Source organism: Lepisosteus platostomus, chromosome 23, assembly GCF_059453375.1.
Source record: "Lepisosteus platostomus isolate fLepPlt1 chromosome 23, fLepPlt1.hap1, whole genome shotgun sequence".
Lineage (NCBI taxonomy): Eukaryota > Metazoa > Chordata > Actinopteri > Semionotiformes > Lepisosteidae > Lepisosteus > Lepisosteus platostomus.
In genome coordinates this window covers 5,138,651-5,282,829 of record NC_142633.1, presented here as the reverse complement: position 1 = coordinate 5,282,829, position 144,179 = coordinate 5,138,651, and the positions used below count along the sequence as shown (strand labels likewise).

The 144,179-nt window shown below is 39.5% G+C and overlaps 2 protein-coding genes and 3 long non-coding RNA genes across 15 annotated transcripts in view; 2 read left to right on the top strand and 3 right to left on the bottom strand.

The window, feature by feature from the left end:
• Positions 1-34,873: 34,873 nt before the first annotated feature.
• LOC148641895 (uncharacterized) lies at positions 34,874-119,076 on the bottom strand. 3 transcript variants are annotated; one of them, XR_015929555.1, is made up of 8 exons: positions 118,965-119,076; positions 99,618-99,712; positions 95,218-95,416; positions 76,151-76,282; positions 74,712-74,872; positions 47,896-47,969; positions 37,969-38,062; positions 34,874-37,556 (listed from the first exon to the last, which is right to left on the bottom strand). It is a non-coding gene; the product is annotated as an uncharacterized LOC148641895 (long non-coding RNA). The 3 variants fall into 3 exon arrangements; XR_015929556.1 differs by lacking the exon at positions 118,965-119,076 and adding an exon at positions 100,945-101,907; XR_015929557.1 differs by lacking the exon at positions 76,151-76,282.
• LOC148641896 (uncharacterized) lies at positions 103,860-110,085 on the bottom strand. Its single transcript, XR_015929639.1, has 3 exons — positions 109,676-110,085; positions 108,240-108,360; positions 103,860-105,929 (listed from the first exon to the last, which is right to left on the bottom strand). It is a non-coding gene; the product is annotated as an uncharacterized LOC148641896 (long non-coding RNA).
• On the top strand, positions 119,002-126,026 carry svbp (small vasohibin binding protein). Of its 2 annotated transcripts, XM_088616911.1 has the most exons (4): positions 119,028-119,125; positions 119,414-119,460; positions 120,905-121,036; positions 123,310-126,026. In XM_088616911.1, the coding sequence occupies exons 2-4, from the start codon at positions 119,425-119,427 to the stop codon at positions 123,394-123,396; spliced, it is 255 nt and encodes an 84-aa protein (XP_088473037.1). In that variant the 5' UTR covers positions 119,028-119,125; positions 119,414-119,424; the 3' UTR covers positions 123,397-126,026. The 2 variants fall into 2 exon arrangements, with proteins under 2 accessions (XP_088473038.1, XP_088473037.1); XM_088616912.1 differs by lacking the exon at positions 119,414-119,460 and having other exon boundaries at positions 119,002-119,125.
• Positions 126,027-136,791: 10,765 nt separating this feature from the next.
• The window catches only part of LOC148641893 (SUN domain-containing protein 2-like), an 11,296-nt gene continuing 3,908 nt past the window's right edge, over positions 136,792-144,179 (top strand). The window contains exons 1-9 of one of the 8 annotated variants that reach the window (XM_088617060.1): positions 136,792-136,928; positions 137,922-138,024; positions 139,037-139,137; positions 139,659-139,689; positions 140,279-140,331; positions 141,041-141,117; positions 142,763-142,927; positions 143,145-143,222; positions 143,932-143,975. In XM_088617060.1, coding sequence (XP_088473186.1) covers positions 137,924-138,024; positions 139,037-139,137; positions 139,659-139,689; positions 140,279-140,331; positions 141,041-141,117; positions 142,763-142,927; positions 143,145-143,222; positions 143,932-143,975 — 650 coding nt within the window. In that variant the 5' untranslated portion in view covers positions 136,792-136,928; positions 137,922-137,923. The other 7 variants (XM_088617058.1, XM_088617059.1, XM_088617057.1 and 4 more) reach the window with 7 other exon arrangements.
• LOC148641892 (uncharacterized) overlaps positions 141,012-144,179 on the bottom strand; it is an 8,364-nt gene continuing 5,196 nt past the window's right edge. The window contains exons 2-3 of the long non-coding RNA XR_015929577.1: positions 142,725-142,813; positions 141,012-141,148 (exon numbers count right to left, since the gene is read on the bottom strand). This is a non-coding gene — a long non-coding RNA (uncharacterized LOC148641892). The remainder of the gene's footprint in view (positions 141,149-142,724; positions 142,814-144,179) is intronic.

Genomic DNA, 144,179 nt, shown 5'->3' with positions numbered 1-144,179 from the left:
ACTTAAACATATGTAAATAATCCAAGTAAGCATAAGATGAAAAGGAAGTTTCCAGATCAGAGCCACAACAGGTCACTGGGCCAGAGCTCATAGAGGATTCTGGAGCATTAAACAGACTCCCCCACTGAATGGAATGCTTGTCCCCACTTATACAGCTGGGTGGACAGGAGCAACTGGGGTAAACTACCTCACCGAAGATGCAACAGCATCTGCAGCAGGGACTTGAACCCACAACCCAACAGTTATGAGGTCAACAGCACATCCACTATACTACACATCAGTGTCAAATAATTTATTTTATAAATGTATTTCATTATATTTTCCAATGTAGGATATGCTCCCTTATATTACTCCTTCCTGTGGGATGAACAAAATCCGTGCTGTAGTTCCATTCTCAGGGTGAATTGGGCCTGCATACGCAGCTCTCAGCCTGTTACTGTATGAGAATAACAGATCAGCTTATTGAACTGACCATTATTTCTGGGAATTGGTTTGTGTTTTCACTTAGGGTGACCAGGAGAGTCAAAAGAAATGAAGGAAACCTCAAACAGATCACTCATCTATTTTAATGAATTAAAATTCACCTTACCCTTTTTTTGCTTCATGTTTGGCTTTGGGGTCAAAGTAGTGGAGCTATGGTTAGCACTGCTGCCTCATATTTCTGGGATCTTGGGTTCAGTTCCTGGTGTATTATCAGCATGGAGTTTGTATACTCTCCTTATATCCAAAGACATGCTGATAGGCTAATTGGATTCTGGGAAAATTGGACCTTGTGTGAGTGTGTGTGTGTGTGTCCTGCAATGGACTGGCATTCTGTCCACATGTACCCTACCTTGACCCTGTTGTTTTATGGAATAGGCTTTGCTCACCATGATCCTGTATTGAATAAAATGTGTTGGATGGATGAGTAGTTGTTTGACATACTGCAACTAATCTGCCTTGCAGTAAATCCAGAGCTGGTCACAGGAATAAAAATAAATATTCGACTAAAATCTAGAGAAAAGCAAGTATGGTTTACCAAGAGCTCTAATGCAAGATAAATATTTACCAAAGAAGGAGACAAAACCAATGACAGAAAAGTTTAAATGGTAGCTTTAAAAGGAATTCACCACAAATGATTTTGAAAAGTACAGGCAATGCAGCACATAGACCTAGACTTTCTAAACCTGAACAAAGCCTAACACAAAACTATCAGCTACACCACTGGTGTCAGGTTAAAGAGTTCCACCTGCTGCTCCTCCTGACAGGCAGAAATGGTCTGATAGACTGGAGACAATGAAAACATTGTGCATCCGACACAACTGGCAATATACAAATAACAAATACCCAAGAGGATATCCATTTGGAAGTAACAGAACTAGCAATAGTCACAATATAGAAAATGAATGTATTTGCTAAAATGTTCTTTGCTACCTGTTTGCTTGAATACAGTATGTTCCAGGACGCTGGATGATGATGATCCCAGACGTCAATAATACCAGACAGGTGAGTGAACAATGAATGGATATAAAAGACCACACAAGCAGTCATGTAACGGAGACATTAACCAGTGGCCTTGGTTTCTCTCGAGCAAGCCAATTCCCACCACCCTCACAAAACACCAGGATTAAACAGGAGGAAGCCGGCACCCCAATCCGCCATGTGCTCTTTATTTCTACATCGCTGGAGAGAAACTGTCACTCTCAGATGGCAAACCTGGAAGCTGATCCTTCACCATAGTCCATAATTATGCCTTCTCACTTATCAGTTAAGTCGCGGTTTGGGTTTTTATTTTCTTTTGGTTTTTCAGTCAGGGGTGCCAACCTTCTGTCCTGCGTGGTTTTCTGGCTTTTGTACCAGTGTAAGGGCTCAGTTAGCTTAATGGATCACATCGTTGGCACACTAAGGATACTTTCCTGAGTTTTTTTTTTCCAAGGTCATCTTAGTGAAGAGTTTGAGAGATTACTTTACACTTTAAAAATACCTTAAAATAGACTTGAAGTGTAAGAAAACGTAACAGTGCACAGAGCCTCAATGTCACGAACGCTACTCCTCCTCTTAAGGGCGCTCCAGCCCTTCCTCGTTCTCTCCCATTACCCACACCTGTTCCCTATTTCAGTTCCTCCTTAAAAGCCAGACGCAGACGTCACTCGAGGCTCTTCATTGAATTCTGCTTCGTGAGAGCCCGGGTCCTGCTGCGTCTGGCTCCGTTATGGTTTTAACCTTCTGTTCCAGATTTCCAACCCCCCCCCCACTGGTCCCGACCCGGTTCATGGTTTTAATCCCCTGGATGGATCCCCTGGCCCCACTCAGGGAAAAGGCCATGGAACGTACTTGAATCAAGGTGCATTTAGCCACATCCAGTATTTTATGAAAAGCTAGTGGGGATGCTTCAGTGCAGACCATCATCAATGATCCATCTGAACGAACATCCACCCATTTTAGACCACAAGTCTAAACATCATGAACACTCTTACAATTTTGGACATGAAATTGTCAAGATGGGAGTGGCATGGTGGTGCAGAGATTAGCATTGCTGCCTCACAATACTGTAAGTCCCTGGGTTCAATTCTAGACCTGGGATAGAGTTTGTATGTGTTCCCTGTGTTTGCATGGGTGTCTTCTGGGAACTCAGGTTTCTTCCCACAGTCCAAAGACATACTGGTAAGTTTATGTCTTCTGGGAAAATTGGCCTCCCCTGTGTGTCTGTGCCTATGTGTGCCCAGCAATGGACTGGCGTCCTGTCCAAGGTGTATCCTGCCTTATGTCCATTGCTTTCTAGGACAGGCTCGGGCTCCCACACAACCCTAAATTGGATGAAGCGGTAAGAAAATCGATAGATAAATGGGATTCACATGATTAATAGATTTTGCATGACAATGTTGCATCCTCAAACTTTCAATAACACATTTCCTCAGAAATTAGAAGACTGCATGAAAATATAGTACAATGCAATTTTAGATCTGGTAGATTAGACTACTAGTTTACACAAAAGAAGTACCTTAATAATAATAATAATAATAATAATTGCTTACACTTATATAGCGCTTTTCTGGACCCTCCACTCAAAGCACTTTACAGGTAATGGGGACTCCCCTCCACCACCACCAATGTGCAGCCCCACCTGGATGATGTGACGGCGGCCATAGTGCACCAGAACGTTCACCACACATCAGCTCTCAGTGGGGAGGAGAGCAGAGTAAATGAAGCCAATTCATAGATTCATACCAATTCATACACCTTGATGGAGTAACACATGTTCCTGTAGTTTTTTAAGCTAAAATTGTGTTTAAGATCATAGTTTTATGAAAACCATGTAGAGGAAAAGAACTTTGTCCTTAAAATAAAATGATATACTTCTTTTGATATGATAGCTCTGCTGTATCCCTACTGGAATGCTATCACGGTCAGTGGTAGATAAGAAACGAACTCACCACCAAACATTGACAGTGCATAACTCTGCTAACTCAGACGACTTGGTCTTCTGCAAGGTCTAGGTTTCAAAGGGGTGATGGCACTTCTGTAAAATGTTCACTGGACTAAGAGTTGTTACATATACTGTATGTATAAGGTAGTGGGAGATCATACAGTCAGATTCTGAAATCCTATGGAAGAGACAAAATGCCTATCAGAGTGGAAATGTTTCAAAGCTAGAGTAGGCCCAATAATACAGTATATGTTTATGCTATTTAAATTTACTAACTATTTTATTACTAAGTAAGTTATCTATAGTAGTGGCTTGAAAATGCATTAAAAGTGCATTCATTATATTCGTGTTATGAACATGCCATGGCTCAGGGCTGTGGTACCTCCTTTGCCCCTCATACACAAACAGTATATCTGCTTTCTCTGTTCAGATTAAGCTTCAGCACCTTATGATTTACAAATTAAGGCACTCCCTAAAGGTGATTAACAGGGTCAACCTATCTCTATTTATACTCAGTAATGGAATAAGGACACTGGGTTAATGTTTCTTTACGCAAAGGGATATGAGCATCTGGAACAGGCTTCCTAAGAAGAGGGTTAAGGCCCTAAATGAAAGATAAAATTTTACATTCACTGAAGTACAGAACTGCCTAATAAACAAGATGGCCTGAATGGCCTTCTCTTGTTGATTTTCAGTCAAAGTCAAACAGAAAAATTCAGCGGACGGCGAGGACTGCTCTATTGACGCTGCCTATTGACAGACTGGTTATAAGCCAATGACATGATCAATAACGCGATGCTGATCATTATAATTTGTTTCAGTTAGAGATGGGGAGTAACAAGCAGAAGAGAGTTTCAGGGTGCAAAATAAAAGAGCAACATACAGAAAACACACACATGGTTTCAGCTACAGTATGGTGTCTCCACCAGGTGTGTAAGGAAGCGAGGCACAGGGCAGGAACAAGAGGGAGAGAGGCAGGGCAGGGAATGAGACGGACTTCCAAAATGAAGCCTTGAGAATGCAACCTCTTTTCTTTAACAGGGGATATCCTTCACACATCATTGACAGAACTCTCACCCGAGCCAGAAATAGCCTCCACAATATCAACCCCAGGAGAAATAGCCACACCCAGAACTGCATTCCACTTGTCCTCCCCTTCTACCCTAACACTCTGTCTATTCCCAGGATTGTCAAACAGTATTGCTCTATTTTACAGATGGACACTTCATTGGAACCTTTTTTTCAGACCCACTGATCATCACACACCACCAGCCCACTAATCCACACAGCCTTCTTGTACATTGTTCCTTTAGCTGTTCACAGCAGCCAGCCACACCCCACAGGAGCCACACTGTAGTATTACCTGCGCAGAAATGTACAGCAGAAGTCAACTGCATAGTCCGCCTGGCCATTTCAGGATCACCCTGCAGGCATCATGCTAGTCCAGCAAACTCTTTCATTCCTTTTCCTACAGAGAACAGCCTCTCATTTATATTTCAGCAAACAAGTGAGATCAGTGAGGATCAAAGACTTCTCTAGGCCAGTAGCCCAGCATTTCAACTCTCTCATTCCCCTGGCAAAGGGAAAGCCCTGTTCTTATTTCACATACAATTAAATTAACTTCAAAAAAGGTACAAACAAAAAACAAAGCTAGTTAATATAAATCAAAAACAAAACTTATTATACTGTTATGTGAGAGTGGGATATTACATGTTTCACTTCACCTAACAGTACAATTGTTTAAGGTAAGACAAATGAGCATTCTTTGATAATAATTTAGAAAAATCCAGGTGGCCATTTCACTAAGATTTCAAAGAGACTAGATCATTCTTAGTGTCATAGACGGTGATACTAAGGAAAGGTGGGTCTCTGGACAGAGTGAATAGAGGTATGCAGACAATTAGAATATAGGAGAAGAAGCTAATCACATGAGAGGGATCTTCCTTTTGTACAGAGTGCATTTAGGAAATCTGAGCACAGAAGAAACCAAATGTAGGCTTTTGGTAAGGGACTGTTTATTGTTTTGGAAAAATAGATTTCCCATTTTGTGGTTACCACCAGACTAGAGATATCTTACTCCTTTTCAGTGCTGCATTATTTGGAACGAGGAAATATATTTTCATTTGTTTAGAATCCATTTAGGGAGTACTTCACATCCCCAACATTTCCATTAGTGTTTTTTTATGCCACCAATGTGTAATGGTCTCAAATAATACATTTCTGAGAGATCCCCACCTTTGACTTAAAGGTGATTAAGTTTTATGTGGAAAAATTAAGCTCAAGTGCTTTGTGTGAATCTTTCAAACAATAATAAACATACTGGGGTCTGGCATTACACTTACGCCATGAGTAATCAGTAGGGGGATGTTAGTAGGGTGCTTACACAAACATTATGTCAAGAACAGGTTGGAAGGGTTATGTGCTGTGCATATCGTGTACACTTATAGAATTAGCTAAGATATCATTGCACCTTTGAATATAAACCCAGTCTTGGGAGAATAATCATGAAGAAATTCTAGACTAGCATGAGAAATGATAGCTAGTGCACTGTTTCAACAAACTTATTCTAGCTTGTTATCTATTTTGTTTTAATGGCTCAGATGACCATTTCTTTGGATGATCGTGAAGATTTCTAAATTGGATATGAAGTGGTGCAGTTCATCCTGTAAGGAGACCTTACTCTTAGATCTTTGGGCTTCACTAGGATGTACAGTACAGTAGCCTGTAATGTTGACAGGAGACACGGTTAGAAAAGCTGACTTGGGTCTAGCACCTGGGGTGCCATCTGTGTGGAGTTTGTATGGTCTCCTTGTCTTTGTGAGGGTCACCTCCAGGTGCTCCAGTTTTATCCTACAGTCTACAGATATACTGGTGGGTTAAGTGTGTTCTTGGAAAATTGGCGCTGGTGTGTGCGTATGTGTCTGTCCTGTGACCTGTGTCCTGATCCCTGCGATGGAGTGGTGGCCTGTCCAGGGTGTATCCTGCCTTGCTCCTGCTGCTTGCTGTCATAGACTCTGGCTCCCCTGTGACCTGTTTTAGATAAAGCAGTTAGAAATATAAACTATGGATTTCATGTTCACAGCTGTACACCAGACAATTATTTACACCTTCCATGTATCGATTTTACCAGTCACTGTTTGGTGATAGCCCATTTCATCAAGGGTTGACTGGTACAGAGGATTTCTCTGTCAGTGAAAACCTAAGAAAGAACAGCTGTCCCTAGACACTTCAGCAATTGTTCAATAGTTTCATTCAGTCATGAATACATCATCTGAAACTGGGACTTCTGGAAAACTTCTGTGGAGTGAAGAAATACACATCATCCTTTTCCATATCAGATGCTTTTGTTGTAAGCTGTGCACAGCCAAAACTTGTTCTTTAAAAACCCTGCTTAGTGTAATGGCTCTGGAAGGTCTCTTATGGCTTGAGCATTTGTGAAATGATTTCTTTTGTTTAACTTTAAAGTGAAATACCCTTTTTTAGACTCAAACAGAAGGTATGGAAGATGTTTAAATTATTTTACGAAGATAGGGATTTCTACTTTTCTTACTAGACCAAACGTTAGAGTAAGGCATTTTAATGGAAATGTCAAACCTATCTTGACCCAAGAAACAATTCTATTCATTAACACTAAGGACCAGTTCAGTAGTTTTATTAGAACCTAATGAATGTGATTGAAAGACAAAATGTGTAGGAGATATGTGGTGATTGATGATATAAACGATTGTGACCTTTAAGAACCAGGAATGGAAATTAAGAGAAAGAAACTGCTGTCTCCTTCTGCAATGGGCACAAGAATTTAAAGTATAAATTTGCAGCAGAAATATTTCAAAATCAACTGAAAAACAAACAAACATTTGCATATAAAACTGTTAAATTGATAAATTATTATACCATAAAAACTGCAGCCTACATTAATTTCTTGATGAAGATAACCTAACATGATTAATTGGGACAATTGTATAATGACTGTATTTATAGATACGGTATATTTCTTTCTCATCAGACATGTATAATATATTTCTGATTTGTTTAGTGGCTTCATATTGTGTTAAAAGTACTTTGTCATTGTGTGATGTGTTTTACCCACCTGCAAAGCATATTTCCCATCTGGAGTAAGTAAGTAAATAAAGCAAGTAAGAAGGCACACTACAAGACTAGGAAATAAGCTTCCTAACCTTAAAATGTGAGATTTGTTTTTCCTTTTACAAAGAAATTTCTTTTTTTTTTCCACAGAAATGGATGCATGCTGCCCTGGACCTGACAGGTTCTACTTAATTACAACATTGCATCCCTCTGCCAAAATCACTTGGCAACAAACTCAAGGATTCATAAATTGTCTGCAGTTTAGGCAGGAAAACATAACTTCCTGATTTATGCTGTAGTTAAAAAAAAACCTCTGGGGCCAGAGCGTTTCGCAGATTCATCTACATTGATGTAGGCCTCCTGGAACAGGGCTGTCTGGCAGGGAATAAATCACCTCCCAGAAAAGTCATGTTGACAGAGAACCAATCAGATCTCCCCTTCTGCTGCCCATCACTCTGATTGGTATTTATTTGTTTTTGACAAAGTCGTTACAAAGCCTCCCTTTGGCACTCATCCCATGGTACTGCCAACATAATCCTCAAGCCTGAGGCCTGCGTGACATCTAGGAAGCTCTTTGATGGGATGTATGGGAGTAATTAGTCTCTTCCACAGTGCAATCTTGGTGCTTCATTCTGTACGGGGAAATGAGTAGAATCAACTCAGTTACAAATTACCACCACATCAAACTTTCACTATTAAGAAATATTGAGCTTATTTTTCAAATTGGATTTCCCTTTTTCTAAAAAAAAAAAAGTTGCTTTGATTGAAGATGAGGCTTAATATTCCAACAAATGTAGAGAGAGGTTTTTTTCCCCCAGATTTGTGGACCACTTATACGGTACCTCATTTGGTGGAAAAGAACGTTAACTTCAGACGTGACAGGTCAAGCCTATGTTGATCTGTTGTCACACGGACATGAATGGTGGACTTTGTGAGGTGTTGACCAATGACAAGATGTCATTTATAGACTACATGCTGATCTTTTCAGATCACAGAAGCTGAAAAGGGTAGGGTCTGGTCAGCCTTGGGGCGATGCTGTAAGAGTTTTAAGCTAGTAGGTAGTGTATGTTTCCTCTGACCACTACTTCAACCCCAGCGTTCAAGGACGATAATGTGGATTTCTGTTAGAGGGGGTCCTTGTCCTTGACTACTTCTGACTACAGCCAAAAGAGCTCCAAAGTACCAGGTCAATTCTATTCTGGACTTGAACAACCCGGCCCACATAAATTTAGCCTTTAATTAACATGTTAGTTCTCACTTCTCCACATGGTCTGCTGTGTAGTAGGGCTGCTGGCACAAAACTTTTATCTGCACTTCAGTGGCAGATAAATCGGGTAAAGTGTTGGCCCTCAGTTAATTACATGCAGGCTCTTGGGGACTCAAGGGCACAGCCAGCACACCAGCCACTGTGTGAGTTCAAGTTCATTGTCATTATACTCATATACAGATATCTGGTATAACGAAATGCTGTTTAGCTAGCTCTCAGATGATAAGTAGTACAAAAAAACAACAATACAATTGTATAATAAAAGAAAGACAGAGACAACAGGCAGTGTGCAAAACAACAACAGGCAATGTGCAAAAACAACAACAGGCAATGTGCAAAACAACAAAAAGGTAATAGGTTATGTGCAAAAACATGCATCAACAGAATAAAATAAAGGGATAGAAATTATGGGGAGTGAGCTTTTGACATGTACTGTATGGTAGAGGTAGATTTTCAATGTGTGTTTGGGTTTTTGGTAAGAAAGAAGGCACCGTGAAGTACAGATCATAGGTGAGAGGTGAGGTGAGAGTGAGAGAGGCTGGGAGTTTAATAGTTTAATAGTGCGGGGGTAAAAACTGTCTCTCAGTTCTGGCTTAACTAGGGCTCTTTCTGTCCTCCAAACAGACAACTCACAAGGCCCCATTTTAATCTGGGGTTTTGGACAATAGATAGAGGAGGAGATGCCACTGCTGTCAGCACCTTTATTATTTGTCCCAGAGATCCCTTTCTTGTCTTCCATCTCCTTTTTAACTTTTTAATAGACCCGGATCTAATTCATGCCTTGGCTTTTACAGATCTTTAATTTTTGCTTTGAAAATGTTCCATTCTCACTTTGGTCTTTATAGCCCTGGAAAAATACTCATGCTGGTTTTTGTGAACACTGGCAGAAATTCTCAGTCTACCCTGTGTTTTCTATAATTCCTTGAATGTGTTGAGCTCAATGGGTCTGACCATTTTCTGTCAAAGATGTCGGATATACAAGTGGAATGACAAGGAGAGCAGTAAAGACCCTATGCGTAGCGGTAAAAGGGGCAACCCGGAGGTTAGCCCAGGCTCAGGGGGTCAGACGATATCGATATAGAAACCTATGACCCCAGGCCATGGATGTGAGGTGACCTGATGCTAGGTGGGTCTCATGACATCCGTACCCTCAATGCTGAGCCAGGAGCAGAGCAGACACAGGAAGTAAACAGGCTACACAACAAGTGTGGTGTCTCCGGGGGAAGGTTTATGTAAATGAAAGTAGTATTCACACCACACTTTTCTTTCCTGAGTTTCGTGGCGTTTCTTCCTCTAACTATCTTCCAAACACAGTCCGTAATCCGTTCCCTTAATCCTGATCCGATCCGAGTTCCAAAAGTCCGTAATAAAGCCAATCCGCGATGTATCCTTATCCAAAGACCATAAACCTGTTCTCCATTCAGTAGTCCATTATTCTCTAGTCCGATCTTAAACACAATCCTCTTTCCTCTCTTTTCCTCCAAACCGCATTCACCTTATCGGCTTCCGCCCTGTTCACTGCCTCCAGGGCACTTATATTTCGATTCCTGATGCGGCTCAGCTGTGTCTCATTGTTTCTCAGGGTAGACCCTTTCCATTTACCGGTCAGCTGATTCTTTTTGGCAGCCATTTTGCTAAGGTCCATATCTAGTATTTTAAGTAGGTCATTCCGAAAATACCTGTTATGAATGACCCTTCCCCTGGTCATGTTACACAAGACACACCCTCTAGTTGTACAGGGCGTGACATTTTCCTATTGTTGTGTGGAGCACCAAAATCACTTTATAGACCTTGTTCTATGAAAACACATTTTTCAATATCAATGATGTGAAGGTTTGTGTGCCCACTTCCTGATGTCCTACCCTCTTAAAATGATTCCATCAGGCAGTTTTCTTCCTCCATCTCTTTGGATCTCTGTGAATTGCTACTAGAATGAAGTGATTGTGTAAAGGTCTGCCTATCTTATCACACAGTGACTCAGGAACTGGTGGTGGGGCTCAGCAAGTGAAGCCTCAAACCCCGGCTGGTTTAGTTTCTTAGCTAAACCAGATGAATTCAAATATAAAGGACTGGTGATTGACAAATACACGACCTCATGAGTGATTACAAAAAGCAAAATGCTGCACAGGTGAATGAATGTTGCTGGACATGGACTACAGCATGACACTGTTAGCAGCATGTTGGCACCAAGACTGTTACAATGTCTTGGTTTTTGTACGATAAGGCTTTATGTTTCCCTGAACTCCATCTTGTGTTTCTTTTAGCTGTATTTGCATTTTGTTAAATTAACTGGTAAAATGAACACCCTGGATAAAGTCTTAAGAGCAAGGGCTGAATGAATCCTTGATGGAGCAGAAATCAAGTTGGCTCTCTCTTTCTCAAGAGACCCAGACCACAACCTCTCCCGACAGGATCTTGGGGCTGCCAGGATGAAATGGGATGAAATACACGTTCCAGATCATAAACAAAATAACCACCAAAGCAAACCAAGGGTGCTATTTGCTTTAGAGACTCAAAGTGTTGGATGCAATAGAAATGAATAAAAACAAAGCTTCACATACAAACCTCCATTTTGCATGGAGAGAGAGAATCTTTCCATGATCTTTCCAGAGAGAAATTTTAATGTTTTAAAGTAGTGCAGGATCAAAGAAATCTCCAATTTAACACTGTCCGAACAGTGACTAGATTCCTAAGATGGGGAATAATTAAGAATGAGGTCATCAATCTGTTTTAAACCTATTTAAACCTAAAGATTTAAGCGTATTCCAACATTTTGAAAACTGCAAAATATCGAGAACATAAGATTAGAATATTAACTTTAATAATCAAGATATACAGTAAATATTTTACTTTGTATGGTATAAAATACCCTGTAGTGTTACTCTGAAATGGAGCATGATATGTTCATTGTACTGCCTATCAAACCAGTTCACTCAGGACTCATCATCTCACCCTGTAAAAGCTATAAGACCCGCCATTAAGACACCTCAGAAATCTACAGGTATTTTTTTTAAGAAAGATATGTTAAGGGGTTATAAAGACCTGCATACTCATTTCAAATTATACAGTATATTCCACAGCCTTACATGTAATCATATTGCTTTCACAGAAGCAGTAAAGGTTAGCTTTTCAGGACAACCTTCACATTTCAGGACACAAGATGTACAGTATTGTGTTTTCACTAGAAATTTGCGACACCTCTTCAAATTTTGTGAAAATTCCTTCCACATCCTCAGAAACCTTGGACTGGGCTTTCTTCGGTACCTGCCCAATAATATTTCATCGCTGGCGCTCATTGTGCGACCATGGTCCCCTGGAGTCGGACTCCTTCCGAGAGGAAACTCCATTTTGACAGCCTCATTCATAAATTCCGACCATGTGGGAAATATGTTTTCCTGATCTATGCCCAGCTCCCTAATAAAGAAATAATTTACAGCCTGTGCTGTAGTGTTTACAGGGGAACACTTCAATCTGTTGCTCTTTATTTCACATAGAGTAAGGCTGAAGACTTAAAACACTGCACCAGAGAGCTAAACATTGCTGATAGTTCCCATGATTTCATCACCTGGCTTTATCTTTTAGTCTTGCTGTTCTGAGTCTGAAGTGAGGCAGCTGGTTTTCTGAGGTACACAATTAAAGTTCCACAAGATATGTTCCCTAGATGGCATGCTTCTTAATTCTGTGCCTGAAGTTCTCCTTCATAAACCAGGTGCTCTGCAAATCACTGAGGCGCACACTATCCCAGGAAAGATGCTAATTCCAGTCCACTCAGTTCCTGAATCAGAGGCTGTTGGACAATAAATAATAGTAATCAGAGTTGTGTTCTTCAGTAAAGCCTGATATAATCAGCTTTGACAGAGAAGAAATCTCTTTGCTACAGTATGTTGTTTTAGGTGAGAATTAATCTAAGGACATCATTAGTTGAAAGTTTAAATTTCAGACTAGTCTAATTTTAGTGATATTCTTCAAAGAATATCAAACACTTTGATTATTTCTTTTCTGAGTCCCTATGAGAACTTACACAGCTAAGGCAAAGACTAGCAATCAGATTTGTTTAATGGAACTCCTACAGCCTGCCAGTATAATGTGCGCTGTAAAAAATGTGTTTCATTTCTTAGACTGTCTCCTTACCCCGAAAATATGTTTAAGCTAACAGCAAAGTGATCAGATGTGATAAGATCAACAGACAATGTTTTGTACTGTATAACTCAAAGCACAGGAATACGATAATATCAAGAACATGGCCAGTGCTGTAATCTTGGCCTTCAAACATGCTGGACAAAATCCAGAGATTCCGGTAAACTCAAATAAAAAATCAGACTACATTTTCTTATGACTCTTCATCATTTATATAAATGTTTACTGCTTTAACAAGAGTTATCCCCTATGATAATTAATCTTGTTTAATGAATTATAGTATTTCTGTTTTTGCTGTGATTTTAACATAGTGCTTCTATAGTTACCCACATTGTTAACATACCTTCGCAGATCTAATTTTACTGAAGCATATCAATAAAATATTATTGGCCTTTGACGCTGTGAGCTATGAGCCAACTTGAGAATATCTATCCAATGCTGCTGTACTGGGTGTCCATGGGTTCTGGACAGGCAGGTTGCATAGTAGCTTGTATATCGACTTAACGGTGAAGAAGTGTGTTACAAAGACACAGGAGTGGCCTGCTGGACACAGGCTGACAAGAGGCATTAGCACATGGAGGAGTGAGGTATTGCTTGGCAAGGTAGCAGCATATCCTCTTACCACAGATGAGAGAGCAGCAGAGGTGAGGCTTCACAGAATAAATCAGAACGTAACATGCCGTGTCATTAGTGCCGATGGACGGGCAGCCCAAGAGAGAGATCTGAAGATCCCGAGAACAAGACATGCCTTGAGAGAAAAGAGTGCAAGTTAATGATTTTTGAGTGCAGTTTCTCTCCACTCAAGACAGAGAAACTAATACATGCTCTTGTGTACAGCAGGTTAGACTACTGCAATGCCCTATTATCAGGGAGCACCAATCAGTCTTTCAACACCTTACAGCAAATTCAGAATGGAGCAGCTAGAATTGTTACTAGGAGCAGAAAGTACGACCATTTAACACCAATACTTAGCTCTCTTCATTGGCCTTCTGTCAGGTACAGACAGGGTGGACTTCAAAATCCTTCTACTTACTTGCAAGGCTCTCAGAGGTCAGGCACCTGTTTATCTAATGGAACTTATTAATGTATACAATCCAAGTTGCCCGCTTAGATCACAGAATGCAGGTCTCCCTCATTATCCATGCATTAATAAAAAAACAGTTGGCAGTAAAGCCTTTAGTTACAGGGCCCCTAGTTTATGGACACGTCTCCCACCCCATGTTTGGGATGCCATAGCCTGCTGCAACCATGGCTGCTGGTGCTGCTGTACATGCCATTGTGTGTCTCTGTGTTGGCCCACCAGGTAAATACATCTAGTTCTGACCAAACTATCTTATTCTCCTCCCCACATTGGATGCTGCATCACTGCCATGGATCCAAGAGGGACATTGTGTATATAGCTATTGTTTAGGAAGATTTTGTTGGTTTACAGAGATCTGAATGGAGTACTGACATACAGAAGACATGATGAATGGATCAATACCTCTATTTATTTTTTCCTTTTTTATTGTATAATGTTAGCATGCCCAAAGGGGTTGGGCAGCCAGTTGACCTTGGACCCCTAGAGTTTTTTTTCTCCTTACTAAGGAGTTTTTGGTTCATCTCCTCTGTTGTCTTCTCGTCTTTTCTGTTCTGTATTAACAACATGTATGGTCACTTGCTTTGTTAAGCGCCTTGGGGCAACCTTGTTGCGAAAGGTGCTATATAAAAATAAAATAAATTGAATTGAATTGAATTAATGTGTGTTCATTATGGAGTGAGTTTAAATGATAACTCCTGTGCCCATGGAGAGCAGTAATGTACATTGTGAGAAAGAGGGTGAAATAGTGGGCAACCCAGAGCAGGCAGTATACTTGGTGCCAGGACTTATAGTAGTGAGAGAAGATGTGGAGAGTCCCTTCAATCTCCCGTGAAGGCAGCCAGCGAGAGGTGCAATCCCTGAGGAATCCAAGAGGCATGAAGATGGAATAGACATGGCAGCTATCCAGTGGCAGCCCAATAAAGTCATGGCACATCTAGTGTGAGTCACATGTAGTCAGGTTGCAATAACCTGAGGGTTAATATTCTTCCAATACCTAGATCCCTTCATCTATAGCTTCTGCTTGCACCTAATGACACATGCACTATGCATCATTTATATTCCTTCTTCTACTTTGGATCACCTTGCATTAATAAACATTAAATTGCATTTTGTTTGTAATTCTTCCTATTATTACTTTTCTTGCTATTACCTTAATATTTTATGAGGTTTCTTGTTAACAGAACCTGATCTATATTGTTCATATAGATCAGGAAGAGAAATAGAACTAAAACAAATCACTGCATTACACAATTGCTAATGTCAGGCCAGTCAGAGATCATGCCTCTTAATCTGATGCTAATGAAGATGTTTCCTGTACTCTATATTAATCATGTGCATTTGAAAATTAATATTTTATTAGGAATCTTATCACTTATCAGTCTTATTGTGGTCCATGCTTTAGTGTTAGCCAATAATCCCAAGATTTGCAAATAGTACAAAATGTTCCCTTTATAAATCCTGTTTTTAAAATGCCTTTGTCGTGTCAGTATTCTTCCAGTGTAGCTTTTACTATTGCTTCTGTAACTCTGCTAGTAACACAGTATTGGTTGAGCTACAGTATTCTTTGCCGGTTTTTGCTCCATTTTTACAAACTAGTTTCATATTTGCAATTCTACAATTTGTAGAAATAACTTCCATCCTAAATGAGGGTTAAATATTTTTGTTAGGGGGTCTATAAATAACATCCCTCAGCTGGAGAAGTAGCACCAGGCCCTGGTAATTTATTTATTTTTTTAGCTTTAAGCTTACCTACTGTGTGCTGCCACAATGATCAAATATTAATGAAGCTCCCTCTATAATGTGGAGCATGTTATTGATATGTTCTAATGTCAAAATATGATTTTATCTTCATTTTGTCTTCTAACATTAATCCCCTTTTATCTTATATTCCCCTACTAGTTTGTTTTTACAGGTCGATTACTGTCATATTACTGAAAAAATACGAATTTTTATGGTATTCTTTCTTTCTGTTGGAATTTCTATGTCTGTAAATCAAAACTACTCTCTGTCAATCTTTAATTTGGGGGGTTTTATGCACAGTTTGTAGGCTGCTCTCTTTTTTAATAATTTGATTCTTAATCTCTTAATTAGACCATTTATTGTAGGTCTTGTTTTGAGAGACTTAGATTTATTTGCCTTTTGTTGTTGAACCACCTTTTCGCAGTTCACTGCTTGTAAAACCTAACTTATTTCTTCATAGTCTATTTTTCTAAAATGATTATTATACATCAAAACTATTAAATCTATTCCCTCAATACTATCTTGATTGTTTCCAAACTAGGTTAAAAAGCAATCATTAATCATTTCAAAAGTTTCAGTTTCTGAATTTCCTATATTGTATTCTGAATTCACTTTATCTGCGTACTGTACCTATATTTGTGTAGAAAAATTTAATCTTACAATGATATATCATCATCTTCGCTACATCTGCTTTATGACCTCATTATACAGTAAGCTGCTTGCACCCTTGTCTGCATTCAGGGGTCCACATGAAACCACAATCTAAAATCAAAAACTAATGCTGCAGTAAATTAGATATTTTAATCTAAAGCAACTCACAGAGCATCATCAAGTACCACTGCAGAGTCACAAATAATAGGACTACAATTCTACATCCAAAGGAACATGGATATTCAGAAAGTTGCTCAGGGTGAATCAGAGAAAAAGACAAAACTGTGAGCCTGTTTGAAACCTGCACATTACTTCAGACACTGAACCAATCAGCTTCTTAAATGCTTCAATATAAGAATTAAAGATGAATCTTGAGATGTATATAACCTGAAACAGAGGATAATGAAAATTTCAAAAACTTAATTATTAATGTTATTTTAGCCTAAAGGGAACAGAGTACAGATCACTGTGTAGAAGATCACTGCTTTAGCTCTTTGGACTTCAATTCAAGTGTAAAATTGTAGTAGTATCACAACTCGGATACTAGAAGCAAATAAATAGGTTTACAAAATACCTTTATAGCAAGACATACAATAGTGTACTTGATTTGGGGGTTTCTAGGTTTCTGTGCTGGAGAGAAGTGTCTCTTCATAGTTTGTCATGACTTAAGCTGGGTTCCACGTTTAACATGCAGATTGATTGGGGTGTTTCCGACCGGCCGAGGCATAGAGCAACTATGGAAATATACAAAATCCATTGGAACCCGAAACAACTAGGTTCATTTTTCTCTTTGTTGGTATCTGCAGCACAGCTCACGTCACCACCAGGAAAACCACAGCAAGCCTCTGGCTTGATTTCAGCACAGCTCAACATCTGTGTAAATAGGAGGCTAAGCGTGAACATGAATGCTGTCTTCGTGCCCATATACTGCAGCGCGCACTGTACAATCAAAAGATTCTTTCTCTGAACTAGAAACTCTCCTTCAGTACCACTTGGGCCAGACAGGGCCAAGCCCAGGGGATCAACTTTTACCTTTGACCTTCAAGGTGAGGGGGCTGCGACACAACTACCTCTTGTTTAAGGGAGGTGTACCAGCGGCTGCATCATTGTTTTTCTGGTCTAGATCGTCAAAGAACAGGAGCTCATTCCTCGCTTAAGACATGGAAGAGAAAATCAAAATTTTCTTTAAATAGGTTCTTTAATCATTGCTTGCAAATCAATTTTCGTTCTTCGTCCTACAAAGCCTGGACGTCAGTTGTCCACGTATCATTCCTGCTTTAAAATTTTCAGCTCTTGTGATATTTTCTATCTGCATTCAGAAATGTCCTTTGGGTCCATATATTACAGTTTGGATCTATAGCTTCAGAAGTCTGATTACAGCACTTTTTGTTAGTATTTTTTATTTTTAGCTCTAATAATAGCTAACTGACAAAAGATGAGGCATGAATAAGGAGCAAGGTGTAACAGAAGACTGACTCTGCTGAATGCACCTGGACTGACAGAGCATCATGCACTACTGCATCCTGTAATAAGAGGCTTAGAACTTCTTACTCCAGTCACAAACGTCCTTATGTACATGATTTCTCATCAGCTTTTAAAAGGTTTTCAGAAGTAATAACAGCATGTTATGTGTTTTGCTGGCATAAAATTAAAATCCTACAGCACCATGATGTTATCTCACATGGAAATAATATGAAACTAAAACACACTATGACATTTCTTATATCTTTCATTAAAATCCCAGAATGGCACTCTGTGTGCAGAGTACTGCAGACCCTTTTTTCCCATATCATTGTTTGGACTGCAAAGGTTACAGCTCCCTAAGGAGAAATCGTTTTTTTTTAAGTATCCCTAATGTAGCTCCTTCACTGAAAGAAGAGTGGCAGCACCCCTGCTTATAGTCAAGATCGGTGTTAGAACTCTTTTGTGGGAATCAAATCTAAGCTTCAGCCTAATGTTCTGATTATGATATTCGATGTCCATGTAAAATTTAATTTGAAAAAAATAAATCAAGACTTGTTCAAATGGAATGTGATACTTCCATGCCTTCAACAAAACCACCCAACAACCATAATGTACCTATATATACTGTATATAATACTAACAAACATTTTTGAAAAAAGAACGGCAAGGTAGTTTCTGAAAGTTATTGATCAGTATGTGTCACAGTGGTGTGGTAGTTGTCGTTTATGTCTCATGATGTTGGAGCCCTGGGTTCAATTCCTAGGGTGCTATTGGCATGAAGTGGTCTCCCCATGGTTATAGTTTTCTTCTGGGTGATTCCGTTTCTTCCAAGAGTCCAAAGAATTACTGTTAGGTTAACTGGCTTCTGGAAAAACTGACCCTGGTGTGAGTGTGTGTCTGTATCTGTTTGTACTCTGCAGTGGACTACCTTGCTTGCTTGCTGGGACATGCTCTGGCTCCTGCACGACCCTATAGTGGATGTAGAAAGCGATTTTATAGAACTGCTTGACACCAGATGAACAGAGTCTTGCCTTGACTTGGTACTCAATTGAGCTTCAAGCAGGGGTCCATCCCCATACTAACAAAGACTGTACAAAGTGTTAACAGAAGCTCATCCAAACTGCAGCATGCCACGTGTCATCTGAGAAGATCACTGGTCTTGCTTCAAATACACACATTCAAGCCCTGAAAAGTTATCGGATATTAGAATTGACATGTAAATCTTTTAACTGGGTTTCATCACAGCCAACTCTGCCAGCACTGCTGTTATTCTTGTAACAGGGAGATCAAGTCAGCTCAGTTCTCTCACCAAAACAATGTAGCTCATCAGAGGCACAGTGAGAGGACTGCCTGATTTCAAGACGAGAGACATCTGGATTTCAATCATCCTGAAAAGTGCCCTTTTTGCCAACACAAAGCTATGCGTGTCCTGCTAATTATGGGCCTTTGCCTGCTGTAGAAACCTTGTAATCACCTGACAGCCATCCTCTAAAAACCCCTGGCCTCAATACACTATTCCATAAACAACGTGTCAAGAGGCATTTGGTGTACTCCCATTAACAGATAATACAGTTGAGTTAGCTCTCAACAGGCTGCCAAGCAGTCTCTGCTGTATTTCACTGGTTATTTGCGCTTGGTGCAGCCTGTCATGTGGAGCTTAATTTAATATTCTAACAGTGGAATAATAAACATCTTGACCTCTTCCCTCTTGTGGGAACGGTATTACGCTAAGGAATTTCTAATTAGGATGAACTTTTAAACAAAATATATCTATACACTGAAGATTTGAGAAAGAGTGTCTTTAAAAGATGAATTGCTACTAGCTCATGCTCAATGGGTTTCACAAAATACTGCCGCAGGATTTAAAAACAGCTTTTGACTGCCACTGTTAATTTAATTACCATCTCTTCAAATCTCTAAGCATTTTTGGAATGATAATTGACTAAACAAGGGTAGATGAAAGGGTCCTTAGCAGTTGAGAATCTTTTCATTAACTCAGATTTTAATTGATACCTTTCTAGATTAGATTTGTAAAAAGATTTAGTTCTTGTTTTTTTGCGCAGCTATAATAAATGTTGATTGAAAAGAGGGGCAACCATGTAGCTCAAAATGTACAGGCACCAACATGGCATATTTAACCCATGGTAGCTGATTCTATTTTTTGATGATTATTTTCTGAATATATTAGTTGTTAATTGTTACTTGTTTTAATGGTTTAATAAAATACCTTTTTAACTTGCCACACACCATAAATACACCATTTTTCTTTTACTTCCCAAAGCTGTCTGCCTTGTCTTCATATGTCTTAAAAACCCTTCCACAGTTGCTAAAGTTTTATTTTCTAGTTTACTATTTAGATTTACTGTATTTTCCTCTGGGCACTGGTATCCTTCTTTCAATATTCTTCTCATAAAAGCACATGATGTACAGGAATTGCAATTATAATATTACAAGAATCACCATTTCAGTATCTCAGTCCAACCCTGATTATGGCTTCCACTTGATGCTGATTATAGGGAAAGTGTACTGTATTTACAGTATAGTTTTTTCAGCATAACTTGCCTGACTGAGGTAATACAACCTGATCAGTAAGACCCCTGTCAGGGGGCGTTGCAGGGAATGAGCCAGGAAGCTGCTGCAAGGGTTGTGGCTGACAGGACCCCAAAGGAGCCTGCAGAAACCCTACACACAGATGTAGAGTCCTTAATTACAAAGTGTTTTGAGTTAATCAGGTTGGTTCAGATACACGCAAAATAGACTCTGGAGGATCACTGATGTTCGATGGCAGTGATTGGAATGCCAGAATGGGCTTGCGAAGATGCTCAGAAAGAACAGGAAAGTGTAACCCAAAAGGTATCAGTGCTGAGGTAGGCGTTGGTTAGCCTGACATGGCCAAAGGCTAATGCTTGCCAGAGAATGGATGGAATGACTGAGTGGGAAAAGTAAACAGATTCATAAGACCAGAGAAATTGGTAGAAAACATCCATTTGCTACATCTAAATGAATAAGGTTGGACCCCAAGCACCCTTTCCCCACCATTCAGCCTAAAGCAATGGTCTCTGAGATGGGTACACTATAGAAGGCCTGTACCACCATTGCTGTGGGCAGAACTTGGGGGGATTCAGGGGTCGCTGCAGTGCTGTGGGCCTCCTGTGGCCAGGATGAAGAGGAGGTGTACCTCTTGCAGCTGTAGGCTGGGACACAACAAGGAGCCACTGAATGAAAAGCCAAAACCCAGCACTGAGACAGGAGGGTTAGGGCTGGGGCAGATGCCTATTAATTAAACACAATTTTATTTTTAGCAACAAGAACGATGCTATTATTATTAGATGCTGTTAGGATTCACATTGCATGATGATGACATAGTGGAGCTTTGAGAATAATATTATGTTAGCCCTACAAATATGTCCAACCAATTTAAACAATTTTCTCATGGATAAGTGTTAATTGTATCCTGCATTTGCCGACACAATGGCTTCTGCAAGATGGGAAATTTTAACTAACAAGGATGGTTTCCTGATATGTTACCCAGGGGTACAGTGAAATTCCCACGCTCCCTCTAGACTAAGCTACTCTAAGCAAATTTATATCTCTTTTAAATATTTTGCTTTGCTTCATTTCTCATGTACCAGTCACCTGTCATGGGGATTTGCAGTGTTTAAATCTTGTTTCACTGACTATGATATTTCCTAAAATAACGAAGAATAGATTTTCTTTTAAAGAAAAAGGCAGATGACTATGTTTTTAGCTCTTTTCTTGCCATTAATCTTCTGATTTTGCATGTGCTAGACTCTCCAACATTAGATTCAGGTCACAAAACAAATTACCTTTTCATCTCAAGAGAGAAGTGGGAATTCTGCATCCCAAATTGTGTGCTTGGCTACATAAAATCACACCCATTAACAACTCTAAACTGTGGTTTGAAACCCCCACTGAGCTATTGCTGCATATATTAAGTTTTAAATGAGCACCATTAAACAACTGCATACTGTATTGTTCAGTCAGCTTAATCCTCTCAACACTGGATTTTTACTGTTTTTTTTAAATGATAATGACAGCTTCTGGCAGAACATCAGTATTCTCCTTTTTGTTACTTAAGGATTTTTCTTGAGACGGTTTTGTAGATACTGGATACAGGCCACTGTGTAAGCAAACGCTGTAATTTAAGCCAGCCTATTTACCGCATTGTGAGTGCTGGAGCTACTGTTTTAATTTGGATTTGCCAGGTATTTGTCTATTTTGTACCCTCTCCATTCAGAATCTGCACCTGTTAACCCATTCAGCTCACTACTATAACTTGCACATCAGCACAAGGAAAGAATACAGCACAGAAAGAAAGGGCTACTGTGCTTGTAGTATCGTCCAACCACTTACCACATTAATTCAACCTACTGAAGGAGGGACATGGCTCTCACTGACAATACTGCATGTCCCAGCTGTTACTGTTCCAGACTGAGATGAAACAGACCCAGTCCTGGCAATATTCAAACAATTCCACAGCACCACTCTGAGAATCCCAGCCACAATCAACTAATCACATAGCCCACACTCACACTGGATTGTATTATACTGTATTGGCAATGTTTGTATCAGGCCTCAATGTGCAGGCTGCGCAAGGGCCTTTACTGATGAAGCTACAAGGGTATAACTGCCAGCAGCTAATCTCCCTGCAACTCACAACTGCCAGCCCACTGAACCTCAGCCTGGCCAGTACCTGGATGGGAGACCTTCTGGGAAAGCTAAGGTTGCAATTGGAAGAGGTGTAACTGCCAGGGCTAGTAGGGGCACTCGCCCTGTGGTCTGTGTGTGTCCTAGTGCCCCATTCTGGTGACGGGGACACTATACCTTCCTGACTCTCTGCGGTCATTGAAAATCCCAGGACATTTCTCAAAAAGAGGGTGTTACCCCAGTGTCCTGGCAAAATTTCCCATTGGCCTTTACCAGTCATGGCCTCCTAATAATCCCCATCTATGAACTGGCTTCATCACTCTATTCTCCTCCCCACTAAGAGCTGGTGTGTGGGGAGGGTTCTGGCTCACTATGGCTGCCGTCGCATCATCCTGGTGGTGGTGGAGGGGATCCCCATTACCTGTAAAGCACAGTGGAGTGTCCAGAAAAGCGCTAGTGTAAGGAATTATTACTATTATGGGAACCAATAGAACTACCCTTCTCAAGTATACTTTTGTTTTTGCATACTAAGCCCTCCTTCTTTAGCTATCTGTAGGAATTGCTGGGATGTTGACCAGAGATTATTTCTCGGATCGTATGCATGTATTGTACCTTGAGGTTCAATTAAAAAAAACTGACTGTTCTCTGCAGCACTTAGCAGGAGGAGACAGATGAAAATCCTGCAAGAACATCACTTTGACCTCAATTCTTGTATTTTATTCTGAAACAAGTGGGAATGCTGTGCATAATGTAATGCCATATTAAGAATGTTTGGGTCTGAAGTATCTCCCATAGGGCCTGTGGGAGGGGGAAGGCCATGATTTATTAAATCATTTCTGAGCAACGGTGAATATAGGACAAAGTATAATAAACAGAACCGGGCATGCTAAACATTTAATAATTTACACATGTAACCTTTGTCAGCGAGACATGGTTTATAAATTCTGCAACCAGGCTGCCATATATTACTAATTTGAGAAGACATGTTTTACAGGGTGCTTTAGGAAGATTAATTGAAATGAGGTTAATAAAATGCCTTTGTGCTTGGCTCCAATCCTCCACAGAGAAGATGGGAAAAGGAGAGGACCAGAGTATACAGAAGGAGTAGGTGAAAGGAGGTGGAAAACAATATATATATACATATCTATTCAACTTTAAAAACAACAGCCCTCTTTTATGGTGGTTCCTAGTTTCTCGGGTTTGTGAGATCCCTTTTCAAGATGTCACCTTCCATATAGTTGCTCTTGCACTGTATGGAGTTGAAAGTACTGTATAATTAAAAATAATTAAAACAGTCTCCTTGTGTTGACAGTGGTGCAGTGGTTAGCTTCATGGCCTAGCACTGTTGAGACCCTGGGTTCAATTCCTGCTAGCTGTGTGGTGTTTGTTCCATTTTTGTGTGGGTTTCTTCCAAGTGAGTGTGCCAGTTTCCTCCCATAGCCCAAAGACATACTGGTAGGTAAATTGACTTTGGGAAAATGGACCCTGGTAATTAATTATGTGAATGTCTATGTCCGTGTGTATTTTCCCTGCAATAGACTGGAGTCCCATCCAGGCTCTGTCCTGCCTGGCGTCCAATGCTTCCCGGGAAAGGCCCCAGGACACCACGACTCTGTACTGCTAAAAGAAATTAGAAATGGGATGGATCTCCATTTCATGGTACACAATGCTCTATGACAGGCTTTGATACCAGTTAGAAATAACTGAAACAGCCAGGGAATGACAGATGTCTGTGGCCAGGTTAGCTATGTAATATAAACATTCTATATTTATAAATGAAGGTTATACTGTAACTGGAAGATGAGTAGATCCTAATCTTGCCAAATTCTGCTCTCCTGTGTAAATATACAGTACATCTCTCCTCCTTTCCCTTTGCAGATTTCTCTCACACTCCTCTGTAAAATATTGGAAGTTATTAGCAGCTACATACTTTAAAATTTTATGACTTCTCCTCAGTAGCTACATACTGTGGTCATTTCTATCTTACTGCTCTTGAAGAAGCATTCGCTTGCGTTGGGTAGTTTTTCTTCTTCAAGCTTGCCTATTGTCAGTAATATCAACTTTGTGAACCTTACATACAGTATAGCTCTGGATGAAATATGAAGTTGGGTTGAAATCTGTCAAGAGGAGTAGTCTTCACTAGCTAAAACATTCATTTCTATGTTTTTTTCATGAAAAATGTCCTTCCCATGAGACACAACATTCATTATTTAAAACAGGTAATGTGACACTTTCTGATTGGCAGCCTGATAACCAATGACATTGTAGCATGTCAATATAATACTAAAATGTGTACTGTACATTGTTTCAGTTCATATCTATTATGCATCACAGATGCTATGCTGACAAGTATTTTACAAGCATGCATTTGTTACAGTACTGTAAATAATCTTATGCTGAAGATAGGTTTTCTTATTCTGGATCTCTAACTCAACTTTTTAAAGTCACAAAATGTGATGTTTTTAAATGCAAGTGACAAAAATTTTAAAAGAAAGCACGGAGAACAAGATGGAGAAGGAAATTGACCAAAACATGTCTGGCGCAGTGATTAAAAATGCTCTGTCAATTCCCACATTAATTGGTTCAAAGGGGGTTTGTAACAATTACAGAACAGTAATCTTTTGGCCGCAATAACCCTAAATCATCTGTTATTTAAACACCAATATATCTGCTTGTCCAAAAAGCTTCAAGACTCCTGGGTTATCACTATAAATTTAAATGTCTCAAGGACTCGGCTTGAAAAAATGCAGAGCAGATTTTTCTGCTTTCGAGCAGTTGGGAAGCGCACGTACTGTAGCCCTGGGAAAAGAGAGAAAGAGGAGTCATCACGTTCTGCTCTGGCGGATGTTACCTGCCATGAATCATCCCATTAATGGGAGTCCTTCCAGTTTCCAGCAATGACAATCTGCAGGCACTAGGAGAGAAACTGCACAGTGCTGGCAATGAAAAAGTAATCCTCCATCAGTCAGCTTTCATTAAATCAAGGCTGGCCACTCTGTATCTGAACTGAGGTGCTGCTCTCACAGGCTAGCATTCAGGCCTGCAGGCACAAGATGCCCCCTCTCCTGGCTTTCCTGGATAGGCTTAACAACAAGAGCCTTTTCAGAAATACTCTAATTACTATCACTAACAAGTGAATAAAAACATATAAACATGGAAAGTTTCAAGAATACACCTGTACCTCTTTTTATGAATGTTCTTTTTCAATTGGACACCGTGAAGCATGTGAATTGATGCCCACATTTTGAAAGGAAAGCCAAATTCGAAATCACGAAGAAGCGATACAACGAAAAAAGTTCGAAACCTCCGCCAAACAGAGAGAGTGAACAGGAAAGGGCTTTAGACTCATTTCATATTTACTTTAAATTCCACGAACTAGTCTGGGTGAGAGCCAGGACAGAGCCTGCGGAGTGGCCGGACAGACACGCGTGATAGCCTTGCTTTGTGCCTTTTTCCCTATTGTGTGCGCTCTTACTTTTTGTGTAAGAAAATGTGTGGTTTAAATTGGTGGTTTATCACGCACACTGAAGGTGTTAAGAACATTAAAATTGTGTGTGTAATTACGCAACAGGCAAATGAAGTGGTTACTGTACAGTACTATACTTTGGTATGATTAATGATGTCTAATTAGATGAGAAGTGTTTTTTATTACTAAAACTCAAACCATAATATGAATTCTAGTTATTGTTATTTCATTTGTCATTTTTTGGTGAAAAAAGTAAAAGCTAAATTTTTGGGGGCCTGAACGGATCAAAAATTTTCCCATAAGAATTAATGGAAATATGTTTTTCCTTTTCCCAATTTTTGCAATATGAAAGGGTTTCTGGGAACAAATAACATTTATAAAAAGAGGTACATGTGTATATGCTTACTTCACATCTCTTCAAGATCCACCAGAAATCGCCTTTTGAATTCTCATATTCACTGCCTGTAATCAGTCTACTGTACATGTTACAGTGGGTGGGTGTCATGGAGTGTGGCTGATAACAGCATGGGGTATGTACAGACACTGATCATTGTGATAACCATTCAGTTCAATACAGGTCAGCATTAGTCAGGCTTGCATACAGGAGGTGAAGGTTGGTGGTACTTGCAGGACACTTGCTCCCTGTGCTTACCCGGATGTCTCCTTTGGTTATGAGGCCACGTAATGATTTCACCTATCCAACCTTTGAGTGGGGGGTGCAAATAGGAGGAAGGCCTTTATGAGGAAAAAAGGCTTCAGAAACGGGCAGTCCAGGAAATCCTCATCGAAGATTCTGCCTTCTATCTTCCTCACTCTCTATTTAACCCAGACAAAAAAAGACGCAGCACTGTGATTCTATACAGGCCACACTTCCAGTGCTGTGGGACTTTGTCTTTGAAGTCCAGAAACTTGCAAGGTATTACCGCAAGAGACTAAAGTAAATTTAGAACCTGTTTTTATACTTGTCTATTTTGAGAGATTATTGGATATGAAGAGAGAGTGGTTGCCTGTAGCAATGACTAGGTGTCCCACCCAGAACGTACCCTGCCTTACACCCATTGATTGCTGGGATAGGCTCCACCTACCACTGACCCCACCACTATCCTGAATTTGAAGAAGCAGTTAGAAAATGGATAGATGAACCATTTAGAGAGCAGTCTCATCCCGAGCATGGCCCTTTATTGAATAAGACTGGCTGTACAGTACCTTTCTGCTACTGAACTTGTGTCTCATTATGATGGTGATTGGCTCTTCCTGTCAGCTGGCTGTGTCTGTTTTGTAAAGAGATGGGTCAAGTATATTTTGTCTGTCTCCTAATTAACCAAATGTTCGTCTTTTAAGTTGTAACTTGCTATTTTGCTCTGAAACAACACTGTAACTGGGGACGTAAAAACCATGAGATCACACTGCAATCTATGACTATAAGGGCCAAAATTTGTATTCTTTATCATTTTACTTGTTAGGCAAACTAATGTCAGGAGTGACTTTCTCACCTAAATTGTTCTTTAATTACTTACTATCTCTTGGGTCCAGAGCCTCTTGGATCCTTCACTCAATCCAGACTGACAGTAGGAAGCACGTCTACGAAGAGTACTGCAACTTAGCTGTCTGTAATTAAAAAGCATAGTCTCTGGGATTCTGGGATTGCCTGTGGGACTGAAGGCCAATTGGCTTCTTCTTTGTGAGCCATATGTTCTTCAGATGCTCCTGTATACAAGCCAACACCCAATCCTCAATATTGATGATACTTCATTTTACTACATACATTTTACAAATAATTTAATAATTTATTCCAAACCTGAATGCTCAAACTGAAAACTTCTAAGGATAAGTTACGGTCATCAAGCACCAAAAAGAAAAAAAACTGAAATATGTTGATTGCATAAGTATTCAGACCCCTGAACTCAATATTTGATGGAAGCACCTTTGGCAGTAATTACAGCTGCAATTTTGGGGAGAAAGTGTCTACCAACTTTGCTTGTTGTCTTGGAGCAATTTATGCCCATTCTTTCTTCTTGGCAGTTTTTCTCAGCTCTCTCAATTGCTCTGAGATTTCAGTTTCTGTCCACAGATTCTCATTAGGATTATCGGTAGACTTGGACTGGGCCATTCAAGGACATACAATTTTCTTCTTAAGCTACTCCGGTGTAGGTTCTGGCCTTGTGTTTTGAATCATTGTCTTGTTGAACAGTGAATTTTCATCCTAGTGTTAGTTCTGAAGCAGGTTTTATTCTAAGGTTTGTCTTAGATGGGATATGTTCCCATCAGTCTTGACAAGCTTCCCAGTCCCTGCTGATGGGAAGCAGAACTGTAACATAATGCTAACAACACTCTACTTGACAGTGGGGCTGGTGTGATTGAGCGATGCACTATGTGGGGTTTGCATCAAATGTTTTGCATTTAGATCGAAATGTTCTAATTTTGTCTTGTCTAACAACAAAACCATTTGCCATATTGCAGTACCACTTGAATGCTTTCTTGCAAGCTCCATGCAGTGTTTGAGGTAGGTATTACTAGTTTCCTCCATGACCAGCTATTAAGCTTGAAAGGACAACCTGATCCAGGCTGTGTCTGGGTGCACTCTTCTTAATGATTGACTTCAATATGGTTTAAGTTTGTTTTTAAATTTCAAAACAAAGTCACAGTTCTGGAAGGAAAAGAAGGAAAAGAAAAGAGTAGCAGTTATTGATCTTGATTTCTATTTTCCCCAGAGTATTTGTAGACTCCAGTTTGCAGGCATTAGGTCTGAAAGGGAGTTATCTAAGAATTTCATTGTAAAGCTGTCACAAGTTCCATCATTTTATCTACAGTTGTTGCTTTCCCATTTGACCAGGTGTGAGCCTGGTCAGTACCTGGATGGGAGACCTCCTGGGAAAAACTAAGGTTGCTGCTGGATGCAGTGTTAGTGGGGTCAGCAGGGGGTGCTCACCCTGCGGTCCATGTGGGTCCTAATGCCCCAGTATAGTGATGGGGACAAACGAAAAAGGGGAGAAACCTCTTTCTTCATCATCTTCATCATCACCATCACTACTTCTGCTGCAATGACACACTTCTTTTACAACACTGTTGAAATGCAATGCATTAAACTAAAACATAGGAAATCATCCAAAAGTGAATAGAAGAATTAAACTTCATGTCTGGCTAATTTATTCCTACAGACATCCATGAAACTATATCTAAGGGAAAGGCAGAACTCACAAAAATGCTATGAAATTTAAGAATACATCAATCTAAATAAACATGAGAGGACAGACTCATATATATGGATGAGAGAAAGGAACAACTACCTGTTTTATGGAATACAGAATGTAGTGAAACAAAAATGTCAAGAGCTACTATAATGTTTTTTTTTTTACTCATCCACGTGTTTATTCTTAGTGACATGTGGTTTTCTGCTTTTCTGAAATGACACATCTGAAATTTCGAAAGTTAAAGGCATGAATCTATCAAGCAATGCTATACAGAGAAAAATAAATCATTTCTGTTCTTGTTATTTTTCACTGCTGAATTTTAGCTACAGTCGATAAAATTTAACTTAGACTGGACCTTTCAAAGAGACGTTAAAAGTGATCCCTATACTCTGTAGCACAGAAAGAATTATTACCCTTTTTATGTACGTATGATATAATAAATGATTCCACCAAAAATATTTTTTAGGACAAGTGTATCACGATCATCATCCCTCCGACCCTTTCGTATTTTAGTTGTTTATGTGCACCTGCCCCCTGTTTTGTCTCTCATTATTTAAGCCTGGCGCTCCTGCCATTCCTGGCTCTGCATTGGAAGACGGACACCGGGAGGCCCGCCTAGCATCAGGTCACCCTACGTCCACGGCTTGAGGCCTTAGGCTTCCGATCAGCGTCCTGACCAGCTGAGTCCGGGGCTCAGAGCACCTGGCCACGTCCTTGTTTTTAACCTCCTGTTCCGGTTCTAGATCCGTATTTTAACCCTGTCTCGTCTTGGACGGATCACCCGGTTTTCCGACTCCGGGCTGCGCCCCAGATCCACCCTTTAGACTGTCCGGACTTGTTTGCCTCTGCCACACACCCCAAGCACCAGCTTCAATTCAATTCAATTCATTTTTTTATAGCACCTTTCACAACAAGGTTGCCCCAAGGCAGATCACCGTCGTCACACCCCCCTGTCTGTCAAACCATCCTGACCCTCTATGTCTCTTCCCTGTTGTCCTTCTCCACTTTCTTCCAGATTATACCTTCTGCATAGGGTCCTGAACTACAGTACGCACCACATGGGAGTCACCACATGGGAGTCAGGACCGGCTCCCGTTACAAAGTGCTTATTTGTATTTTTCCAAACCTAAAAAAGTACACAGTTAAGTTAAGTATAGTGAATCATTGGATTCTTCCACTATTTCAATTCAATTCAATTCATTTTTTATAGCGTCTTTCACAACAACAGGTGCTTAACAAAGCAAGTGGCCATACATGTTCTGAATACAGAACAGAAAAGGCCAGAAGACAACGGAGGAGAGGAACCAAAAACTCCTTAGTAAGGAGAAAAAAAACCTCTAGGGGTCCAAGGTCAACTAGCTGCCCAACCCCTTTGGGCATGCTAACATTATACAATTTTTAAAATAAGGGGACAAATAAATAAAGGTATTAATCCATTAGTAACAGTAACATTAAATTAGTATTAGAAACAATTCTAGCTGCTGCATTCTGAATTCGCTGTAAGGTGTTGAAAGAGATGGGTGCTCCCTGACAGTAGGGCATTGCAGTAGTTTAACCTGCTGTATACAACAGCCTGTATTCATTTTTCTTCGTCTTGAATGGAGAGAAACTACCTTAGTTTTGCAATATTTCTTAACTGTAGGAGCATGTTTTCGATACTGTTTTAACATGAGAGTTAAACAAGAGCCTTGTGTCTAATATGACACCTACGTTACGTGCTGAGTTAAATTTTTAAATCCTCTTAGTTAAGTACTGAAGTTATTGTATTGTAATTAACTAAAGTGATAACAGACGAGTTGTCATTAGGTGTAAATGAAATGTATATTTGAGTGTCAACAGCATATGAATGAAAGTTAATATTATGTTTTCGTATTATCCTACATAGCGGCACCACATAGAGAGAGAACAATATTGGTCCCAGCACTGATCCCTGTGGTACCCCAAACTGAACTGGTGACATTGATGAAGCAGTACAATTATTAGATATTTGAACATAATGAAAAAGATTAGTTAAATATGAAGTAAACCACTTAAGGACAGTTCCACGTAAGCCAACTTCAAACAGAGTGGTCAACTATGTCAAAGGCAGCACTAAGATCTAGGAGCACAAGCACTGTTGCATTCTCTGTGTCAGTTGCTGACAGAATATAATTTACAACTCTTGTTAGTGCAGTTTCAGTGTTGTGGCCTAGGCAGAACCCAGACTGGAATTTCTCAAGTATATTATTTGAGTCCAGATATGACTGAAGTTGGGCCACAAGTATTCTCTCAAGAATTTTAGATAGAAATGGGATGTTTGAGACAGGCCTGTAGTTGTTAAGAACTTGTGGATCCAAATTTGGCTTCTTAAGGAGCAGTCTAACAACCGCTACCTTAAATTGATCAGGTACAACGCCTGATGCAAGAGACATGTTCATCATACTAATTATAGGTCCTCCCTGTACTTCGAGGGAATCTCAGCCGAGAAGGGATGGGATCTAGCGGACACATGGTTGACTTTGTCTAAATAATTAATTTCTTGAGTTCTTGTTCATTAACTAATTGAAAAACACTAAAGAGGTGCGCATATTGTTTCTGTACCAGACTTCTTTGCGGCTTATTTGATTGTGTTTGAAGTCTGATAGTGTTCAATTTATCGTTAAAGAAGTACTAAGGTTAGATGGTGCTATAGAATCGGTCTTATTTGTAAGATTGGCTATAGTCTTAAATAGGTAGCGAGGGTTATTTTTATTGCTTTCTATAAGTTCAGAGTAGTAAACCGAACAAGCTCTGTATAGGGCTTTCTTATATTGTTGCAGGCTATCAGTCCATGCCAGCTGGAATACTTTAGTATTCTTTAGTGCTCTAGTTTGCGGCACTCCTGTTTAAGGGATCATGTGTGATCATAATACCATGGAAAGTGTCTAGTGGTTTCGACTACTTTAGTCTTTAACGGGGCAATTTAATCAAAGGCCTGTCTGACCCCTGTATAATAGTTATGTGTGATTTTGTGAACATTATTACTGGAGATGAAGTAAGCATTGTTCACCGTTGTTCATGAAATTTAATGACATACCCCCGTTGATGTGTTGTGTTGTAGTATTCTTCTCCTTGGCAGCTATCAAGGGCAGTTGAATCTTAAAAGTAATTAAAGAGTGGTCAGAAAAAGAGTTATTGATGGGATGGACTAGTACTTGAAGAATATCAGCTCTATGAGTGATGATTAAGTCTAGCATATGATTGTATACGTGTGTTGGTCCAGTTACATGCTGACTACAACCTACAGAGTCAAGAAGAGGCAAGAAGGTGTCTGTCTGTGTGTCCATATGTATGTTACAGTTGCCTAATATTACAACTTTGTCTAAATTAATTAACTAAATCAGAGAGCAGTTCACCAAATTTGGCAAGAAACAATGCATATGGTCCTGGGGGTCTGTACACAAAGAATGTATGTAATGAAGTAACCACTATTTAAGCCCAGCCTAAAATATTACCTTTCTAAAGTTTTGTCCTCTTACATATGAATAATCTCTGACTTCTGTGATATTTCTCTGACAATTCAGCAATGATTTAGTTAAGGAAAAGATTCCATCTGCTTTCTTTTTCTCTACATTGAAATTGTATCAGAGTTCAGCCAAACCACAGCTCTCAAACTGGGATTTTCTTTTAATTAGAATATTTCTGGATTCATTGTTGTAAACAAAAACTTTAACTTACGTGACACTACCAACATTTTATTGATTCATTTTTTTAACAAAATATTTTTTTGGAACTTTTAGACCCACTAACAACTTAAGAGCCATTATTTTTTAATCATACTGTCCAAGTACAGACCTCCACCAGATGCCTTTGAAAAAAACAGAGGAGGAAATCAAATATAGCTCATAAATCAGCAATATAAATTCAGTCCACCCTTAGACGTATAATTTCACCGAGTCGTGCCATTAATCAGAATAGCAAACCAACAAACAGCAGGATTCCAGCAAAGACCTTAAATCTGTCGGATTCAATGTAACGCTTGAGAGATAACAAATACAGCATGTATTTTTTTGTGGCTTTAAACCAGGTGTCAATCTAAGGGATTCAGTTTAGGAATGAAACTAAAGACTCAAATTAAACACTGTGGAAAACATGGAAAATCCACTCTGCTGGGGTGCAGATACTATAGGACTGATAAATAATAAATATTGCTTACCTTGTATGCTTGTTTTTCATCTATCTGTGTGAAAAAGAGATGGATTGTGGCAGTTTGGTTTTATGTGGCTTTTCTGTTTATTTTTTGTTTGTGTTGCTCTATTTTTATTTATTCCCAGACAAACCAGGAAGCCTATGTTTCTCCTTACAAATATTTATTTATTTTAAGGTTTGTTCCATTCGTTACCCATTGTTACCCACTTTTACTGCATTCGCCATCGCATCAGTGGGGCAGATCTTCTGCTCAGTTAAGCTGTGTTGTTGGGGAGGAGAGATCGTCGTGTGAAAATTGTCTTCTCTTTCTGCTGCTGCTGATGTCACTGTTTTCATGTTCTTTACCACAACAGTAAAAGAAAGTTGTTTTTCCCTATGAATAGCAGATATGGTAGCAGATTAAATAAAACATGAAACCAGTTTGGTTTACAATAAAAAGGTATTGTGTCTTAAGTCATACCTTTCTGCAGGATTTGCTCCAAGTAACTATGCTATCATTACTGCTGACTAGACACTCCAGCACTCATTGCCTCTGATATGATAGCATTGACCAGAGTAAAAAGTGCTCTACTGAAAGATGTTATACTATACATTATTGAATGAAATCAGGAGCACATTCAAAATATTGCAACTGGATTTGGCATAGCCCTTTTCTGGGAATACTGCCCTACGTTTCTGTTCTGCAGACTAATGTGAAAGGGAAAACTACAAGATATTAAAAACAGATTAAACCATATGAGAGCTCAATTAGATTTTCAGATATGACTAATGTAGCTATCAACTTACTGGATAACCTCATGGACAGGGCTAATGGTGCTTTCTTTGTGTCAAGAAATTGGAAGTGCTAGCCTAGCATTTGAGAGCTTAAATAAAAAATTGACCTACTTTATTAAACATTTAAGGAGCAGGCATTTTTGCCGTAGGAACAGTGACAAGACATCATTTCAGACTTCTCTGTACCATACAGCACACTCTTATTAAAACAACGCCACTTGGACAGTGAACAAGACAGGGTCAACAATAAAGGTCACTGTGGTTCTGCTTGGAGCACATAAACAGTGCAGTACATAGAGTACGTCAGCTCATAATGCAATAGATCCCAGATCTCTCAAAGTGCACTGACAGCCCAAAGCTAGATGCAACCCATTTCAGTTATCAACACCACAAACTGTCTTCATTCTCTAGCAGTTTTGGTGATGCATGATAGAAACCATACTGTACCATTTTTCACTCAAAGCCTGAAACAGTCACGGACCACAGGTTCCAGTCTATGAGCTGGAAAATACCAGATTCAGTATATCTGAAAATGGCCTTTTAGTAATTTTCCATTTTGGCATATAGTTTTCTTTTTCTGAAATGTACAGTATTTACTGATTTCAGCAAGTTGGATACTTCTCAAGAGTTACAGAAAATCTACTTAACATGGGAGCTTAACTAGAGAAATTAATAACTGTACATGCTTAGAACCAAACTGCTGTCTTTGACAGCCCTCAATAAACATTACTAATCTGCACGTAATTTTACTGACTATATCTCTTCCAGAAAATGACTGCAAGATTTTTCTACTGTTTAACTGATTCTGAAAAAAAAATAGGTCAGAGAAAGGGAAGGTCAGTGAAATTAAATTGATTTCTTTTAATTGTGTGAAAATTACACCTGAAGCAGCGTGTTAAAATGTAATTCTAATGAAACATCCAGGAGCGGCAGGGTGGTGCAGGGGTCGGTATTGCTACCTTTTAGCGCTTTGGCCCTGGGTTCAATTCTGTACCTTGGGTGCTGTCTGTGTGGAGTTTGCATGTGCTCTCTGGGTTTGTGCAGGTTTCTCCCAGGTGCTTCTGTTTCCACCCACAGTCCAAAAACATACTGGTAGGTTAATTGGCTTCTGAAAAAATTGGTCCTGGTGTGACTGTCTGTGTGTCCTGTGATGGGCTGGTGTCCTGGGTGTATCCCAACTTGCACCCATTGCCTGCTGGGATATACTCCGGCTCCCCCATGACCCTGAATCGGGTGAAACGGTTAGAAAATGTATGGATGTATGAAAGTCATACTATGAAAAAGACCACAAGAAACATCCAATCTTTCTACAGCTGTCTTCATACCTTGGACAAAGCAGTGTTATTAAATCAGCTGGGAGAACTAAGGACACCGTGCCAGATTTTCATGTCTCGTTAGTGTGCTCTTTCTCTCAGTCTCCTGGATGAATGGACATGTGGGTGGATAAATACATACATATGAACTCTGGATAGGAATATTCATGAGTTCTCTGTCCAATCACAACAGAAGGAAGTGTCTGGAGAGAACCGTCTCCAGTCTTCCATAGACTTCTGATCAGAAAAAGGGGCAATTAATGTTCATTCCCAAAATCCATTGCATTTTTGCTGCTTTTAACTTCTAACCTAACTTTGAAAGGTCTTTGTTCTAATAATCTGTTTTCCTCCTTTTTGATCCTAATTGTGCATTAACCCAGGAGGACTAAATAATTCATAATGTCATCTCAAGTCTGAGCTAGGACTGAATTGATGGTCCATTTCCACTGTTCAAATCAGCAAAGTCTCAGGGAAACAAGAAGATGCAGTTTGTCATGGGTTTGTAGTTCATTCTGATCTTGTTACACCTGGGCTGACGGCAGTTTACGTTGAGCATTCACAGTCGTCCAGGAGCTCTCGGGAGGTGGTTGGGTCTCTTTTTGGCTCCCCTACCAATCAGGCACCCAGTAATCAATTTATCCATTTTCACGAACTCTCTGTATAAACCCAAATCACCACTGAGTAAGCGCTCCCTCACAGAGCTACCAGCGGCAGTCCTCAGCACTGGACGTGTTAGCACACCCTTTCAGGACCGCGGACTCCAGAACCTGTCTCAACCTGTTTGCTCAGTGTCGTCCGCATCAGCATGCTGTGACTTCTACAGCTGCGCCAGTCTGCACATCAGTCACCTGCATCCTCACCGTGCCCCCAGATGTCTCTGAAAAGCTCCTATCCCTCCCACCTTCGGGCTCCCTCAGAGCAAACTCTCGAGTCTTGGATTTGAACCTGAACAACCCTGCTGCTGCCTCCTCTGAACATCTGCAATGAAACAGAGCACTGACCTAACCTAGTAGAGCTCTCCTAAGCAGGAGTCTAGGAGTCTTTTTTACAGACTTTAATGGATACTAAATCAGATTTACAGATGGTGCAAATGGACTAATTCAGTCAAAAGGAGCTTGAAGTCTCTGCCTCCAGGAAACATGTTCCACTCAGTGCAAGGACACAGTGTGACAATACAGCACCATGATAGATGTTTGGGTTACTTTCAGTTTTATGAAGGTAATCAGAAATTTTCCAGTGAGGTCACAACCCAATCCATGCATTCAATCGAGGCCATATGGGATTAGCCAGAAAGACAGAAAAATAACAGGCATCCCACAGGCGTAAACTTGTAGAATTTCCAGTCATACACTGGAAACATGAGCAAACATAGAGAAGCAAATGTTCCCACAAAAAAGCCAAGGATGGAAACACTAAATATTAAACTTCAGCATGACAAATACTGTATATATTGTTACATTGCTGTTCATATTGTTGGTTTCCATTGTGTTTAATAAAAAACAAAACTGTATTACAAGAGTTACAAGTTAAACCCTTAAAGATTAAATTTAATTGAAATAACCAAGAGTTCTGCACAACGTTTTAGATCCATGGGCTTCTAACATATTCAGGAATGAATAACAAAGAATGAGGTTGAGCTGAGTATTGAGTATAATAAGAGGCAGAGGTCTCATGAAATGTCAACACAGAGCATGCCAGCTTCTAAGTGCTGTGTGTCTCGGTCTTTGAACGTGGCGTCTGCCGTGAATCCTTTGAGAAGGGCTCAGAACTCTCCTACCTACAACGGACCAGCTAACGGTCGTGGAATTGTTACGTGAGTATGTGACCCTTGACAGACCAAGTATTGGGTACCAATTGGGTTGCTTGTATTTTACAAAAATAATTGCTGCAGTGTTGGTTAGACAAAGAGCACTGTGTACTCCCCATTTAAAATAAGAATCATATTAAAAAAGAATCCTACCATTGCACCATAAACTTAGCGCATTTTCCATCGTATAAAATGTTCGTGGCTTGGCAGAATGCAAGGAGACGGCGGCGATTTCAGCAGTTTGCTTTACAACAGAACCACACACCCAGATTCTTTTATGCCTTTAAAATGAGGGCTTTCAGGCATCCCAAGTCAGTGCATCATTCCCTACGTGTCTCCTGCAAAGAAAACAAAAGCCTGTAAAAATAAGAATGAAAGGCTTCAAGCCCATTCTCTGGACATTGTCTCAGAATTTAGATGTATACAGTGTACAGAATGTGGCAATGTGCTTTCTTGTTTCATAGGGTTAGTGAATAAATAGTGCAGAACTATAGCTGTGTTAAACCAGCCCTATAGTATGTCACCTCAACAGTGGGCTCTGTTGTGCAATATTGCCCTGCCTCTGCTCAGTGAAGCCCACTCTTTCAAACACCCTAAAAAGTGGCAACATGCCATAACAGCCAGCACAATGGGTTCTATACCATCATACAGTACAATGGGCATCAAGTATTTTTAAGTAAAAGAAGGCAAAATATTGATTTCAAAACCTATATTTTTACCTATATTTTTACTTTTGCATGTTTTACCCACCCAATTTGGAGTCGCCAGTCCAATCGTCTTACAGGGTACATCTCTTGAGCCTCCATGAGACCACACTCAGTGTGGAGTTAGAGGAGAGTCAGCCCTGCAAGAGAAGCTCTCACTGATATTACTGCAATAATAAGAAGTCCAGCCTTAAGTGCTCTGGTACGGCTATAGGCCCAGTAGTGCATGGAAAGACCATGACTCCCTGACCGACAGGAATCCTGGTCACTCTGATCACTGTGAGATAACACCACGGCTCTGGATCACACTTACGATGTCCAGATCTTAGTGCTCAACGTCTGCTCCAGCAAAATCCTTTATTGATTGAACCAGGGTAATATTTAATCTCAAAAGGTAGTGTCATTAATATGTACTATCAACAGTCTAACAATAATAGAGTCTAACAATAAATAGTCATTAAGTAACCAAACACAAAGTAAACTTTACATTTTCAAATGAAAGCAGGATATGTGTGAACCTTTTTGCCTGGTTTGAGAGACCCCAAATTGCAGTAGTCTCAGACTGACTGCTTTGGTTTTCAGCCAGTTTGGTTTTTTAGCATCCCAAAGCTTCCACTGAAAACACCAGTGAAGGAGTCAAACTACAATGGCATGTGATTAGACAGTAGCTCTGCACTGCGGGCAATTTCCATAGCTATCAGGTCAGAGAGGTGCTACTGAAATGGACAGGACCAATTGTACCTCTATACTGTATAAAGGTTCACCTTAAAAATATTTAGATCTGTTATCTGTTGTATCACTTAAAACATGAGAAAAGTTTACCTTTCAGAATGTTGACTGAAGACTTCATATACAGTAAATCTTTGCTATAATTAATTTTAGAGTTTTTGGTGTTTTAAACTTGAACTTAAACTAAGGTGCAGTACACAGGGTGATTCAGTACATTTCCTCTTTTGTCCTGTTAAAAAATAAAGGAAATATAAGATAAGGATCTTCTATTTGGATCTTTTATTTTATATAGGATAAGAGGTTTTTATTTTTGCTTTATTACATTCTAGAGCAGAAAATCTTTCAAAGTCTGTCCAGCTCTCCCTGTGAACAACTGCATGAAAAGTGCATGTGTAATTCTTTTTCTATGGAGTAGGATGTTTACCCACAAGGGTGAATGAAACCTTTTACGTTAGTATGACGGAAAATGCTTTAAGATATGTGCCAAATTCTTGTGTAGCAACAGCTCACTGATGACAGATACATTGTCTTTCCCTCCATTTCTGTTACACACAGGAAGAAAAGGGTTTATCCTGGAGGGACAGGCAGTTTTGCTCAGCATGGCCAGTTGCTCTGCTCCAGTTTCCCAGACTTTGAGATCAACAATGTCTGTCATTTGGCTTCACCCTCAAACCAGTACTGGGAAAAGTGACATGTTTGCCAAGCAAGCGATCACCACAGTTACTTTAAAAATGACAACACTGAATCCTTATTTTGCTCATTTTTGTAAAACTGTCAGCATGCCTTGTGGCTAATTTAACTCTGAAGTACAAGTGGGTGCCAATGAACTCTGGTTTGTAATTTTGGAAAAATTCAACTAAAAAAAATACTGCTCTTTTTTTAATTACATACAGCGTTCTTATCTTGTTCTGGGATGTGATTCCTGGATGGTAGCCTTCAGCCACAAATACCTACTGCACATGATTTCACAGGGCAGGCCAAAGGAGGCTGTGGCTGTGAACAACATGCACATTTCTCAAATCAGCCTGCCAGGATATCTGTGGATGTCCTGACTTCAAGTGATAATCTCTGCTTTTCACAGGGCTCATTCACCTCAACGCCCAGTCTTGGCTCTTATTCACCTATAGACTTGCTGAATAATCATAATCTATTTAACTGGGAGTTTTTGCCATTGATTGCTGTGAATGTAACAGTTAATAAAAAGCTTTTCAATTATAATTGTCTTATTTAATAACCTAGATACTAATTGTAGCAGTTTTGTGTGGCTTTTCTAACTACAGCAGGAGTCTGACTGCCATCAATTCTGCGAGCAGCCATTGTTTTCTCTCTGCCACAGGAATCAGTCAGGGATACACTGGATTCAGAGCTTTGCCTTCTCTCTTTTTATGAATTTAACAGATGTACTGATATATTTCAACACCTTGACTGAATTGTTTTGTTTAAACTATGCAGTGGACTCAAGCATACCATTTTTTTCAGTCATTTTGTATTACATTTTTAAAGCTTTAGTATTTATTTATTTGATTTGTGCTAAATAGTTTGAACAATGTTCTGACTATGTGGAAAAGTAGCATGCTGTACATGAAGGTCTGAATTTGTCACGATTGTAGTCCCTCCCCCTTAAGGGCACTCTGGCTCTTTCACTTCTGAGTTGATTTTGTGCACCTGCTCCTTGTTCCAGCCTCCTGAATTGTCACAATCAAACAATCAATCCAGCATCTTACTGGAGCTGAGCTGAGTGACTGGGTTAACAGGTTATTCTTACCTCAAGCCCAGTTTCAAAACCTGGATGCAAGTCCAGTAGGGTTTCTGACCCTGAAATGGGCCAGTTACTCACGGTCGTCAGGACTAAGGTGTAATTCAGTTGCTTGGGGTTTCCTCAATTTCTCTTACTGTCACGATCGCTACTACTCCTCTTAAGGGCGCTCCAGCCCTTCCTCGTTCTGTCCCATTCCCCACACCTGTTCCTTATTCCAGCCCCCCTTTAGTTCCACCTTAAAAGCCAGACATCGACGTTACTCGAGGTTCCTCATTGAATCCCGTTTCGTGAGAGCCCGGGTCCTGCAGCGTCTGGCTCCGTTATGATTTTAACTTTCTGTATCTGATTCCCCCTGCCGGTTCCGACCCGGTTCCTGTTCCTTATTCCCCCCGGATGGATCGCCTGGCCATAGACTTTTGCCTCTGTTTTTGATTACCCGTTTGGATTTGCTATATGGATTGTTCGCCCCGGACTCACTTCCCCTGGACACCTGCACTCCTTGGACACGCCCCTTGTCTCCATACCCTCTCCTGCATTACTTTTTCCCCAGTGTTTCCTCACAAATCCGGATCGTGTCGTCTGCATAGGGCCCGAAAAGAACTGTCCGTGACACTTCCATGGCAATTGCAGAGACTAGCTGATCGACGGTGAACTTGCAGTGTTGTCACACTGAACCATCGCACATGAACATAAGCCATACTGCAAAGAAGTGCTTCCTGTTATCAGTCTTAAATGCTCTTCCACTTACTTTCAATCTGTCACCTCTGATTTATGCTTCACTGCTGATTTAGATGACGTCTCTCGAGTTGACATTGTCTTTCATTGTCTTCATTGTCTTTTTAGTTCAAGACTAAAAAGAGTAATTTCTTTAAACAGGTCAGTGTAGGACATTCTCTCAAGCCTATGAATTTACTTGGATGCTCTTTGTAGGTTTGATTTCAGTACTAATATTTTTTTACCAAAACTATACAGAATTGAATTGAAGTTCCTACTAATGCACTCGACCATCTAAATATTTTCATGTAAATTCCCCTGTTGTTAATGAACTTGCTGTGCAGTTAAACTCACCTCAACAGGGAACCACTCTTTAGGTGTCAGAGGTTTTGGAGTTAGAAGCTCTGACTGAACCTGCTACACAGGCCAATCATTGTTCTCTATATCACACTGGGGGAAAGGAAGCTCAAACAGTTGTTTGCTATTGATCGACAGAAAACCCTTTAAAAAGTGTCACAGTAAAAACAAAATTCTATAGAGTCCCCTAAATTAATTATAAATATAAAGCGATATAAAGGCATATTTGGCAGAAATTACAGCTTCACCTCCAACACGCTCACACTTAACACTGGTGCCCCTCAAGGCTGTGTGCTCAGCCCACTGCTTTACTCCCTGTTCACCCACAACTGTACTGCCAAGTTCAGCACAAACACCATCATCAAGTATGCTGACGATACCACAGTCGTAGGCCTGATCACTGACAACGATGAGACTGCCTACAGGGAGAGATAAAACAACTTGCAGACTGGTGCCGAACCAACAAGGACCTCACATGGGCACTCAACACCTCCAGTCTCATCAAGAAGGCACTACAGCTGTACTTCCTGAGAAGGCTGAAGAAAATACGCCTGCATCCACAGATCCTCACCAAGTTCTACAGATTTAGAGCATACTGACCAGCTGCATCACAGTCTGGCACGGCAACTGCACCACATCCGACCGTAAGGCACTGCAGCGGGTGGTCAAAACTTCCCAACACATCATCGGCAGTGCCTTACCATCCATCCAGGAAATCTACAACACCAGAAGTCTGAAAAAAGCCACCAAAATTATGTCTGACCACACAACCCAGTCATAACTTGTTTGTCCCCCTACCATCTGGCAGAAGGTTCCAGACGCTCCAGTCGCACACAACTAGACTCCAAAATAGCTTCTTCCCCAGAGCCTTCAAACTGGTGACTCCCCCACTCCCTCCCATCATGCTATGATCTCTACTAACTTCTTCCTGTACCCACAATAACTGTACTCCAACACCACTACATACACGACAACTGAATGTAAGCCGAAATTGTACTTAAAACTGTACTAGTTGTAATATTTATTAATCACCATATTATTTTTGCACTGTTCCCCGAATTACTTTTGCACTGTTTTTGTCGTGTTCTTTTCTCTTTTTGCGTATCTGCAATGTTTTGATTACACTGTTATGTTATTACACTGTTATTGTTATTGTGTTACTGTCTATTATCTTGTCTTCTGTTCTATTCATATATTGCAACTGAGTGACTAATGAGAAACACTTTTCACTATACAATGCACCCATGTAAGTATAATGACAAATAAAGTTGAATTGAATTGGATGACTTTCTACTTGCTTTGCATATTTGGACGCTGTCATTTCTGCTTCTTCTTTGCAAAAGTAGTTCAAACTACTTCAGGTTGGATGAAAATAGATGAGTAACAGCAATTTTCAACTCTTGCCACAGATTCTTAAGGTTAAGGTTTGGCCTTTGACTGGGCCACTCCAGAACATTGACATTTTGAACACTGACACTCCAGTGTAGCTTTGGCTGCATGTTTCAGGTCATTCTTCTCCCAAGTCCCATGTCGCTTGCAGACTGCAGCAGGTTTTCCTCCAGGGTTTCTCTTTAATTTACCGTATCCATTTTCTTTTTATCTTCACAAATCTTTCGGGCTCTGATGCAGCAAAGCTTCCCCATAGCATGATACAGCCACCACAATGCTTCACAGTAGGGATGTCAGCTCTCAGGACGTTCACTGTTACGCTTGCGCCAAACATAATGCTTACCACTGAGGCCAAAAAGGTCAATTTAGATCTCATCAGACCATGTAATCATCTTCAACTTGGTCTCAGAGTCTTCCATATGCCTCCTGACAAAGTACAGTATAGTAGAGATTTGATGTGAGGTTTTGGCACTCTCCCATGAAGCCCAGATTTGCAAAGCACCCGGACAATTGTCATGCACGGTTTCTTCCACCACAGCCATGGAAGACTGTGGCCTCCCTGACTAGTGCTTGTGCTCTTCTCACCTGGATACTCAGTTTTTGAGGCCCCCGTTCTTCACAGTTTCAGTGGCATGCCATTATTTTCTACATTTCTATATCCAGACTCAAAACCCTCTTCTTCAGAAAAGCCTTTACTTAACTGGTTCAATTCTTCACCCCTCTGCTTTTCTTAGTACCACCATCCACTGTCTCCTCTGTATATTGTAATTGTGTTTTATCTTGTGTATTCTTTTTATTTATTGTTGTTGTCATCCTGTATAGCGCTTTGAGAAGCCACCTTTAAAGGCACTATATAAAATAAAGTTTATTATTATTATATAATGGACTGTACTATGCTTTGGGGGATTTGTAGTGCCTTGAAAATTATCTTATACCCTTCCCCTGATTTGTGCTTTTCAATAACCCCAGATTTACTTTGAAAGTTTGTCTTCTTTAGTTTTTGATGCAGTTTTAGTTGGGAGTTGTACTAATAGATTGCAGGAGATTTATCCCGAACTAGTGTGAAACACCCTGATTGCACACAGGTGGATCATTCAGCAAATGATGTGACATCTAAACGCATTTGGTTGCAACAGAGCCTGTTTAGGTGTATCATTGTAAAATGGGATGAACACGTATGCAATCACTTCCAGTATTTTCTGTTTTATTATTTATAATTAATTTAGGAAGATCAATTTAACTTTATAAAGTGTTTTGTGCTGATCAATGGAAAAAAAGCCTAAATGAATTCATTGTGAAAAAGAATGACAAGGTAGTTTCTGAAAGTTATTGAGCAAGTGATTTTACAAGCCGGCACTGTGGTTCAGTGGTTATCATTGCTGCCTTGCAGGACGGGGGCCCTGGGTTCAATTCTTGACCTGGGGTGCTATTTGTGTGAGTTTATGATCTCCCTGTTCATGTGGGTTTTTTCTCAGTGATTCGGTTTCCTCCCGCCGCCCATAGACTGCCTAGCAGTGGGTTGATTGGCTTCTGGGAAGACTGGCCCTGGCGGGAGTGTGCTTGTGTCTGTGAGCCCCCGAAACCGTTAGAAAATAGCTGGAAGTATAGCAGCCCGCATGTTTGAAAGCTTCAAAGAATATATTGAATAAATTCTCTTATTATTAATAATGAATTGTTGGTTCAAACAGTAAAGAAGTTTATTGAGAGGGCAAACTGGTATCATATTTTCCATCTATTAGTGCACCAAGTCTGGAGGAGAAAAGTGGAGTCTGGGATTCCGGAAGAAGGGGTGCCTGACGGCCTCAGGCTGACTGATAGTGAGAGCTTCAGCCGTTCGCTTTGTGCACTACAGGCACTATGGATGTTACCATGATGCAAATGGCACACTTCGGAACATAGTAGAGAAAAGCCATGAATTTGGAATCCATCTTCATCACAAGTCACAATCCATACATCCATGATTTGAAAGTATTTCTATTAGGTCACATAAACCCAGCTCCTAGTATATACAGTATACTGTATGTCCTGGCAGCATAGAGCACAAGGCAGGAGCAAACACTGGATTAGATGTCAGCCCGTCACAAGGCACACACACAAGATCAATTCTGAGGAACCAATTAGCCTAGCTGTTGCAGAAGGTGTAAGGAATCTGGTCCACCTGGATAAAGACATGGATGCAGACATGTGCAAAAAATACAGAAGACACCACAGTCCAGAATCAGGCTCAGGGGCCCAAGAGCTGTATGGCAGAAACACTCCAGATTGCCCTTAACCACATCATTCTTAAAGTTATTTCCTGTTTTTTCTCCCCAGCTCACAATGGGTAAGACAGCACTGGCACACACTTCACCATTATTGCAACAGTGCCAGAACATCACATTTGCTTTTTGCATATAAGTGGTCTGTCCTTTCTTCAGTGATGCTCCAGCTCTGGTTCAGCTGGCCCACTCCTATCCTTTGCAGTGCACCCCTAACACACCAAGCCTTACAATCTACCCAGCAACCTGTGCAGGAGCTTGGTACAGACGTCAGCTGTATTTGCTTAAGTAATCATCTCTCCCTGAGCCTCGCAGGTCTATAAAACAGGTCAATCCAAACCTGTGCGCCCTCCGCACAGTACAGCTCTCATCATATTTTCTCCTCTCATGGAGGAGTCTAAACACAAACGGATGCCCTTTTCCTCCCAGCTGCCTCTCAATGAGCCCAGAGGAGTGACCAATCACACATGGAGCCTGTGACACCAGGCCCTTTCCCTCATTGGAATGTCTCCACCAATTACTCATCCAGAGCAGCTGTGTGCAAGAGGGAGGGTTTTGAAATGAGCAACCAGCCATCCTGACAATGTGACACAGTGCCACACCAACTGAGACTAAGCACTTAGCACTATTAAAGACAGAGAATGGATGTGATTATCATAAAATCTTATAGAGGCAAAATCCCACTAATACAAAAGGCTGAAAATACAATAATAAAATAATCATAAACAGACTGTATGAGAAAGAATTGAGCTTTGAAGTGTAAAATGTAATGGCTGTTTTCATCTATGGTAAATCTCAGAAATTAAAATGATCTAAAATCCCAGTTCATGAGCCTGGTTTGGGGAACAAAATCAAATATGGTCCCATTTTAATTTAAAATAATTAATGTCAAATCATAATTATACTACATGTACTCATGAAACCATGAGAATGTTATGAGGCAATAATTTAAAATAATTTGTCAGAGAGGAACTATACACAGAGGATTTCTGGAGCTCAAATAATTGGCTTCTACAATGTTGCTGGAAGTAACACTAAGTTTATAACAATGGCCCAAAATGAACCACCACACTAATAAAAAATAATTAAACCTTAAATACTTACCTTCTGGAAAACAGGCACAGGACATATTATGAAAGTTTTGCATAATTTCTGAGAAAGTCTCTCAATGCAGGAAGCAAGACCTGAACTGAAATAGCTTATCGTGAAAAGAAATGTAAGAACAACAGCTTGTGTACTTTATTTCTTAAACTACTTAAGAGGATTATGTTAAGTTTAATGACAAAGTGAACCCTCATGTCAGTAGGCTTAATGAAACAGCAAAATAAAAGAAGACTGAATCGTTGTCATTATACCTTTTGTTTCACTGTGTCTTTGGAGTCACGGAGCTTTTGTCTTTAAAGAACTATATTCTAACATAGGCAAAGACACTTTGTTAAAAGACTGCAAGTAATCACATTTTTAAGCACTGGTTCCAGTTGCACTTTAAAATCCATTTGTTGGATACCATCCACCTCCCTATCCAAAATGTAAATTAAAAAAAATCAGTCAGTAGAACTGATCTGGGGGAGAGTATCTTATTAAGGCAAAGAATGCAATAATACTCTGCTTAAATCCTCTTGCTGTTCTAGATCGCTTATCTGCCCACCCAGTTGTTTTACAAAATGAGAAAGGGCTGTGGCACTCCTGCCAGCACTGTGAGAACAAGATACTCCGGCCAGTGCAGCCTGACAGTTCATTTCTCTTACCTACAACAAGATGGAGTCCAATTTCTGCATTCTGGATGCATTATTGTCAGATATTTGCGGTGTCTTTGTCAGGCTTTATTTCATTACAAAAATGCTGACAACGATGTTTCTCATTGACCGTTTTCCTCACACATCTAACATAACATAACATCATAACAGCCCTATATAATTTCTTGTATTAGGAATTCATCTTTTCGCATACCCCAGCTTGCTCTCTGTGAGACACAGACAGGGAGAGAAGCCTGGGGAGTGCAGGGTCAGCCATTGTACAGTGCCCCTGGAGTAGTTGGGGTTAAGGGCCTTGCTCAGGGGCCCAACGAAGTAGGATTCCTCTGCCTGCTTGGGATTTGAACCAGCAACCTTCCAGCCACAGGCCCAGATCCTTAGCCACAGAACCACCGCTCTGCCTCCTGCAGCAGAGGACTGGACAGCTACCCTCACAACGCAGTGTTAGATTAAGCATGTTCGGAACAGCCTGTCTGAAGGGATTTCTCTTTTTGTTATCTGTTTTCCACTTCTGTCCATTCTATACTTTGAGATTCTTGCTGTGGACATTTGTCCTTGTTTTTCTGCCATAGTTGGTGATTTTTAAGCACTATGCATTTTTAAGCACCATGCCTGTTGCAAGAAAACTGGCTCCTGATAACACATTCTAACTGGATTTTATGCTGCAAAACCCTCCAGTCAGTGGGGACTCATGCATTCACAATATAGAGATTGCTGGTTCAAATCTAGGCTGTGTCATCAAATATTTTGAATTTCCGTAGAACAGGACATTTCTGGCAAAGAGCAACCAACTGCCAATACTGCCTGGAAAATTATCACGAACCAATATTTGTTACTACATCACACATGATGGTGGGAATTTGTTAGGTTTCTCGTTTTCTTCTGTGCTGGTAGTTTGCAACAAAGAGACAGATAAAACAACATTTAGAAATTCTAACTTGGTCATACCAAATATCCTGTATGATCACCTGGAGTAATACTGAGAATTTCCTTGTGGAAATAATGTCCACTACCTCTTCTGAAGACAATTTTGACATCCAGCTCCCATGTGAAGACAACCCTATTCTTTTACCACCCTCTGGGAAGTCTGTAAAAGAATATTCAGAAAAACAAACACTTAACACTTTGATTTACAGATCACTTATTCTTTTTTTCTATATAATGACCCAACTGTGTTTTTAGCCTGGGAAGTCACTGTTTCACTGGCAGGTAAGATAATCCTGCCAGCTTAACCCAGCCCTACAGGCAGCACCACTGAGCCAATTGTGTGTTGCTATATGGGGAGTCTTGGTCTCAGCTGAACAGTGACTCAAACCATAGAGCTCAATCTGTGCTCAGAGCCTTTACATGGTGAACAACCTCCCACAGCTTTTAAAAAGATTACTGAATATGAAGTGGGTTTTCAACCAAATAAGCAACTGAACAACGGAATATTAATTACATGAAAACATTTCTATTTCTCATACCCAATCTTTCTACTGCACAATGCATTGTTGAACTTAGAAAATAGCTCCCCCTGCATAGCTGTTATTTTTTCAGTTCAGTATTCCAGTCTATCTCTGAAACAGAGAGCCATGTTGTCCACAGTCTCCCTGTGATCTGTATCACCATGAACCTGCACATTCAGCAGTTTAGTCGACTGGCCTATCCCATGGCTACATACTCACTTCCTGGCACAATCTTCCACAGAAAGCAGCTCAAGTGTTTCATCCAGACCAATTTATCACACACCTCCCGTTACTGAGAAGTCAATGCACACACCATATTTCATAGCAGCTTCAAACATTGCACATATTTAAAACAGCTCCAGATCATCCTCCAAAAAAACCCATTCAAAGGATTTAAGGCTTAATGTACTGAACTTTAAAGCTTACAATTTTATTTTAAAAATATATTATGACATTATTAGAAGGTGATCATAGCCCAAACTACGCAAACATTTCCTGAATGATTTTAACCTGTATTCGGGACTTGTTCCTTTTAGATACAGCATGTGCAGTTTTCAATTTTTGGCTTTTAGCAGCTGACATTAAAGACGACCGTTAGCTGAAATGGAAACACCACATTTTATTCCAGCCTGTTTGTTGAGGAAGTCACACCAGTAGGAAAACATCTTTCCTAGCTCTTCGTCAATGCACGGATCTGGCTTTCAGCTAGGTAGATCTGGCAAACAGATAACCATCAGATGACATTGTAAGAGTTTGTGGCAGGGTGGGCTGATGTTTTGATTAAATGTGAGTCCTAGCTGGTGACTGTCTGACTGCAGTTAAATGCTTTGATTGCCCGGAACATTTTAGGAATGCAGTTCCTGATTTGCTGGCCAATCAATCACTTGCTGCCGCTGACAGATGGGAATAAAAAGCCTGGGAGAAGAGTCTGTTTCGAGTTGGGTTCTGGAACTTGTACAAACTCTATTCTTTTTCTCGCAGGCCTTGGACAGGGCATGAAAACTGGTGGAAAAAGTGAAAAGTGAAGAACCACTGAAAGCCTGGAAGCAATGGCGTGCCATCAAGCAAACAGAGGACTCTGTCACTAGAGTGTGCTGCTTGTTCGGTGTATAAGTCTGCAAAGTTCTACGATGGAATGGAACTAGGATTGTGAAGTAAGGTTGTAGTCAGCAGTTGTTAGTGCTTTTCAGAGAAAGCAACATGTAATCTCCTATCCATCCATTATGAAAAATCATCCTGTGTCAGGTAAAGATCATGGCAACCCAGAACTTATCTTTGATGCACAGGTACAAAGCTGGACCACACCCTGGATAAGATGCTAGTGACTTGCAGGGCAAACACACACACAGAGACACTTTAGAGAGGGATGCTGATGTAAAAATGGCCATGAACAAGTCTTTTTGGAGGAGGAAGGAAATTGGAGCACTAAGCGCAAACCCAGGTGGACATGTGGAGAACACACAAACTCCACGCAGAAGGTGCTGCAGGCCTGAATCTAACACAGGACCCTGAGCTGTGAAAGAGCAGGGCTAAATTCCAGTGACATACACTGGAATATTTCTTACTATACCTTTCATATAATATACACCTGCTCTTGAAGCACCACAGCCCCGCAAGGTGAGAAAGGAGCTCAAACTCTTCAATGACAAAAGCCGGAAACATAATTAAGAGAATAAAGTCAATAATTGATTCAGTTTAATCTTTAAGGACCAATGAGGATCACTGCTCAGAATATACCTTGCTGGAAGTGGGTCTAATGGACCAGTATAATATGGTCAGAGCTTTGTCTCAGACTGAAAGAAATGAACAATATGCAGTCATTAGCTTTAGGTAATCTGCACATCTGATCAGTGGTGATGATGCTTTGCAAACAGTGTGTGAATTTAGTGATACATATAATGGTGTACTGGGTACACAAGCAAATTCATAATAATAGAGAATGGCAAAATCATAACAGTAACATAAACTTTAAATATTGAAGACTTTATTTCTAATATTTATTCTAATACATAATATTTATGTAACACTGCGGCTTGTGCAGGGATGACAGGTGCAGGAAGGGAGAGTCAGCCGAGCCCAGAGCTGTGCTTTGCTCCAGGGTGCAGTGCAGGGCTGAGGGGTCAGCGCCAGGCCTGGGCAGGACACTCACTGTCGGGCTGCACCAGACTCCAGACTGACCCGGGCCACGTGCACACCCCAGTGACCGGGCCGAGGGAGTCATGCCCATGAGGCACAGCCTCTGAGGTGCAGGCCCTACTGAAGTAGCAAAACTGGATTTGTAGGGTAGAACAATACCAGCTAGGATACTGCTGGGACTTCAGCTCCAGCTGAGTACAGTAACAATACAAGGTCATCACCTTCACTACTGGGTCACAAAGAGAGTCTTTTTATCAGCATTCTTGTAGTACACTTCAGGTCTGTGCACCTGCTACCAACCACTTGCCCCGCAATGGATTAGCGGTTTAGAAAATGGATGGATGGTAAATATGACAAATTAGCTATAACAACACTTCATATCAGTTGTCTACATATAGTTTACCTTGATATGTTCAAGGTGATTTTTTTTACTTTATTTTCAGTGTGAGTTATGGATTACTAGATGGTACAAAATAACAGTAAAAGCTTTTTTAATATGAGAAAACATTACAATGGTGATGACTGTGAGGAGATTGTTGATGCTGATCCACCCAACATACCATATGCTGTAACTTCTAATTGTCTTAGAGGTCTAAGACCTTTTGACTGCAGTGGATATGAATCTGGGGGACCTGAGATTATTTGCCAGAGATTATTTTCCAGTGAGGCATTAATTTAGCTGGAGTTCGAAGGTTTTTCCAAATACTGCACTGCATGGGGTACCTCCTGGCAGCAACTGGGAAAATAACTGATTTGACATTAGTACAAATTTCATTCTCACACACACATACAGTAGACCTGCCACCACCACCACCATCATGTTGGCAGCTGTAGACTATGAATTAATATAATGTTCAAATTTCCTACAGAAATGGCAGAACTCCAGGCCCCCTGTAACCTGAAGGGTTATTAAATCCATGAAAAGCCCTAATTCAGAGATAGAGTTCACTTCTAGTCAAATCCTACCTTTGGAAGAGGCCATACAAAGGTGGTATTCTGTCGAGTACTCAGAGTGTCTTTGTTCCAGATAGGTTTAAAACAAATGCATCATTGCATTTTCTCTTGTTACAGTGGCAAATCCACATTCTGATATTTTGATGAACAAGCTCTGGAGTGCACACTCCCCAGTAAAAATATTATGTAAAAAGCTGTCATCACCAGATAAGTGTCTAATTTTTAGTCACCTTGTGTAAAACCATGAGTGTATGCCTAGTTTAGTTTTTTAGCCATTTATTTCAGTTTTATCTGCCATTTCATTCCCTGGGTTTTATATAGAATCATGAAAATGGCAAATCTCTTTCATGCGTACTCTGTAATGCACACTGTATTGCTTAATTAGGAGCAGGTAAAGGTTTATTCAATGCTGAAAGGTAACTCCTGAAGAAGGCTTCAGGGCCAAAACGTTATGTTTATTTTCCTTTCAGAATTGAATAAACCTTTACCGTCCTTTGCAGCCTACGCATGCCTACCCATATTTCTAAATAAGTTGGCATGAATGACCACAATGAATTCTGAGACACTGTAAATACCTGTTTAGGATTTCTGCAGACATAAAGACATACTGTACAGGTCAACTCACTTCAAAATGTCAGGACTGTGCCCCGTGATTCAGACACCAGGATGAGCTTTGTAATATGTCAGTTACATCATTTTTTGAAAGTCTCTTCTACTTTGTTTAGTATTTCAGGCCACTTTACATAAATAATATTCAGATTTATTTTTTTCACTAGGATTTCATTAGATATGCTCTTTGGCACTATAGAGGACTTTGGTATGCACACTATTTCCAACAACAACAGGTCTACAAGAATCAAATTTTCCGGAGAGAATTGGGAATCTGAAATTAGAAAAAAGAGGGATTCTTGAATCTTAACATATAGCAATACCTTTTGAAACTCTGACGGTTTGGTCGGAATCACTAAGCAATTTAGATGAAACTATCAAGATTATGGTCTGACTCAGCTCCAATTTGTTAAACAGCTAGAAGCAGAGAAGTCTGCATTTTATTATTAAAATCCACTAATGTAAACATTTAAAGCAATCTAAATATACAGTATGTATTATAATATTGGTAATTTTATTCTTACAATAGAATTATAATTTGAGTAACCAAGTGCCTTAGATCAACAAGAGAAGGGAAATTTTTTTGTGTGAAAGAATTCAACCCAAATATTAAACACATAAAAAGTTTGCAAATGGAAAGAGGCAATCTGGCCCACATAGTTCATTTAGGTGTGCAATCTAATGAATCTGAGCATTTCAACCAGCCACCTCTAGGAACCAGTAATGGCATCGATTTTGACAACATGGCTAGGCAGCTCCTTCCAGACTTCCAGACAACCCTTTGTGTAAAGAAGTGTCTCCTGTTCTCAGTTTCAAATACAGTCTCTTTCAGAGGAATATGAGATGTGAATAATGAGGAATGAGGTAAGGATCTAGATGGACATCAGGAGCCAAGTTCTTGAACTTATGAAACTGGAAGCAAGAAAAAAGACAGCAATGCTGTCCTGAGATGCCAAAAGAGCAGTTTGAGACAACAGAGAAATATCATGACAAGTTGAGAAGATAATCTTCTGTGGTTGATTTTATGGACAAATGCAAGGTTATCTGATTGAATAACAACCAATTTGTGTTTCCAGATTCCTCATGGTTGAGGAATGTTCAATAGGAGAGATTGAGAAAAACTCAAAAGGTCAGGATCCTGCGAACCACTGGCACTGATAAATCCTTCAAAAGCCAGGAATGGCTGCATCTGTAAAACTCTGGGAAGTCTTTGGGAAATGACAAAAAGTGTAGTAAAGGAAGGGCAGCTTATTCCAGTTTTCCAAGAATAAGTGCCAGAACTAAATCTCCGTTTTGCAGGGTTACATGGAAATAAGATTTGAAGGAGGAGAGTGATGGTACGAGGTCTTGATGATATGAAATAAATGCCCAATCTTGAGGAATGATTTGATTGACATAATTGGGAAGACCCAACAAGGACGAGAGGTTTTTCAAGTGTAAGACTTTACTGAGTAGGTAGAATAATACAATTCCATGTGATCAAACTCATCATGAATTTCTGAATTTAGAATAATTCTGAAGACTGAATTATGACTGTAGATATGTTTGGTCCATAACAAGAGGAACTACCAATTTAAAACATATAAACTGAGATCAAAGTGCGATTAAATCTATTATATATTACAGTCACAGTACACTCATTTAATTATACTGTACTGACTTTTTACAAACCCGTTAAAAGAGGTGATTAGTTTGTGAAAGAACAATACGACATCAATGTAATTATTTAGAAATAAACATCTCACCATAAGTAAAGTAAAATACATTATGGGATATTATGACCTAGTAAAAAGTAATAAAACAGTAACGTCAATTTTTAAATTCATATTTCTGAACACATCAAATCAGATTAAGGTAATCAGCTAAATGAAAGTGGAATGATAATGGAAAATGAATAAAACAGCAATATTACAGTTTGTGATTTATCTACTCAAGAACATATTTGTATTTACAGCTGAAGATAAAATAATGTATACACAATTGAAACTTTGAAACTGATAAAATGCACCCCTCTTGTAGTCAGTACAATTAGTTTAATATTTGTATTTTATTATCAGTAGTCTGAAATAATACAGAAATTTTGGAACGTCAAATCAATGCGGCCTGAAATTATTAGCAAAATACATTCTTCAAACACAGTCCTCAAATCCACACACTTTATTAATTTAAAATTATGTAAGATTTTATTGAGTTTGACAATTTATGTTTGCTTAATTTTGACCATATTGAGTTATGCTGGATGCCTGGAGACAGAAGAGAGAGAAAGTGTTATAGAGTGCCGTGAGTGGGTAGTAGGTTCAGCCTAGATGGAGATTCTTGTCTGGGCCGTGGGGCATGAGCTGCTGCGCTCTGTCACCTTGACAACGTGGCGGAAGACAGTTGGTCAGGTAAAAATGTAAAAAGCAGGAAACTGTTGCTTCCAATTATCTGTCTGGGGAAGAGAGAGCAGAAGCTCTGTGAGCAGCTGCACCAGAGGAGTGACTGACCATGAGACTGCAGAACTTTGGAACTGTGAGTTGTGAATAATTTTGAAAGTGTTTTGTGAAGAGTCTTAGTTGTTGTTTTGAATTGTTTTGCAGTTCAGCTTCCTGGCAATATTTATAGTGCGGGACTTGAAGATTAGATAGCAGCTCAAAAAGGAGCTTAGGCTTTTTGTTTCGGTGTTTGGTTTATGTCCCTGTATGTTGTAAATAAATAAGCACTCACCTGTCTATCAAAGGTCCTATTTTATGACAACCTGTAATAAACTGTGTGTGTCACTGTGCCAAAAGACTAGTATTGAAATTACTTAATGTATTTGAACTGAGCTGGGTGGGAGACAGAGGCAGAAGGATGATTTTAAGGGGCACAAATCAGGTTATAAATTAAGGGAGGAAGATTCGACAGGCCTGGGGTCTGAAACTCAGTGGGTGAGGCATTTGGCACAGCATGAAAATGTAGAGCCGAGAAGACACCGTGTGGTGTGGGGGATTGATGCAGGGGGGCCACCGAGTCATGTTGGGCACCAGGTGCAGAGAGGTGATGGAATTGTAGATGCCTTCTGGCTGAGCTGAGAGTAGAACGACAGACAGACCCAGGACAGAGGAGGTGTGTTAAGGAGCAGCAGAGACAAAAAAGGAGAAAAATGTGGGCCAGGACTCCAAAAGCAAAGATTCTTAGCTGTGACTCCCCAGGAGTTGGTGTGTAATAGGATCTTTAAGACAGGTGGGTCTCAGAAAAAAAAACACAGTGCAGGGAAATACAAAATATAAAACAAAAAATGTTTCTTTTAACTTTTAACCTTTAACTATCATTTTATCTGCAACATGGACATCTCCAGTCCCTCTCTATCCATGCTCAGCAGCTAAGCTGCTTACAGGATTCCCAGACTGCATAAAAACTCACTGAGGATCTTCACAAGTTGTTTCAAAAAATAAATATTTTTGAAACTCAGATTTGCAACAGTCTAGCGGTTCTGTAGCTTTACAGCCATGTGGTTGGTCACTTTCTCTTCCCTCCATTGAAACCAAACTTTTACCTGACCAATTGTCTTCCAGCAAACTGGTGAGGAAGCCATAGAGGATGTCACAGGAAGAAACTGACAAGGCATGATGGAAGTCCAGTGGGTGGAGGCACAGGCAGGCCAGAGGTTCTTGCAGCAGACTGGAGTATTGACATGGTTGATGATGCCATCAAGAGGACCAGGCCTTGTGTATTGTAGTTAAGTTTCACGAAAATAGTTCTTTCTTTGAAGTGTTTCTTCTGAAAAGAATCCTGCATTTCTAAAGAGTTTGTAGAAGCGTAGATCTGTTGATGACAGAAGGTGTATTGGAGGTGGCGATGACTTTTCTGTGGCTTGTATGTACTGTAACTGGCCAGAGCCTGCGTTTGGAGGAGAAACCGGTGGAGGTAGTTGAGAGAATAATGGTTTTGCAAACAGAGGAATTACAGCAGCAGATCTCAGTCTTCCGCAATGCAGGGAAGGTTCAGATGACCGACTTGCTAACCAGATTGGCTGAGACTGAGAAACCTGGTGAAAGGACAGAGGGGGAAGATGTAGGGGTAAGCTGGCCATGAGGAGATGGAGGTTCTTTCCAGATATCAAGTAGGTCTTCATCTGAGCAGCAGATCTGAAGATCCATGGTGAAAAATTGAGAATTGTATAGAAAACAGTAGAGAAGCAGGGAGATTAGTTAATAGTAAACTAGTAATGAAGAGTTACAGCTCAGCCCATGTAAAATACAAACGTAAAAGGTCTACTTATGGTACTTTTAATTGTTTTATTTTAATAGAAGGTGTCAAGAATTGTTACGAGTTAGGGCAGATTAGGTGAAAGTGAATGTGAGTGCTGTGAGTCCCTCCTGAACTTTCATTGGAAACTTCTCATGTCTATTGTTAGGTGAATGCCCAGTCTTGAATTCCAACTAGAATATTTTGAATTTACTTTGCAGCTTCTACAGCATTGCTAAGCCCCCTATTTATCATCGGCAAACATAAATACTTTACTAACTTTACTAACATCAAGAAGGGTCTGAGTTGGCTGGTGTTGACCATATGAGAGTATAAGACAATGTGAAAAATGTCAGAAATGGCTTAAACATTTCACACAGAAGTAATCCAGGTGAACAGAGGGAAATATTCATTCTGGCAAGGGAGCAACCTACTGTATGCTCATACCCTTATGAGCTCGTGAAGCTGTGAGGGCTCACTTTACAGTGAAGAAGGATGGAGGCCTGAGCTTCTCCCACCCTCTCAGGTTGAGTGATTTTATAGAAAAGGGGATTGTGTAGATAAAACGGCAAGCTGTGCATGAAACAGGGTGTGAAAAGCGTATCAGCATGGAAAAACGTGATGTCAGCCCCAAGACACGAATGTCCTCACCTAAACCAGGATTTGAAATGGAAGGTTTGAGAAGCTCATATCTATTGGGAAAAGCAAAGGGGTGGAGGTGAGGGATGATCAAAGCCATTAAGGTTTCCAACGCAGATGGTCATTGACTTTACGTAGGGATTACGTTACAGAACCTGCTGTGTAATCCAAATTCCATGCAAGTCTGCATTTTCATATTTTAATTGTATATGTCAAGGATTTCAATACATATTGAGCCAAATACCTACAGTAAACTCATGCAATAGAAACATGATTCGATCTGTTTATACTGTACATTTATACATCCGTTTCCTGACCGCTTTTTCCAATATGGCCAGAGCCTAGACACCCTAGACAGGGCTGTACTTAAACTGCAATATTATCTTTTAGACAAAATCTTCAGGAAAAGCACTAGCACATAATTAACTGCGGCTTTGTATATGGGTTTGAAACTGTCTGTAACATTATAGGTGGAAATTGCGTGTTTTGTTTCCCCATGGGACCTATGGCTCTTGACAGGGAATAAGGAGAACTGTTTATCAGGGTTCTACCTGCTGTCCATTGGTTGTTCTGAAGACTCAGTTCAGGTAAAGAAAAGTGTACAAAGGGATGCAGTCAGTTATTATAGGAATAGCCCTGTTTGAAACACTGCATGTAATGACCCTGACACCTACAGTACAGTACAGTGAAGCTCAGCATTACAGACATGATTCAATTTCTGTATGAAAACATAACAACACATGCATATACTGTATTTTCTATGTTATATAGTAAAAAAAAACTTAAACTGAGAAAAAAATGATCTAACGCAATCATAGAATGATACAGTACCTTAATTGATGAGAAGAAGTGCTGATAGGGATGTGTCTTTATGTTTGATATTCTATCAGCAAAAAATTATTATTATTTTTTTTCTGGACACTCCACTCAAAGCGCTTTACAGGTAAGGGGGACTCCCCTCCACCACCACCAGTGTGCAGCCCCACCTGGATGATGCGCCAGCAGCCATAGTGCACCAGTACACTCCCCACACACCAGCTCTCAGTGGGGAGGAGAGCAGAGTGATGAAGCCAGTTCAGAGATGGGGATTATTAGGACCATGATTGGGAAAGGCCAGGGAGAAATTTGGCTGTAATGAAGCATCTTTTTCATATCTACAGTTATACTATATACCCATTTCTGCTTTCAGCGAAATCATTTTTTGTTGCTTCTGCACCATTATCTCTTCTCACATTGTTGGCCAAGGTTAAAATAAATTAATAAAAAAAATAGAGCGTGTGAGCTACAAAGAATGCACTGCTGAGCACAGTACAGAGTAAGCGTTCTTCTGCCAGCACAACTTCGCTACTCAACAGCATGGAGATTTGTGTAATGCTGCTATGTACCCGATCATATGAAAGTTTGAATTTTAGGTGGTGCTACTCAATATTTACTATATAGACAATGTACAATGCGTTACTATATATACAATGTGTAATACAGTATGTAACTCAGTGACAACCTGTACATCTGGATTAAAAGCATAGCACTGTGGAAAGATACTTTTGAGAATAAGTTGTTTCAGGCACATTTAATAGGATTAACAAAAATAAAGCTACAAATAGAAAACTGTCCCTTAGGAAGACCTAATTCTGTTTCCAATTCATGAAAACATGCAAGATGACACATTTTATGGAAGGTGGTTGACTCCATTTCTTCACTGAAACCTGTTCTTGATCTTAGGACAGGATGAAAGTGTTTCGTTTGACATTAATTTGAATTGATTTTTTCACAAGACATGGCAAGAGTTATTTAACTCCAGGGGGTCCGAAAACGCGACAGAATTACAGCACCTCTGCCGAATGTGAATAGAAGGTCACATCAGAGTACAATATTTTACGTGACAAGAAATAAATCAGCTCTTTACGCCCGGAATCCCTTGCACGACAGAATTTGCAGATTCTTAAAGGCATCATTAAAAAAACAGCTTCCTTGCAGTGAGTACAACAGGTAAAGAAAGTTATCCCATTTTACTGTTTCTTCAGCAGTAAATGTTGATGATCATTTCCGTTTTAAGAGCAGTATCAAGATACAAGGTATTGTGTCACAAAAAGTACAGCATTCAAATAATAGAAGACAGCTGTTCAATATGTATTTAATAGGCTGAAGGCCCACCCATGGTCTTAAAGGGTAGATAAAGACCGTCCTAAGAATGTAAATTACTGTACATATTTACATGGGTCACTATGGCAGTGGAAGGTTGTAAGATTTTGTTTCCACTGTTAATATCTTGAGTATTATTATATCAGTCAGCAGCTTAGCATTTATGAAGACAGCTTAAGCTAGGTTTGTGTGAGCCTTGTGCTTTTCCCTGCATGGTAAATAATATTGTTTGCTTTTTTATTTTGTGACTGTGCGCATGTGTCTGTTATCTGAGGCCCACCCATTACCACACTGCTTCCCCACCACTCCCACACCTGGTTATACGGGAATGGGAATATGTGTATTTGTTTTGATGAAGATGAACAGAAAATGCGGATTGGGAGATGCCAGCAACCTCTGCCACAGCAGCCCCCCAAAGACAGACAGAAGCAATGACATTTTGAGTAAATAACATTCACACCACCACAGGAATGACATGGCTTCGCTGGGAGATCAGGGGTATCAACCACAGTTCTTGGAGGGCCCAACTCATGTAATAAATTAAACAGTTATTCTAATTATTTTCTTAATTAGACCAGTAAAGCAGACTATGCTCTTCATTAAAGATTAAGACCATCGACAGCATGTAATGAAGAGCTCGGGTGAAACACAAACCACAAGGCCCTGTTTTAGATCAGAGCTGCCCAACTCCACATCTGGAGGGCTCTGTGAATCTGGGCTGTCTCTCTAGCTCAGCTGGTAATTTTCTAATTAAATGCTAATTATTGTTATTATTGTATTACAATATATTAGAATTATTGTACAATATATCTTATTATTGGCAGATTGTTTAAGTGGCAATGGAAATTAGTTTCCGTGTTAATTAGGCAGTTAATTAGGTAGCTTCTGGTTGTTCAGCCGAAAAAAAGGTCTCAGCCGCACAATAAGAATAAAAAGTTCATTTGTCATTTGCACATTTATATTCTTGATATAAAAGGATTACTTCTCATTTTTGGCTATACCTTATATGTTAAATGATCTAAATATCTGCCATAATTATGAATTTTAATGAGTATTTACATATCGATCGAAACTTCTGCTGTGGAAATTGTGCACATTAAGAAGCATTTACAAGCCACAGGAGGCCATTTGGCCCATGCTGCTTGTCTGGGTGCCAGAAGCTAATCAATCCCAGAATCGCATCCACACATTTCTTGAAAGATCCCTCTTAGAGCCAACTTTAACAACATGGTTGGGCAGCTTTTCCAGACACCTACAGTATGACTCTTTACTATTGTCAAAGCAAAATTAGCTTAAACATTTTTTCTCACTGATATCACCCCCGTGACTTTCCTAAACAGGAATATTAAATATCATGCAGAACAGTTCTGGGCAGTGCTGATCAGCTAAATAAGTCTGTCTGATTCAACCCCTCAGGGATCTTCTAGACTCCAGATAAAATGAAAGGATGCTCTTTCTTTGTTCAACAGTCAAATATGGTGCCTAAAAAACTACCTGAACAAGATATGTGAGTTTCCCACAGACATGAACACTACTACAGAAATTAGAAATACTGTATGATTAAACTAATTTGTAGTGAGTCCCATAACCTTCCATAAAAGCCCTTAATTATCATCTCAGAAGAACTGTATGCTATCATGTTGAAAGGATCATAAAGAGCTACCTTGCTGACAGAAAATCTGAAAAGCAAAGAAAAACTGAGCAATCCCCTTTTCATTAAATCATTTTTTTTCTGATTATGTTAGACAATTTTGAAAACTCTGAAACAAAGCACAGATGCTCTTCTAAGATGAAGTTTCTGCACAGATATACTCTCGAGAGCCGTAGGCCGTGTGCTGTGGAGTTGAAACGTCTTCTGCAAAGCTACCTGACAGAGGGAGCAAAGCTTTTCAGGATTGTGCAACACCTTAAGCAGAGAGACATTTTTTCTGCTGATAAAGATAAGGTAATAGAATGGGGAACGAAAAGTAATTCACACCACCACCATGAAACGCAAAGCTCAAATGAGATGGAGTAAGACAACAATTTATTTACAGTACTTCAAAGATATTTTTTTTTATTGTTGGCTCAGTGAGTGCATGACCACTATTAAATAGGAGCATAAATATGCAAGAAGATGGGAGACCTATTTCCTTTCCTTCATTTGAAAACTAATTTTGCCATTGCTTTTAAGCCTCTACTTCCATGGATCATTAGTGCAGACAGTAGAATAATTACAGACAGAATAATTGCAGACACTAGAATCATTATCCACCTAAACCATGGGCAGATTTTTCTATTCATTTTAGAGTCTCTTAAAGTTTACCAACACAGATTAAAAACTGAGGATAAAGTCCATGGATCTCTCCTCTTCCCCATCACTGCCCGTGCACCTACCCCTTTGTTAAAAAAAAACAGAAAGGAAAGCATTTCTAAAATCTTTATTTGGAAGGAGAACTGCAGTTTCTCAGACTGGTTAAGTCTCTGTAACAAAATAAATTAATTGACAATATCGATCAATTTTGTGAATTGGTATAGTCACCATCTTGTTAAAAATTGCCGGTCTCACCACATGCAAGAACGAGAGTTCGCAAGAATTGTGACATAAAACCAGCCCTTCCTGCTCACTAGTCACAGCCAACTAATGTAAGGTGATGTATAAGTGAATACGTACAGATGGTGCAGCAGACACTTCACCACAGAAATTTTCCAGTGTGACCTGCATACAAGTTGTATTTCTCGGGAAACCCTCTCAAAAGTCGAGAGCAATATTTCTATTGGATTAAAAGAGATGTATTGACTGGCCTTCAGGTTTACAGTGTAATAGGGCTGCTTCGCCACACCGGAGGTTTTGTGGCCTCATTCTGAATGGCAGAACACAGCAGTTGTACTTGTTGCTATGTACATTTTACTTTCATTGTGGGTGGAAATGCACTCATCAGTGCCGATTCTTTATAACCCTGAAATGTAAAAATAGAGCTGCAGCTCCCTTTAACAGTATTACATATTACATGGATTACCAGTCATCCGCTACACTACATGTTGTATGCAGTATGAAGTTCCAGAAACTTCCACAAGCTTCTGCCAACACCGGAAAATGGATTATTACATACAGTAGATTGATTTATAAATGCTAATGTTTTGCAAAAAGACAAATCAAACTTCAAAACTCACCCTTTTACTAGGGCCTATATTTTATTGCCCTAATTTCTACCATGGTTATTTTAATTATTTTATTTTACTGTATTATTATTATTATTATTATTATTATTATTATTATTATTACTATTACTATGGACAGCAACCTTGGGTTTGGAAAGGCACTTTATAAGTAAAGTTATAATTATCAAGTGTATTGAAAAGTGTTTGTTGGGTGTTTAGTCGCAGTAAGATTTGGCTAAATGTTTTTGTTTGTTTGAATGTTACGCTGGTGCAGTTACTGCGCAGTGTTCAAGAGCACAGGCATGAGGAGACCCACGCAAGTTGTTGTATGTGTCTGTAAAAAGTTCACCGGTTCAGTTTGTGTCATGCGTTATGTGTCAGCATACACAAGAGCTGGGGGCTGAGCCACTGGGCACAGGAAGAGGAGGCTGGGACCCCCTGCAGAGTGACGAGTGACCAGGGGACAGCTGGACAGACGGAGACAGGGTGGGAGGAGTGATGTAAGACACAGAGGTGAAGGAGAAAAGGCGTGGTATTTACAGTTAGGAAGTAACGTCAGGAAATTGGGGTAGGTGAGGTGAACCTGGCTGCTGTCATCCCTGCTTTTTGTACATATTTCTGCACCAACTTTACAATGCACTAAATTAGCTTCCAATGTTATTTTAATCATATATCTTATTTATTTGCTCATTGTAATGCTTATTTTTCTATGTACAGTACCTACCCCTAAGGAAGAGGTACTGACATACAGAATATCCAGTATTACATTGAATATTTCAATATTCATTAAGATTATATTACATATGTACTCAATATTGCCACGCTCTAGTGATTGGCTAGAGCGCACTCATGACTTGTCTTGTCCACAGCCCTAGTGTTGTCTTAATGCAGCAATTAAGGCACTCAGGCAAACGTGGCTTTGGGTATGCTTTAGAACAGGCTGCATAAGTGTCTCTCCTTGCATTATGTATAGAAAGGCATCTTTACTGGCTTAGAAGGCAGCACTGAGAAGACTGTTTTTTGATTGAGAGTGTGGGCCTATGTTCAATTATATACCAAAGTGCAGTTTTGGAATCATATATGTTTGGATTTTCTTTCACACTAGATTTCCCTTTCAATTACATACTGTAGAAAGTCAAACAAATTCAGCCCCTAGCATCTGCTTGGCTTAAGGAGGACTTGACCTTTGATAACTCCCAGGACTATATAAGAAACAAAAGCCTTCTCCAAGACAGTAAATGTCACACCAAGCCTGAGAGCCTGGGTCGATCTGTAAGAAACAAGTGCTTTTGTCTGCTTCTGTCAGTGACTGCCATTTTGTAACAGTTGTACTTTCTCAAGATTTTATTGTATCGTCGCAGATTTTAAAGGACAGAAAACACTTTGGTTTCTTATTTACTTAAAAAATCCAAGTCCTCTTTTTGTCATTAAATCTTCTTTTGTCTCTTTGAAGCTCCATTTTCCTGCTTTGTGTTAATTGGCCTGACTGTTTATTATAGTTGGTCTGTGCTCACTATAGATGAAAGAGAGCTTTGTGAAGGGCACAGTTGTTTATGCTGTGCAGATTTTCACATTATTGTTTTTCTGTAAACGTTTGTGCTGTTTCCATCTTTAAAATGAGATAAACATGTAAGACTCCCAGTTCTAAAGGTCAAACTCACAGGTCAGCACAGGCTGCAAGTACAGTATGTCTTGAATGAAAGTGGGGTTTTAAGTAAATATAAAAGGATATAAATAATTTACATAAAATATCATAATTAAGTTATGAGCTATCTGAAAGAAGTACAAAGAGCTGTTTTCATAGGTTCTTAGCTTCAAAACAGAAAGAAATCAATGACCTCTGCTCCTTCAGGTACAGTAGATGTCTTCTACTTAAGCCTATTTAAAAGTCACAGTAATTAAATTAATTATATTCCTTACACTTAATTTTGTCCTCTACTCTTGAATTTACAGTTTTGATGTTAAGTGAAGATTAACAAAATGAAACACGGAATTCACTTTCTCATTTGTGTCTGTGTTTAATCGGTTTTGCTATGCCTTGATTGTCGTGTGTACCATACCTGTTAGGGTGAGGGCTTGTATATTTCTAGCAGGAAAATCACTCATTGCACAATCTACAACCACTGTAGTTACCATAGTGAGGTGATTGAACAACAGATTACACCTTAATACTTTAAAAAGACTCCACTAAAAATGTTATTAACTAAGGTGCTCAAATTTTCTGATAGAAAGTGTTTGTCAGCCCTGGGATTTGGGGGCAGTGAAGTTAACTACTGAACAAATCCTGCATGCTTAGGTTCTTCTGGGTTTCCAGAACCGCTTGTAGGACAGCACACAGAGACGATCAATCCATCTAGTTCCTATCCACTTTGTCCGATTCAGGGTTGCAGGGTAGATGAGCCTATCCTGGCAAGCAACAGGCGCAAGGCAGGGTGCACCCTGGACAGGACACACAGATCCACACCCAGACACAAATACAAACACACACCCACAGCAAGGGCACAAACCAATTAACCTACCAGTATGTCATTGGAAGGAAACCAAAGCAGCTGGTGGAAACCCACATGAACACAAGTAGTACATACAAACTCCAGAATTGAATGCAGGTCCTATTTTACTGGGTCTGAATTTCACTCTTTTAGGTCCAAGTCCAGAGTCCAGTTTAAATGCATTGGTCAGACCAGTGTAAGGACTCAACCATCAACCCGTAGAACACAAACCAGCACTTCACTGCAGCAACGCCAGCTTCTCTTTCACAGAGCCTGTCCTTCAACAATCAGTCTGCCAAATCAGATTACACCTCACCCTGAGGGTGCACGCCCTTAATCATCCTTCTTGCCTCAATCCAGCCATCTTCAGGAGTCTTCAGGAATGAAGCAACCCTTTCAGGACTCAAACTGCATTACGGCTGCTTGCTTGATGACCACTAGTTTTTAGAAGGCACGATAAGGAACAGAATTTCTTCCTTGGAAAGAATGAGTGTGAGAAGGAGCCGAGTGCTATGAAGTTAATTAAAATGAATACTATTGACTGGGGATTTTTGTGTATGTATGAAAAAAGGGGAAGATCATGAGAAGAAAGTATCCTCTCTTCCCTGGAGAGGACCTACAACCATCGTGAGAGCTGTAATCGGATTGTTAGCACGAACATCCATGTGGAAATAAGTGTGGCATCAAGTCTATAAAACCATGAAAAAGGTCGTATTGCAAAGCTAATATGAGTGACGTGTTGTGAGGCTCAGATGGGAAGGGGAGAAGTGGGGAAAGAAGAGTTCATCTGCAACCTTACATTTCACAGAGGAGGATGAAAGAGCAGGAACTACTGTACGTTCTCCCAGTTAAAGCAAACAATGTGTGAAAAAAATAGCCCCAAAATATAATAATAATGTTTCTTTATTAGCCCTATACAATTTCTTGCATTAGGAATTCATCTTTTCACATACCCCAGCTTTTCTCCATGGAGACACAGACACACAGACAGGGAGAGAAGCTTGGGGTCAGAGCGCAGGGTCTGCCATTGTACAGCGCCCCTGGAGCAGTTAGGGTTAAGGGCCTTGCTCAGGGGCCCAACAGAGTAGGATTCCTCTGCCGGCCGCGGGATTTGAATCGGCAACCTTCCAGGCACAGGTGCAGATCCTTAGCCACAGAGCCACCACTAAATCTGAAAGTGAATGCATGTACTGTATAAAAAAAAGTATACCAAAGATCAATTTTCACAGTGAAACAGACAATCTTAATAATTTAGTACATAAATCATAATTAAAACATTGTTAATCCGTGAGGAAAAGAACTGTATAGTATTTGTCAAAGTACACCACAGTTATTGTAATGCACAGTGGGGAATGCACTATATTTGTTCCAGGAGTACTTATCTCCGTAAATTTGACTTGTAGCAAAAATCCATTTAACAAGTTTATTTTCTTAGTTTAAGTTCCAGAATGGAACTTCTATTTTTGATTTCTAAAAATAAACACAGAAACTCCTTCATGGCTCATTGGAGCATCAGGACACTGAAGTGGCCATTCTAGGCTATGAGGGCCTAGATGGCAATTTCTTAATTATTAAGACCAGTTTGGATGTCTTACTAATTATATTTTATATTTTAGATAATAAAATATTTTGTATTTTAAAGAGATTTTGCAAAATAGCATATACATTTGTTAAATGCATAATTGTTCAAGAATTGTATTTTCAAATAAACACATTGTTTGTCTTTAGAATCCTTGACTATTTTTTTCAATAACACTATTGTTATATAATCTACTACAATGTACCTACTGTATTTTCTCAAAGGCAAGCACTTTCCCAGCTTGGGAAAATCAGGCTTTTCCTCTGTGTTTATTGAACATGGCATAGATTTTGTGGTCATTTTTCACAACAATGAGTGAATAGTGAAAAGCTGTTCATTCACTTGCTTGGATTCACATTTAACCACCATCTTACTTTTATGACTAAATGAGAGCTTAAAACTTTTTCTTGGCTCTGCTTAGCAACTGACGTTACCAGAGTTTTACTTATTAGCCAGTCAAAACTAAATCATTCTTAAATGTGGAATTGTAATTTACTTTATTTTCATAACCAATTAATTTTATAAAAATTAGCAAAAAGAGAAACAATGTCCATATTGCACTACCTCACAATCAAGTACACACCAATTAGTCAATTCCCTTAAATATGGAGACAGTTTTGTTCCTAAAGAGGATGAACTGATGTGTGGAGACATACTGTACATAACAAGCTTTATAATTATTATTTACTTAAATCTGACCAATAAACCAATCTCCCTACAAAAAAAACTTAACGGAAGTTCCACTTATCTACAGTGGCATATAGTTGCAGTTATAGCTGCTAAATAAACAGTACAATAATATTAATTGTAAAATTGGCATACAAAGATTCCTTCTAGAGTTACAGTAGTTCCTATTCACTGTAGCATCATTTAACTGTTTCGCTTGCTGATGAACTTTATTATCATCTAGGCTTTGTCTGAGTCTTTCCAGCTGTGGGAAGTCCAGCTGAAGTCAGGGACTGACCTGAAGACTTTATTCCTGTAATACAGACTTACTTTATTTCTAGTTTGTTGAATTACGTCTACCACCCTGTCTGATGACTTGAAGAAAATCTGTAATAAACTGAGTATTCCTCAGAGGTGGCCATATCAAAACAGAGTTTCTCACTGTGGCTCTATGCATAATATTAGCTATATCTATCCATCTTTCTATCTTCTAACCATTTTACAGAGTCTCAAAGAACCACAGCCTATCCCAGCAAGCAATGGCCACAAGTCAAGATACACCCTGGATGGGACACAAGTTCATTGCAGGGCACATAAAGGCAGAAACACTCACAATCATGATAATCTTCTCAGGAGCTAATCAACCTACCAGTATGGTTTTAGACTATGGGAGGAAACTGGAGCACCCAGAGGAAAACCCACACGAACACAGGGAGAACATACAAACTCCACACAGACAGCACCCCAGGAATTGAACCCAGGGCCCCAGTACTGAAAGGCAGGAATGCCGACCACTGTGCTTCCCACGAAATGTATCACTCATATCAAAACATTATGACCTTGATCTTTCTTTCTTTAAAAAAAACCTGTTGCCGACTTGGGTTTCCTTACCAAATAATCCTGCAGTAGATATATGACCTATCACAGTATAAATCAACGACAAGCCTGAAACCAGACAGATTAGAATTATTTAACCCTCAGTCTTTGAATGATTAAATTTTGTTCCTCAGTGAATGTATTATTTACAGTGAAATTGATTTTGGTAGTTAAATGAAATAGCTCCATTAGCAAGACATTTGTCTGATAACTAAGGTAAACAGCTTTTTTCAGTATTATAGAGAGGTAATGTTTATATAAACTAAGTTGGAGCCAGTTGGACACAGAATGTTACTTCACTTGGCTTTCCAGATCCCAGCTTCTATACTTTTGTTAATCATCTTAGTTTGTTGGCCCCTGCATGTATTTCTTCTCTGGATTAGTTGTGTGACCTGCTATAGCAGCGTAGGATATAACAGAATATCACCCTACATTAAGTGCTAGAAATATGTTGCTGCTGGTTGACCCCAATATTTACATGGTCTCACAACATTGTACCATTCTTTTGGTTTTGTAATGTTGTTTTGATTTTTTTATTTTCAATCTTTACAGTAACTGTGTCTGTGGTGTGAATGAAGAAGTGTCACCTGGACAGTGTATTACTATGACCCTATGGAACATTCCACTGCATATAAGATTTCTAATGGCTTTCAAGAGAAAACTCAGCTTAGAGGTCAGAAGACAATTAACTTGATGAGTGCTCTGCCCATTGTATAACCACAGTAAGATGGAAACTAGCAGAAGGACAGCACTATGGAAAACAGCAGTCAGAGGATAGCACAGAACAGCTTGACCTTGTTGTGACAGCCTGGAGGTTGCAGACACTAGGAAAATAGGTGTTTCCAGAAAGGCCACATGCTGGAAGAAAGAGAGTCGGGCTTTTAAAACATTTAAATGTTATTTGTAAAGAACTTCACAAACCTGACTTTGTCTTACCAGTAACATTGTTGCATGAACCCCTTCATCCACTACCTGTGAAGTGTTTTGTCCTTATTAGGCGACAGAACCCCTGCAATCCGTCACATCTGAAGTATGCGGTTGGCCAATCTCGATTTTGGACAAGGCGATCTGAACATTAAAACATTAAAGCTATTCTGCTGTCACAGATTTTTTTTGCCTGATAAAACCCCATCTCTCTTCATTTTATGAGCGACTGGAAGTTATTAAGAAAATGAGGGCAGTGTGAGGACTAGACAGGCCTTTGTTGAGAGAAGACAATGATTCTCGTCTCTTTCCTCAGGCTGTTTCTGTTTCCCCTTTCTGTCGAAATTGAATACAAATGTTCCGCACACACTGCGTTCAGGCAGCTGTTTCATACCCAAAGGCTGATTAACAATCCAGAGCCCCCCTTTTCTCTCACAAATCAGTGATTTAATTCTTTTTTATTGTCATTAAAATTGCAGAAGGGTGGATTCATTGTTTCTGCCATAAATCAATGTAGGGCTAATAAGCCATAACAAGAGATCCACCAAATTAATAAAAAAAATAGCATGAACCATTACAAAAAATATTCCATTCTTTGGGGAAACTAGCTTTTCATATTAAAACCATTCATTACCATCACAGTTAAAAACAGCACTGGAGGTTAGTTTACAATGCACATTCACAGCAGCAAAAGAGGTATGTACAATAATTAATATCTCTTAGGATTATGTTCAGGTTTCTGAGAAATACATGTTCATGTTGGATACAAGTGCACTGTTGCAACATACAGTAAAAGATCAAAGATGTGCACCTATTGTCAATAGCTTCATCAGGGGGATCTCCCTGATCCTGAGCCACAATCTGGTAGGATTTTAACATTTTATTAATAATTTTGAAGAGATGCAAGGGGGACTGATTCTGTCAACCAATAAACAACATGACAGAGCAAACACCTGAAACACCTGAGGTTTTAAAGAGGAGGACATCCAGCCTTGTCTAAATTTTGCTGGCATTTGACTTCTTTCAGCCAGAAAAGAGTTCAAGGTGAGCATCCAGAACTGCGTTTACAACATTCGCAATTCAACAGAATGGGACACACTGGGAATGGGTGGATACTATTGTGATAGCTTTAGTAACTTTATTGAGGAAATAATGATTTGACAGTGTAAAAAGGATTGTTGTGGTTCTAACACACACTTATAACTCTTGATAATGACAGATTTAGAAAATGTGAAAACGAAGTCAATCCTCATGTTGGGGTACAGAAAAGCAAGTGAAAGGAGTGGTTGCACTTGGCATGCCCAGACTCTCTCAGTAAACGGGCTGAGACTGAAACTCACTGTAGGGGTTAACAGCTTCCAAGCCATCAATCTTTCAGTGTGAAGAAAGTGTGAAGATCAGCAGGCCCATATGGAAAACGTAGTTGTGCAAATAAAACCGATCTAATAGGATGGAGTGCGATTTTCCAATCCAGCATCATCGTCTCGGAATTTTTGTTCCTCCAGATACATGAAAAGCGAAATTGGAATTGTGAAAACTCGCAGCGATGGGGTTGTTTTTTTTCGAACCACATGCCGTATTCATTGTGTCGTTGTCACGCGTGCGAGATGAAAAAAGAAACATTTTCCCGTGCTGTCAAAAAGTAGATTACGATTTAAAAACGAGGCCACTCTGGGTGACAAAATTATGATGTGTCTGTAACAGGAGGCTGCAGACGTCCTTTGAAGGGTCTCCTGTTTATGGTCTAAATACAGCCGATTATCAAAAAGTGAACTGAACTGGCTTCTTACAGTGTAGTCCATGGGTAGGACTCATATTGTGAATCTTGGTCTGCACAAGAGTTATTTAGACAGATCCCATAAAATAGTTATATACTGCATATATAATCAAGAATTGATACTTTAAAGCCAAGCCACGTTTCTGATCTGTCACACTCCTCTTCTAGGTTAGTTAGTAGAGTAGCAGAATATCAGAGAAGTGCAGCACAGATACTCGTCACAGGGAGGGTTAATAACGAAGTGCCTGATTTCCACTCTTGATGGAACTGGCTATTTAATGTAGCCAGTTAACCTTCTGGCACGAGTTTAGGAGGTGGAAGGAAACCAAAATACCTGAAAGAAGCCCATAAAAACAAGAGAAAAGCATGCAAACTCTGGAATAAAACCCAGAAGACTACAGGTACTGTAGATCTCTCTTTTGCATTAATGTCACTTTCATGTTGAAGAACACAAACATTTCCTTTTTGTGCGCGTACACATCTATCAAATCTTTAATGTTAATGTGTTTGTTGGAATATTTCAACATGTTTCAGATGGACTTGGTTTTAGGTGGGATGGCATTAAGTTGTACTTATTTCAGGCAGTTGCCCATGTTTATTGCACTTGTTTTCCTTTAAATGCAATTTAAGACTCATTGTTAGTTGAATAAAGCAAGTGAAATTATGCAAATCTCTATTGCCTGTTTTATTTTAAATAACAATAAATAAAATCAACAGTTTACGGCTGGCTGTAATCGTTTGGCTGGCTCAGATTTGTAAGACCACTTAAACCTTTTGTAGTGCTGATCTGTTACTTTAAAGCTTCTCTGCGCATCAGAGGAACAGAAACAGCAATGCTGTACAAAAAAAGTTAATTATGATTTTGTGCTTCAAACTGCAGTTCTTTGAAATGAAGAAAGAAAGGAAGCATACATTAAAACACTTTAAACAGTTTCTTTTTGTTCTAAATTAAATTCACAAAACAGTTCCTATTTTTACCTAGAGCAAGAGCACACTGCAAATGAGCAAAGGAGTTGGAACATTCAATCATATTTCTATAAATATCCTGTCAGGGAAAGACGGATATCCCTTTTGACCACAAAAATGCACCATTTAACACTGATTTAAAAAAGACCTCTATATATTATACTGATATAATATGTGTAATAGTATTAACTTACAGCATACTATGGTATATATGATACAGTATGCAATCCCTTTTCTATGCATAAGAAAAACCTCTTATGTCTGCTACCCTTACATTCGACTTTAATGAGAGAGGACACAAAATTGGCCGTGTAATTAAACTCCTTGCATATTACATCGCACCACTCAGAACAGTTACAGAATTTACGGTCATCCCAGTGCCCAACGCCAACAGCTCTGGTTGCCCGGAATTGATGAACCCTGGGTGAAAACCTTTACCCGGACGATTTTGTCTCTCTTTTCGCTTCATGTTATTAAGACCAGATGCCGAAGGCAGTATTAAGTGTTGTGCTGTTCGGAGGGGTGGACTGGGAGGAAGCTGCACGTGACAGAATAATCAATCCCATGTCGAGATGAGGGATAGATAAAGACCACCGTGTCTATAATGCGGACACTCACTGTCTAGTTATTTCCATCACAGCTCTTAGACTCTCAGTCACTTGATGGATTTTTCTTCTTTTTTTTTTTTGCAAGCGCCAAGTTTCACACATTATATGTTAAACTAACACATTTTGCTCTAGGTTAACACATAACAGATTTCCTATAAAGGCCAAAAAATGAAATAAAAAGCTCAAGCTCACATGTTTAAAAAACTAAGGGAAACTCATCTTTTTCCAAGTGAGTTATTAAAATTACAGCTTTATACGGTTATAATTACTCATTTGTCTGTCACGCAGGTTTGTACAGAGGTTATGTTGGTAAAGAAAACAGCTATTATTCACGGTCCAGTGTTTTTATTTGATGTGCTGCGAACACAAAGCTGTACTGACTTTAGGTACTCTTTCTTCATTTTTTTCATTTTTAAGTATCTGTATAGCTCATGTGGTAAGGACAGTTCACAGAGGATCTCACCAGTGCATCAGCTGTGACACCAGTAAGAATAAACAAATTTAAGAGTCACACACAATAAGAAGGTTTGTGTCTAAAATATGTGTTGGGTTACCCATGGTTCTTTTCTGAGTTTATTATGGTTTTTGTGAAACTGAAAACGTTTTTTTCAATGGGTGGAGCCAAATTTCAGTCTGGAAAAGTTTAACTTTATTGCAAGTAAAATATAAATATTGCGTTCTGTATTTCTTTGAAATTAATAATACCCAAAGCATCATAGAAATATCTCAACCTCAAGAGTGTAAGTAAAGGATGATTGTCTTTGTAAATCACCACCATCTTCTTTGTCAGCTGTCTTGAGATAGATAGTATTTACCCACCTGCCAAGCAAAAAATAATTCAGATGGCAGCTGACAATTGTACCTACAGTTTTCGCAGGTCTCAGATTTGAACAGGCTGCTGCACAGTCTTGCTTGTTTCCTTGTTTCCTACCTTACTGAGTGTGGTGTGGAGATAAAAGCTCTCCAAGTTTTTATTGACTGAATCCCAGCTGTCATGTGACTCACGAATCCCAACAGAAATGGAGAATATTGAAGGAAATGTGTCTTGAATTACTTGTATTTTCTGAGTAATTCCAAAATTACTAAATTACTAATAAATATAATACTAAAAGCTAGTATTATACATTTTAAGCCAACAGAGCAAACAAAACATATTTTTGAGGGGAGGAGGAGGGAAGAAGGAAACCAAAGTTCTCACAGATTACTTATTCCAAAAAATTCAAATTTATTCAAAGCTCATTTCTATACATTAAAGATCCCAGATCTCTTTTTTCATTCACAATGTTACTTGCAGTATTGGGCCCAATATGCTTCATGTTTTCTACACAAGCCACTCATTAGGGAGCAGTAGGTAACTTACTGCCCTGCTTGTGTACCTGACATAACCTGGCCACTGTCATTCCCACCTCAGCAGGCACGTCAGGTATTACTAATCTGTAACAGAAGGACAAACGTCTTGACAGCTTTATGATCTCCCTTGGGGAACATGTCATTTCACTGTCATTTCTCCTGCTTTGACTCACATAAAGTTTTTATTTCACCACAAATGTTTCTAATTTATTAAGTAAGAGATCGGCTTGAAAAACAGCAGTGCTAATCATGCTCAGGGTTCCAAACCCAAACCCAAGGACTCAGATTCTGAATTGACCGTGGAGTTCGCAATGAATTTTCTGGATTTGCTGGGAGGGAATCACGCTCTGTCAGGGGAACATGAGCTCTGGGACTTTTCTCAGATGGATGAGTTCAGAAGTGTTTGGCAAATGTTGTGACAACATAAATATAATTTGAAGCAAAGAAGCTGACTGCAAGAAAATTAGGCATATTTCTAGTGAACGGACTTTGATTAGCAGGGGAAGGCTGATGAGAGATGAAATCCTTTTGGCAGAAACTGATATACTGTACTTTCCTGTCACATCAATGGGTCATGCTGAGGCCATCAACCTTACAACAGATAAAATGACTGTGACACAATGACAAAGACTGAAAAGAATAGACACAAACATATCAAGGCTGATTTTTTGGATCACAGGGCTGAAACATATAGGGCAAACCAGACTGTTTTACTAATGAGCTTATTAGAAGGTCAAGGTTCTGAATTTAAATCTGTATGGAGAGAGATAAACTGTTGTGACACCTGGATGCACTGTGATTTCTAACTTTGCTACCTTGCTCTAAGATGACAGTCCCACAGTGATCAACAGCTAACAACTACAAGCATTTTCCAATGTAGTAGGGCACTTCTCTTATAAATATTCAAAGCTGCCAAAGTACATTTTTTCTTAGAGCATTCAGTAAAATACACTTTAAAAATTGACCAAATGGGATTCTCAATGTCGCAATAATACAAATATTGCAATATCGGTTCAACGTCACTAGTGCTCCAGTTAGATTACCATACAACAACATCCACTAGGATTTGCCAGGCACCTGCGTGCTCGCTGCAAGTCTGCAGTGTGCCAGCTCTCCAGTAAGGCTCAGCGGAGTGCAGAGCCTGCAGATCAGGACGTCTGCGGGATTGCAACTGCCGAATCCGAATTCAGAAGGGATAAAGAGAAAAAAACAGTGGCAAGTAACATAGGAAAGTACAGCAAAATCATAATAAATGCACAAAACCACAATGCAGATTCATGACAACCATTCATAAGGAGATGGCTAACAACACTGACCTTCGGCCCCAGCTGAAATTGCAGAAGAATGGCCCGAAACTGGAAATTATTCACTCGATTCACGGGGCAGGCACTCTTGAGCTCTCAGTTGCCTCTCAAGAGCAAAAACAGTGGGCGAAGAGTCTTCTGTTAATAGTCCCATCACTCATCCTGACGAGCACCTAGAAATGAAAACAAGAGGAGTGGGTGAAAAAAGAGGACATTCCTTCTCCCTGGCATTAATCACCTTGATGAGTGCTTCTTCTTACACACACACACACACACACAGAAAAGTTAATAAAAGAAAAACCCATCACCCAGCAGGATGAGATAATAAATTTCATATTGCTAAAGAGCATGTTGTGTTGTCGTGTTTGGCACTGGCCACAGCCCTGCTCTTTCCCAGCACATTAATAAATCCTGAGGTGTTCCAGATCCTGTGGAGACAGCATTCTGTAATATCCTGGTTTAAAGAGGCAGCAGGCACAAAGCCATGGACTATTTTTTATTACTTCTGTGTAAAGATAGACCGATTCCAGATAACGCATTCCAGGCGGGTGGGTTGAAGAGCTAACAGGAGGTAGTGTCAAGCCACCCAGGTTTAAAAGCAATAAATGGGGGCAGAATTAACTTTTTCGGTAAAATTCCTCCCCAAATCAGTCTCTCACAATACATAAAAAAGCAACCCCAAGGCAAAGTTTTTATTTAGAAGCCTCATTCAATAATTTAGACAAGGGCCTGAGACCTTTGTCTTCAGCAAACACTGCAAAGAAATCAAGTTATGCATTTGCAATACATACTGCTGAAATCTGTTGGCAACTGAAATTACATTCATGCTGAAGCCCTCCCTGACCTTGTTTAGTCAGCAGGGGTAGTTTCTGCTATTATGCATATTTTCTCCCTGTTGAAACTATATGAAGACTTCATATACAGTCACTTTGTTTAAAATCCTGATCCCAAGGTTAAGTATTGCATTAGTCAATTAAAACCACACTTCATAATCCAAGAAAGTGCACTAGCACAATGGGGAACTGCAAACATATAACAAATAATAAAATATGTGGTATGAAGCTAGTATGCTAGAAACAGGTAAAGGTTTATTTCATACAGAAGAGGAAAGAGACACAGCACATTGTGTTTCTTCTCTTTTCAGCGTGGAATAAACCTTAACCTTTTCCTGTGCAGCCTATGCATGCTGACGTAGCTACCTACATGTCTAGTATTTCTATAATTACAAATACAAATTAAGAGATGTAAATTAAAGATTTAAGGCTGGATGGAATGTTCACAATTATTAAAATGTTCACAATTATTAATTAATTAGCACAATTAATAGAAGCTCATGTAAAAGAAACTATTTATATAATAATTGCATCAGTGGCATCTTCAGTGTACAGTATATAATCAGTAAGTCAGTAAGCTACAAACAGCAAACAATAAGCTGGTCAGTTTACACTTACTTTGGTGTATTCATAGATGACAAGACAATTCCAAGACATTTCAAAGCATCTGTATCCAGGGTCATTAATCTAGACAGATGAAAAGGTGAAACGATACCAGGGACCTGATAAACTTCAGTACTTCTAATGACTCTGTAATCATATAAGATAAGATTTGTAAGTTACAACTGTATACAGGGTAAAATGAAGTTATGTTTTGAGCTCGGGAGCACTAGGGACTGCAGGTCAAATTCTATGAGTCGGCACTGCAAAACAATTTATCCGAATTGTTCCAGTGAACACTGCAAAAGCAAATAGGAACCAGCCAGTGCTTTGTAAAAATGTGTGCTGGGTGCTAACATGAGAGAATCTTTTATGGTCAGCTGATTAACACCGCTATCTGGACAGGTTCACCATGGAGTTCAACAAACCCGCATTATCTAAATTGCACAGAAAGAGGAGTCAGAACGAGTCTGGATAGGAAGAAAACAAGGTCAGTTTAATTGCTTTTCCTGCATCTTTTCAAATGCATGTGTTCTGACAGGGCCCCTGAGCTTTTCTGTCTGTTTGAACACACAAACAAGTTTAAGAAGCCTGTAAATTACAATTAGTGCAGACATTGTTATCTATCTATTCCAACATAATGCAGGGAAAAAGGAATTATATATAACGAAAGGATTTACTAATCTTTTCCCCTTCTTCCTAAAAGGCGAATATTCTGTACAGGGAGATAAAATGACGATAAAATAAAGGAAGAAATAAACAATTTCAATCAGGCTTGATGGAAGAGGTTCAGTGTTGGAAGTTATGAACCCAAAGTGAGATGGTGGGATTGAGATTTCTAAAGTAGATTTTGCTTGTCAAAGTCCCAAGACTGACATAAAAGGGCAGGTTAGGTCTGTAACTTTTTATGACAGGTAAAAGTTGCCAACAAAATTGTCCCTAGTGAGGATATAATCTTAACAAGATGTATTTATTCTGGGTCATGGATTTTTGGAATACTTTCACTGTATTTAAATATGACCAGTGTGAATTCACTATTTCCGATGATTGCTGTGACAAACTTTACACCCTGCATAAGCTATTATGGGCAATTATAACATTTAAAGTTATTATGGTTAAAGGAAGCATTTGCAATTAATTAAAGATACAAGACATAATACTGTAGACCCAGCTACATTTAAATAAATCATATGAACTGCAAGTATTATGTTTAATTCAATCAAAATATTAGGATCCTAAATCTAACAACATTCTAGACCAAAATGAACTGCACATGACATGTACACTGTTCTGTAAGGTAGCATGTTTCCTGGTGAATGTTCCATTTTTCCATCACGACTGCTTCACTTTGAGTTTGTGATGAGGGAAATGATGTGTGGGAGCATACTGCATTTTGCTTGTTCCACCAGTTATCTTTAGTATGGCGATCTAGGGTTTGTTCCGCAAAGGAAAGGTGATGGGTATCTTAAGTCCTCCTTAAGACAGCAATGCACTCCCTGCAACTGAAAGAGTCCAAGTATTTGATTGGGGAACAGCTAGGAGACTTTGGAAGGAGGGAGTACAACAGCAGTTCTTTAAGGAACATCTGAACTGGAGTAGTCCTGAAGGTCATTTCAAAACGGAAACATATCAGGAAATGTATCCATTAGAACCCAGAACTTTGGGAACAAAATGGACAGCTTTCAGGAATACCAGACACACTGTGGGAAGCCACAGATGTGCAGCAGTCACGCAAGATGCAAAAAAGTGGTCAGGGCTGGACAAGATCACAATGCACGAACAGTAACATTATTTCATTATGAAAACAGAGAATTTACCCAACCCGCTATCTTTAATTAAATACCGTATGTGCAGTCTGTGGGTGCGTGTAAACCTCAGTGTCAATTCCTTTTTAATATTCTACACTATGTAACCTATTTTAATTTGCCCTGATTTATAAAGCAGCTCTGCCAAAATTGTGAGTTCTAACGTGCCATAGCGTGAAAAGAGAAAATTAGACAGGAAAAGACATTCGTGACTTTGTTTAAAAATAGCTTCTCTTGTTCAGAATGTTTTCCACCAAAAGACTTAAACTGTATGAAGATTCCTGTTATAACACTTGAATCTGCCAGGTAAGTCATAGTAGGATACTCTACCTTTGAAGTCACTCAAGTATATATATTGACACAAACATAAAAATTAATCTGAATTAATTTAAGGATGTTACCATAACCTATAAATAACAGTGATTTTCCAGTCTGCTGTCACTTGGATTTGAGCTCTTCTCTGCTGGAAGGACAGAAGTGACCTTACCACTGCGGAACAGAGCTGTTAGTCTGGCATCTCTGTTAAATGTTAAATTTGATGTTAAAATTGGAAGCTTTGGTCTTCATGGTTGAACCTTTGCTTGAAATTCACTCCCTGGCTGAGAGATCTCACAGAAACAGATTTGTTTATTCTGAAATCATGTTAGCCACCATTATTGTACACAGACAGAGGCAACTTAGGCTTCCCTTAACAAAGGGGGCTAATACGCAATAAACATATTTTACATGCATCTATCCATCCATTTTCAAACCGTTTTATCCAATAATGAGTTGCAGAGGAGCCAAAGCCTGTCCCAGCAAGCAACAGGCACAAGGAAGGACACATCCTGGATGGGACACAAATCCATCTCAGAGCACACACAGCCCAAAACATACACACACAAAAGGGGCCCGGAGCAACCCCAAACAAACACAGGGAGAGCATATGAACTCCAAGCAAATAGCATCCCACCAGTTGAACCCTGGGTCCCAGTGATACAGGGCAGCAATCAAATGTTTTAGTTCTGGATTTTTCTTTGCAATTTTTGCTGACATTTACCTTCTCTTACCCATAATAGTGTAGAGGCTGAGTCTCCAAGTTCAGATCATACCTATTCACTTTAAAATGTAGGGATGCATGCAGGCATCATTTATAATTAGACAAAACTGGACATCGGAAAGGGTGGATACCTCTGCTAGGCAATGGACTGTTTCCAATCATGGTCACGTTGAAAAGGGGGAGATTCACAAATATTCTTTTAATGTCTGTACTCTGCTACATATTAAAGCTTGTGGCCCCAAGAAGTAAGACATATTAAGAAAAATTTGTGTAACAGTGGACCTGTTAAATTTAAGACTCATGCTTTAAAAACATATTGGTTTACCAGAAATATATATCTGAGTGCATGAGTCACCCCGGGTACAAACTTATTAATAAGCATTTATCAGAGATAATGCTCTCTCAGCACTGTGGAATGAGCTTATTTTGCTAACAATGACATATCCATTAGGAAGAAGCCATGTAAAGTTCCAATCAATGTGAGTTAAAACTTACCACATCATGGCTGAGGCATGACTCACATGGCTGTAATAAGCAGATGTTTCATCTGTGGAACATTAGCAGAGATGCTATCACAGCACTGAGAGCAACATTCCTTTCTGTCCTGTGGATGTCAATTTCCAAGAAGAGCACATGGATTATAAAAAAGCTGCATGGAAAAAAAAACCTCCACATTTTCCAATGAATGGATCTCATCACAAGCACTTCCACTGTTTTGGCCAGCAGCAGTGCATTGGGCACTCGATGCTTTGAAATTCGCATCAAAGGCATGTTTTGGCGAAATGGAACGCTGTCGCAGCTGACTTAGTGCCTTGTGTCTGGATTTAGACTTTTACTTTTTTTTTATTTACCAAAATCAAACCCATAATATTTTCTGAATTTCCAAGAAGTGAAAAACCATGCCAAGCACATCACATGGCTTCACTCAAATGGCAAAGAAGAGTCTGCATTGCGTGTGGAGGGGAAGATTATATGGTGGCTTAAACAAATCAGTGCCCCTATAGGCTCCTTTTAAAAAGACATTCCAAAACAATTCCCTCCTTGACTTGAATAAAATAATGCTAATAAAAAACAGATGGATGATGATGTTCACTCTTATTTAGAAATGTGATCCTGTAATGAACTCTTATCAGTAGCTTCTCTGCTCTTGTTTTAAGTGAAGTGTGGGCTTCTCCCCTCCTAAATCTGCAAACAGGTTCAGCACGCCTGGCATTTTCTCTGGAGCACACTGGGGTTGACAGACACCCTCTGAGTGAACAACAATCCGATCATCTGATTAGATAGCAGAGCACAGGCCTCTCTCAGGGGTGGTGATGTGAAATGAGTGTCCCTTTCAGCAGACAGACTCTACACATGAAAGCATGCATGGGCCTCCTACAGAACAAACAGATCTCCTGGTAGCCATGATAATAAACCTGAGATTCTGTTACCAAGGCAAATACTCCCATACAAATCCAAAAGCGTTTCAGCTTTGGGTCCAAAATCCTTACATTCTCCTGCATGTAACCTCATCACCATACTGAAACATGGAAGAGTCAGATTCGTGAAGACTTTCACTAGAATATTTGGGTCGTGCGCAAAATAAAAATCCTTTTCTCAACATTGTTATGACTGATTTCTGCATCATGACTTCTATGTCATCTTCTTTCTTAAAACCATGAAACTGTTCTTCCATTAAGACAATTTTTAATCTTGAACAATGCCGTAGTAAGATGATAACTGTCATCTAACAGACTGATGTGAAGATGCTGAAATGTGGACAATGTGGAATATGTCGAGAGCCTTACCCAAAAAAAAGGATGTTTGGCTTTGAGTTTAACCCAGAAATACGGGTAGACAAGAATGTTACCCAGATCATCAGTGCTGAGGACTGTTCTGTGACCCTGAGAGGGGAAAGAAAATTGTGATTCCATGTCCAGATCTGAACACTTCTGAGTAATAGTAGGTATCGTGCATCCATAATTACCACATAGCATGGTATCAGATGGTTTGATCATAGTAAAAAAAAAAGAATAAAGATATCAGCCACAGTAACACCATAAGAAAATAAGTGACAGCAAGGCAAGTGAATGAAAAATGTAGTGAAAAGTCACAATTATCATCTCTGATACCTGAAGCCAGACAGCAGTTGTATCACTGTAAAACAGTTAATCGGCTAATAACTGCAATAATCTTACTACCATCCTGCCCAACACTTAGGGAGAAAAAGGGTAGAAACAGAAAGCTGTGAAACACGCACATTAAAACATTTTTTACCAGCAACTACACGTAAATTTAAAAAGAAAAAAAACATCGTTCCACAAGACTTCCCCAGCATTTCGGGATGATATTTGGCAACAGCGGGTCAATTCATCATGGTGCCCCGTCTGTTTATGACACTAAGTGCCAGGTTTGCAAATTCCAAATTCCGAATAATACAGCTGTGGGGAATGTGTTTTATAAACTAAGCCTATTATCAGAGTTTTTCTCTCCTGCCACTCCTCCACACTTGAGTTCCCCTCAATCCCACCTGCGCAGGCCGACGGAGGGAGTTGTGTTGTATTATCACCTGCGCTAGCTGAAGCCGAACCACGCTTGGGTCACAAAAAGAAAAAAAATACTCAAATGTTTATCATTATCTGTTAGTTTGCCCTTAGCAGTACGATATCTGATTTGGGATTTTCGTTCGTCAGGCAGCATGACTGCCTGTCAGCACTGGTGGTGGAGGAAAGCTGAGGGAGAAATGTTCATTTAATATTACGGCTCACTGCCGGCACCCACAAAAAGGCTTTCATCAAGGAAACACATCAAGGAAAATGAGCACGGCACGGTAAGCACAGCAGGGTGCAGGCGCTGTGACATAGGAACGCGAGGTCAAAGCAAACTATGATACCAAAAAAATCCAAAAGCCATTTAGAATGTAGCAGAGAGTAGTGAAAAGCACGGTCACTTCAATTGAGAAATGATGAAACAAAAATAAAATCTGAGCAATCCAGCAATTCTTTTTGACATTTTGGTTTATTTAAATCAAGAATGATTATCTCCCTCATTTTTCATTCTACGCCTGATAGTAACTGCTTAAAAATCACAAAATTAAGGTTACAAAATAATAGATAATACTGCAATAGAAATAGAAATTGAATAAAATAAAAACAGACAAAACTCAATATAAATAGAGCTGCTATGTGTCCAGGGTGTATATATTATGTCTTGCTGCAAAAGTGCTTTGAGAAGCCACCTTTAAAGGCGCTATATAAAACAATATAAAACAAAGTTTATTGTTATTATTTACAGTATATTGTCCCCGTCACTACTGGGGCATTAGGACCCACACAAACCGCAAGACCCCACTTACACGTCTTCCAGCAGCACTGAGCCAGTTACAAAAATCATCATGATCCCGCTGAAATAAGTTCTGGTCTAGAGAGTGGGGCTGAGTGTGCTCGGAGCCCACGAATGACCAGGACCAAATGGCAGAAAGAGATGTACTTAACATACAGCTCATCTTCTGTGCCCATTTAAACTCCTGCTCAGAAAGAGTAGATAAACTTTGGCCAGCAATATGTGAGTGGCCTGGCATCTTCCTACAGAAAACTGCAAGAACACATCTGTGTTTAGAGATTTTGCATGTTAAAACAAATGAATCACAGCGAGAAGTCAGTAATAAGCAGCCATTATAGTTTCTAATTTAAGACTTCAGATGGTAATAATTATTATTGCTTACACTAAAGCAACAGAATCATTGATTAAGCACTTCATTACATTTAAAGCATTGTCTTACTTTAAACATAAATGAATATAAATGCCCCATCTTGAAATGTTTGCCAACCATTTAAATATGTAATGATATAAGTAATAAAACATTAAACTTTGTAAATTAAAATCTCAATGAAAGCATTTAGGCACAGCTGTTCCTCTGTGTCTTTATAAACCACATATTAACAGAAGTAAAGAGCTATTTGAAATACAATATTTGTCTTGAACATTTGTTTAGCACAAAGAATCAAGCCTATGATACTTATTACTAATACTAAGTACATTTGAATGTTGGATGAAAACTGCCTACTTGCTGTAGTTCCAGAAAACTCTCTGACAGAACATAGCTTAAAACCCTCTATTATTCTAATTTCTTGGCAGAATTATGGGTAGTATGACCCTCTGACAAGAAATCAAACATCTATATTTTTGGTTGTGTAAACGTAAAAGTAGTCAATAAACTGAACACAACTTAAACTCAGATGAAAACCAGAGCAGTAGAAAATGTCACAGTGTGATTAGTCTTCAATGTTAAATACATGTAACCATGGCGTTCCTAGGTAGATTAATCTGTAAAGTTATGGCTTGAGTTCTGCTGTGCTACCATCTTTGGTTTTTGCCTTTTCCAAGCAGCACATTCGATTTTTAAGCTTGGACCATTATTATCAACTTACTGCAGGCATCTTCCGAGAACTGACTTGCTGGGTATCAACACTCCTCATCAAAGCAAACTCTCCCATACATGCACCACAGGACCCTCCCTGAAAAATGACACATCGTTCTGACAAGATCACACTTCTGGGGGTCTTCTTTTTCACTCCACGGCAGGCATAAGGATAGTATCCTTCCACCCATTTTCCAACCACTTTATCATATATACACTGTGGGGACTGTGGGGATATGGGGGACTCCACAGTACAGGGGTTGCAGGGGAGACAGCATATCATGGCAAGCAGCAAGTGCAAAGCAGAGTACACTGTGGATAGGACATCAGTCCATTGCAGAACAGACACAAACTCCAGGGACAATTTTCCCAGAAGCTAATCAACCTACCAGTATGTCTTCGGACTGTGGGAGGAAACCAGAGCACCCAGAGAATAGACATGCAAATACAGGGAGAACATACAAAATTCACAATCATAGTACCCCAGAAAATTAACCAAGGACCCCAGCAATTCAAGGCAGCAACACTAACCACTTTGCCAGTGTGCTGCCCCACTTTCATACACAGCACATTTCTCCTGATCTGAAAATTCTACATCAAATTGTTACATGCGAAATGAACCGTTAGCATCACAACTTCAGGAAGCTGTTCTGATCAGGAGAGAGGTAGCAGGCAAGAAGCGCTTTGTGAGATGAGGAAACTATTTAGGTCAAGCGAATATTGGAGAATGTTTTTCCTACAGAAGACAAAAAAGTTTCAGCACCCAAACCGAACAGTGTCTGAGAAAAAACTCCCTTGAAAAAGTTAATTTGGGATGATGTGATCAGAAAAGCAAAAGAGTGCGATCAACATAAACGTGGTCTGTGAGATTACTATGAAAGAGCAGCAAAAACAAAATGCAGTGTGTGTGGAGCTTTGTACTAAAACCCAAAGAAAATGTCATTAGGGTTTGTAGGTGACTTTTTTTGTAGTGACATCTTAAATTATACTGCAGGTGTCAGTTCTTCTAATGCTTTCTCGCGGCCACCACAGCACCGTTAAAAGACTGAGCTGAATATGATCCTACTACTATCTGCAGGGCAAAAACTTAGTCCATATGTTGGAAATCTCATATTGCAGGGAAACTGCCAGACAAAGGCATTAAGGTAAGCACATTTTGTTCCTGGTAAATAAAGGGAAAAAAGGCAGTGGAGATAAGAAGATGTTTATTTGCACAGAGCCTTCATGGTCACGCAGGCTTCACCAGGGTCACAACAGTTTACACAGCAGGGAAACTGTTAAAGGCTCAGCAATAAACTCAGAGCAAACCAAAAGAGGAGAAACAAGAGCAGTTGTAAACACTTGGGCTTTTTTTCTTTCCTTTGTTTAGATAGGCCTCCCCAAAAAATGAAAGTAAAAAATAAATGCTCTGTGGCATGAGAAAATAAGATTTCTCTAAACTGACGTGAGAGGGACTTCACCTGTGCACATTCAATGGCAGCTTGCCACTTGGTGTGAATTTGGTCTGTTCTGTTTCTTTGCTGGGTGAACAGTTTCCAGCAGATTGGAGATTTCAGGCTGCAGCTCTTATTTAAATAGCATATTCAGAGCCAGCGAGTGTATTTGAACCCCGTTATCCAGGGAATGCCACAGGGACAGCAGAGTGTTGCACAGTCCCTCACAGCTAATTTTAGCCATTCCAAGCATTTTAGTCCCCAAGCCTGTTACAGAATCAATGTCGCCCCCTTTGAAACCTCGACAGCACAGAATTCTCCTTCAGCGGAGGGCCTGGTCTGTCAATTCAGCAGAGTTCGCCGCTGTCTGGGGATCAGCGCTCTGCCTGCCCTGAACCCACAGGTGGCCATGATCGCTTGAGCTGAGCTCATCACTCAGGGCCAGGTGGTGTGGACCTTCACTGAGCGAGGAGCGTCTGCCTCTTCCGAGGAGTATCGATGGCCAGAAGCCGGAGCTTCAGAAGTTATTCCGACACACAGCACAGATGGCACAAGCTTCACAGAAATCACTTGAGCTGATTTCAGGGAAAGAAAACCACACTGGAAGCCGTATACCCAGCAAAGAAGCTCTTTCCAGCAGCCACGTTTTAAAAGGATGCTGACTTCAAAACTAAAAAAAAGCCTCCAATTTTTCCCAGACAGTTTTCCCGTTTGCCTGTTCTGCTTATAATTTTATCTTACCCCCAGAAAAGCTCAGTTTAGTCTGGCTAGCTAATTGGTAATTATTAAAGGGATGACATAAACCTATTAATATGTTATTAAATACACTTACTTACTTGTCAGGATCTACAAACATTCAATTGCATTTGATGTTTTTAAATTTGCATTCTACAGGGAAATTGTAATTGATTTATTAATATACAGTAAGCACTTGGTTATTTCAGAAGTGAAACTCTTAGATCATTAATACTACACAAATTTTTAATGAATATTATACTGAGAGGTTTATATAAGGTTTTTAAACAATTGTGCCATTATTTTGTTTTAGGATAGTGAGGATCCTATTACCACAGACTACTTACTGTACTTTCCACCCTTCTGATGAGATGTTAAACTAAAGTCCTAACTACTGGGTCATTAAAGATCCAGGAGTGGGAGTAGGGTTGTTAACACTGGGATCCTGGCGAAATTGCACACTGTGCTTGAACAATCTGGCCTCTCTACAGTTCCCCCTGACTTTGATTGTGGAAGTAATTTCTCACTCCTCTCTCTCTGATCTGTTGCTGGAACAGCTGGCGCCCAGAGGCTGTTACGTGTCACCCAGGTGGGGGCAGCACTTCAGTGAGGGAAGAAGAAGATTCCCCTCTATAAGCAGACATAGAACTATTTAAATGCAAAAATATTCCTCATTGCCAAAAACTAAAACAGACCCCTTGACCTCTTCACTTTTCTGACCGGCAGTTATGGAACCTTCAGAATTAATATAATTAATTGTTATTGATGGTCTAAATTAGATATTCATGTGGCTAACAGGGCCCTGGGTTGTGTGTTCACGTGGGTTTCCAACAGGTACGCTGGTTTCCTCCCAAAGTACAAGGGGATACTTTTAGGTTATCTGGCTTCTGGGAAAACTGGCCCTGGTGTGAGTGTGTGTGCTCTGGGATGGACTGGCGTCCCATCCAGGGGGTATCCTGCTTTACGCCTGTTGCTTGCCAAGATCAACATGGAAGGATGGATGTACAGTATTTATCTTCTATGCACAGATCATAACTGCTGCCCAGCTTTATTCTAAGCTTTCTGTCAGTTAGCAAGGATAGTCTCACTGATGCTTTCTAAACAAAGGTTTAACAATAACATTAGGTGTGGACATAGAATATCTACTTTTTTAACAGCTGTATTAAATAAAGTTTGAATAAACTCCATAAAATTTAATGAAAAGAGAATTCAGCTTTGTTTTACTAAACAGAATGAATTGTGTGTTTTTTAAGTATGTTACTTAAAACAAGAACAAAGCATCTTCATTATTATACGTTTAAGCATTATAAATAAATTATTCAGTAGAATAACTTTCTGTATCATCAAAATGTATGTGTTTTCCATGTGGAAAGTCTCAAGAATGTGTCTCCATTATTGTAATATAATGTAATATATCACCCTTATTTCTGCACTCTTGAATATAATGTATTGTGAGAAAATGTAATCCATGCACACAGAAAGATGCATTAACACATTGCCTCTTATGTGTCCAATAGGGTCACATATGCGTTACCTGTATTTAATTTAAAAATATGATGTTGCAAAGTCAGGATATCTGTTTGCAAAGATAAACTCTACCAGAGTCTGAAGTATGATAATGAGAATCGCATGGTGCTGTGACAGATCATTTCTTATTTTGTTCTCAACAGATATACACCTGCAAACACTGCAAGCAGTCTCCACACTACGTTTGCATGGATGGACCGTTAATCAATGAATAACTGCTTCACCAAACATATGCCACATTAATATTCTTTGTGGAGATAATGATCTAATGGATTGCTGGAGAACTTTTAACCCAAATGCAAGAGTATTCAGGTTTATTTTTTCACATTCACACCTGTCACCAATTATCAGATGATGGCCCTATTACATTAAATGTTAAATTAAACACAGTCAAGCACCGACCTGGAAGAGGATGGTGTGGGATACCACACCACAATTATTGACAAAGTGTTTCAATTTTTATGTGCTCACAGGTGTGCCTGAGCCATTATTCATGTAAATAGGGAACTAATAACATAATATTTTGGCATACACATCAACCGTCACGAAATGTAATATGCCTACGTTTTTTTTTAAAAAAAACATAGAAGATTAATACATACATCTTCGAAGGCACAGGAATGCACAGCTCTGTCAAGCTCACTGTATTTTATCCTTGTAGGGAGAGTCAGGACATGTACAGTGCAGCACAGATGGAAAGAAAGAAAAGGCTAAAAAGGGTTTATTATTGATAACAGACGGCTTTGCGTGTCTGCCTTACAATTACATCCAGCTGTGATTCCAAATTAGACCCAAGGTGTATATCACAAACACCTGGAGGAACAATCCTGAACTCAGAATGCTACCTACCGTATCTGTAGGTACAGTACAATGCTGAGATCTCCTGTTTTCTGCAACATTTGCTTATGCAGATGTCACACAACTGCGATGCTGTCCTCAGAAAACCTTTCAACACATTTAGTCACTAAACATCTCTCCAATAACACCCGTGTATCAAGAATCCTTCGGCTTTAGGCTCATCACTTCCACAAAGACCCCTCAAGAAATGCAGCTCAAAGGGAACTGAGGTTTGTATAACTCACCAAGGTCAAAAATGGTTTCAGTATTTATTCTTTGGTCCGACTCAATGACTGTCAGAATGCATCCTGTTTCCACAAGTCAACCGTCAATCGTGCTCCAGTAATGTACATGAAACTGCTCAAGTCACCCATAAGGGCAGGCTGCAAAACCCCAGTGCTCAACTGATAATCCCCTGTTTTATGTAGACAAGTAAATGTAATAAAGAATCCAGTGCACAGGAATTGTGATGTTGCCATTTTTATTAAACAGTATGTAAGTAAATGTCAAGTATGATTGAGACAGTAGCTCCCAACTAGTTATCTGAATGTAGAGCTTAAGGTGGACCATGAGGTCAAGGGGCTGGCTCAAGCAGAAAGATCCCTATCAGTCACTGAAACACCAGCAGAGTTTAGAGAGGTAGAGTGTAATGTGTTTCTTAAAGAGCCTGTTCTGATCGCATCATTCCCTAGTCCCTCGGTAGTGGAGAAATCGCCTGTGTCAATGGACCACTGTAGCTGGTTCAGCTGGCCAATGGCATCTGATACGTATACATCATCTACTGTGGTGGTGTCATGCTATTTGGGATCCAGCACTAGCTAAAGCAGGTATCGTGAGGCACTTTAGGAAGGTTTATACTGTAGCTCAAGTGCATGTGTCATGAAAAACGGATTGGATATTAAGTATTTCCTAGGGAAATGAACACCCGTATTAACAGGTACAAGCTCGCCTCACAACTGTATGACACAGATTCAGTCTTTTAATTTGTTTAATTTTCTATTTATTTTGATTTTAATGTATAGATTCCAGCATGGAACTGAGTTCAAAGTTGCATTTTAGCAACTATGAGAAGTTGTAACAATAACTGAAATATCCTAGATGACATAGACGACATAAAAAACACTAATGAGCTAAAAAGTAAGCAAAAGTCAAAGAATGGAGTGAAATGAAGGAAAAGCCAAACAAATTTAAGAAGCACATTTGTGCTCCTTACTGAAAATCATCTGTTATTGATTCTCTCTCTCCAAAAGCCCCCTGACCCACTTCTAAAAGCAGTGGAAAGGGAGTACTCTCTTAGCCCCAGAGTAAGTGAACAAAGATGTGATGGATAAAATGTGGTCTGCTAGGGTGTTTCACTCAATTTGCTGTGGTTTTCCCTCAGCTGATGAAAAGCCACCCAATCTGGCGGTGGAGCAAATAATTCATTGCTACAAAACAACAAAACAGTTGGGAGGTTTTCTTTCAAAGGCGTGATTTAAATTCCACCCGTTTCTCAGGTGAAGGAGTCCCTTTCATCTCCTCAATCTGATTTCAGTCCATTTCCATGCTGAGGCCACATTGTGGTGAACCAGTTCAGGTTAAACAAGGCTTGGATGCAGGTGGTTGAAGCTGAGAGGCCCTGTTGAATACTAGGCCACTGCATTGAGTTATGTCTATGAAATACTAGGATACAATGCAATGAATGTATGCTATCCCCCTTCTCTTGCAATAGTAGATGTACAATCTACGTAAAATGGAAAATGTATGAAGACAGTTCATAACATATCAGACAGATTTAAACCCATGTTTGCAATTTTTTTGCAACTAGAGCTACATAATACTAAAGGATTTCAAACAGAACATACTAAAACTTTTAATTGGAGATGTTTTAACTTCTAGAAAAAAGCCAATAAGACCGTGATCTAGGTTGCTAAATCTATTAAACGATCTAGCTGCCTCTTGTCATTTGTGACCATTCCCATGTTCTTGCTTTTATTAGTTTGGGGAGTATTTTTCAACACTACTGTTTGCAAGACATTTAAGTAAAAATGGGTGATTCTCTTGTCACACTGGCGCTACTGTCACATCAAAAGAGGGTTTCATCAACGGGGACAAGCGTCACAGCTGAAGAAGGCTACATTCAAACTGTTTTTTCTTTTTCCCTTTCAGCATAGAGTTAACCTCCGCTCCATCCTTTGCAGTTCGTAAGATGACACAACTACCCAAAAAGGTTTTCTGAAAAATATAATCACGCGTTTTGCCAAAAAACATGCACAGCCACATTGCAAAACATCTACAGAATCATAAAATAAACATCAAGTTCTCTCTGCGCCTCCTTCACATTCAATTACAAAGAGCCCTGTCTTCCTATATTGGACCTGAATGCTAGAATCAGGTGGTTGCACACTGGATGGCAAAATCTTAAGAGAAGCAATTAAAACATGCTCCACTGTTTAATTGACACCAAGGAGTTGGGAGGGCATAGTGCCCTCTGAAGTAACTGCAGTATTACTGTCTGATTACCTCTGAAGGATTTCATAGCATTCTACTCTAAACTTTGTTCAGGTGTTCCAGTTGTTTCTCGCAGTGAAAAATTATGCTGTCCAGGTTAATAGAAGTCTCTGAATTGCCCACCGTGTGTCTGTGAGTAACTACATGTGTGTGTTCCCTACAATGTCCAGTGTCCTTTTAGACTCCATAGCCCTTCCTTGCCTCCTGTATGTCTAGTTAGACTCTTGCTCACCAATTACCTCTAAGGAAAGAGCAGCTACTGAAAATTGCTGGTTGGATGCCTCTTGTCTAAAAAGTCTGCATTTGACATATTTTGTATCAATTTTGTTTCGCATCTGTGCTCGCATGATCGTAACACAATATTCTTCCTCCATTTGTGCGATATACTTGACCTCTATCAGGTAATGATGTGAATTACCAGTAGTAATCTATTTTTATAGCTGCATGTGATCAATCACAGTCCCAGAATGTGTTTAGATGAGGGCTTAATAATGACATATCATGTTTTGGAAAGAAACATCTGGCAAATGTTAGCTGTCCCATTTTTTGTGCAAAAATTAAGCATTTAAATACCAAGAGTATTTATTTATGCAAGAATATTTATCCAGAAAGAGAGAGAGGAGAGGCTTTAGGAATTCAAACATATTTACCTGGTTTTTCACAAACTGTACAACATCTGAGAATGGATGAGGCAATTAAAGACAAAAAAGTGCCTGATTCATACAGTGCTTTCTGTCATTTTTGAAAAATGAAAAATAAAGTACTAATGTCATGAATCCTAAAAAAAATCTAAACTATCTTCAGACTCTTAAATTGTCATTCTGAGGTGTGTGTGTGATAAATTCCAATCTACAATGTTAAATGAAGTAAAACTCTGAAATGTTTAAAAAGATACATATATTTTCCAAATTCTTTATTGATTTATTTTCAATATATTTTCTTATATTGTTTTTTGAAGAATGTACAGTAACATACCAGAAACATGTATTCATGGAAGACAATTTAAAAACCGGTGCAGTGTAATTTCATAATAATAACTGACAGCCTACAAGAACTTTCTTTTTCAATTTAAATTTTACATTCACCTTTGCTTGATCTTGTACTGAGTAGAAAATTGTTAAAGTGCTCTTTACTATAGTGCACTGTACTAAAGAAAAATGCCAGTGAATTCAATCCTTTTCATTTGATGAAGCCGTAACTCATAAGCAGCCATCAGTGATGATGGAGCCAAATACCAAACCTTGTGGTCAATTAATACTGTAATCAGTACCAGTCAGTCCCAGCTTTCATTTGTCTTTTTTAGTTGGCTTCATTGAAAACAATGACACCAGCATGTGATAAACCCCTCTGTTGAGAGCAACATGGACAACTCCAGCCATGCTCAGGCAGGTTAAAGGAATAGTGAGCCAGATACCTCTAAACAGGCTGCCCGTGAGGCATGAGCACATGAATACCATGTCAGACAGCAGGATATTGTGCACAGTAGTCTTCATTAAGCCAACTCCTCACAACGCCAAGGACTCTAATCAACCCAACACCAACTACTACACTAAGTCCCTTTATTTACAAAACTAGTGTAAGTGAGCATCATGTGAAAAAGTAAAACGTTTTCAAGCCTTCTCACACATTCACCCTCACGGTAGGATTCAAGTCAGGTGTTTGACTGGACCACTACGGGACGTTCAGTTTTCTATTCCTAAACCACTGCAGTGCTGCTTTGGCCTGGTGTTCTAGGTCCCTGCCCTGCTGACAGCTCAATTCTTGTCCTAATTTAAGGTGCACCTAAGTTAATTTAGGACCAAGAAAAGGTTTATTCCAAGCTGCAAAGAGAAGAAAAGAAACACAATGTTTCGGCTGTGGAGCCTTTTTCAGGTATCAAGGTTGTTGTGTTTCTTTTCTTCTCTTTTCAGCATGGAATAAACCTTTACTTGTTCCTTTGCAGCCTACGCATGCTGACGCAGCTACCTACTTAAGTCAATTTAGGCTTGCCACAGAAATGGGTTTGAATGCTTGTATAATCATGACTTTTCCATTTATTATCTATTTACTTCTTTCTTTTTTTCATGACTGCAAGCTTGGAATAATGAATTATTTGCCACCTCACTCTGGGAGCGGAAAAGTCACTTCTTCGCATAAGGCCTTCAAGCTGTCTAGATTAATCCAAAGGAGTTATAGCCTTGCTACTAAAGGCACTGTAATGGGACCCTTCTGACTGACAACATCAACTCAACAATCAATAGTAACTAAGCAAAAAACTCTCCATCCCATTGGTAACATTTCTTGTGCTCTCAAGTCTGTTCTTACTGCTCCACAGAACAGATCATTTCATTTGTCAACTGCAGCCAGCAGGCAGCTGTGTATCTGCAGTCCCTCACCATCATGCCCACAGCTACCCCTATAAACATCGCTGCCTGTTATGCTAAGCTGTCAGCATCTGATCCCCTTACGAGAGCTAATGTGAACCTTCTCAGCTCTCCCACCTCTACTGGCTTCTCTTAATGAAATGAGACCCTGATCTGTAATTAAATTCTTAGGCATGGATGAAGTCAGCAAAGAAAGGGAATGCAAGGCTCTAAAGCTCATCTGCAACTCTTGGAACATGATCTTGATAGCTGGCATTTGAGCATTTATTTTCACATTTAATTTCCTAAGTGCTTTTTTAACCCATTCATTTCAGCAAACTAAATGCAATGATTTCCTATTAGACAGCCTCAAAACTACATTATCACTGAGAACCCCCAATTATCCTCCTAGAAAACCTCGATCCAGCACATTCTCTTGGGGTTTTTAGATCTTAAATTAACAGATTGCACAAATGAATGAAACATAATGTGAATTTAGTCTCATTAATGTCTACCTGGACAAATTAACTGTTTAAACCACACAGCAGAAATGTCAAATCAGATGCTAAAGTGTGCTAGATGGCCATGGCCTCCAAGAAAAGCAGTTTTAACACAAATGGATAATTTTGGTCTCCCTGTAAAGCTGTCACCTCTTCTCCAAGGGCAGCACTGGGGTGCAAAAAAGGCTGATACCCTCTTTGTATTAAGTGCTTACTTAGAGAATACTTAGATGTAGTGAGTCTGGCATAAGAATCTCTCATTCTTGTTGCAGAATTGCCCATTCTAGTTCTCCTGAATTCAAGGCTATAAAATATATCTTCCAAACCTCTCTGTCCTTTCCAAAGAACCACAGGCATCCTCACTTCCGTCTTGCTGTGCAAAAACCACCTGCTCTCTCCCATTTTCCTGCTTGTGTGAAAAAAGAACATGGTTTGTATCACCTGTCTCTTTACAACATGGAACTGCCAGCTGAATGTAACGCACCTGTAATGCAGACACAAAATCTCTTTTGCAATGATGAAAACTAAGTTAGGCTGCCTTCTAATAAAGTGAAACTTCTAGCAGAGTCAACCAGTGAATAATAAGCAACAATACATATCAGGGTGAGTGTTAACTCTGCATTTAACTCTGCAGGAGGTTAAACGTACACTCTGAGAGTCAAGTTGCTGTCTCTGTGGATTCAAAACCATTTTAAATCCAAATGAGACAAAGACAGTAGGTTCATTAATTAAAATGCATTATCCTTATGCCCCATTTCCCGCAAAAAGAACGTAACATTTCAATAACAGATTGTTAAAATTAGGTACAAGGTGATAGAAAATTGACTTAATTCTTGAAATTGCACTGTTTCATGGGGGAATATTAACCACTTCTTTCTCTGATCCTATTTATTTCACTATACCTGAAATGCCTAATGTTAATCTCGACAAGCAAGTCTGGGATGAGACTAATCAGGTTCTGTGCTATCACCCACAAGAAAAGGTTTCTGTTGAAAACTCAGATCTCGAAAGAATTTGATCTTGTTACAAAACAGAATGAGTAAGGCTCTGAGTATCACTTCATTGATTAATCTGTGCAAACATGATTAGTTTACTTCTGAAAAGGCATGCAACTCTGCATCAGATAACACCACACTTTAAACCTGACTTGTTCCAATAAAGTGAAGAGAATGGTGAAAGATCCTGACATACTGTAGATATGGATACATATTGATTATGTATTGTTATTAATTTGGGTTTTTATGTTATGATCCAGGTGGCACCACGAGGGATTTGAACCCACAACTCCCTTGTCAGGAGTTCAAAGCACTAGCTCGTAAACAGTACCACAGTCCCTTTGTGACTTTAGGAGAAATTATGATCCGTAACACCAAAGCACATGAGTACATGGATTTCATTTATTTTCTAAAGTCAGTTCAGTCTTGCTTTTAAGCTACAATCAATTAACTATAGTATAAATGTTATTTCTGAAAAAGTAGAAACATTAGAACACTTTATTGGTTCTGTGATCTCGAAAATCCATCAACTCTTCAAGCCAAGCTGTCTCCTGGAAGTCCTGGAAAAAGATCAATATGCCTACAGTATTGATTATCACATAAAACAGCCAGATTCATGCCTCGGGCTGCTAGAAAAAGCAGATAAGTAATGAGAAAGTGTCCTGTTTGCAGAGCTCAATAAGGTGAGGAGGTCGCGGCTTTTCAAGAAATGTGTGCACTGTTGCAGTTGCACTAGATCACCTGCAGATCAGGGTGGCGCTGTTGAGGTCAAAGTCAGCCTTTGACTTGGCACATATGTTGCAAGGCTAACCGCATCCCTTCCAAGCCAGTTGACTTCAATATGGCCTGCACTTTTTAAATGTGTTGCATTTATTGGGTAATTATTGCTCTAATTTCCCTCTAATTGCAGAAAGGCCTGCCCTGTCTGTCTGGTTCTCGTTAGACCCCTGCAAGAATATTTTTTTCATTAGCGGTTTTCTCACTTGCTTTAACCGAGGACTGTGCAGTACCACCCCCACACACCAGTCTTCCCTTTCTTCGTTTTGAAATGTTTTACAGGCAGCTGTGGCTGTGGAGGTGATCTGCAGCAACAGGGAGCGGAGCAAGGCCCAGTCAGAGGTCACAGATCCTGGCTATGTCAGTCCATCATGCGAAAGGGAGTGCCCTCTCCTTCATCCCACCCTGCACAGGGTAACAGAGCAAAAAACAGAGGCTGGCGTTTAAAAAAAAAACTAAAACCATCTGATGGATATTCCAGAAGGACACGTGGGGGAATTGAAATTCAAGTTTTGCTGTAATAATTCGCAGAAATAAAACGCTTCACGATTCCCGACCCAGTCCTACACTAATAAGGCTCTCAGTCTATTTTTTGTTTGATTTATATAACAGGAGGGGGTGTAATTGAGTCACCATAGAATCCTAATATAAAATTATAATCTGACGGGTCCTGTGTGCCAGAAAATTGCCACAGGATGATGGTAATTCAAGTGCAAATATACTGTATATAAAATATAAGTACTTGAAACGATATGACAGCTTTCAGTTCAGACAGAGGTATTATGTTGATTAATTCCAGTCAGTTCATTCTCTGCTCTGCTAACAAGACAAGGTCTCAAACCGAAATCAAGTCCATGAGCTCATAAAAACATAGTAGAGTCCAATTATAATATTAATTTTAATAGTAATATCAATATTTCCTTGCATTTCCATAGCACTGTCCCCAGAAAAATATTAAACCCTTTGCAGGAAAGAGGCTTTTCCCACGAGGCTTACATGAGCAGCTGGTGCCTCACAGTGTTTTTATGTATTTGTCACAAACCTAAGGTAGTTTAAAAACCTGTAAACGAAAGGTCACCACTGACCTTGAAACACTGGTATGACCACAAACTGAAAACATTTCATGGTGCAGCAAGAGGACCCCAAGCACAAAAATAAGCAGAAAAAATAAATCCAGAAAAAATTAGCAGAATGTATTTTTCCACTGATGCAGACATATTTTAGATTTAAAAAACAAAATTGTTTTTTGGGAATCCAGTTATGTGCAGCACATACTATACGTCGGTCCCCCTTGACACTATTGAAACAGCAGAAAATCAGAAAAGTCTGATACTTACTTTCACACCCAGAGCAACCATCAGCATTGCACAGAGAGGTCCCCGATACCATTAGAACAACTAACCGTGGAGAGTAAGAAAAGGAGAGTTTGATCTTATCAGGCAGTAAGGTGAAGAAACGTACTGTATGAGCTGAAACAAGGGTGTTGGCACCCTCATACAGCCTGTAAACATTTACTTGGAGGGCTTCTGTGTTTAACCTTAATCATTTCACTTCACAGCATCAGATTTTGCAAAGAAAGGGAAAGTATATTCTGTGATTCCATTCCATGGTTCTAAGTCAAGAACCATGTTACATTCCTTCTTCATATTCCATCGATCACTTTAGAAGAAACAGAGATCTCTAACAGATATCTTGGATAATTCAAGTAAAAAGCTAAAAAAGCACAGTGACACCCAAAGGAAATACAAAGGACCTGGTAATTAAGTACTTATGCCTAAACACTAGAAACAAAATGCTAGAAGCCTAGAAGCAATCATGATTTAGAGTAATTGGAATCTGAGATACATACTGTAGTCAACTGAAAGAGATTGAGATGAATGCAATATTTGTGTATATACACTGTTCTGGAGAGATGAAGAAGGAGAGATGTAGCTCTATATATGAGAAAGAGTATTCAGGTATACTTAAGACTAGAGAAATCAATGGTATAAGAATCTGTATGATTTAGAATTATAGAAAAGTGCAATGGTTAGTGGTACTTGTCTACTATGGACCTTCAAATGCATTAATTATTATTTAGCACTATAGTGATATAAAATTTAATGTGCAAACAAGTATTTTAAGGGAGACTTCAAGTTCCCCCACATGGGAAAGAAGACTAGAAAAGACCTATACTGTAGGTCTACAACCAATAACTTTCAGCCAAAACTGAAATGGTAGGCATGGTTAATGACTGCTGTCTTACCCTGTTTATTAGAGTACCTGCAAGGGTAAATGTTTATTCTGATCTAGTCCTCTTAAACAAAAGAAAGTGAGGGAAACAGAGGTGAGAGAACCATTAGGAAGCTGTGATCACTTTATGGTGTGTTTTAAAGCAAATTTTGGAATAATACAATCTGGGTCCAAATCAAAAGTTTACAATGTCAGGAAAGCAGGTTTTGGAGGAATGATACAGCTCAATAGACATACAAAGGGACAGGAAAGATAAGGAGTCAGTGCAGAATGAATGGCAACAAGATTAATGGATTCTGCTTGAATTATAGAGCAGATTTACCCCAAGCATAAGGAGATCTAAAATGGCTAAAAACAAAGAAGAGGCCAATAAGGTTTAAAAAATTAGTTATAACAAACAGGCAGAAGGCACTTTATAAAATAAATCCAGTTAAAGAAAAGGTGATCAGTAAACTGCAAGCACAGGTAAAAAGAGAGATTAGAAAGGCCTTGAGAGAGAAATAAATACTGAAATGGAGGCTAAAAGTACGTAAATAAAACAAAAAAAGGGTTATTTCAATATTACTATAGGAAAAGAAACATGTTGTGTATTGTATCTGGTACAATAAAAGGACACTTCTTGGCAATTAAAAGGAAGTGACCGATGTACAAAGCTATTACCATATGAAATTAAACGGAAGTACAAAATATAAACCCTCATTATATATATTTAAAAATAAGAATTTAAATTAAGGGATTGTCTGTTAAAGAGTTTCTTACGCTCCACGAAGAAAAAGATGTTGATCTTTTGGAATCAGTCCAATCAGACAAGAGAAGAGTACCCATATTTCCAGGCTTAATGGATTGTCTTACACTGGGTAATTAAAAGCACTGAACCTTTTTAGTCTTAAACAGAGAAGACTATACAGGGGACCGGTTTCTATTGAAAGGCACTGACAAAGTCAACCAGACTCCTTCAGAATCCACAGTGAAACACAAACCAGAGGACAAGTGGAAACTACATGTAAGTGCGCTGAAAAATAAAAACAGGAGGCATTTCTTTATTCAAAGCATTGCAAGAGTATGGAACAAACTACCTTTCCATTTTTCCAAGACAAATGCCCTGGCTTCTTTCAAGAAATGGCTGAATCAGATCCATGGATCAATAATCTACTAATTACAAAACAGGCTGAATGGCCTCTTGTTGTTCTGTCTTGCATTCAACCACAAAACTGCCACAAGGCCCAGGTCCTCCTTGAGAAAAGTGAAAGGGCTGCAGGAACTGAGGGAACATCATGAGCAGGAACTCGCTAACCCCACACTCATGGAGATGCAAACCCTTAAATCACAGAGCACCTACACGGAGAAGGTAGCAGAGAGAAGTGGGGAACAGGTGTCGGAGGAAGAGGGGTATGGCAGTGATTCCCAATACTGCCACCTGACACTTGCCAAACAAGTGTGCTCTCCCCGGGACCTAGAGACAGACAATCAAGAACTGGAAGCTCCAGACAGTACCTCCCTTCACCATGTTGTCTAATGCAAGACATGGCAACTTCAGTCATAACAGTTTTAGTTACTGCAAGCCTCACCCAAAAGAGGACCAGAGAGAAAATCGAATCATCAAAGGACCAGGAGTATTAAGTCTTTATATCAGGGGTCTTTAAACCTGGTCCAGGAGAGTCACAGAACTGCTAGTTTCACAAATTTCTAAAGAACTGGGACAATTCCATTGTAATCGAAGAGGTGATTTGCTAGAATAAGAATTTAGAGATCATTTAGGACTGAAGTCCTCAGCCCCCTAGTAGCTTACAGGTGCTGCTTCTTTGAAAACAGGTGACCTTTAAGGCTCTCCAGTACAAGGGTTGAAAACACCTGACTTATGCCTAAACTTATACGTAAATACCAGGAGTGTTAGGAATAAATTGCAAGACATAGAAGCTACTGCACTGGCATATACTTATGCTACTGGGATCAGAGAAGCATGGCTCACAGAGTCTTATGGGGAAGGATACAACATCATTAGCAGATACAGAGCATTCCAGAGAGACAGGAAAGATGGAAGAGGTGCAGGTGTAGCACTACATATCAGAAAGAGCATTCAGGCACAGGAATCTGAATGCATTATAAGTCCCAGTATTCAAATGGATCAAATTTATGGATCAAGCATAGCAAAATATTTTAAAGACACAGTGTTGCTGCAGTGATACCTTACTAGTTCTGTAGCCGTCTGTAATGAAATCAGGGAGCTATGTAATTAGGAAGAAATGGCAATTATATGTTATTTAAATTTCTGACACATACATTGAGAAAAATCATCAAGCACATCAGAAGTTATAGTTGAAACAGTAAAAATGGTTAAAGACTGCTTTATTATTCATTTTATCAGAAAGAATACCTGAATTGGTCTTGTCTGTTGACCAGGGATGAGAATGCCTCAACTGTGATCAGAATTTACAGGTAGAGTCCAAAACAAAGTTTTCCCCCGCGACCCTAAATTGGAAGAAACAGTTAGAAAATGGACGGATGGAAAGCAGTTACACAAACAGCAGAAAGATAACACTTTGTTGCACGATTTTAAAACAGCAACATCAGAATAAAATTAACAAAAATGAGCACGATGAATTACAAACAAGTTAAATTAAGATAATACAATGCAACCTGAGAAAAGGATTCTGTATGGAGTCTCAGAGGTGGTAATTTAGAAGAAGAAAGGAAAACGACTTTAATATTTCACTCAAGTGTTTACGTTCCTCAGAGGAACAAAGACATAATTGCTAATTAAAGAGTATCAGCATATAAGAGACAGAAGTTAGTTACCAGTACTAGACACACATATGATAACTCCCCAAGCCAGGTGATACAACAGCAATTGTACTAAAGGAAATGAGGGATTTTGTATTTAGCAACTCTTACAACACGATGTCCACTACTCTTTTAACAGTCTCTCCACACTGTGTAATACACACTGGTTGGAAAAGTGACTAATGTGGCAGCCATCCACAAAAAGGATTGCATAACAGAACAAAGCAAATTATAGATGAAAAAGTCCTACTTTTTACATGTAAATTTAGAGATGATAATTAGAAATAAAATACATTAGTGGTTTTCAACCGCTGTGCCATGACACACTGGCGTGCAGTGAGAACTGTGTCATTAAATGTTTTACAAAGGTCATGAAAAAAATAAAGAAAACTATTTAATTTTAATATTCTATCCAACCAAAATTAGAACTCATAAAAATTAATGGAAATGAATTTGCATTTTTTTAAGTTACCAGTTATCAGCTTTCAATTCTAAAACATGAACTTTCTAAGCACAGATGGCCTAAAAGAGACTACTTGCTAGTTTTTACTAGTCACCATAGAAATCAAGCATAGCAATTTGGAGCTTTTTAGTTGATAGTAAACCATGACAAAACAGGCTAGCAGGTGTAGGAAAACTGACCATGTTCCCCTTTCTTCACCAAATCTATATTATAAGAAGAAATGGATAAGTGTGTTATCCGAAGAGATGATTCCTTCGCTAATTCAGTGGTTGATAAAACAGCTGAGCCCCACAGAAAAAAAGCTAGAACTATTCAGAGACAGTGCAATGAGAGGTACAGTATCTGGCCTGAGACTTGGCCAGACTTGTTGCTAACAGCTAAAAGACCCAGATGAGTCAAATGCCTCCTCTCTTTCTTATGTTCTTAGGTTTCCTGAGTCTGCTGTTTCATTGCTTACCAGACATCAAGCAGCAGTTTTGTCAATGAGCTGCATTAGTTTTCCATCCAATACCTTAGTTCTGATGCAGGTAGCATGAGGAGAATCTTATCTTTATCTGGGACAAACAATATTTCAGATTAATAATAATAATTAATAATAGTTGCTTACACTTATATAGAGCTTTTCTGGACACTCCACTTAAAGCGCTTTACAGGTAATGGGGATCCACCACCACCAGTGTGCAGCACCCACCTTGATGATGTGACAGCAGTCATAGTGCGCCAGAACACTCGCCACACACCAGCTCTCAGTGGGAGGAGAACTGAGTGATGAAGCCAGTTCAGAGATGGAGATTATTAGGAGGCCGTGATTGGGAAGGGCCAATGGGAAATTTGGCCAGGACGCCAGGGTTACACCCCTACCCTTTTCAAGGAACACCCTGGAATTTTTAATGACCACAGAGAGTCAGGGCCTCAGTTTTACGTCTCAACGGAAGGATGGCGCCTTTTTACAGTATAGTATAGGTTAACAGCACTTCTCTGCTATTGCTAGGCAGGCAACCTTGCTTAGTGTGGCAGTGGTCTCATTTACACAGTCAGACTGTCAGAATGCAGAGTACAGTATGTAAACAACATTAGTTTGGTGCAAAGAGCAAGTGTGGCTCAGTCTTCTGGTGCAGTGTGCTTCTTCAGAAATGCATGACAGTGCTGCTGACTTCTGGTCACATGTATTCTCAAGCTTATCAGACTGTTTTTCTTCTTTTTGGTCATTTCTAATAGATCTCTTTGGAAGCACGATCAAACGTCTTGATGCTTGGCGCTAGGTGCTTGTTTCAGTCAGACAACAATGTCAAAAATGGCCTTATTCCAACAACACTTAATTTCTGTAAGGCATGTTTTTGTCCTGTTCTGAATTCTAAGTAAAAGCTGAGCAATTATGTGACAATTAGACAATTTTTTAAAACACTGATCTCAGTCTGGATGTTGTATCAAGGTAGAAGAAATCTATGAATAAACAAGATATATAGAATATATAGCTCAACATGACCATAGTTAATGGTTCATTGAGAACTGATGACAGCGTTGTGACACAACAATGGGTACTGATGACAGGCATTAATGTACATTTAAGGTACTTTTTTCTTTGCACTTTCACTAGACTCTCTGTATACCTCACACCTGAAGAAGGCTCCACGGCCGAAACATTGTGTTTTCTTTCTTCTCTTTTCAGGATGGAATTAACCTATTACTTGTTTCTCTATACACCATGCAACTCTCAAAATCCATCTTACATTTTTTCAGGCAGCATCACTGCCCCACCAGTTCCAAACACACTCAGTTCCATAAAGATCATGTCCAGTATTAGTTAGGAACTGTCACTTCTTCATTAGATCCACTGAAGCAGCGGCTAAATGAAAGCCTCTGATATATGACCCACCCCTTCCTCCACCACTGAGCCGTGCTATATTAAAATGAGCAAGTGCCCTATCATCTCACAATACATCAATGCCAGTGGCATAAAGATCCACCTCCCATTTGGATTCATTTGTGCTTAACAATGGAAAAGGCCCAGGCAGACAGATACAGATATATTTAAGAATATAAAATCAAATAGAGATAATTCAGTCCATCTAGCCTGCTTGGTTGCTCATAATTGATTAACAGATTCCAGAATCACAATGACCAATTACTTAAAATGAAAGCAGGGTATGAGTTTCAACAACATTGCTGGACTCCTGTCTTTGAAAGCCTTGAACGACTGAACACTGGTCCTGGTGCTCCGCACGCCTTCATTAAAGCCTTAATTGATTTAAGAAGTCGCTTCACTGGAATATTTGCTTTTTTTTCTAGTCATAGGTTTTTTATTTTTAATATATTATTTCACTTACAAAACACAATGGTCAAAACTCCAACACGTGTAAGAGCTGGGAACAAACAGTTCAAATTAATCTGAAATTGAGGGCTCGCCGGGAACAAAAGCCAACAGGTGTGTAACTCACCAGGACCGGGACTGGCCTAGAAACAAATTCTGCAGCGCTCAGGACCAGACAGGAGGCTATGGGTACTAAAGCTAGCTCACCCTGGTCGCAGGCAACCCCTGTCCAGCAGGTTAACTAGGTCAATCTTAATTCATCAGCATCTATACACTCAAAATTATTTTGCTATTGATTAGTTAAGAGATCAAGGAAGGCCACTGTGGTTTAACTAGAAAAGTAACTATAAATTACCTACTAGATAAGTCAGAAATCACATGTCCCATGTTATTACAGATTGATCATGAAAAGGTGACCAACCCAGGAGCAGGGCTGGCCACCCCTTGACTAGGCTGTGGCAAATCACAGAAACTGACACCTTGAGCCCCTTCAAATCTGGCCTTTCTTGGCTGCTTTTTAAGCCTTCCTTTAAAAAAGCCCTGGGTCTCAATTTTGTATTTTTTGTCACTTTTTTATCTTTTGTTTAGTTTTATGTGTATTATATTGCTTAGACCAGACATGTTTGCCAAGAAAGGCGCTTTATGAAATAAAGACGACCATTATTGCTCTTATGATTCAGCCTTCGCCAGCTGACTTGTTCTAATCTAGCCACAGTTTCAGATCTGCATCCATTTCTTATTATTGCTTTCGTTTCTTCCTTTTCCATTTTTTTCCAGTGAGCTTGTGTTCAGCAGTAGTGCTTTTCCAAGTTTATTATCCTAACATGAAAGTCATGTAACACAAAAGAATCAGCCCACACTACCAAATGCTCAGACTGAGGCCAAATTCAATGGGCTTGCTGGTCGTGCTAAATAAACCAGACACACTTAAATAAAACAGCACATCTGAAAACCCACAGAGGCCCGCAGAGGGAGCTGACCAGGAAAAGAGAAGGAGTTCAGAAAGATACAACAAAAATGTCTTTCATTTCTGGTTTCTTTTTTTTATTCTTACTTTCACCTCATTCCAGGTTAAAAAACCCAGATACTTCTTCCAGTACTTGTGCCCAGAGTCCCCTTCACCAAAATAAAAACAGCAAATACCAACATGAAATTGTTTATGGACAACGGTGTTCTATACCAATTAACTACTCACATAGAGGAATTTGGTAACTAAATTCTTTTAGCACCGTTGCAGATGCAGCAAAACTGACATTCCAAAAAACTGACATGTTTTGAGTTTCTCCTTAAGTAAAAACCAGTACTTAATAATTCCTCTACAAAATAATCTCAGCACTAAACAATAAAATCAAGCACTTACTGCAGAAGCCCGCATTGATAGTTAAGCAGGGAGCAGCACAGAGTATGAAGGCAACACCTGCTTTATAATGCTTGGAACTCTCCCCCAGATACTGAGTGCTGGCAACTTTTTCAACTGGTGAAAAATACTGTAATAATTTTTTTCACATCTCACTTTAAACACGCATGACTGTGTTCATAAAAAAGGTTTCTTGCCGTATGTAGTTTATGGCACTTAGCTGAAAAAGGAAAAATAAGACCCTTGTGTTACCAAATCTAAATAAAAATGATTTAGAATACACATGGAAACTCTCTGAAATATTTATGTGACACTTTAAAACTTGTTTGTGTTGTTGTCTTAAAGGGAAATAAAAGTCAAATCTGCCCAGTAGTAATTGTAGAAAATAGCAAGCAGTGCAAAAACATAATATATGCTAAAAATATCTAGGATAATTTGCAGAAAATCATGGGTTATACTTATTCATCTCCCTGTTTTTGTAAATTGCACCGCATCCACTCCAATTCAAAATGCAGTCTCTGAATTTGGTTCTCTGAGTTGTTTGATCCATTAATACATTTTTGGAAGTTACGTCATAGACTAATTAATCAGAGGCAGATTCAGAAGAATCTAAAGCAAGCTGACACAATGTAACAGAAAGTCTACAGTGAGTTATCAAAGTGAACAACTGAGAGTTTCACAGGAACATAAGAGCCATGAACTCCACATGGCAAATTAGCTAATTAAAAATCACAGCAAAGATCTCATTTTACTTTTAGATAGAAATATTTCCATTACAGTGAGCAAAAGATGTGCCCCATTGCACGGATCTTACTGTTTTGCTCTTATTGATGGAAGCGGAAATGAAAGATGTGAAGGTTTTTTTCCCCATCTTTGCCCTTGTTTTTGCTGCAATGGAGAAAAGGCTCCACATTCTCTTAATAGAAGCCTCAAACTAAAATTGTATAATAATCATTTCATTGCCAAGGGTCGATTACCACATTCACACCTCAAGAACAAGCCTCCTCTCGTTTGTAAATGTTCTTGAAGTGCTCTCAGGTTTCTTGAGGAACATCTTTTCTCATGATATGGGCATGACTCTTCCACGTTACTGTCCAATTCAGGCTCTGTTCGACTCAACACATGAGGAACGTGTACATTTTCCATATTTTACCTACCATTCTGATCATAGTAAGAACATGCTTTATGAACAGAAAATATTACAGGTATATGTCATTTGTTTTCCTCACAAAAACCTAGACCACATCAATTCTGACTTCTATATAAATCTAGAGTCAGAGGTATAAATGTCCTTCTAACACCATATTGCTAAAAATCAATAATGGTAGTTTATCTGGTGCTCCTGATTTAATATCATTGGTTATTTTGTTAAAATGTTAGCTACAGCTCCTTCAGGGGGGGTTCTTTATTATTTTACCTTGTTACAGTGCATTTAAAAAAACAGCTCTTAATAAAGCACATGCTCCCAAGTGCATCTTTGGCACACGAAAGCTCAGTGTCTGCTGATCTTTAAATCAGGGCTCCTTTGCCAGCGGTTAAAATTCTGCCAGCATAAATTCTGCCCCAAGTCAAACAGTGGAGCAACTGTAGCGTCTCCTTCAATTAAGGCTGTTTGGTTTAACAGTGTTCCCAGCGAATGTCAAGCCCACCGTCCCTTGGGGATCCACCAGCCATATTTTTCCCTGTGTCAATAAATGCAGAGTTACGAGGATTAAGAATGACATAGCGCCCCCTGGGGAGGGCAGCAGGCTTCACGTTTTCAGGTGTGTTTGTCCTAAAAACAAAGAAAAAGAAGCAATAAGGAATTTACAATCCAAAATGTGAGAATCATTTTTTGAAATCAAGGAAATATGCCAAGTACAGTGTGCAGGAGTTTACCAAATAATGAGAAGAAACTCCAAATGTGCACTTATTTTTAAATGTCAACATTTGTCTCGAATCTTCAAGGATTTCAGTTTGCACACAGTATCTAGGCCACTCAAAACGCCTCCAGATGACATTAGCTGTCTGAATACACATGTTGCATGGTGACAGATGTCAGGCTGTGTCCTCACTGCTGCAGTGGCAGGATACATTTTTACACTTCCTCCCAGTTCTGAGATATAACAAGTCAGGGCACAAGCCATCAAGAAAATTACAAAGGTATGATTAGATATTGTCCCATGTAGAGCTGTTTACCAGTATCCAGCGCTTACAATATGGTTACTGGCTAAAAAAGTTCATACCACAGGAAGTAAGGTCATAAACTAACTGCTTCTCTCAAATTGAAACTTTTGTCATTAAAACATAACTGGATACATGTATAATAAGTAAAAATACAACACAACCCTGCTTAAGTTACTTAAACTTTCTATAGTCATAAGTTAATACCCAATACCACACTACAGGTGAAATGCAAAAATGTTTCACATTGCCTGTCTGACATTCTGTTCAATATGTCCTTACCTCACTGAACCTACTGCATTCTGCAGATACAGATATTAGATACTTTATTGTACACAGGAGCTGTGGATGGGTTGAAAAAAAATCAAACTGCTACAATATATGAAGCTACTGCTCTAGGAGAATTCAATACATCAGAGAGCTACTAGAAGCTAAATGAACAAGCAAGATCACTCATTGTGTTCCTATGCATCAAAATATTTATTTATTCCTCTTATAAAAATGAGTGACGATCCCTGCAAGGTTGTGTTTCTGATTGAAAGACATTAAATGGTCATTACATGGGCAACAAGAATAAACATTCCTTTCAAAGATTGCATGTAATATGTCATAGAATTTCCATGGTGCAACACAGTGACAACGTGGTTAAGGTGTGAAAACATAAAGATACAGTAAATTCATCAGGGTGTACTTCTGTAGAAAATAGCCAAGCCCTGCTTTTGAGATCTGTTTTCTGTGCACAAACTTGCTCTGCGTGAAGTGAAACCAACCAAACAGTGTTTCATACCACACAGACAGTTTCACAACCTTGCTTCTAGTGTACACAGAAATGGACAGTGTCTGGAAGTGCCTCATTAAATCTGAAGGGCTCAAGATTAACTGCACTAGACCCCAAGACATTGAGTAACTTATCAGTACAGTGAAAAAATAAATTACTAACAGGTGAGGGAGGGATGACAGTTACATTTTTTTAAATGTATTAAACAGGCATGAAAAATGGAGAGAAATGGTTTTATTTTGATGCAGTTTGATTCAATTCAAGGAGGGAGGCCTGTTGTGTGCCACTGGATCCTGGTACTTATTAAGCAGGAAACATACAAATGAATTTTCAGAGTTTTGTGCAAATGTAGTCAGCCCACAGATGGAATGACACTGATGGTTGTTAAGCACTACAGGTTTTATAACTATGCAAACACTAGCCAGGTCTCAAATAGGCATGTACTGTTGTGGGCTTTCGTGGGGTGCGCTCAGCTACAGTCCTGCACAGAAGGCGTGCATTGTGTCAGTGTTTAACCACCTTGACCATTCTTATTCTCAAGCAGCCGAGAAAATTGGATTGTGAGTCCTCTGACAGAAAAGCAAGCTGTTGTTTGGTTTTTCTGCAATGTTTTTTTTTCTTTCAGTTTTAAAGCTCGGGGATTGCTTTCACTTGAAAAATGGCTGGAACGCACAAAAGTCCATCTAAACTGAACCGGTGTCCATGTATTCCAAACACAAGCGTTGCGTGTTGGTCTGGACACTTGCACTGCTGTGAGCTCCTAAGTGCCATCTGGCCACTGCCAAAACAAACACGAATAATGAAAAGCAGCTCCTGGGTAAAGAGGCCGCCCCCACAGCCTGGGACTTGCCAGGGCACACACACACTGGAAGCGCTGTCATCCAGGGCTGAAAGAGCAACTGTTCACCCCTCTCAACCTGAGAGGCTGCAGAAGGAGGTGGGGGAAGGGAAGGAGGGGTCACGTCCAACAAGCAAATCCTGTATTTGAACATCAGCTCCAGGGAGCAAAACCGAGGAAATAACAAGTAAAGATTTATTGCTGGAGTGTTTATTTATGTCCAAAATAAAAAAAAGACATATTCTCCAGCCAAGGATGTATTCGCAAAATATATAAAATAAGAACTCCGTTTACCACACGCATACCTGTGAAACCACAAGCTCTGGAAAGCAGAGCAGATCTCCTCCGGTAGTGTGCTGACCCCCACAGCAGGACGATTGTGTGTTTAGAAGTTCACTGTATGCTGATAGACTTGCAGAAATACTCCTTGCAGGGGTAGAAGAAAAGAGATCTATGCGAGTTTGCACCCCTGTTCATCAGCTTTGTAGGAAATGTTGACTCCTGTTTTATACTGTTGTCAGCAATTACAATTACTAATGCCTAATTACAATTAGGCATTAGAATGTCACCTATGCAATTAACAACTATCCAAAATACTCACATAATTTATCATTATTATTATTATTATTATTATTATTATTATTATTATTATTATTATTATTATTAAAAAATAACAGAAGACGAAAAACAGTAGTTGATAATTAGCAGATACAGCATAAGGAGGCTCTCCAGGTCACTCAGGGTAAAATACAGTTAGCCATTGGGAGAATTGGGACTAAGATAAAGGAACCTTTTCTAAAGGCAGTGAGGTCTTTGACTATTCCCCCATGTATATTTTCTCAAGGAAAAAGTCTTCCTGTTTCTTTTTGACCTTATAACTATGTAACTATCTCTTGTGGAATACGAAATGATCAGTATTGTAAACGTTTTGCGTTGTGAACTAGAGCTAACTATTCTTTAACCAGAAAAAGATGAGATACACGAGATATCTCCTCAAGCACTTTAATCTCCCTTCAGTAAAAACTAAAGTGATTCTTCTGTGTTGTTAATTATCTTATTCATAATCAGTCTTAAACCAGAACCAGCCAATTATTTCAGGCTTGTCTTTGTGGTTTGAAGAAGCTGAAGTGGATGTGACCTGAAAGTGTGAGACACCAGAAACTCGTGCCTTATTCCACGCCAAGAACTCGAGATAGTTAAAGCCATATGCCTGATCATATTTGTTTGTAAAATATTATCATTTTTTGTAAAGAATGCCAAAGAAATACCTATCTAAACCTAGTAAGATAATGAGCATCAAGTAACTGTTACATTGCAAACACCACAAGAAAAAAAAAACATTCATCCAGTTTTCTGTCTTAAATGCAGAAATGTGGAAAGTGCAGGTTTTCATTCTAGGTCATATCACTGCATAAACATTGCTAAAAGACTCGACTGCCCTACATGAACCAATACAGCAAAACATCCCTCATGTTTGTGGTGAAGCATCTGCTCAAGAGCAGCACACCACCTTTACAAAGCTGTCCAAATCTCACTGCGTTTCTCACTGGCCAAAATATTAGGAACAGCCGCTGACAGGAATGGACTATCTCTTTGCCAGCTGATGCACGTTTGGTTGGAGGAGCATGAGATAGATTTCAATTACCTTTTCTCTATCGGAATAATCCTCCAACCTCATCCCTACTGAAAAGTGGAATCAGTGGAACATGCAGCTCAGTCCCACACAGCTTCAGATCTTTACCTTAACCAAGATTCGAGTGGGCAGCATGATGACACAGTAGTCAGCAATGTTGAGTGTGTGCCTGTGTCTGTCCCGTGATGGCCTCCTGTCCTGTGCTTATCCTGCCTTGAGCCCATTGTTCTGGAATAACGGATAAGAACATGGAAGGATGGATCATTCTAAATGAAGGCAGTCCTGCCCAAGGAATGATATGGAACTGGTCTACAAAGACTGCCAAACCTTGTGAACAGCCACATCTTTTCAATCTATCCTTGCTTCTGTCCAGGACCCAACACATAGCACAGTGGCCACAGTAATATTGTGGCCACTGAGCACATCTTCTCCTGCTTTGAAATGTCACAAATTAAACCCAACTCTACTTTCATTGATCACACAAGACATTGTGATCCACTGACTTGCCCTGGATTTTACCGAGGCTAACCTAAAGACAAAACCAACAGCTTAAAGAATACACACTCATACTTAAAATATGTTTAACTTTGTGCCCCAATTAATATTGTTTATATTTTCCCCCAGAAAACTGTTTGGCAAAGGATATGGAAGATTAAAAACTTGAAATCTCAAAGATTCCAGCATGTTAAGAGCTCACAGTCTTTGTCAAATCTCAAGTTGTAGTTGTAGGGCAGTACCCCGAAAAATAACAAACAAACTATAATACATACACTCCATACACCCCCCTCCCCAAAGAGGGTTTTGGTTAGATGTGATCATTTTTATAATCATACCTTTACTTGTATGTGCCATATATTACTGCATATATATTTAAGACTTAGCTTTGTATAAATAATGTATAAAGGACATTTTCTTTTCTTTTCTGAGAACTGTTTGATAAAACTGGTAAGTTTGTAACTAAATTATTTTTTTCATATATAGTTTGTTATTAAAAGTCATTATGGATAATGAATTGTAGATACACATTATCTGTACAAAATGACCTGTCAAAGATTGTAGATGCCCAATTTCTCCAACAAAAAGTACACAGAAGCAAACTATTGGAAATGTATTTAAAACCAAGAACAGCAGGCACTTCTTTACACAAAGGGTTGCGGGAGTCTGCAACAAGGGAAGCTTCCCAGTCTTATAGCTTCTTTCAAGAAACCACTGGTTGAGATCCTGAGATAAAGATGTTTTTTTCTTATTTGTAACCTGTCTTAAAAAAACTGATTTAAGCCAGCTGAACAATAAACATTCAGACACCATCCAGCAGAACATCCACAATGTGACAATTCTCACAATTCCTGACAATTCTCAGTGTCTGCTAAGCCCTGCAAAACTGAGAGACCACATTACAGGTGTAAAAGAGGGTTTCAAGTCAGTGTTTATTTTGGGCCACATTCGTACTGAAGGTGAGTTATTTTTAGGTAGAAAAGCTCAATATTATGCCAAGTTTTTGGCAGCTAGGAAAAAACACACAAGTTTCCTGATTGAAATAACATTATAAAACCTCTGTGCAGAAAAGGATCCAGAGAGGCCAAGCCTTTCTGTTCAAATGAAAGATCTGTTAGAGAGTTTTATTTAATTTAATCTATTGACTATCAAATAGCACTTCAATTAAGAGATAGGTGGCATCAATTAAACAAAAATGTGTTTTAAATAATATATGCTGTAGATTTGCTGTGTGTAGATATATCTTCAGAATAAAAAGTTTCTTTACGGACTGCACCTGGCATGGACTTGTATATGCACATCACATAATACACATACATAGCAGATTTCTCATTACAGTCGTCGATGAATATTTATACACCACTTGCTCATAGTGAAAACAAGTCATAACCTTAGCAAATAAAATGCTTTATTATTATATACACAAAAAATTATCCTGATGCACAAAAGTGACACACATGTCAAAGATACAGATAAAAGAATCATGGTCATGGTATGTTTTCAGCATTCAATGTGACATACTGTGAAAATGATCTCTCTTTTAGCATTAACACAATCCTGACAGTGCAGACACCTACACCTGATCTGCCTCTGGACAGACTGCTTGTGTGTCTCATGGAGAGCAAGCTGGGGTATGCGAAAATACAAATTCCTAATGCAAGAAATTGTATATGGCTAATAAAGTTATCTTATCTTATCTTAAATGTTGTGATAGTCTTCATGAGCTGCTGCAACCAGATGGAGAGGGCTGAGAACACATAACTTGGAGCACCTTTGTGGAAATTACATGACTTACTGTAAGCTTTTGATTATCCCATGGCAACCTACTACTCAATCAACAAACCCATCTGCTCACTCAAGAATATTAAATAACATTAAGTACATATCCAACAAGTTATTCGTGTGAATATTAGATGGTTCAGCTTCAGAACAGAAAATAAACTTAATTACAAAGTGCAATTAATATAGTTAGCTCATCCCATTCTGTTAAATCTGAAAAAAGGCTTTTCTGTTTAAACCAGCAAGCGTTAAAAGAAGACTGTATCTTTTAGATATTTTGTATAATATAATATAATAAAATAAATACATGCTGAAAAGAAATTAAAAGAGACAATGTTTTGGCTGTGAAGGCTGACACCTAAAGAAAGCTCCACAGCTGAAACGTTGTGTCTCTTTTCTTTTCAGCATGGAATAAACCTTTACTTGTTCCTTTGCAGCCTACGCATGCTGACCCAGTTACCTACTTGAACTTAAATAATTAATACAGCTCATTTCTCAGAATCGCCCACTGGCTGGTACTGTAGAGGTTTTAAATCTTTGACAATCTAGTCCTTCTGACATCAGTTCATATGAAGGAGGAGACTACACAACAGGAGATCATTATTCCCAGAGAACAAAAATATCAGTTGCTTTCAATAAATCAAAATAATTAAACATCCAATTATATCAAGTATTTTTTTCTATAAATCATAATATACAAATTAAAAGCCCTATGATGTCAGGGAAGTTTACTTTTTGCCACAAAGCTCATTATCTTATGACTTTTCTGTTTCCTCCATAAAAGTTCCCTCCACTTTGTATTTATAGGTACATTTGCAGTCTTCATAAAAAGACGTTCCACAGCTTATTTAATTTTTTGGGTGCTCGAGTGTTGCTGTTTCAAATGCACTGACTACTGAAAACACAAAGAGGAATGTAAATGTGTTTTTTATCAGCCATACACACAGCAAAGGAAATTGCAGGATGATCCCTAGAAAAAGACTTGAATCAAATTTAGAGCTGGAAAGTAAAAGTTGAAAACAGTTGCTCTGTCATGACTGTTTCTTATGGAAAGCTGTGAAAGAATTCATTGGCAAAAATACATCTATCCCCTGTGCTATTCCAGGGGTCCCCAGCTGTGCATTGGGGTGTGCACACTGCCTGTGTAGGCCAGAGCAGGGGGACACTGAGTACTCTACTCACATCTTCCAGTGGAGATGCAATTGAATGCAGACAGCAATTAAAAATCCTTCACAACCATTACGCAGAAAATTGATTTCCCAAAGCTAGAGATTTTAGCAAGAGATAAACTGAAAACTTGGTGCTGGATTATTGTTTAAACAATAATTGATAAAGATTATTTGATAAAGTTATTTTAAAAAAGTGCATTATAAAAAGTCATTGAAGAGCATTGTACACAAAAAATAGACAATAAAATAGAAAAAGTAAACCCAGTCTTTAAAAAATGTTTTTTTAACAAAGTGATGTTTGACTCAAAACTAGAAAACTCTACAAATTCAGACTCTTAAATTTCTTTGACAAGGACATTACACAGCCTGGGACAGGGGCTGGCAACCTCACTTCTTGAGTGCCAGATCCCAGTGGTATATTTAAAGGTACTTTTCAATTGCCACCTGAGTGATCTATAAGATCCAAATACCACGCTGGTTATGCTTCTTATCCACTTAACTGGTTGAATTAAGCAATCATAGTCTGCAATGGAATGAGGCCCAAAAATGGATTTAGCATCTGATGAGCAGGTTTGCCTCTCTTATTACCCACAGCCTACTTTTCACTTTCCAAACACATTTCTCGCTGACTTGTTTCACAAGAAGCAAACAAATAAAGTCAGCACTGATGATGCCATACATATATGGAGAGACTGGTACTCACAAATAAAAATAGTTCAAAACACCAGGCAGAAGGCAAAGGTGGCACCTCCAAACACGCTTGTGCGAAACATTGCTGCTGCAAAGTGGACCAACCACACTGATTTTTTTTTCTGGCAACATTTCTGTCTGTCTTTCATTTTTTTATCATACCAGGCAGAGGCAACCGAAAGCCCTCCAGACACCCAGATGAAGAGCTCTGTTTTTCTTAAAGAGTTAGAGTTGCTTTAAGCTGGTCTGCCCGATGGAAGATGTATTGGAGGAGCCTACCGTGTGTTTTACTTAGGATCAGCTGTTCTTTTCTGGTTATTATTACAGAGAAAATGCATCTATATGTTCGGGATCGGAATCTAAAAAAGCACAATGGAATGTGACATAATAAATTTAAAGCCCAGTTACGATGCTTGCGGCATTCACTGCAAAAAAGAACACAACAACATCAATTACCTGTCGCCAGATGTTACTCTCTTTAAAGAAAATGCTTCTAAAACATTTTTACAGAAGTCACCAAAGTAGCAAATAGAATCACCCCTTTTAATGCTCTAGGTTTGACCACAGAGTCTACAACTGACAAATCCAGTCGTAAACCAGATGAGGTAAGCTGCTTGATTAAGCCTGCACATCAAATAATCAATTCAGAAAGAGAATTTAGCTTTCAGCTTTTCAAAGGGACTAGAAGATAAGTTAAAAATAACATGAATATGGTAAGAGTCGTGTACTGTATTGAGCAAATAACCTGTCTCACAAGTCTTTTCTCCTAAAAATACTAATGCTAAGCTCCGTAATGCTAAACATAAATAAAAGGCCTGATGATGGAATGACAGGCAGCACTGCTGTCTCACAGATGTTGGGTCCTGGGTTAGATTCAAATGTGGACGCATGTTCATTTGGTTATATGGAGTCTCTTGCTTTGTGTGTGAGTGGTCTGTCCAGGGCAAGTGTACCTGTCTTGAGTGGCGTCCTGCCTTGTGCCCCTTCGTGAGAGGGGTAGGTTCACCGGGAATATGCGGAGTTCAGAAAATGGATGGATCATACAAGTGATGTGTCCTGTAGGTGCTTCCTGGAGTTACGTCACTGAGCCTGGTACAGAGGTGAAGAAATAACTGCACAAAGGACAACCTTTTCTGTACCTTTCCTTCAATCAATTTCTCAGAAATGTCATTTCTTGGTTCAAGAGTGGAAACCTTGTGTCTACTGGCAGGGTAATATTGGGCAATACTTACATACTATATACCTGGATGTGTCTGATTATAGTGAAGGATTCCTGCACTCTTGCTAACCTCAGGTCTTAAGCCTAAAGCTAATACTCCATTGTGCCTGGGTACATAGAGGATCCTGTGCTTGCTGTGAATCCATAAGTCACGGTAACACATCTGAATGCAGATTAACTTTGGAATCTCCAGGTATTTTTTTTAATCTTTCCTGCCTCCACATTTGGAGCTTTTCATCTCAGCTTTTCCATCTCATCTGCCCATTATTTTTCATGAAGGGCTTTCTAAATTGCACACAGGAGAGCCTGCATTGACTGGATCAGGGGCATCATTTCAAAACTGAGGACTGGACAAAAGACATTTCTAGTCTTTCCTTTCCTTCATGTAGCATTGAACTTTGATCCATTTTAAATACTTTCTGTTCCCAACTGCACAAACTCTTTTGCAGGGGCATCCTTTCATTAAATTGTAAGTTAGCATTTGACATTTGCTCCCTAGTAGTGCATAACTAGCCTAAACTACTTACAGTATAATATAACCCCTTGGGTTACATAAGCCTGTATCACCGGTGCACCCTGTATCATGTCAATTTTTACTAACAGCACATATTGACTTGTGTTTTCTTCATTCCCATTTTACTATGTGCTCTGCCACTTAGGTCAGTTCATGTACAGTACCTACTTTTTACTTATTCGATACAAAAAAACATAACCCTCTTTGTTATATGTTGCTGCTCGGATCAATCAATAATAAAGTCAGCTCTTTTCTGAAATCCCAATGAATAAGGTCAACTTGAAAATACATTCAGATTAAAATGATTGAGGATTGGAGAGTTGTGATATTCATATGTAGCCAGTCGATGATCACAGAGGTTCTCTACAATATTTTAGTCTAGAGAGTTCTGACTTGGCTGTTCAAGTGTACTCAAGTTGAATTAAAGCATTAGCAGTTGCAATTGCAGTTGTATCTGGAATTTCCTTTGGTATTAAGCTCCAAACAGTATTTCAAACCACCCTGGCGTGTCATAATAAAGTTTAGTCAGCGATGTGTAATAAGAAACTTTTTTTATTTTTTTCCCTGGGTGGTCTTTGGGTATCTGAACAACTGCCACTTGATTAGTCCAAGTAATTATTAGTGCCTCTCTGCTGTGTCTGGAGACTGCAGACATATGAATGTACTTGTCATTTGAGCTCTAAGATGACACTGACTGGGAACACAACATTGCCTTTTTTGTCAAGATTTCATTGCTATTTACATGTATATTAAATATTATCCAAAGTCAGACGCTACGAAATTCAGAGATCTGACAGATAATCCCAAGTTACAGATATTTATTTTTGCCAAGACCTGTTAAGAATCTCAAATTTTGAGTGATTTATTATGAACACTACAATGAGACAGAATTCTAAAATGCTCTGAAAGGTGTCATGTTTACACAATGGGATCGTATTTTAATTGTAACTCTTAGCATGCTTCTGTCAGTATCTCAATTTAATTTAAGAAATGCAGAGATTTTGTCAACAGTACAGGGTGGTAGAAAAATTTCTTAATAGCACGCTTGTAAAAACAAACTTAACCTCAACTAAAATGTTTGGCCTTGAATGTGTTGTGTAAAATTAAACCAAACACAAGGCTTCTGTTTTCTTTAGAGTTTCCTTTAACGTTTCAATTATCCTTTTAAGAAATCCATTGGTGTCTGTATAGGACATTATTAGATTTCATTTCCAGTGGAGAAACTTGTCAATAAAGATTAATTTTAGGGGCCTTTGAAATTGTTTGTGCAGAACCAAACTTAAAAAAAAACACTTTGCCAATGACAGCGGTGTGTTAGAGAGGTCTCTCTCTTGGAGCTCAGTAAACAGACCGAAATCACGACCCTTAAGATGTGGAGTACTGCCAACAGGTGGATAATCTCAAACCAAAACCCAGTTCAGATGTTATGTACAAGAGACCTGAGGCAAAAACTACCACTAGTGTACTAACAGGAAACTTCGAAAAACTGTCTGCCAGTGCCCATTTTAATTGGATAACAACATCGTCCCTGACAGAGTATGTTTTTTCAAAGAAAATCGACTGACAGAAAAAAAGGTTTATGGGGGTGTTTTTTTTCTGTGATAGGCATAGAAAATATGAAACAGACTCGTAGTAGAACAAATATTGTAAGTACACCAATATCAAACTGTTTCAGGAAAAGCAGACAGTTCACATATCGGGGAAAAATCATTTCCGCAAAGAGACACTAAGCAATTTTTTGGGTGAATGAAAAGAATTTGTGACATGAGGTAATCTGTAAATAGTGCATGGAAATACTAATAAATAATAGCAATAAAAAAGCTATTGCTGGTAGTTCAGAATGATCAATCACGGATTCACTGTTTATGTCTATCCAACACAAAGAATGCTCTCCAGCATAAATATTTGATTAGCAAATAGTATTTAATGTCTTCTCAGCACTTTAGAGTATACAGTAAATAACAGAATAGAAAAGACTAGTAGCAGAATACTGAAATCTGAAAACTGAAAGCCACACCTATTCGTCTTGGTGTTACTTCTGAAACAAAAACTCCAAATATTAATATTAATAACACTAATTATTCACATTAATTGTAATTAAACAGAATCATGTAAAAATTGCTTTGCAACTGTAGCTTAGAAAGCCAAAAGATGTACGTCTAAATTTTCACTTTATGTGGCATAACGTCTTGTATGAACTAGTATACCATTTAGAAACTGATGGTGTTAAATCTGCGAATCGCTTGAAACCGAAAAAACGGCTGGGGGCGAGGGGTGATTGTGTTACATGTATATGCCTTAGCCCGGATTCAATCAAAACCTCAACCCACACGGCAGCAGCTCATTCCAAATATGTCACTCCGTGGCCACCCCGTGTGCCAGAGGGTTTCTGCATCAACCCATTAGTGGGTTTGGAATTTGCTATTGATGGGTCGATAGACAATATGATTTAATCAGGACCGCGGGTTTCATTTAGCCGAATTTAAGAAGCATGTCTCTTTATAATTTAAAAATACAGCTGAGGAGCTGGGTTAATGTCAATTTTGATACATAGTTTAAACCAGGACATACTGTGATATAGACAGTATATATAGAATATACACTTATTAAATCTGCGTATTAATTAAATTAATATGTATTAAAAAAGCAACAGTTGAGAATTGAAACAATAGAATGTGTTATATTGTAATGCATGCAACTATAATTCTCTGCGGTCTAAAGATAATTAATGCAGAGGCGTTTTTTGTAAACTAAGTGTTTATGGATAAACTGGACAAAATAAAACTAGAAAAAAATACACAGGGATCAAAAAGAAACCAGAACGTAATGACTTTGCCATGGACCCTCTTAAATTAGCATTCACTGGCACTTTACCAATTATAATATTGCTCTTAATTTACCTAAGAAATATCAACAGGTAACTAGACCGGGTTGTCACACAATGTCTGGTAAACAGTTTCCTATAACTAAGTTAACTGTAGTCACGTTTTTTCTTTCTTCAAATTCATTTTGGTTGCAACACAACCAACTAAAGTGGTAAACAACTAGTCTTTTAAACACGACCCAGTCAGGGGGTGGTATTTTGAGTCTCAAATACACAACGAAGGTGCACAGAATATGAATTTCAACGTTTCGCTCTGGTTTATCGTGTAACAAGGGGGTCCTCTTGTGGTAAATCTGCTAAGAGTTTTGCAGGTTTTCGTCTTCTCTGTGTGCACAAGCTTGTGGTTTATAAGAAAAACTATAAGACATTTCTAAGAAGGTCGCAAATCATTTATAACACAGTAAGACTATACTGGTAAAGACTTCCCCAAACCTCATTAAGGCCATAAATACGCTTTTAAAATTAATTTAATGGCGATTGAAAATTCAAAACTAATTTCAAAGCTGGAGACCCCTGCCTTACATGTATTAATTTCATTTAATAAACAAGACCATACTATTTGATAAAGTCATTATTAAACCCAGAGAGTATACAGTATAAAGAATCCAGTAATAAGGTGACCTTAACAGTCCAGCTCATGTACTCACCTTTCCCAAGCGGCGGAACGTAGTGAACGAGGTCTTTAGGCAACCGGAAACATTACAGCGACACACTAGGAAGTGCACCACACAACTGAATGGAGAGTAGACTGGTTGAAAATTCATTGCTAGAAATAACGAAGTAACGCGGTATTACGGTTTTAAACAAGGTAGTGTTATTTTTATAACATGGTGTATTTCTGAGTTAATATCTGTAAGGCTTTGAGATGTGTATTTGCAAATAGACGAGCTTAATGTCAAGGTCTTGGTCCAGTGTATCGTCACTTACGTGGCATTTACTTACCCTTAAAACGAAAGTTGCTTGCATGGATACAAGACAGTTTCTGTAAGAGTAACTTTTTTTTTTCTTAACGCCAAAAAACGTTTTTTTTTCTTAAGTTAGGCATACTCTGTAAAAAGAGATTTCCCTCCTGTTCCAGATTTTTTTACTTCCACAGGTTGTTAGAAAATGGACAACATTCCTCTCCGTGACATAACAGAACAAGTGAGATTTTGGCAGTTGTGGAATAAAATAACGCGATGTTTTACATGCATCTAGTATGGAATTCTTAACAGACTCGATGTACTGTATATCGTCGTGTTTGTAAAAAGAATCATGGAGTGATTTATGACGTGAGTTGTTTTTAAATGTATAAGAATCGAAACAACAGAAGCTGAGGAGGGGTCCGCGAAAAATAATATTATTAAAAAATACTGTTTCTATTTCTAGTTACCATGGCACATTGGGCTTTTAAGATTTTTCTGTACTTTCTGTGTTGTGGTATTGTAGTCTAGGATTAATTACTGCTTTAAACGTTAGGGGTTACTTTTACTGTTTACAGTCCTGTAGTTGTAAGGCGCCTTGGGTAGATACCCACTAGGTAGTCTCTCCCATTGATGTTAAAACTGCTGAAAGAACAGCGAAGGGGAGGAATCGGGTAGAAAGGAAATCTCCTGGGAGCTACAGTGGTCCCAGCATAATTGTATCTGGATTTCATGGAGCTAGGTCCCAGAAAACCAACATTCAGCAGGGTCGCCCAACAGCGATCAATTTCTACACTCTAAACAGTTTTATTCTTATCTCACTAAGGGGGCTTTATTGAGTTGAATAGCAGTGAGATGGTTTGAAAGTAAAGCAACAACACCTGGATCACTTAATGCTGTTTCTGACTTAATTGAAACACTTAAGTTAAATCTTAACCTTCTTCTTTTAATTTCTCACTTATATCTGGTTGTAGTGTATATTCTGTTTACTGTTTTATGAGTGTAATTTATATAATTTATATTGCCTTTAGAATGCCCTGTATTGAAAGATGCTGTGTAAGAATAAAATTGGTTGTTGAATATACAGTACCACATTGATCCAATCTCACATGTTCCTAATCTTTACAAATTGCTGGTTTCAGGCTGGCCTGTAAAACCGTGAGGGCAGTCAGTGTTCAGTAGTTTGGCCACAGCTCCCTAGATCCTGAGTGTAAGGATTCTTCCTGTAATTTATGAAGTGATTTCTAACACTTTCTTGGTAAACATCTGTAAGGTATTATTAGAGATCATACAGGTGAGTTAAAAGTAAAAGTGCTTTGTAAGATTCAAAGATACTATAGTAAACTATATTGAGATTCTTCGTCAATAAATTAGACATGCATGATCATCATCCTTCAAGTACTGCTGTGAGTGTTACAGTAGTAAAACAAAATCTAAGAACAGTGATTGCCAATGAGTCGTGGTTTACCAGGTGAAAATAAATCTCAATGCGCCCTGTAAATGTTTAATACAGTGTTGTCTTATTTTTCGGCTGTTTTTTCGTGGTCTCAGTTCTCTTGGGTCTAAATTTGAATTTGTGTTGCTCTTGTTACAGCATGACTGCTTCATGCTGAGTATTCGGTTTAAATCATAGAGAACCTATGGTCTCATTCATGTTCTCTCTCCCCGCGTCACCTTCTTCCCAGACCCAAGGAGAAGCAGTCATGGAGCCAGCCTGTCGCAAAGACAAGCAGAAACAGAAGGAGACCCCAAATCGTGGGGACAAAGCCAAACAGAAGTCTGCCCAACAGGAACTAAAGCAACGACAGAGAGCAGAGGTTTGGACTTTAGATACTTGGATCATGTGAACCTGTTGAACAAAATATAGGAGGAGCAAAATTAATAGATTCAGTGGCAGGCAGCACATGGCTGGTGTGAGAGATTTGCATCACCTTCCTGGAACCTGAATGTCATGTAATATTATAGCAACTAGACTCCAGAAAAGTGGACACCTGGACCAGATCAGAATTCTGTCCCACCTTCATATGGTTTTACAAAAATCAGCAGTTAAACTGCATCTTTAAATTATTTTGTTTTAATCACCATTGTTTGAAATTAGCTTTTTATTATCAACTGAATACTGATCAATAGCTCCAAGCTGAACTGATCTCCCAAACCAAATAGTGACTGAACAGCTGTGCTTGTTCTGATCAGTGATGGGATTCATGAACAGCTGATCACAGCAGGTCATTTAAAAAAAAGAAAAATGAATAATAGGTATTGATAGTGACCCTGCAACTACTTGTTTTTATTTCCTTTGACTATTTTATTGTCAGAGTATTGAGGTGATTGATATGTTTAGAACATGTTTTTGTTTTCGTGTATAAAGGTTTTTTGCTTTCAGTTTCAGTAACTTCAAACTTCTGTTCTGTCTGAAAGTGTCCAGTTTATTGCCTGGTGGCCACCCTACACCTACACTGGGGATCTGCAGCCCTGTTCATATAGAACTGCAGTCCTGCAGTCCTACAGAGTGCTTTAAAAATTCAGTTAACTCGGATGGAAATACAGTATGTTAACTCCACTTAAAGGGGAACTGCAGTCCCAATTTCACAGACTCGTTATTAGATCTCGGTAAAAAAATAAATTCATTGAAGGTACAGAAAACTTTGACAAATTTCGAATTAAGCAATTTTTCGTGAATCGTGAAAAGATTCTCGAAGTCGAGAGCAGTAATTCTACTGGATTAAAGACATGTCTTCACTAGCCTGCTTGTTCACAGTGTAATAGCACCGCTTCACATCACCAGAAATTCTGTTGCCTCGTTCTGAATCGCAGAACATGGTGCTGCACATACCCGGAAATGTTGTCTATTTTGTCATCTAGGTTTTACAAGTTATTGTGTACATTACATACTTTTATTGTGGTTTGATTTGCACTCATCTTTCTAACCCCAAAATATAAAAATAGCGTTACAGTTCCCCTTTAATTAAGCAACCGTTAGAACTAAGGCCAATCTTAGACACAGAGACCATCTGACTCATTTGGCACTTAAGTAGCTAATTAATCCAGTCTTTTCTTGAAAGAAACCAGGATATCAGATTCCTCTACAAGGCTGGGTAGCCAGTTCCATACTTCCACAACCCATTAAGTAAAGATGTGCCTCCTGTTCTCAGTTTTAAATGCTCTTTCCCTAGTCTCCACTGGTTCATGAATAACAGTTTACTTTCAAGAAGTCCATTGAAATGCGTTTTGTCAGTCCTTCCCTAATTTTCTCTGTACAAGATTTAAAACATTCAGTTCTAAAGATTCTCAAGGTCTCCTTAAATGGGTATAGAGACAAGAGACCAGCACCACTGTTCTGCATCGTGTGTTCTGTATTTTGTTCCAGGAGTGAAATTAAAATCTCTGCCCTATGGAACCCCACAAGCTTGCTTTGTGGGTTGAATATACAGATAAAAATGTACCCAGTAGGTTTTAACATAATTGTTGGACTATACTATATATAGTATATAAGATAGTTGTCTTGCAGAATGTCTGCCAGAATGTGGATTCACATATCTGAACATTGAGGAAAAGCTAAGGGTCAATCACCTGTCAAGACAGTTACATTATGAAAAATAGAGAAATGCAAATATTACCTTGTTCCACTTTTACTGTTTGTCTACCACTTGCCATACTATGATCAGACAAGAAGGAAGAGAACCACATCAGGACACGGGATCTCCAATGACCAAGTAGTCAGGATCTCAGTTTAACATCTTACCCCACAGTGCGCTCTTTGTGTTGAGTGTAATGAGTGCCAGTGCAGACATTACACAGAATTATTGGACTTGATGTTTTAAAATTTGGGGAGTTTCTCTTCACAAATCATCTCGTCTTACAAGCCTGTTCACGCTTCACGGTGACTTAACTTCTGATGCTGAAGAATTTGAGATTTTTGTTAGAAAACAAGTTATGTCGGTCCATGTTTTACCAAATTTTAGATGCGGTTAAGCTGACAGAAGTCTACAAAAGAAAAGTTTGCTTACTACTTACAGTGTGATACAAGCAAAATGCAGTGTTTTTCTTCCTTTCAAACTGAGACGAGTGTCCTGTCTGCCTGTCCTGCTAGATCTACGCCCTGAACAAGGTGATGACTGAACTGGAGCAGCAGCAGTTTGAGGCTTTCTGCAAGCAGATGCAGTCACAGGGACAGTGAGCAAGAGGCCTTATTTGGACACACCTGCAGGAAAACCGCGGGACGAAGCCAGCTTTCCGACAGCTTTCACCTGTGGCCAATCACACAGGGAATCCACAGTTTCCTTTAGCTGTTGCAGCCTTGTTATGTGTGCAGGTTCAACACCAACTTCAGGCAACTTTTTAAAGCGGAGTCTGGGTTTTATTCATGTGGTCTGTATTCGTAGGGTTATCTAATGCACTTCTTGGTAAGGAGAGCAGCGTATTTCTGATGAAGAGATCTTCACCCTTTTTATCACAAAGAGGCAGTGGAGTGTAACCTTTTCAGTTTGATGCAGCATTAACTGAAAAACAGCCCCTGTAGTGCACAACTGAAAGCTGAACATTTTGTCTCTGGTTAGGTTAAAAATATTTAAACAGACAAACCGGGACCAACCTTTGGTGGTAGACTGGTCTATTACATGTTATTCACTCTCATGGTGAAACATGCTGTCTGAATTGTTGTAACAATGTGTTATATTTTGAGATGGGATGTACCATTATTTCTATTGGTTTCCTGATTAAAAAAATGATTAAAATGCTATTGTGGCGTATCATAAAGGTCAGGCTCTAATAGTGTTCAGTAGGCTGCTACAGGGTAGTATACTTAATTTCTTTTTATGATGGACATCTTTTTTGCTTTGAAAATAATTTTTATAAATAAATAAATTTAAGGTTTTTCTCGCAGTCACTTTGTCTGGAGGTGCACTGCTAAAATCACATGGCCTGAGTAACTATAACACAGCTCTTAAATTGAGAATTGCTGCTGCTGATCTTGTGAGTTTCTTGACTGGTTCCAGTTTATCACAAGTTTTATTTCTGATATCGCTGTAATCCCTCCTTTGGAGAGACAGTGGTAAACCGTCTTAGTTGCAATCTTGTTAAAAGTGCTATAATGTTTTAACTGTGTTAATATAAACCTTATTCTGCCCACTCCTTGGCTAGAATTTTACAAATAATGAAAAATGAAATAATCATTGCAAATCAAGTTCTGGTTCAGATGTGAATTTCTATAATGCAGTGTGAACTGACCTGAAGGAGGCATCGGCCAAACTCACAAAATCAGAATAGTGTAGTTTTTATACCAGGACAATTGTTTGCACAAAATGTCATTGGAAAATGTTGTGCAATCTTTTCGATGAATCTACTTTTATGTGCCAGTGTTAGAAATGTTCTTATTCCTGGCTAGAAAAATAAGTGCTTTTACTATTATGGTGATTCCGAAGCCTAAAAATAAACACTGTAAAATCCGTTCCCTCTGTTTATCCTCCGAGACTGTGCGCTTTCACAGTCTTGGATAACTTTCTTCTTTTAAACCTGAGTACACCACAACTGGCAGAGATGCATTCAGTTTTTGAAATCCAGTTCAATTTTCAAAATCCTTTTAAATTCAATTTCAGTTACTATTCCCTTTTAATGTCTTCCATTTCCATCTCATTATATAAGGCATTACTGAGCAACATGTATACAGCTTGTCAAACGTACTTACAGATTTTAATTAGAACTGTTTGGTTGCTTGGACTACACAGCTACATCAACACATGTTCTTATTTACACAGTCAGATCTGTCTTGCAAATGGAATTCAAATTGGGAATTAGTATTTACGAGAAACTGGGAATAGAGTGTGTATTTAAAAACAGGAATCAGCCTCAGTCTCGACTGTGATACTACAATATCCATTCTCATGAAAATTATAGAGAGAATCTTCTGCCCACTGCATTTCTCAGTTTTTAATACACAAAAGAGAGCAGCTCATTTCTGTTTGATCACTTGATTTTATAACTCCAGATCAGGGGATCTGAGCTGTGATCCTGAAGATCTTCAATCCAGTTCATCTTATATAAGATTGGCCCTCTAATTTATTGCTGAACTCGGCACTTGAGGAAAAGACTACTTGGAATTAAGTCCCTCATTATCTCTCAGTTACTTTATTATGCAAATCATCAGCCTTTGGTCACAAAAAAGGCCATCTTAACCTGTCAGTTGGTAGTAGTTAGTTTTCCATCTACCACTGATGTTCCTTTTTTTGGGAGTGTGTTCTAATGTGATTGAAACTTTCTTTTTGCTTTTTAAATAAATGGTGGTGTTAACTTCTGGGTCAAAAGCTAACCTTAGTCACAGTATATGGGTGAGTTGGCAGTGGTTCATTTGAAGGAACAGGTTATAATGACTTCATATATTCTGTGGTATAAAATTACATATGCAATTTTATACCAATTCCCTTTCTGCATTTACATTTTTCATGAAGGCTAATAAACGTAATGCCATTTAGAAAAGATAATTGCTGTGAAGGTTGTGGCTTTATCAAAGGTTAAAACCAAAGTACAACAAAATCTTGATAACTGTATAGTGGCAAACAAGGGTTTCTTTTGGGCACTGAGCTTTTAAAAAGAAAACATAAACAATATATATGCAAAATCTAACCTGTAGCCTTAGGAGATATAGCTGATGCAATATTCACAGCTACTGCTGTAATCCACTTACAATTCTTAATTTTGAAGGATGACTCCTGAGCCATAAAGGCTTCAATGCAGTTTTACTTCATATTATGCTGTGTTGAAGAATTTTGTTATTGTATTTATTTTAACTTAATAAAATTAATTTCTTGATAATGTATAGTCCGTTTCTTTTTTTAAAATTCAGTATATTTAAGTTAAACTGTGTGGAATGGCTTTTAAAACATGCTCTATGACAGGTGAAACAAAATACTTAAGTGTATTGTAGTAACTGGGTAAATTTTAAGTTCCCTTAATGCAGAGTAACATCAGCACAATGTGCAGGTGTAAGCAGTCCAATGGCTTTCTTTTTAGGGATTCTTCTACAATGTGTTATGCAGCCACGTACTGTACTAGAATTGTCTAGGTACATCCAGAATTAGGAAGCCAACAGCAAAATAAAATGGTACAGATCGTACCGTAGAATTGTAAAGGAAAGAAAAACAGCTACAATTAATTTTAATGATCCCGTGGCTTTCAAAAAAATGTTCTATTTAAATTATAAAAATGCATCTCCAGGCTCTAATTTATTTTGCTTTTCCTCAGTAACAGAGATTGCTTTTCGCCAGACTGTAACTTGTTAGTTTCATACTAATCGAAATGCACAGTTAGACAATAGGAGCTGTATGTTCACAGGACAAGGTTCTGAGCCTTTGTGCATCCGCAATGTTGTGTTATAGTTGTCTAACACCAAGGTTCTTACCACTGGTCTCAGAGAACTCCTGTATCTTCTTGTTTGCCTTCCAGCCAAGCCCTACATTAACTGAGACAATTAATTCCTTTCATTGTAGTACTTGCTTCATTAGGCCTTTTTAAAGCTCCAGCATCCTGAGTTTTATTGCAGCTAGGACTGGCTGTTTGAAGTCTGCATGTTTCTGCTGTGTTCACATGGGTTATTGCTGAGAGTTTGCTCCTACCTCTGTAAAGTGCTCTGAGCAGATTTGATTCATTATTTGTAATTGACAGGTGAGTATATGACGATAATAATTGCAAATTCCCACTCAACTTTTAAAGACACCCTTGAGGCCTCAAAAAGCAAGTCGAGATTAGTGGGAATGAAAGTCAGAGGACACGTCTTGCCTGCTTATATCTTCATACCCCCTCACTCCATTCGAACCCAAAAGGCAAGAGTCTGGGTTATGTCTGCACTAGAGTGAGGGATTCAAGCATTAAATGGCTGACCAAGCATGAGAAAAACAAAACGAATCTGCTTTAATAAAGCAAATAAAACTGTCACTGCTGCCTCCTTGAAAACTCCTGCCTGTTGGTTTTGGCATTAAAGGACAATAAAGCCCAGGATTAATGGTATGGAGTGTGCTCCCACTCACTTGACAGGAATCAACCTTACTCCCGTCTGTATCCCTCTTCTCTTCTCTCTTCCTTCTCTGCTTCGGCATTTTCTTCCTTCCTTCTTCCTCTCTTCCTCCCACACAGCAACAGCAGGTCTAGGACAGGCTGTATAAAAACACGAAGTCTTGCCATGATGCAGGGTGGTGGACGAATGCATCACAAACTGCATTTAACCCCAAATTACAGACAGGGAATGAAACACTGGTGGGGAAGAATGTACTGTATTAGAAAGGTTAAACAGCGTAGAGTCAGGAGGAGCATATCCCGGATTACATCAGAAGTTTTACATCCTAAAACCATAAATCCATGATTTGATGGTGGGTCTTTTGTTTGAAGAAGGGGCAAGTCTGCACTGGATTTTTGAGTTCCATCCAGACTTGAACAGTACGTAAATGGAAATTGAGGTAAACCTGGCTACAGCAAACCTCCTTACCAGAAGAGCCACTGGCTGCGAATCCCTGGTGTGTGTCAGAAGACATTTTATAAGTGTGTAAAATTATTTTTTGTGTTAACTAATGTACAGGATTGGCACAGTGATTAGAATTGCTGCCTTGCAGCGCTGGGGCCCTGGGTTCAATTCCTGAGGTGCTATCTGTGTGGAGTTTGTTCTCCCTGTGTTTGTTTGGGTTTCCTTCAGGTGCTCCAGTTTCCTCCCACAGCGCAAAGTCGGACTGGTAGGTTAATTGGTTTCTGGGAAAATTGGCCCTGGTGTGAGTGAGTATCTGTACTGTGATGATCTGGTGTACCATTGAGGGTGTATCCTGCCTTGAGCCCATTGCTTGTCAGGATAGATAAAGAGATTACAAAATGGAAGGATTCACAGATAATGTATAATGATGTGAGTACATGCTTGTATATTCTCTCTATATTCTCTGTGCAATTTCATGCATGATTATATTGGAAATACAGACACTAATAAGTGGTTCTGGAAATGAAGTATGAATATACCGTAGATGCACAGAACTTCACGTTGTATGTGCACTATACTTGTGTGTCTCTACTTTACTGAAGACTCTGAATGTCTGCAATATCTCTTGTATGCTGTTCACCACAACCCTGGAGCATTTGTGGATTTTGTGTTTTATATACAACATTTCTTTTGTGAAAATACATGTTTAATTGGCATTTCGTGTGAAAATGAACTCTGCTTTCCACTGTGGTCTTGCGGTGGCCTGGAACTATGAGCCCCGGCTGCCAAAGTCACTGCGCTTGGATGCCGGCCTCGCCTCTTTCCAAACCTCCTGCCACCTCCCTCGGTTTCGGGGGTTTAGGGGCAGGGCCCAGCTGGCTTTCCCGCTCCTGTCGCGAGAGCCGGCCAGTTGCCACGCTCATGCGCCCCTGGTGCTCTGGAGAGCGGGATCGCACTGCCGCCTACAGCTCATGGGCTGGTGGCCATCACCTCAGAAGAGCACTGGAGCTGTATAGCTGACAGGTCTAGTCAGTATTGGAACTGTCTCCTGTCAGTGCTCAATTACAGCCTGCAGTTTATGAACTTGCAAGGCGAACTACAAAAGATCCCCACCTACAAATACATTATGTTTTCTGCCAAGAATTACTCAATCCCTCCCTTATTCCCATATTTGTCCAGGCTTTAATTGCAAAAACAATTAGGATTATTGATTGACATTTGGAATACCAAAGTAATTCTATATTCAAATGTATTTCACATACACAACCACTAACAATAACTCATAGATTGAGAACATAACCCAGATGTAACACCCGGAGTACAAAGTAAACGTAGAGATTGGAGAGCTACTACCCAGCATTACTCAGGAGGGTTTACAAACTTCAGATTTACAACCGTTTAGAAAACCATGGAAATAGAATTTCAGTTGGATCAACTGAACAGGTAACTTATGATATTAATTGCAATAAAAACATTCTGCAAATCCTGCAGCCTTCCAAACTTGGAGAGAAGAACAGAGGATGACCTTCTTTTTTGGATCTCCAGAAATAAACCTTCATCAAACTGTGAAATGCACACTAGGGTTCTTACAGATTATTCTGACATCGCCAGTGTGACTTACAGCAGCCATAAGAACAGCAGAAGAAAAAGTCACTGTCAATTCAGAAAAGGAGAAAGGAGGCAACAAAATCAAGTTCCTCATTTTTACTTACAGTGCTTTTCTCTTCCAGACTGCTTGCAAGAAGATTAAAACTTATTTTTTCCAGTTCTGCGGAAAAAAAATAAGTTGCAGATCCTCCTGTAGTTACCTGACCGTATCTCATCAGAAATCAATGGTACCACAGTACACAGATGAAAGGGACAGAGGACAGTGGTGCCTCTTGAACTTGACAAAGCCCCACTCACAGGGTTTTAAATCAAGCAGATTGAATTCAGGCAGGCTTTTCCCATTAGAGGATTATATGGGATTCATTTCACAACCATCCACCCTGCCCCCTCACTTCTGCCTTGTGCTGTATTTCTGACATTTATGGCACTGTGAGAGAATCATGGACTTGTCTTGGCAAAAATAGAGCATCTGTCTGCACTGAACAAAATCCACTTGCTGGCAATAAATTTCCTTGTTGCATGAAGATATACAGCCCTTCCAGCTGCACAATTATTATTTACACCCAAAATGTGGATCACTCTGCATTTCCTTTTGATTCACTTGATGCTCCATCAACTGCTCTCAGTTCACCTGTCTGTGATTAAAAAAATGAAAAACACCACAGCCACATAATATATCTTTAATTAAAAGATTTACTCTATAATTAAAGTTTAAAAATCTGTGTATCTGTGTTTACATCTGTTTAAATTGTATTTATACACAGATTTAAACATTCAAGAACAGAAAACAGAAATTGTCATTGCAGCACAGTTCCGGCAGTGTAAGATACACAAGTTGGAATTTCCCAGCAAACAAGAACTGTCCTGTGGCTCCAGCACAATGGAGATCAATCGCCTGTTGAAGTGTCCTGGTTCAACAAGCGCTCAGTCCCGTGGTATTTGTGGGAGTGTGGAACAAGCTACCCAGCCTTGCTGTTGAAGCCGATACTTTGGCTTCTCTTGAGAAAAAGCTGGATGAGATCCCCTGATTAATTAACTACTAACTAGCCAAGGGCCAAAACATTTCTTAAGTTCTCATGTTCTTAAACTAGATGATTTATATGAGCCCAATAGCTCCCTGTTTTTCATAATATCTATAATGTTTTTTTCTTTCCTATCCCACAAACACACCCCTTGCTGAAAAGGGGTGCAGAGGGTGTCGTCCACCAGGGCGGCTGTACGGACGAGTGTTCCTGACCAGGGGACCAGGTTCCAGCCACAGGGATGTGCACTGGTTAAACCCAGGTGCTTAGTACAGCTGGTGGGTGCTGTTCGGTGATCCAGCTGGAGCAAGTGGGGGCTGGACGTGAGGCGCAAGGAGACTGGGCCTCAGACAAAGAGCCGAACGCAGCCAGCACCGCTCTGCTGGGGTCCGAGGATGGGAAAAGCTGAGCTGCAGGGGCCACACCTTGCTGAGGCACAGCAGCGGATGGACGGGGATCTGGCCACAGAGCCCTGGAGCAGGCTGGCTGCACAGCAGTGCTGAAACTACCTCACACAGAGCTCCAGGGAGGGGCAAGCGCCAGCTTTAAGCCGATGTGTTGTTTTTGTTCTGCGGGATGTTTGTACAGTGTGAACTTTTTTAATGTAGAAAATAAGGTCCCACTGTCAATCCGTGAGAAACTCCCAGCTTGCTATCGGGCTGATAGCTGAGGATGTACTGGATGAGTCAAACCCACCCAGCATCAGCGGTGCCCCCCAATGCTCGGTGACCCAGTCCTCAAACCGGGGATGTCTGAGTGACAGGGTTCGATCTGTGCTCTGAAAGTGCACTTTTACTGGCAAAGCCTCCCTTTAATGCTCTTTACATTTCTAAGCGCAGTTCTAAGAGCAAGTTGTACCAATCAAATAAATAGCAACATTTACACTAATGAATGTGCAGCAAGACATTCCCTCCCCTCAGAAATACCTTTGGCCAGGACAGCTCTACATGTTGTCTCATCTGTCTAGGGGAAGTGGGGGTCATGTATGTGCAGTTTATGCAGCCAGACATGGGACTCATTTCTCATCCCGCCACACAGCTAGAAGGACATCAAACCCACAATGCCAGGAGGTTGCTGTGGACTTACACACTCTTAACCTTGAACACATACCTTATCATGAACGGCTCATCATGAAGGTAAGTTTATAAAGCCAGAGATTTCAGTCCAGGCTGCAAAGCTGGGTGGGTGATCACCATTTTTGAGAATCTTTCCATTTCTTTCACTGATTACTAGACTGGGGGAATGGATCCGGTGAAGGTTTCTTAAGGAGAAGGAAGACACTAACAAGGGTACTGTCCTCATGATCCAGATGAGCAACTTGGAGCTCTTCTAAGACCTGCATGTGTTCTTCAGAGTTTGCAGTGCCTTTCAGGAATTCTCAACTGCAGATGCACAACCTAGTGAACTAAAGATAGGTGTAATCAAATAATTTTCAACTAATGTAGATACCTTGGAGAGGTTTAAAAGGAGGGTCTGTAGAGAATGAATTACGCCTGAAAGAAATTTATCTGTATGTCATCAGCACACAGCGACTAAAGGGAGACTTGTTAAGCTCTTTACAATATTAAAATGAATAAATAAGGTTGACTGCAGCAGCTAATTCTAAATGGAATTTGTCCTGAAAAATGCAGTGGACATAAATTATTATTGCGCAAAATCAGATTTAAACCAAAAATAGAATTTGGAAACAGCCTTTTTCATACACAGAAAGTGATTCATATTTGTTAGGTTCTGTTTGTTGGATACCAAAAGGATACCAAATTGTCTTTTGTCAGGTCTTTTCCTTCCCTGTGTCCATTTTACATTCCTTAGCACACAGGATTCTGTCTAGTCTATTTTGGGTAATGTGCCACACTAGTTTTTCAGAGTTAAAGTGTTTTCTGTTTCTTCTTTTGCATGAATCTGTTAATTAAAGTATTTGACTCATACACACACACATATACTATAGATATAGAACCTTGGTATGTGAACCCAAAGAGCAGGATAATTTGTAGCCGATTATGTTTCCTAGCAACATTAAGGCTGCAAGGACAATTTTTCCCTACAAGTTCTTCATATCTCCCAGAGCCACCAGCGCACCCACAGACCAGAGAAGACAGCATTACTACATAACTGTAGTAGTAATGTTTATTGCTCTTCAGCTACAATCAGTTACTGGTTATCTACTTCCCTAAAGACAACAAAAAAAGAAGTATTCCCATGAGTGAGACACTTGCACTCACAGACACACATGAATCCTCATGGACCCCCAGTTACGCAAAACTTAATGTCTCAAAAGTCCAGCGTTGCTATTCTCCTCGAGCACCCTGACATGCCTCCTTCAGCCACAGCGAAGAAACTCTGTGTAGTTTTATGATGATCTCAGGCATCCACATCAGTCTCCACAGATTCAAACAATGTGGTCTATTATGCCCACATTGGAACAGGCCTACCCCATTTTCTCCAAGTCCAAGTCCAGTATCAGGTAGGGAGGGAGGACTATGATGCCAAACGCTCTCTGCAGATCAACCCTCGGACATTCGAGTCCTCTCCCGTGTCCACTAGTGTAATCCATGTGCCCCCAAATTCTGCTCTTCTCCTCCTCTGAGTCCTCCCTACCGAGGCCTTAAAAAGCATCTCCCTGGCCGGGGCTCAGGACTCGTTATGAGCGGTGAGGGTGTCCTTGTCCAGTCATGGGGTGTAGGCAGAGCTGACAGCTGGGGGTCAATTAACGAACTGACTGCAGAGTACCAATTGTCCTGGAGCTCTGCCCACTCTGCCCCAGGTCCAGTCCGCACGCCTCACCATGCCAGCCCTTTCTGTGTGGTTATTGAGTGACACTCAGTCTGTGTTGATTGGCACCTGCCCCATTATGTGAAGGATTTGTTAAGAGGGAGAAAACAGACATCAAAAACTTCAAGTCAGTACAGTCCCTGACAACTGTCACCCACTTTAGTCACTCTGTGACATTTTGCTGTCTTGGAAAACAATCTTATTTCCTCAAAGGTTTTTACTGACATTGTGCTTAAATATGCGCTTGACTTAAAGTCAAGACAAAATGTCTTGGGATCACAGAATGCTGAAATGAGTTCAGAATCACTCTGAATCAGACCATCTGTCAGAAATTAGAAGTCAGAATCAGAACCAAGAAAAGCACAGAGTTGAGAAGGGGAAGACAGACACCTGAGTTAGATGCTATTACAGTATCACTTTGAGGATGCATAGTGACAAAGCAGTGATCCAGCAATTATTTCACCCTCACCTCACCACTCACCACTGGCAGCCCACTGAAACTCAGCAGGTGTGAGCCTGGTCTGTACCTGGATGGGAGACCTCCTGGGAAAAACTAAGGTTGCTGGAGGAAGAGGTGTTAGTGGGGTCAGCAAGGGGTGCTCACCCTGCAGTCTGTGTGGGACCTAATACCCCAGTATAGTGAAGGGGACACTATACTGTAAAAAGGCACTGTCCTTCAGATGAGATGTAAATCCGAGATCCTGACTCTCTGTGGTCATTAAAAATCCCAGGATGTTTCTCGAAAAGAGTAGGGGTGTAACCCTGGCGTCCTGGCCAAATTTCCCATTGGCCCTTACCAATCATGGCCTCCTAATAATCCCCATCTTTGAACTGGCTTCATGACTCTGTTCTCCTCCCCACTGAGAGCTGGTGTGTGGTGACTGCCATTGCATCATCCAGGTGGGGCTGCACACTGGTGGTGGTGGAGATCCCCATTATCTGTAAAGCACTTTGAGTGGAGTGTCCTGAAATGTGCTATTTAAGTGTAAGGAATTAATAGTATTATCCTCCCCTATATTCCCAAGTTGTGTCAGTGAAGGAGAGGCAGGAGAACAGAGTTTCAGGCCCAGCAGGGTTTATTGGCCTCTTCTGATTAACAGGTGTGTGTGTGCTGGTCTTGGAAAGGGGTGAAACCAGCAACCAGGAGAGAGAGTGCAGCAGCAGCTACTGTAGCACTCCATGAAGTAGAAAGAGAAAGCCACAGGATGCTAAAAGCACAATACACATTAGATGAGTATCTGACCAGGGTAAGAAACAGCAGGGAGAAACAGACACTGACAAAGTCCAGGCTCAGTGACCAGAGTCTGGCCATGGAAACTGAGCCACTCAGCTGGACCTGGCTGCCCAGAGAGGACAGGCTGTGCTCCTGCTGCCAGCAGGGAGAAGTAGAGCTGGAGCTGCAATTTCCTGCTGCACTGCAAGAAAAATTCTGGGATTAGACAAACATTCTTCTCTAAAATAATGAACGAATCCCAGAATTCCAGCTCTTACAATATGATACACTTTATTAATCCTCAAGGCGGATGCCAAAATCAGAAAAGCTTCAGTTTTACTGTGGGAAGGAAATCAAAAGAGATGCAGAGCAGTATGTGATCCCCTGTCCCAGCAAGTGGAGTAGACAGAGTCTGTCTTACAATAATGTAAATGTCCAATAATATATTTGTACTATTAATGTCTGTAAATGGGTAAATTGTATTTACTTTGGCAACACTGTGATTAACCAGTCATGCCAATAAAGCCCTGTGAATTTGAATTTGAAGGGATCCTCCCCGCTTTTTATGAGGAGAGAGAAGGGGGGGTTGAGTGCGTTTGGAAAAGGTAGCAGGTGAGGGGTCAGAGAGCTGTTTAACAGTCCAGTCCCAGGGGTGAACGGTACAGTAATCTGAGATACCCTCTGCTCTTATGAGTAGTGTTAGAGAAAGTTACCTTTAAATGGTAATCCATCACAAGTTATTTATGTAAGGGATTACTTTCTGAAAATTCAACTGAAATTGGGGGAAATTGCTTTGAACAGGTAATGTCTTACTTATAATGTCACACACTATATGGATCAGGGTAAGTAATGACATTAAAATTGCTTTCTCTTACCCATGTAACTTAAAACTGTAATGGATAACTTTTTTAAAGTAACTCTGCTTTAACTAACTCCATCTATTTTCTAACTGCGTCTTCTAATTCCATTTTACGGGAGAGCTGGAGTCAGCAAAAAACAGGCACAAGGCAGGGTACAGCCAGGACAGGATGCCAGTCCATTACAGGGCAGATACACAGACAAAACCACACAAACACTCTCGCAACAAGGCCAGTTTTCCCAGAAGCCAATTAACCTGCCAGCATGTTTTTGGACTATGGGAGAAAACAGGAGCACCAGAGCACACCTCAGGCTGGGGGACACCCATGTAAATCCATTCTGATCAACCATACAATGATGCAGACTACTGATATATTGTCTACGATATGAATATAATTTTTTGACAAAGGCACAAAATCTAAAAGTCTACTATAAGTATAACCCAAAACAAGACGTTTAAGAAGCAAAATAGCCATTGTTCAGTTTTGTATATATGCAAATAAAAAAAATCGCACAGATTAACCATCTTCGTCGTTTCAGAGTGTTCAGAAGAAGCTTTGAATTAATAATAAGGTTGTCATTTAAAGCTGCACTAAAACGCGCGCGGTGCAGTACTGCCATCTTCCAGTGTTTTCAGAAATTGTTATGAGAAGACTAAAGCGACTAATTTCTTTTTTCAACCGTTGTGATTTCGAAAAATGTTGTCTTTCTTTGAATATATTTTATATTTAGGAATCCCCATATCTCATCACCATTTTGATCAGTCCTTACACCCCAACCAAAACTGCTTCTAGTTTTATGAACATTATTGAGGTACATATTGACGAATTAACAATCAATGGGATTCAATAGTTCTGCTATACGCGTTACAGTTTAACAAAACCGAAAAACCTACAGAATTAAAGACATTCACAAAGTCCAATTTCCCATGAAGAAGACTGTACCCTTCAGTCCATATTTAATAACGTCTTTAAGAATGTTACCTGGTTTTACTCTTCGTATTTTTTTAATTGTCCCCGTATAAAATTAGTTCAATACCAGATACAGTTCAAAGCAGGATTAAACTCTTGTTTTATACATTAATTTAGTAAAATGACAAACTAACCAAATGTAGGACTTTGGGTATACAGTACTGTATTTGAACGTGCTGTAAAACACTCAAAATCGTCGGGTCCTATGTAATCTACAAAATGCCTAAACGCTGAAATCTTAACCGCTGAATGTGTGGAAATTTAAGAACTTAAGGGCTTTGCAATAGGTCCCATTGTCCTTAAGTATTCAGCATAGCCAATATTGCAAGTCATTATTGAGTAATGACAACTCTTTTAATAACCGGAATCACATCTATATACTGTACATTGATTTAAGGAAATTCGGCAACACTACAATAGGTTTCATTTTATTTCTAGAGCTAAGAAAGTCCCTTAAAATAATTTCCGAAAATACAGTGGAGAGTTATTTTTGAATAGTAATTGGGCCTCCACTTGAAATTAAAATACACTGACCACCTATTGAAATGCATTATTAAGTTTTCACATCAGAAATACCGGTCGTCAACCTTAACCTGGGTATTTTCTGTTGCGGGGAAAATATCGCTGCAGATAGCCCTGTAATGCCGATTGTGATATATCGTGACGAAAGAGGTAACGTCATAAAAGAGCAAAACATTATCATCGATATTATCTGTTTTTTTCCGCATTATCTTGACTATATCCAGTACCCTTTTTTCTTATAAAACCTGTGTTTTAATTACATTTTGTGGATCGCTTTCTTTCCTGGACAGTCCGGTAGGGAAACCAGCTCTGATTGGACAATTACATTTATGTTCACTCAACTAATGATATTTTAATAAAGATTAAATTTAGTAGAACATTTTTTTCAGATTAGAAGTTTGGATTGATTTTATCCACGCTGAATAACGATATTGTAGTGGTATCACGGTCTGATACAGTTTTGTGCAAATGCAGGAACTTTAGTCTGTTAAGTTATGTTCTGCATATTAGTATTAGTAGTGTTAATAATAATGTACTTTTTTAATTGCATACAAAGCCAATTCGAACTGAGGTCGTATTGGACGGTCGAGCACGTTGTGCTGGTTAGATTGTGATGTGCGATGATGTCATAAACCATTAAACGTCACTTCGCGATGTTCGAAGATTCTTCTGTCTCTAACGGATAAATGTCAACATCCAGTGGCTCGTTCGCCGAGACAGGACAAGGAGCGCGCTAGGTAAATCAGCAGAGGGTTTCATTTTGATTTGGGAAACGTAAAATCTAGTAGAATGGGGATGTTGCGATATGTCCACATTCTTAAAAATTCTGTCATCTTTAACCGTTTTTTCTTATATGCTTGTTTTTTTGTCCGATCTCCAATCCATAAATATGCGTGGAAATACATTACTCTTTTGACACAATGGTATGCAGTTAGTGTAAAAACTTCGTAACTTAATTAAAGGCACCTTTAAATTCAAAACAGGTTTGCATGTAAGTTATTCTGCTGTCAGCTAAACAATACCAGACACAACAATTACGATAAATCTATACTTCGTAAAGGTATTAATTCTCGTATCCCCTCTGTCTTCACCGAGTCTTCCGTTTAAAGGTAATTGCACCTAATGCATTATTTTGCAGTTCAACGACACCTTACCTGTGCTGTTCAGTTATTTTTAATATTTAACATTAACCTCGAGCTCTTTGTCATTTCAGATAGTGGTGATACAGGAGCTGGTCCGGTGTTCTCTGTCTCTAACGGTGCTCTAACCCTGTCTCCCCTCCCGCAGGGATGTCGAGGCGCAGCCAGAGGTTAAGAACAGGGTCGGAGGATGAAGCTTCCTTTGGGATCCCCACTTACAGCCAGGTCTCCTACAGAGAGACGCCTGTCAGGTACCCCCGATTCCCTGCCAGTGTACTGAATCCTGTTGAGACTGGGCTGGATCACAGTCCGAGGAAGCTGCAGGGTCTTGCAGGTGGCGATACTGGAGGCGCAGAGACTCCACATGGCCATGTGTCTGTGGGTGCACCTCTCTCGCTCCCCGTGTGTCACCAGCAGTGATGTGAATCCAGATGGGCACGAGGTGGTCGTGGCCCTGGAGTGTGGAGACTCACAGGTGATGCCAGGCTTGCTGGGGGCGCAGCCTTGATTAGTGCCCCCTGGTGGGCCAAGGGAGGGCAATCGCTTGACCTGGGATCCCATCCTCCCCTCCGAACAGGCATCTAACCCAGAGAAATATCCCTCTGCCCCTGAGTTGAATAGAAAATGGCCCAAAACAGCAGCCCATACCACAACCCATGTAAATGTCATTGGAAATAAAATAAATACACATTATGATCCTTTCAAGTAATTTATCTTCTAGAGGTCCTGGAGATTTTCACCCTCCTTGTGTCTGTCAGCCCAGTTCAGTGTCTCAGGCTCTCTGTGTCTGTCAGCCCAGTGCAGTGTCTCTCTCTGTCTCTCTCTGTGTCTGTCAGCCCAGTGCAGTCTGTCTGTCTCTCTGTGTCTGTCAGCCCAGTGCAGTGTTTCTCTGTCTCTCTCTGTGTCTGTCAGCCCAGTGCAGTGCTTCTGTCTCTCTGTGTCTGTCAGCCCAGTGCAGTGTATCTGTCTGTCTCTCTCTGTGTCTGTCAGTCCAGTGCAGTGTCTTTATCTCTCTGTTTGTCAGCCCAGTGCAGTGTCTCTGTCTCTCTGTGTCTGTCAGCCCAGTGCAGTGTCTCTCTCTGTCTCTCTCTGTCTGTCAGCCCAGTGTAGTGTGTCTCTCTGTCCCCCTGTGTCTCTCTGCCCAGTGCAGTGTCTCTGTCCGTCTCTCCCTGTGTCTGCCAGCCCAGTGCAGTGTCTCTCTCTGTCTCTCCCTGTGCCTGTCAGCCCAGTGCAGTTTGTGTCAGTGTTTCTTCTGTGATGCAGGATCTTCAAGAAGAGGAGGGGTGTGCGTGTCAGGGGTCATGCACCTGTATGTACCTGCAGTGATTCTGAGGAGCCAGTCAGGGCCACCACATCAGCCAGTGGTGGGTTTGTCTTGCCTTTGCTCTGTTGATAGATTAATGCCTCTCATTCACTAGACAGGTGACATTTTTATACAGTGTTGTTCAGGTGTGATTTGTTTTTTACATTTTGCTTTTTTCTAAGGCCCACGATTATTTTTTTAGGGTAAAAAAAAAGAAATGCAGTCAAAAGGCTGGTGACATTAATCTTTTCTGTTTTCTTTTGATGAAATTCTAAATAGTTAAAATTTCCATTGAAGAACACACCACATTATGCCTCTAGTATATTCCATAAAAATAAATAAAATATTTCCAGTTTTGCACTTCTAATAGTAGTTTTAAACTTAATTATTATTGCTCTGACTCATTATAGCCAATAAATGTATATGAAATATTCTCAAGACCGGAATCACACTAGAATCTGTGAACTCTTCCAGCACCAAATCCTTAAAACCACAAGGAGCTCAGGCCTAGTAAATTCTCAACAACAGATCCAGTCTAGCTCAGATATTCTGTTTTTTAACCTCTTTCTCCCCCTCTTACAGCACAAGTTGCACAACCTGCTGTGCAGTCCAGGTAAGCAAACCCAGTGTCTGTGTGTCCTGTAACTGTTCTGTAAAACACCACAATAGATCCCAATCTGTTAAAGAGGTATAGCAGGGTCTTGGTGCATATGTGATGGTGTGTTTGAAGTTGTGTTGGCATGGTTATACTCCTGTCCATCCAGCCTGTGCATCATTCTTTGCTGCTGTATTTTTCTGTGCATCCGTCCTTCAGATGAGACGTAAAACTGAGGTCCTGACTCTCTGTGGTCGTTAAAAATCCCAGGGTGTAACCCTGGCGTCCTGGCCAAATTTCCCATTTGCCCTTACCAATCATGGCCTCCTAATAATCCCGATCTATGAACTGGCTTCGTTACTCTGCTCTCCTCCCCACTGAGAGCTGGTGTGTGGTGAGCGTTCTGGTGCACTATGGCTGCCGTCGCATCATCCAGGTGGGGCTGCACATTGGTGGTGGTGGAGGGGAGTCCCCATTACCTGTAAAGCACTTTGAGTGGAGTGTCCAGAAAAAGCACTATATAAGTGTATATAAACAACAATTATTATTATTATTATTATTATTATTATTATTATTATTATTATTATTATTATCTGTCTCCTCACAGCTCTGTGAAAAAGATGCTTCTTCTGTTTGTTCTTCTGGTATTATTGGCCGTTGGTAAGTGGTCATGCTGAATTTTTGTAACTATTACAATGTAGTTTTTCTTTATGTGACTGTGTTTGTTTCTTAGCTCATGAAAGAAATAGGAGCTTATCGTCTGCAACCGCATTTTTACTACTGTGGTATTTCCGTAGGAGTTTGGTTTATCATAAGAAGCACCTTTGTGAAAGTATTTGTCATCAGACCAAGTCCAGTGCAACATTAGAATAGCACATTTGTATATTCAGCGATGTACCTTGTAGCATACAGACTATGCAATTCATTAAAACATTTGACTAATAATACTTCATTCAGTTAATACCTATATCAGAGGCAATATTAAAATCCAATAAACTGTAAAAAAGAACAACAATGCAAGGATATATAATGCAGAGGGGTGTAAAATAGGGATTTGGCAAATAAATAATTTAATATCAACTGTCAAAAAAAGGAACACAAAGACTGTTAACTGAAGAGTTACCAAAAACCTCGCAAGGCACAGGAGTGATAGCCGTAAATAAGCCAATCAAAAGGCAATGTGGTTCTCACTACTGTTTATCTAAGTTTATTTCATTAGTAGGAAAAGATCTATTTGCTTTGAATTATTATTTTTTTTGCTAGAGTAACTGTGATGCTTGTGTACGAGTGGCGTGTTTCCTCGGGGCGGCTTGTGTTGGGCACTGTTCTCCAACAGGGGTCTCAGTCTTCCCGTCTCTGTTCCTGGCAGGCGTTTGCTGTGGGTTTTATCCGCTCAGTGTTTCCTCCAGCTCAGCAGGTTCTCTGGCAGGCAGTGGAGGTGCCAAGGTAGGATGAGTGTCTCACACCCAGAATGACCCTGAATTACAGAAATCTTTACTTTTTGATGACCTGTTACAGTCTTTACCTAAGCAGTCTGAGAGAGCATCTGGGAGACACCTCTGTGCCTCCAGGTGTAAACCCAACAGACTCAGGAAATCTTTCATTCCCACTGCAAAAACACTCTTAAACAATGCAAAGTAACTACCTTGTCTCTTATCTCCTGTAACACTACTGTGTTCTCTTCCATTTTGGTGATGTCTATTTGTGTTGTGTTTGACTGTGCCATAAAACAAATTTCCCCCAGGGGACAATAAGGATTGAATTTAATTGAATTGAGTGAAGTATCTTTAGATACTTTATTGATCCCGTGAGGGAAATTGCAGTGCAACAGCAGCTTAACACAGTCAACACAAAACAGTGTAATGAATGATATAATAATAATAATACAAAACATACAATACAATCAGTACAGTGAGAAGTGCACTAAGAAGAGTTACTCACAGTCCAGAACATACATAGAACAAACCAGAACAGTACACAAAAAGTGTACTTTATCAACCTCGGTGATCTGAGCCACTGCCTTCTGATTCTAAGCCCAGACCAGCCTTCACTATTGCACTCTGCTGCCTTTTGATTGCCTACCAGAATCATTTAATGCTTCCTTTATGGTTATGTAACAAATGTAATCAGTTCAGTTCAGTTTATTGTCATATGCACAAGTGCAATTAAATGCTTATTTGCATGTATGCTCCAATACAAGACATTAAGGAAACACCAAAAATATCATCAGTAATCTGACGGAATCTGATGTTCGTGCCTTTATGCTCCTATAACGTTTACCAGAGGGAAGGGGGGAGAAAAATGAGAAGCCAGGATGACTGGTGTCCTTAGCGATACTTCCAGCCTTCCTGAGGCAGCGAGTTGTAAAAATGTCTGTAAATATGCTGAGAAAGAAACTAGAGTAAGAACACTACAGTGAAGTAGAATACTCAATCCAGGCCAATAAAGTCACATACATCAATTATACTTTATTCATGCCGTTTTAATGAGTGCAGGGACTAAGCCAATGGACATTAAAAAACTCAGGTTCTAGAATTAAGAATTAAGTGTTTAATTGAGCATTTTCAGATATAAATGCAACAATATATAACAAAATAACCTTGAAATAAATGTTTACGTTAAATCTTAAATCTGAGTAACTACATATTAACTCTAATATTAGTTTAAATAATAACTCTAATATTAGTTTAATATTAAACTAAATATTTAACTCTAAATATAAATCTGAGGTTTCCCATGTAAAAGAATGCTGCATATTTGGACGTTATTTCAGCATTATTTACGTGGAGGGGATGGATCGTGGGCTTGGAACAGACAGCAGCAAGGCAGTTCAGTTTCAGCCTGACAACATAGCACAATCCAGAGACCTTGCAAGGTGTCACAGTAGAAAAATATGCAGTATAAATGATATCTTCTTTCTATGTGCCAATAAATCACACATGCACAGGCCTGCCTGAGCTTTGTGTTTGTGCTGCCGCCTCCTGGTTCTAAAAGGAACTGCACTGGTTAGGTACTATAGGTACTGCTTTGAATGGATGAGGTCTTTCATTCACCTTCCTTCTTCACTGTCTGTTCCCCTCTGTCTTGGCAGCACCCTGAAGTCCTGACGCGTCTGTCAGCTCTGGAGTTGGAAGTGCAGAGGCTGAAGAGAGAGGGGGGGCATGAGAAACAGAGGGAGGGAGGACTGAAGGGGACACAAGCACCTGAAGTTGCCTACCTTGGGGTCTCCGAGACTGAAAAATGGGGGAGAATCCAGGTACCCCGTTGGGGCAGCACAGTCATGTGAATATGGAAGGGGAAGGGGGATCTTAGGATGAGCAAAGTATTAACAGTCCTGCCTCCTTTTCCAGTTACATTTGATGACTGTAATGTGTTTTTATTGGCCCAGTCAGAAATACAGTTTAACAAGCACCCATCTCCCGTGTCAAAATGTTCCCAGGTGGTAGTGTTTTGAGCTCGTTTCTTTGTTGCAGAAAGAGATCGCACTGCTGAAAGAAGAAGGAGAGAGGAGATGGACTGACATAATCAAATCATTTCACCATGTATCTGAGGTACCACGCACTCAAAAACCCAGACTAGCTTGTCACAGAATGTAATCAGCATGCCCTCCAGAATATCTCTGGATTGGAAATCTGTTTCATTTGCAACTGCAGGCTAATTAACACTTCCATCATTAATTGTGCAGATGATGTGCACGGCTCAGGAAATACACACAAGTGCAAACATGCACCTAGGGTATTGCATGTTTGCATATGCAATCAGTAACACTGGTGGCATCCTTTATGAAACACTTTGTATTTTAAGAAAAGATTATTGAATGGGGGCACCAGGTGGTGCAGTGGTCAGCATTGCTGCCTCACAGCGCTGGGCCCTGGGTTTAATTCCAGGCCTGGGCTACTGTCTTTGTGGAGTTTGTATGGTCTCCCTGTGTTTGTGTGGGTTTCCACCAGGTGTTCCATTCCAAAGATATATTGGTAGCTTAATTGGCTCCTGGGATAATTGGCCCTGGTGTGTCTATGTGTATGTGGCAGTGTTTGTGTTTTGTGTGCCCTGCAATGGACTGGCACCCTGCCCGGGGTGTATCCTGCCTTGCACCTGTTGCTTGCTGGGATAGACTCCAGCTCCCCTGTAACCCTCTATTGAATAAAGCAGTGAGAAAATGAATAGATGCATATTAACATTGCAAGAGAATGCCTGTGTAAGCATAAAATTAATGAGCTCTTATCACCCATTTCTTCTTTTGACTTGCCTTTCCTTCAGGAATGGGAAGCTGACTTGTTGGCCATGAAAACTGCTTTGAAAAGGTAAGAGAATGTTCACTAATCCTGTTTTGTCGGGGCTGAATGCATTCTGTATTACTCCTGAGACTGGTGTGGTCTTATACCCCTGATACCTACCTTAGACTGGAACCTCCAGTCATTAGTCCACTGGTCTGTGGATGTAGTGGTAAGTGGTTTAATAGCCGGTGGGTTGTGGGTCCGAGTCCCTGCTGCAGACACTGCTGTTGC

Coding starts and splice junctions, on each gene's coding strand:
- svbp (XM_088616911.1), top strand. CDS start 119,425: ATGGACAACATTCCTCTCCGTGACATAACAGAACAA. Junction 119,461..120,904: donor TCCGTGACATAACAGAACAA/GTGAGATTTTGG, acceptor CCTTCTTCCCAG/ACCCAAGGAGAAGCAGTCAT. Junction 121,037..123,309: donor AGCAACGACAGAGAGCAGAG/GTTTGGACTTTA, acceptor CTGTCCTGCTAG/ATCTACGCCCTGAACAAGGT.